At 42.2% G+C, this 144,179-nt stretch overlaps 3 protein-coding genes and 2 long non-coding RNA genes across 6 annotated transcripts in view; 2 read left to right on the forward strand and 3 right to left on the reverse strand.

The window, feature by feature from the left end:
• Positions 1 to 23,801: 23,801 nt before the first annotated feature.
• Positions 23,802 to 36,051, reverse strand: LOC124252978 (interleukin-17 receptor D-like). 2 transcript variants are annotated; one of them, XM_046686691.1, is made up of 4 exons: positions 35,905 to 36,051; positions 32,037 to 32,159; positions 29,876 to 29,929; positions 23,802 to 28,882 (listed from the first exon to the last, which is right to left on the reverse strand). In XM_046686691.1, exons 2-4 carry the CDS (start codon positions 32,095 to 32,097, stop codon positions 27,966 to 27,968), a joined length of 1,032 nt encoding a protein of 343 aa, XP_046542647.1. In that variant the 5' UTR covers positions 32,098 to 32,159; positions 35,905 to 36,051; the 3' UTR covers positions 23,802 to 27,965. The 2 variants fall into 2 exon arrangements, with proteins under 2 accessions (XP_046542647.1, XP_046542646.1); XM_046686690.1 differs by having other exon boundaries at positions 29,861 to 29,929.
• A 5,999-nt stretch (positions 36,052 to 42,050) lies between these two features.
• LOC124252958 lies at positions 42,051 to 68,280 on the reverse strand. The gene is made up of 7 exons (XM_046686659.1): positions 67,991 to 68,280; positions 53,371 to 53,407; positions 48,399 to 48,545; positions 47,476 to 47,606; positions 45,747 to 45,879; positions 44,868 to 45,085; positions 42,051 to 42,221 (listed from the first exon to the last, which is right to left on the reverse strand). The coding sequence occupies exons 1-7, from the start codon at positions 68,138 to 68,140 to the stop codon at positions 42,066 to 42,068; spliced, it is 972 nt and encodes a 323-aa protein (XP_046542615.1). The 5' UTR covers positions 68,141 to 68,280; the 3' UTR covers positions 42,051 to 42,065.
• A 3,883-nt stretch (positions 68,281 to 72,163) lies between these two features.
• Positions 72,164 to 78,650, forward strand: LOC124252959. Its single transcript, XR_006892071.1, has 3 exons — positions 72,164 to 72,193; positions 72,752 to 72,859; positions 78,604 to 78,650. It is a non-coding gene; the product is annotated as an uncharacterized LOC124252959 (long non-coding RNA).
• Positions 78,651 to 116,199: 37,549 nt separating this feature from the next.
• The window catches only part of LOC124253003, a 47,140-nt gene continuing 19,160 nt past the window's right edge, over positions 116,200 to 144,179 (reverse strand). The window contains exons 2-12 of the mRNA XM_046686716.1: positions 143,939 to 143,984; positions 137,330 to 137,485; positions 136,344 to 136,465; positions 135,933 to 136,065; positions 133,051 to 133,262; positions 132,391 to 132,471; positions 130,620 to 130,749; positions 129,327 to 129,362; positions 128,605 to 128,715; positions 127,430 to 127,489; positions 116,200 to 118,041 (exon numbers count right to left, since the gene is read on the reverse strand). Of these exons, the coding sequence (XP_046542672.1) occupies positions 116,999 to 118,041; positions 127,430 to 127,489; positions 128,605 to 128,715; positions 129,327 to 129,362; positions 130,620 to 130,749; positions 132,391 to 132,471; positions 133,051 to 133,262; positions 135,933 to 136,065; positions 136,344 to 136,465; positions 137,330 to 137,485; positions 143,939 to 143,984 (2,130 nt within the window). The 3' untranslated portion in view covers positions 116,200 to 116,998. The remainder of the gene's footprint in view (positions 118,042 to 127,429; positions 127,490 to 128,604; positions 128,716 to 129,326; positions 129,363 to 130,619; positions 130,750 to 132,390; positions 132,472 to 133,050; positions 133,263 to 135,932; positions 136,066 to 136,343; positions 136,466 to 137,329; positions 137,486 to 143,938; positions 143,985 to 144,179) is intronic.
• The window catches only part of LOC124253004, a 25,802-nt gene continuing 8,482 nt past the window's right edge, over positions 126,860 to 144,179 (forward strand). Inside the window, exons 1-2 of the long non-coding RNA XR_006892076.1 lie at positions 126,860 to 126,871; positions 137,697 to 137,699. This is a non-coding gene — a long non-coding RNA (uncharacterized LOC124253004). The remainder of the gene's footprint in view (positions 126,872 to 137,696; positions 137,700 to 144,179) is intronic.

Genomic DNA, 144,179 nt, shown 5'->3' on the forward strand with positions numbered 1-144,179 from the left:
CGTCGTGTCACCCATACGCTGAGCAAGGGACTGCATCAAAACTATGTAGTGGTGTTACCCATACAGCTGTGCCAGGAACTGTATCAAAACTATGTAGAGGTGTCTCCCATACAGTTGTGCCTTGAACTGCATCAAAACTATGAAGTGGTGTCATCCATACAGTTGTGTGAGGAACTGTATCAAAACTATTTAATGGTGTCACCCATACAGCTGTGCCAGGAACTGCATCAAAACTCCATGTAGAGGTGTCACCCATACAGTTGTGCCAGGGAACTGCATCAAAACTATGTAGTGGTGTCACCCATACAGTTACGCTGCATCAAAACTATGTAGTGGTGTCACCCATACAGGCTAAACTGCATCAAAACTATATAGTGGTGTCTCCCATACAGTTGTGCCTGGAACTGCATCAAAACTATGAAGTGGTGTCATCCATACAGTTGTGTGAGGAACTGTATCAAAACTATTTAATGGTGTCACCCATACAGCTGTGCCAGGAACTGCATCAAAACTATGTAGTGGTGTCACCCATACAGTTGTGCCAGGAACTGCATCAAAACTGTGTAGTGGTGTCACCCATACAGTTACGCTAGGAACTGCATCAAAACTATGTAGTGGTGTCACCCATACAGTTGTGCCAGGAACTGCATCAAAACTATGCAGTGGTGTCATCCATACAGTTGTGCCAGGAACTGCATCAAAACTATGTAGTGGTGTCACCCATACAGTTGTGCCAGGAACTGCATCAAAACTATGTAGTGGTGTCACCCATACAGTTGTGACTGGAACTGCACCAAAACTATGTAGTGGTGTCACCAGTACAGATGTTCTTGTCTCTGCATCAAAAGTATGCCGTCGTGTCACCCATACGCTGAGCAAGGGACTGCATCAAAACTATGTAGTGGTGTTACCCATACAGCTGTGCCAGGAACTGTATCAAAACTATGTAGAGGTGTCTCCCATACAGTTGTGCCTTGAACTGCATCAAAACTATGAAGTGGTGTCATCCATACAGTTGTGTGAGGAACTGTATCAAAACTATTTAATGGTGTCACCCATACAGCTGTGCCAGGAACTGCATCAAAACTATGTAGAGGTGTCACCCATACAGTTGTGCCAGGAACTGCATCAAAACTGTGTAGTGGTGTCACCCATACAGTTACGCTAGGAACTGCATCAAAACTATGTAGTGGTGTCTCCCATACAGTTGTGCCTGGAACTGCATCAAAACTATGAAGTGGTGTCATCCATACAGTTGTGTGAGGAACTGTATCAAAACTATTTAATGGTGTCACCCATACAGCTGTGCCAGGAACTGCATCAAAACTATGTAGTGGTGTCACCCATACAGTTGTGCCAGGAACTGCATCAAAACTGTGTAGTGGTGTCACCCATACAGTTGTGCTAGGAACTGCATCAAAACTATGTAGTGGTGTCACCCATACAGTTGTGCCAGGAACTGCATCAAAACTATGTAGTGGTGTCACCCATACATTTGTGCTTGTAACTGCATCAAAACTATGTAGTGGTGTCACCTATACAGTTGTGCCAGGAACTGCATCGAACTATGCAGTGGTGTCACCCATGCAGTTGTACCAGGAACTGCATCAAAACTATGTAGAGGTGTCACCCATACAGTTGTGCCAGGAACTGCATCAAAACTGTGTAGCGCTGTCACCCATACAGTTGAGCTTGGAACTGCATCAAAACTATGTAGTGGTGTCACCCATACAGTTGTGCCAGGAACTGCATCAAAACTATGTAGTGGTGTCACCCATACAGTTGTGACTGGAACTGCACCAAAACTATGTAGTGGTGTCACCAGTACAGATGTTCTTGTCTCTGCATCAAAAGTATGCCGTCGTGTCACCAATACGCTGAGCAAGGGACTGCATCAAAACTATGTAGTGGTGTTACCCATACAGCTGTGCCAGGAACTGCATCAAAACTATGTAGTGGTGTCTCCCATACAGTTGTGCCTGGAACTGCATCAAAATTATGAAGTGGTGTCATCCATACAGTTGTGTGAGGAACTGTATCAAAACTATTTAATGGTGTCACCCATACAGCTGAGCCAGGAACTGCATCAAAACTATGCAGTGGTGTAACTCGTACAGTTGTGCTAGGAACTGCATCAAAACTATGCTGTGGTGTCACCCATACAGTTGCGCTTCTCTCTGCATCAAAACTATGTAGTGGTGTCACCCATACAGTTGTGCCAGGAACTGCATCAAAACTATGCAGTGGTGTCACCCATACAGTTGTGCCAGGAACTGCATCAAAACTATGTAGTGGTGTCACCCTTACAGTTGTTCTAGTAACTGCATCAAAACTATGCTGTGGTGTCACCCATACAGTTGCGCTTCTCTCTGCATCAAAACTATGTAGTGGTGTCACCCATACAGTTGTGCTTGTATCTGCATCAAAACTATGTTGTTGTGTCACACTTACAGATGTCCTTGTATCTGCGTCAAAACTATGTAGTGGTGTCACCCATACAGTTGTGCTAGTAACTGCATCAAAACTATGTAGTGATGTCACCAACACTGCTGTGCTTGTATCTGCATCAAAACTATGTAGTGGTGTCACCCATATAGTTGAGCCAGGAACTACATCAAAACTATACTGTAGTGTCACCCATACAGATGTGCCAGGAACTGCATCAAATCTATGTAGTTGTGTCACCCACACAGTTGTGCCAGGAACTGCGACAAAACTACGCAGACGTGTCACCAATACGGATGTGCCAGGAACTGCATCAAAACTAAGCAGTGGTGTCCCCATACAGTAGTGCTTGTATATGCATTAAAACTATGAAGCGGCTTCACCCATACTGTTGTGCTTGTATCTGCATCAAAACTATGCAGTGGTGTCACCCATACTGCTGAGCCAGGAACTACATCAAGACCATGCAGTGGTGTCACCCATACAGTTGTTCCAGGAACTGCATCAAAACTATGTAGTGGTGTCACCCATACAGTTGTGCCAGGAACTGCATCAAAACTATGTAGTGATGTCACCAACACAGCTGTGCTTGTATCTGCATCAAAGCAAAGTAGTGATGTCACCAATACAGTTGTGCTTGTAACTGCATCAAAACTATGTAGTGGTGTCACCCATACAGTTGTGACTGGAACTCCATCAAAACTATGTAGTGGTGTCACCCATACAGTTGTGCCAGTAACTGCATCAAAACTATGCAGTGGTGTCACACATACAGTTGTGCTAGGAACTGCATCAAAACTATGCAGTGGTGTCCCCCATACAGTTGTGCTTGTATCTGCATCAAAACTATGCAGTGGTGTCACCCATACAGTTGTGCCAGGAACTGCATCAAAACAATATAGTGGTGTCACCCACACAGTTGTGCCAGGAACTGCGTCAAAACTACGCAGAGGTGTCACCAATACGGTTGTGCCAGGAACTGCATCAAAACTATGTAGAGGTGTTACCCATGCAGGTGTGCCAGGAACGGCATCAAAACTATGTACAGGTGTTACCCATACAGTTGTTCCAGGAACTGCATCAAAACTATGTAGTGCTATCACCCATGCAGGTGTGCCAGGAACTGCATCCAAACTATGTAGTGGTGTCACCCATACAGTTGTGCCAGTAACTGCATCAAAACTATGCAGTGGTGCCACCCATACAGTTGTGCTTGTAACTGCATCAAAACTATGTAGTGGTGTCACCAGTACAGATGTTCTTGTCTCTGCATCAGAACTATGCCGTCGTGTCACCCATACGCTGAGCAAGGGACTGCATCAAAACTATGTAGTGGTGTTACCCATACAGCTGTGCCAGGAACGGCATCAAAACAATATAGTGGTGTCACCCTCACAGTTGTGCCAGGAACTGCATCAAAACTACGCAGAGGTGTCACCAATACGGTTGTGCGAGGAACACCGTCAAAACTATGCTGTAGTGTCACCCATACAGTTGTGCTAGTAACTGCATCAAAACTATGCAGTGGTGTCACCCATGCAGGTGTGCCAGGAACGGCATCAAAACTATGTAGAGGTGTCACCCATACAGTTGTTCCAGGAACTGCATCAAAACTATGTAGAGGTATCACCCATACAGTTATGCTAGGAACTGCATCAAAACTATGTAGTGGTGTCACTCATACAGTTGTGACTGGAACCGCATCAAAACTATGTAGTGGTGTCACCCATACAGTTGTGCAAGTAACTGCATCAAAACTATGTAGTGGTGTCACACATACAGTTGTGCCAGGAACTGCATCAAAACTAAGCAGTGGTGTCCCCCATACAGTTGTGCTTGTATCTGTATAAAAACTATGAAGTGGTGTCACCCATACAGTTGTGCTTGTATTTGCATCTAAACTATGTACTGATGTCACCCTTACAGTTGTGCTTGTAACTGTATCCAAATTATGTAATGGTGTCACCCATACAGTTGAAACAGGAACTGCATCAAAACTATGTAGTGGTGTAACCCGCACAGTTGTGCCAGGAACAGCATCAAAACTATTTAGTGGTGTCGCCAATACAGTTGTTCAAGGAACTGCATCAAAACTATGTAGTGGTGTCACCCTTACAGTTGTGCCAGGTACTGCATCAAATCTATGTAGTGGTGTCACCCATACTGCTGAGCCAGGAACTGCATCAAAACCATGCAGTGGTGTCACCAATACAGTTGTGCCAGGAACTGCATCAAAACTATGTAGTGGTGTCACCCATACAGTTGTGCCAGGAACTGCATCAAAACTATGTAGTGATGTCACCAACACAGCTGTGCTTGTATCTGCATCAAAACAAAGTAGTGATGTCACCCATACAGTTGTGCTTGTAACTGCATCAAAACTATGTAGTGGTGTCACCCATACAGTTGTGACTGGAACTCCATCAAAACTATGTAGAGGTGTTACCCATGCAGGTGTGCCAGGAACGGCATCAAAACTATGTAGAGGTGTTACCCATACAGTTGTTCCAGGAACTGCATCAAAACTATGTAGTGGTATCACCCATGCAGGTGTGCCAGGAACGGCATCAAAACTATGTAGATGTGTTACCCCATACAGTTGTGCCAGGAACTGCATCAAAACTATGTAGTGGTATCACCCATACAGTTGTGCCAGGAACTGCATCAAAACTATATAGTGGTGTCACCCATACAGTTGTGACTGGAACTGCATCAAAACTATGTAGTGGTGTCACCCATACAGTTGTGCCAGTAACTGCATCAAAACTATGTAGTGGTGTCACACATACAGTTGTGCCAGGAACTGCATCAAAACTAAGCAGTGGTGTCCCCCATACAGTTGTGCTTGTATCTGCATAAAAAATATGAAGTGGTGTCACCCATACAGTTGTGCTTGTATTTGCATCTAAACTATGTACTGATGTCACCCTTACAGTTGTGCTTGTAACTGTATCCAAATTATGTAATGGTGTCACCCATACAGTTGAAACAGGAACTGCATCAAAACTATGTAGTGGTGTAACCCGCACAGTTGTGCCAGGAACAGCATCAAAACTATTTAGTGGTGTCGCCCATACAGTTGTTCAAGGAACTGCATAAAAACTATGTAGTGGTGTCACCTTTACGGTTGTGCCAGGTACTGCATCAAATCTATGTAGTGGTGTCACCACTACTGCTGAGCCAGGAACTGCATCAAAACCATGCAGTGGTGTCACCAATACAGTTGTGCCAGGAACTGCATCAAAACTATGTAGTGGTGTCACCCATACAGTTGTGCCAGGAACTGCATCAAAACTATGCAGTGGTGTCACCCATACAGTTGTGCTTGTAACTGCATCAAAACTATGTAGTGCTGTCACCCATACAGTTGTGCTTGTATCTGCATCAAAACTATGTAGTGGTGTCACCCATACAGATGTGCTTGTATCTGCATCAAAACTACTATGGTGTCACCCATACAGTTGTGCTAGTAACTGCATCAAAACTATGTAGTGGTGTCACCCATACAGCTGTGCTTGTATCTGCATCAAAACTATGTAGTGGTGTCACCAATACAGTTGTGCTTGTAACTGCATCAAAACTATGTAGTGGTGTCACCCATACAGTTGTGCCAGGAACTGCATCAAAACTATGTAGTGGTGTCACCCATACAGTTGTGCCAGGAACTGCATCAAATCTATGTAGTGGTGTCACCCATACTGCTGAGCCAGGAACTGCATCAAAACCATGCAGTGGTGTCACCCATACAGTTGTGTCAGGAACTGCATCAAAACTATGTAGTGGTGTCACCCATACAGTTGTGCCAGGAACTGCATCAAAACTATGTAGTGGTGTCACCCATACAGTTGTGCCAGGAACTGCATCAAAACTATGTAGTGGTGTCACCAATACAGTTGTGCCAGGAACTGCATCAAAACTATGCAGTGGTGTCACCCATACAGTTGTGCTAGTAACTGCATCAAAACTATGCAGTGGTGTCACCCATACAGGTGTGCCAGGAACTGCATCAAAACTATGTAGTGGTGTCACCCATACAGTTGTGCTAGGAACTGCATCAAAACTATGCAGTGGTGTCACCCATACAGTTGTGCTTGTAACTGCATCAAAACTATGCAGTGGTGTCACCCATACAGTTGTGCTTGTATCTGCATCAAAACTATGCAGTGGTGTCACCCATACAGTTGTGCCAGGAACTGCATCAAAACCATGCAGTGGTGTCACCCATACAGTTGTGCCAGGAACTGCATCAAAACTATGTAGTGGTGTCACCCATACAGTTGTGCCAGGAACTGCATCAAAACAATATAGTGGTGTCACCCACAAAGTTGTGCCAGGAACTGCGTCAAAACTACGCAGAGGTGTCACCAATATGGTTGTGCGAGGAACTGCATCAAAACTATGTGGTGGTGTCACCCATACAGTTGTGCCAAGAACTGCATCAAAACTATGCAGTGGTGCTACCCATAAAGTTGTGCTTGTAACTGCATCAAAACTATGTAGTGGTGTCACCAGTACAGATGTTCTTGTCTCTGCATCAAAACTATGCCGTCGTGTCACCCATACCATGAGCAAGGGACTGCATCAAAACTAAGCAGTGGTGTCCCCCATACAGTTGTGCTTGTATCTGTATAAAAACTATGAAGTGGTGTCACCCATACAGTTGTGCTTGTATTTGCATCTAAACTATGTACTGATGTCACCCTTACAGTTGTGCTTGTAACTGTATCCAAATTATGTAATGGTGTCACCCATACAGTTGAAACAGGAACTGCATCAAAACTATGTAGTGGTGTAACCCGCACAGTTGTGCCAGGAACAGCATCAAAACTATTAAGTGGTGTCGCCCATACAGTTGTTCAAGGAACTGCATCAAAACTATGTAGTGGTGTCACCCTTACAGTTGTGCCAGGTACTGCATCAAATCTATGTAGTGGTGTCACCCACACTGCTGAGCCAGGAACTGCATCAAAACCATGCAGTGGTGTCACCAATACAGTTGTGCCAGGAACTGCATCCAAACTATGTAGTGGTGTCACCCATACAGTTGTGCCAAGAACTGCATCAAAACTATGCAGTGGTGCCACCCATACAGTTGTGCTTGTAACTGCATCAAAACTATGTAGTGGTGTCACCAGTACAGATGTTCTTGTCTCTGCATCAAAACTATGCCGTCGTGTCACCCATACCCTGAGCAAGGGACTGCATCAAAACGATGCAGTGGTGTCACCCATACAGCTGTGCCAGGAACTGCATCAAAACTATGTAGTGGTGTCTCCCATACAGTTGTGCCAGGAACTGCATCAAAACTATGAAGTGGTGTCAACCATACAGTTGTGCGAGGAACTGCATCAAAACTATTTAATGGTGTCACCCATACAGCTGTGCCAGGAACTGCATCAAAACTATGCAGTGGTGTCACCCGTACAGTTGTTCTAGTAACTGCATCAAAACTATGCTGTGGTGTCACCCATACAGTTGCGCTTCTCTCTGCATCAAAACTATGTAGTGCTGTCACCCATACAGTTGTGCTTGTATCTGCATCAAAACTATGTTGTTGTGTCACCCTTACAGATGTGCTTGTATCTGCGTCAAAACTATGTGTCACCCATACAGTTGTGCTAGTAACTGCATCAAAACTATGTAGTGATGTCACCAACACTGCTGTGCTTGTATCTGCATCAAAACAAAGTAGTGATGTCACCAATACAGTTGTGCTTGTAACTGCATCAAAACTATGTAGTGGTGTCACCCATACAGTTGTGCCAGGAACTGTATCAAAACTATGTAGTGGTGTCACCCATACAGTTGTGCCAGGACCTGCATCAAATCTATGTAGTGGTGTCACCCATACTGCTGAGCCAGGAACTGCATCAAAACCATGCAGTGGTGTCACCCATACAGTTGTGTCAGGAACTGCATCAAAACTATGTAGTGGTGTCACCCATACAGTTGTGCCAGGAACTGCATCAAAACAATATAGTGGTGTCACCCACAAAGTTGTGCCATGAACGGCGTCAAAACAACGGAGAGGTGTCACCAATACGGTTGTGCGAGGAACACCGTCAAAACTATGCAGTGGTGTCACACATACAGTTGTGCTAGTAACTGCATCAAAACTATGCAGTGGTGTCACCCATGCAGGTGTGCCAGGAACGGCATCAAAACTATGTAGTGGTGTCACCCATACAGTTGTGCTAGGAACTGCATCAAAACTAAGCAGTGGTGTCCCCCAAACAGTAGTGCTTGTATATGCATTAAGACTATGAAGCGGCTTCACCCATACTGTTGTGCTTGTATCTGCATCAAAACTATGCAGTGGTGTCACCCATACTGCTGAGCCAGGAACTACATCAAGACCATGCAGTGGTGTCACCCATACAGTTGTGCCAGGAACTGCATCAAAACTATGTAGTGGTGTCACCCATACAGTTGTGCCAGGAACTGCATCAAAACAATATAGTGGTGTCACCCACAAAGTTGTGCCAGGAACTGCGTCAAAACTACGCAGAGGTGTCACCAATATGGTTGTGCGAGGAACTGCATCAAAACTATGTGGTGGTGTCATCCATACAGTTGTGCGAGGAACTGCATCAAAACTATGTAGTGGTGTCACCCATACAGTTGTGCTTGTATCTGCATCAAAAGTATGCAGTGGTGTCACCCACAGTTGTGCCAGGAACTGCATCAAAACTATGAAGTGGTGTCACCAATACAGTTGTGCTTGTATCTGCATCAAAACTATGTTGTTGTGTCACCCATACAGATGTGCTTGTAACTGCGTCAAAACTATGTTGTTGTGTCACCCTTACAGATGTGCTTGTATCTGCGTGAAAACTATGCAGTGGTGTCACCCATACAGTTGTGCTTCTCTCTGCATCAAAACTATGTATTGGTGTAACCCATACAGTTGTGCTTGTAACTGCATCAAAACTATGTAGTGGTGTCACCAGTACAGATGTTCTTGTCTCTTCATCAAAACTATGCCGTCGTGTCACCCATACGCTGAGCAAGGGACTGCATCAAAACGATGTAGTGGTGTTACCCATACAGCTGTGCCAGGAACTGCATCAAAACTATGTAGTGGTGTCTCCCATATAGTTGTGCCAGGAACTGCATCAAAACTATGAAGTGGTGTCAACCATACAGTTGTGCCAGGAACTGCATCAAAACTATTTAATGGTGTCACCCATACAGCTGTGCCAGGAACTGCATCAAAACTATGCAGTGGTGTCACCCGTACAGTTGTTCTAGTAACTGCATCAAAACTATGCTGTGGTGTCACCCATACTGTTGCGCTTCTCTCTGCATCAAAACTATGTAGTGCTGTCACCCATACAGTTGTGCTTGTATCTGCATCAAAACTATGTTGTTGTGTCACCCTTACAGATGTGCTTGTATCTGCATCAAAACTATGTGTCACCCATACAGTTGTGCTAGTAACTGCATCAAAACTATGTAGTGGTGTCACCCATACAGTTGTGCTTGTAACTGCATCAAAACTATGTAGTGGTGTCACCCATACAGTTGTGCCAGGAACTGCATCAAAACTATGTAGTGGTGTCACCCATACAGCTGTGCCAGGAACTGCATCAAAACAAAGTAGTGATGTCACCAATACAGTTGTGCTTGTAACTGCATCAAAACTATGTAGTGGTGTCACCCATACAGTTGTGCCAGGAACTGCATCAAAACTATGTAGTGGTGTCACCCATACAGTTGTGCCAGGACCTGCATCAAATCTATGTAGTGGTGTCACCCATACTGCTGAGCCAGGAACTGCATCAAAACCATGCAGTGGTGTCACCCATACAGTTGTGTCAGGAACTGCATCAAAACTATGTAGTGGTGTCACCCATACAGTTGTGCCAGGAACTGCATCAAAACAATATAGTGGTGTCACCCACAAAGTTGTGCCATGAACGGCGTCAAAACTACGGAGAGGTGTCACCAATACGGTTGTGCGAGGAACACCGTCAAAACTATGCAGTGGTGTCACACATACAGTTGTGCTAGTAACTGCATCAAAACTATGCAGTGGTGTCACCCATACAGTTGTGCCAGGAACTGCATCAAAACTATGTGGTGGTGTCAGTGGTGTCACCCATACAGTTGTGACTGGAACTGCATCAATACTATGTAGTGGTGTCACCCATACAGTTGTGCCAGGAACTGCATCAAAACTATGTGGTGGTGTCACCCATACAGTTGTGACTGGAACTGCATCAATACTATGTAGTGGTGTCACCCATACAGTTGTGCCAGGAACTGCATCAAAACTAAGCAGTGGTGTCCCCCATACAGTAGTGCTTGTATATGCATTAAAACTATGAAGCGGCTTCACCCATACTGTTGTGCTTGTATCTGCATCAAAACTATGCAGTGGTGTCACCCATACTGCTGAGCCAGGAACTACATCAAGACCATGCAGTGGTGTCACCCATACAGTTGTGCCAGGAACTGCATCAAAACAATATAGTCGTGTCACCCACACAGTTGTGCCAGGAACTGCGTCAAAACTACGCAGAGGTGTCACCAATATGGTTGTGCGAGGAACTGCATCAAAACTATGTAGTGGTGTCACCCATACAGTTGTGACTGGAACAGCATCAAAACTATGTAGTGGTGTCACCCGTACAGATGTTCTTGTCTCTGCATCAAAACTATGCCGTCGTGTCACCCATACGCTGAGCAAGGGACTGCATCAAAACGATGTAGTGGTGTTACCCATACAGCTGTGCCAGGAACTGCATCAAACCTATGTAGTGGTGTCTCCCATACAGTTGTGCCAGGAACTGCATCAAAACTATGCTGTGGTGTCACCCATACAGTTGTGCCAGGAACTGCATCAAAACTATGTAGTGGTGTCACCCATACAGTAGTGCCAGGAACTGCATCAAATCTATGTAGTGGTGCCACCCATACTGCTGAGCCAAAAACTGCATCAAAACCATGCAGTGGTGTCACCCATACAGTTGTGTCAGGAACTGCATCAAAACTATATAGTGGTGTCACTCATACAGTTGTGCTAGTAACTGCATTAAAACTATGCAGTGGTGTCACCCATGCAGGTGTGCCAGGAACGGCATCAAAACTATGTAGAGGTGTCACCCCATACAGTTGTTCCAGGAACTGCATCAAAACTATGTAGAGGTGTCACCCCATACAGTTGTGCCAGGAACTACATCAAAACTATGCAGTGGTCTCACCGATACTGTTGTGCTTGTAACTGCATCAAAACTGTGCAGTGGTGTCACCCATACAGTTGTTCCAGGAACTACATCAAGACCATGCAGTGGTGTCACCCATACAGTTGTGCCAGGAACTGCATCAAAACTATGTAGTGGTGTCACCCATACAGTTGTGCCAGTAACTGCATCAAAACTATGTGGTGGTGTCACCCATACAGTTGTGCCAGGAACTGCATGAAAACTAAGCAGTGGTGTCCCCCATACAGTTGTGCTTGTATCTGCATTAAAACTATGAAGTGGTGTCACCCATACAGTTGTGCTTGTATTTGCATCAAAACTATGCAGTGGTGTCACCCATACAGTTGTGCTTGTAACTGCATCAAAATTATGTAGTGGTGTCACCCATACAGTTGTGCTTGTATCTGCATCAAAACTATGTAGTGGTGTCACCCATACAGTTGTGCTTGGAACTGCATCAAAACTATGTAGTGGTGTCACCCAGCAGGAACTACATCAAGTGCTTGTATCTACAGTTGTGCATCAAAACTATGAAGTGGTGTCACCCATACAGTTGTGCTTGTGAACTGCATCAAAACTATGCCGTGGTGTCACCCATACAGCTGAGCAAGGGACTGCATCAAAACTATGTAGTGGTGTCACCCATACAGTTGTGCATCAAAACTGGAACTGCATCAAACTATGTAGTGGTGTCACCCATACAGTTGTGCCAGGAACTGCATCAAAACTATGCTGTGGTGTCACCCATACAGTTGTGCCAGGAACTGCATCAAAACTATGTAGTGGTGTCACCCACAGTACAGTTCAAATCCTATGCAGTGGTGCCACCCATACTGCTGAAAACTGCATCAAAACTATGCAGTGGTGTCACCCATACAGTTGTGCCAGGAACTGCATCAAAACTATAGTGGTGTCACCCATACAGTTGTGCTAGTAACTGCATCAAAACTATGCAGTGGTGTCACCCATACAGCTGTTGCCAGGAACTGCATCAAAACTATGCAGTGGTGTCACCCATACAGTTGTGCCAGGAACTGCATCAAAACTATGTAGTGGTGTCACCCCATACAGTTGTGCTTGTAATCAAAACTATGCGAGTGGTCTCACCGATACAGTTGTCAAACTGCATCAAAACTGTGCAGTGGTGTCACCCATACAGTTGTTCCAGGAACTGCATCAAAACCATGCAGTGGTGTCACCCATACAGTTGTGCCAGGAACTGCATCAAAACTATGTAGTGGTGTCTACAGTTGTGCCAGTGACTGCATCAAAACTATGCAGTGGTGTCACCAATACAGTTGTGCCAGGAACTGCATGAAAACTAAGCAGTGGTGTCCCCCATACAGTTGTGCTTGTATCTGCATAAAAACTATGAAGTGGTGTCACCAATACAGTTGTGCTTGTATTTGCATCAAAACTATGTACTTATGTCACCCTTACAGTTGTGCTTGTAACTGTATCCAAATTATGTAATGGTGTCACCCATACAGTTGTGCTTGTATCTGCATCAAAACTATGTAGTGGTGTCACCCATACAGTTGTGCTTGTAACTGCATCAAAACTATGAAGTGGTGTCACCCGTACATATGTGCTTGTATCTGCATCAAAACTATGAAGTGGTGTCCCCCATACAGTTGTGCTTGTATCTGCATAAAAACTATGAAGTGGTGTCACCCATTCAGTTGTGCTTGTATTTGCATCAAAACTATGTAGTGATGTCACCCTGACAGTTGTGCTTGTAACTGCATCCAAATTATGTAATGGTGTCGCCCATACAGTTGAGCCAGGAACTGCATCAAAACTATGTAGTGGTGTAACCCGCACAGTTGTGCCAGGAACAGCATCAACATTATTTAGTGGTGTCACCCATACAGTTGTTCAAGGAACTGCATCAAAACTATGCAGTGGTGTTTCCCTTACAGTTGTGCTTGTATCTGCATCAAAACTATGTAGTGGTGTCACCCATACAGTTGTGTTTTTAGCTGCATCAAAACTATGTAGTGGTGTCACCCGTACACATGTTCTTGTATCTGCATCAAAACTATGCAGTTGTCTAACCCATACAGCTGTACCAGGAACTGCATCAAAACTATGCAGTGGTGTCACCCATACAGTTGTGACTGGAACTGCATCAAAACTATGTAGTGGTGTCACCCGTACACATGTGCTTGTATCTGCATCAAAAGTATGCAGTGGTGTCACCCATACAGCTGGGCAAGGAACTGCATCAAAACTATGTAGTGGTGTCACCCATACAGCTGTGCCAGGAACTGCATCAAAATTATGAAGTGGTGTCACCCATACAGTTGTGACTGGAACTGCATCAAAACTAAGCAGTGGTGTCACCCATACAGTTGTGCTAGTAACTGCATCAAAACTATGCAGTGGTGTCACCAATACAGTTGTGCCAGGAACTGCATTAGAACTATGTAGTGGTGTCACCCACACAGTTGTGCTTGTAACTGCATCAAGACTATGCAGTGGTGTCACCCATACAGTTGTGCCAGGAACTGCATCAAAACAATATAGTGGTGTCACCCACAAAGTTGTGCCATGAACGGCGTCAATACAACGGAGAGGTGTCACCAATACGGGTGTGCGAGGAACACCGTCAAAACTATGCAGTGGTGTCACACATACAGTTGTGCTAGTAACTGCATCAAAACTATGCAGTGGTGTCACCCATGCAGTTGTGCCAGGAACTGCATCAAAACTATGTAGTGGTGTCACCCATACAGTTGTGCTAGGAACTGCATCAAAACTATGCAGTGGTGTCCCCCATACAGTAGTGCTTGTATATGCATTAAAACTATGAAGCGGCTTCACCCATACTGTTGTGCTTGGATCTGCATCAAAACTATGCAGTGGTGTCACCCATACAGTTGTGACTGGAACTGCATCAATACTATGTAGTGGTGTCACCCATACAGTTGTGCCAGGAACTGCATCAAAACTATGCTGGTGTCACCCACATACAGTTGTGCCAGGAACTGCATCAAAACTACGCAGAGGTGTCACCAATATGGTTGTGCTGGAACTGCATCAAAACTATGTAGTGGTGTCACCCATACAGTTGTGCTTGGAACTGCATCAAAACTATGCAGTGGTGTCACCCATACAGTTGTGCTAGTAACTGCATCAAAACTATGTAGTGGTGTCACCCATACAGTTGTGCTTGTATCTGCATCAAAACTATGCAGTGGTGTCACCCATACAGTTGTGCCAGGAACTGCATCAAAACTATGTAGTGGTGTCACCCATACAGTTGTGCTTGTATCTGCATCAAAACTATGTAGTGGTGTCACCCATACAGTTGTGCTTGTAACTGCATCAAAACTATGTAGTGGTGTCACCCATACAGTTGTGCTTGTATCTGCATCAAAACTATGCAGTGGTGTCACCCATACAGTTGTGCTTCTCTCTGCATCAAAACTATGTAGTGGTGTCACCCATACAGTTGTGCTTGTAACTGCATCAAAACTATGTAGTGGTGTCACCCGTACAGATGTTCTTGTCTCTGCATCAAAACTATGCCGTCGTGTCACCCATACGCTGAGCAAGGGACTGCATCAAAACGATGTAGTGGTGTTACCCATACAGCTGTGCCAGGAACTGCATCAAAACTATGTAGTGGTGTCACCCATACAGTTGTGCCAGGAACTGCATCAAAACTATGCAGTGGTGTCACCCATACAGTTGTGCCAGGAACTGCATCAAAACTATGTAGTGGTGTCACCCATACAGTTGTGCCAGGAACTGCATCAAAACTATGCAGTGGTGTCACCCATACAGTTGTGCTAGTAACTGCATCAAAACTATGCAGTGGTGTCACCCATACAGTTGCGCTTGTCTCTGCATCAAAACTATGTGTGGTGTCACCCATACAGTTGTGCTTGTATCTGCATCAAAACTATGTAGTGGTGTCACCCATACAGTTGTGTCTTGTAAACTGCATCAAAACTATGTAGTGGTGTCACCCATACAGTTGTGCTTGTAACTGCATCAAAACTATGTAGTGGTGTCACCCATACAGTTGTGCTTGGAACTGCATCAAAACTATGCAGTGGTGTCACCCATACAGTTGTGCCAGGAACTGCATCAAAACTATGTAGTGGTGTCACCCATACAGTTGTGCCAGGAACTGCATCAAAACTATGTAGTGGTGTCACCCATACAGTTGTGACAGGAACTGCATCAAAACTATGCAGTGGTGTCACCCATACAGTTGTGCTAGTAACTGCATCAAAACTATGCAGTGGTGTCACCCATACAGTTGTGCCAGGAACTGCATCAAAACTATGTAGTGGTGTCACCCATACAGTTGTGCTTGGAACTGCATCAAGACTATGCAGTGGTGTCACCCATACAGTTGTGCCAGGAACTGCATCAAAACTATGTAGTGGTGTCACCCACAAAGTTGTGCCATGAACGGCGTCAAAACAACGGAGAGGTGTCACCAATACGGTTGAGCGAGGAACACCGTCAAAACTATGCAGTGGTGTCACCCATACAGTTGTGCTAGTAACTGCATCAAAACTATGCAGTGGTGTCACCCATACAGTTGTGCCAGGAACTGCATCAAAACTATGTAGTGGTGTCACCCATACAGTTGTGCTAGGAACTGCATCAAAACTAAGCAGTGGTGTCACCCATACAGTAGTGCTTGTATATGCATCAAAACTATGAAGTGGTGTCACCCATACAGTTGTGCTTGTATCTGCATCAAAACTATGCAGTGGTGTCACCCATACTGCTGAGCCAGGAACTACATCAAGACCATGCAGTGGTGTCACCCATACAGTTGTGCCAGGAACTGCATCAAAACTATGTAGTGGTGTCACCCATACAGTTGTGCCAGGAACTGCATCAAAACTATGTAGTGGTGTCACCCACAAAGTTGTGCCAGGAACTGCATCAAAACTACGCAGAGGTGTCACCAATACAGTTGTGCGAGGAACTGCATCAAAACTATGTGGTGGTGTCATCCATACAGTTGTGCGAGGAACTGCATCAAAACTATGTAGTGGTGTCACCCGTACAGTTGTTCTAGTAACTGCATCAAAACTATGATGTGGTGTCACCCATACAGTTGTGCTTGTATCTGCATCAAAAGTATGCAGTGGTGTCACCCATACAGTTGTGCCAGGAACTGCATCAAAACTATGAAGTGGTGTCACCAATACAGTTGTGCTTGTATCTGCATCAAAACTATGTTGTTGTGTCACCCATACAGATGTGCTTGTAACTGCGTCAAAACTATGTTGTTGTGTCACCCTTACAGATGTGCTTGTATCTGCGTGAAAACTATGCAGTGGTGTCACCCATACAGTTGTGCTTCTCTCTGCATCAAAACTATGTATTGGTGTAACCCATACAGTTGTGCTTGTAACTGCGTCAAAACTATGTCGTGGTGTCACCTGTACAGATGTTCTTGTCTCTTCATCAAAACTATGCCGTCGTGTCACCCATACGCTGAGCAAGGGACTGCATCAAAACGATGTAGTGGTGTTACCCATACAGCTGTGCCAGGAACTGCATCAAAACTATGTAGTGGTGTGTCCCATATAGTTGTGCCAGGAACTGCATCAAAACTATGAAGTGGTGTCAACCATACAGTTGTGCCAGGAACTGCATCAAAACTATTTAATGGTGTCACCCATACAGCTGTGCCAGGAACTGCATCAAAACTATGCAGTGGTGTCACCCGTACAGTTGTTCTAGTAACTGCATCAAAACTATGCTGTGGTGTCACCCATACTGTTGCGCTTCTCTCTGCATCAAAACTATGTAGTGCTGTCACCCATACAGTTGTGCTTGTATCTGCATCAAAACTATGTTGTTGTGTCACCCTTACAGATGTGCTTGTATCTGCGTCAAAACTATGTGTCACCCATACAGTTGTGCTAGTAACTGCATCAAAACTATGGTCACCAACACTGCTGTGCTTGTATCTGCATCAAAACTATGTAGTGATGTCACCCATACAGTTGTGCTTGTAACTGCATCAAAACTATGTAGTGGTGTCACCCATACAGTTGTGCCAGGAACTGCATCAAAACTATGTAGTGGTGTCACCCATACAGTTGTGCCAGGAACTGCATCAAAACTATGTAGTGGTGTCACCCATACAGTTGTGCCAGGAACTGCATCAAAACTATGTAGTGGTGTCACCCATACAGTTGTGCCAGGAACTGCATCAAAACTATGTAGTGGTGTCACCCATACAGTTGTGCCTGGAACTGCATCAAAACTATGCAGTGGTGTCACCCATACAGTTGTGCTAGTAACTGCATCAAAACTATGCAGTGGTGTCACCAATACAGTTGTGCCAGGAACTGCATTAGAACTATGTAGTGGTGTCACCCACACAGTTGTGCTTGTAACTGCATCAAGACTATGCAGTGGTGTCACCCATGAAGTTGTGCCAGGAACTGCATCAAATCTATGTAGTGGTGTCACCCATACAGCTGAGCCAGGAACTGCATCAAAACTATGTAGTGGTGTCACCCGTACAGTTGTGCCAGGAACTGCATCAAAACTATGTAGTGGTGTCACCCATACAGTTGTGCTAGGAACTGCATCAAAACTATGTAGTGGTGTCACACATACAGTTTTGCTAGTAACTGCATGAAAACTATGCAGTGGTTTCACCCATACAGGTGTGCAAGGAACTGCATCAAAACTATGTAGTTGTGTAACCAATACAGCTGTGCAAAGAACTGCATCAAAACTATGTAGTGATGTCACCCATACAGTTGTGCTTGTATCTGCATCAAAACTATGCTGTGGTGTCACCAATACACTTGTGCTGGGAACTGCATCAAAACTATGCAGTGGTGTCACCCATACAGTTGTGATAGTATCTGTGTCAAAACTATGTAGTGGTGTCACCCATACAGTTGTGCCTGGAATTGCATCAAAACTATGCAGTGGTTTCACCCATACAGTTGTGCTTGTAACTGCATCAAAACTATGTAGTGGTTTCACCCATACGGTTGTGCTTGTATCTGCATCAAAACTATGTAGTGGTGTCACCCATACAGTTGTGCTTGTATCTGCATTAAAACTATGTAGTGGTGTCACCCATACAGTTGTGCTTGTATCTGCATCAAAACTATGCAGTGGTGTCACCCATACAGTTGTGCTAGGAACTGCATCAAAACTATGTAGTGGTGTCACCGACAAAGTTGTGCTTGTATCTGCATTAAAACTATGTAGTGGTGTCACCCTTACAGTAGTGCTTGTAACTGCATCAAAACTATGCAGTGGTGTCACCATTACAGTTGTGCCAGGAACTGCATCAAAACTATGCAGTGGTGTAACCCATACAGTTGTGCCAGAAACTGCATCATATCTATGTAGTGGTGTCATCCATACATCTGTGCCAGGAACTGCATCAAAACTATGTAGTGGTGTCACCCTTACAGCTGTGCAAGTAACTGCATCAAAACTATGTAGTGATGTCACCCATACAGTTGTGCTTGTATCTGCATCGAAACTGTGTAGTGGTGTCACCCATACAGTTGTACTTGTATCTGCATCAAAACTATGCAGTGGTGTCACCCATACAGTTGTGCCAGGAACTGCATCAAAACTATGCAGTGGTGTCACCCATACAGTTGTGCTTGTAACTGCATCAAAACTATGTAGTGGTGTCACCCATACAGTTGTGCCAGGAACTGCATCAAAACTATGCAGTGGTGTCACCCATACAGTTGTGCCAGGAACTGCATCAAATCTATGTAGTGGTGTCACCCATACAGTTGTGCCAGGAACTGCATCAAAACTATGTAGTGGTGTCACCCATACAGTTGTGCTTGGAACTGCATCAAAACTATGTAGTGGTGTCACCCATACAGTTGTGCCAGTAACTGCATCAAAACTATGCAGTGGTGTCACCCATACAGTTGTGCTTGTATCTGCATCAAAACTATGTAGTGGTGTCACCCATACAGTTGTGCTTGTATCTGCATCAAAACTATGCAGTGGTGTCACCCATACAGTTGTGCTTGGAACTGCATCAAAACTATGTAGTGGTGTCACCCATACAGTTGTGCCAGGAACTGCATCAAAACTATGTAGTGGTGTCACTCATACAGTTGTGCCAGGAACTGCATCAAAACTATGTAGTGGTGTCACCCATACAGTTGTGCTAGGAACTGCATCAAAACTATGTAGTGGTGTCACCCATACAGTTGTGCTTGTATCTGCATCAAAACTATGTAGTGGTGTCACCCATACAGTTGTGCCAGGAACTGCATCAAAACTATGCAGTGGTGTCACCCATACAGTTGTGCCAGGAACTGCATCAAAACTATGCAGTGGTGTCACCCATACAGTTGTGCCAGGAACTGCATCAAAACTATGTAGTGGTGTCACCCATACAGTTGTGCCAGGAACTGCATCAAAACTATGCAGTGGTGTCACCCATACAGTTGTGCCAGGAACTGCATCAAAACTATGCAGTGGTGTCACCCATACAGTTGTGCTTGTATCTGCATCAAAACTATGTAGTGGTGTCACCCATACAGTTGTGCCAGGAACTGCATCAAAACTATGTAGTGCTGTCACCCATACAGTTGTGCTTGTATCTGCATCAAAACTATGTAGTGGTGTCACCCATACAGTTGTGCCAGGAACTGCATCAAAACTATGCAGTGGTGTCACCCATACAGTTGTGCCAGGAACTGCATCAAAACTATGCAGTGGTGTCACCCATACAGTTGTGCCAGGAACTGCATCAAAACTATGCAGTGGTGTCACCCATACAGTTGTGCTTGTATTTGCACCAAAACTATGCAGTTGTGCTTGTATCTGCATCAAAACTATGTAGTGGTGTCACCCATACAGTTGTGCTTGTATTTGCACCAAAACTATGCACTGGTGTCACCCATACAGTTGTGCTTGTATCTGCATCAAAACTATGTAGTGGTGTCACCCATACAGTTGTGCCAGGAACTGCATCAAAACTATGTAGTGGTGTCACCCATACAGTTGTGCCAGGAACTGCATCAAATCTTTGTAGTGGTGTCACCCATACAGTTGTGCCAGGAACTGCATCAAAACTATGTAGTGGTTTCACCAATACAGTTGTGCCAGGAACTGCATCAAACTATGCAGTGGTGTAACCCATACAGGTGTGCTAGGAGCTGCATCAAAACTATGTAGTGGTGTCACCCATACAGTTGTGCTTGGACCTGCATCAAAACTATGTAGTGGTGTCACCCATACAGTTGTGCCAGGAACTGCATCAAAACTATGTAGTGGTGTCACCCATACAGTTGTGCCAGGAACTGCATCAAACTATGCAGTGGTGTCACCCATACAGGTGTGCTAGGAGCTGCATCAAAACTATGTAGTGGTGTCACCCATACAGTTGTGCTTGTACCTGCATCAAAACTATGTAGTGGTGTCACCCATACAGTTGTGCCAGGAACTGCATCAAAACTATGCAGTGGTGTCACCCATACAGTTGTGCTTGTATCTGCATCAAAACTATGCAGTGGTGTCACCCATACAGTTGTGCCAGGAACTGCATCAAAACTATGTAGTGGTGTCACCCATACAGTTGTGCTTGTATCTGCATCAAAACTATGTAGTGGTGTCACCCATACAGTTGTGCCAGGAACTGCATCAAAACTATGCAGTGGTGTCACCCATACAGTGCTTGTATCTGCATCAAAAACTATGTAGTGGTGTCACCCATACAGTTGTGCCAGGAACTGCATCAAAACTATGAAGTGGTGTCACCCATACAGTTGTGCTTGTATCTGCATCAAAACTATGTAGTGGTGTCACCCATACAGTGGTGCTTGTAACTGCATCAAAACTATGCAGAGGTGTCACCCATACAGTTGTGCCAGGAACTGCATCAAAACTATGAAGTGGTGTCACCCATACAGGTGTGCTTGTATCTGCATCAAAACTATGTAGTGGTGTCACCCATACAGTTGTGCCAGGAACTGCATCAAAACTATGCAGTGGTGTCACCCATACAGTTGTGCTTGTATCTGCATCAAAACTATGCAGTGGTGTCACCCATACAGTTGTGCCAGGAACTGCATCAAAACTATGAAGTGGTGTCACCCATACAGTTGTGCCAGGAACTGCATCAAAACTATGAAGTGGTGTCACCCATACAGTTGTGCTTGTATCTGCATCAAAACTATGTAGTGGTGTCACCCATACAGTTGTGCTTGTAAGTGCATCAAAACTATGTAGTGGTGTCACCCATACAGTTGTGCAAGGAACTGCATCAAAACTATGCAGTGGTGTCACCCATACAGTTGTGCCAGGAACTGCATCAAAACTATGCAGTGGTGTCACCCATACAGTTGTGCCAGGAACTGCCCCAAAACTATGAAGTGGTGTCACCCATACAGTTGTGCTTGTATCTGTATCAAAACTATGTAGTGGTGTCACCCATACAGTTGTTCTTGTAACTACATCAAAACTATGTAGTGGTGTCACCCATACAGTTGTGCCAGGAACTGCATCAAAACTATGTAGTGGTGTCACTCATACAGTTGTGCCAGGAACTGCATCAAAACTATGTAGTGGTGTCACCCATACAGGTGTGCTAAGAGCTGCATCAAAACTAAGTAGTGGTGTCACCGATACAGTTGTGCTTGTATCTGCATCAAAACTATGTAGTGGTGTCACCCATACAGTTGTGCCAGGAACTGCATCAAAACTAAGTAGTGCTGTCACCCATACAGTTGTGCTTGTATCTGCATCAAAACTATGTAGTGGTGTCACCCATACAGTTGTGCCAGGAACTGTATCAAAACTATGCAGTGGTGTAACCCAAACAGTTGTGCCAGGAACTGCATCAAAACTATGCAGTACTGTCACCCATACAGTTGTGCCAGGAACTCCATCAAAACTATGCAGTGGTGTCACCCATACAGTTGTGCTTGTATTTGCACCAAAACTATGCAGTTGTGCTTGTATCTGCATCAAAACTATGTAGTGGTGTCACCCATACAGTTGTGCTTGTATTTGCACCAAAACTATGAAGTGGTGTCACCCATACAGTTGTGCTTGTATTTGAACCAAAACTATGCACTTGTGCTTGTATCTGCATCAAAACTATGTAGTGGTGTCACCCATACAGTTGTGCCAGGAACTGCATCAAAACTATGTAGTGGTGTCACCCATACAGTTGTGCCAGGAGCTGCATCAAATCTTTGTAGTGGTGTCACCCATACAGTTGTGCCAGGAACTATATCAAAACTATGTAGTGGTTTCACCAATACAGTTGTGCCAGGAACTATATCAAAACTATGCAGTGGTGTCACCCATACAGTTGTGCCAGGAACTGCATCAAAAGTATGCAGTGGTGTCACCCATACAGTTGTGCCAGGAACTGCATCAAAACTATGTATTGGTGTCACACATACAGTTGTGCTTGTACCTGCATCAAAACTTTGTAGTGGTGTCACCCATACAGTTGTGCCAGGAACTGCATCAAAACTATGCAGTGGTGTCACCCATACAGTTGTGCTTGTATCTGCATCAAAAGTATGCAGTGGTGTCACCCATACAGTTGTGCCAGGAACTGCATCAAAACTATGAAGTGGTGTCACCCATACAGTTGTGCTTGTATCTGCATCAAAACTATGTAGTGGTGTCACCCATACAGTTGTGCTTGTAACTGCATCAAAACTATGCAGTGGTGTCACCCATAAAGTGGTGCCACCCATACAGTTGTGCCAGGAACTGCATCAAAACTATGTAGTGGTGTCACCCACACACTTGTGATTCTTTTAGTAGCATGAACCACAGTAAGAGTCCTAGACCACTACATGTCTACTGTATGACTCACAGTCCTCTCACATAGTAAAACGATCATGGAAAATGAAACATGAGGACAATTAGTATGGATATACAACTTCTTTATTCTGTATAGGCAACGTTTTGACATAGATTCTAACCACTAGTTTGATAGCAACATCAGAATCTATGCCGAACCGTTGCCTATACAGAATAAAGAAGTTGTATATCCATAAAAATTGTCCACAATCTTCATCTCCTCAAGTTCTAGACTGCCAATCAAAGACGATCATGGAAAGTAGGCCTAAAGTACCGGTATGGCAATAACAGTGTAACAGGTCACATTCACCATTGTCAATGATCATGAACACCCTGTCATAGTCATAGAAGTTTTATTTGAGTATACTTTTTAGTATGAAGGAAGCAAATAATGTTCTTTTTACAATTAAGGCATCTTGATGAGTCTGTGCAGGTATTTGATGTAAAATTGGACAAATTAAATGAAAAAGCATATGCAATTCATAAGTGCATCATAATTAGATATTTAGTTATCACATTTGCATATTTGACAATGGATCTTGGACCACACCAGGTCATACTGAAAAACATATGGCCAGTGAGTTTCAGGTGTTTCAATGTCCAAATGTAAACACTGATTCAGTAAAACTGTATCAACACAAAAAATAATAATATATATTCATCAAAAAGTGTGACACTGCAACAAGAAGTGATGCAACAGATTGCTCCCTAACTCAGACACAAGGTATTGCACTCCAATGAATATATATTAAAGGTCTTATGGAGAGTCAATGAAACTTCTAGAGCAACATGCCCAATTGTGGCAAGACAAAGTGTTTTGCTTGGGTTTTAGTTTCCAAATGAAAATCCCCAATAAGACAAGTATGATGGCCGACATGTAAATTCAGTCATGACCTTTTCTATACATTTCTCATGAATGAAAGGGCAATTGGTGACAAGACAATCAACACAAACATAAAATGTTCAACTGATTTTCTTAAACTATTGCTGTGACATCATTACAAAAATATATTTAGACGAGTCAGTATATAAAACAATTGCCACTATCACCCACTTACGAAAGTGAAGTACTAAATATTATCAAAATCAGATGAAATCGAGGTAAAGAGTGATTGTCACTGGTGGAAACCAACCCATTGCCTGGTCCTGCTCAGTACACTGCTGCAACAATGCTACAAAAAAAAATGATGAGTGGTCAATTTGGTACTGCTGTGGTCACATTGTGTCAGCTCGATATGGGAGCACAGGTCCGATATGTTGGTGAAGCCCAAGACCAAGTGTATGATGTTGAGAACAAGGAACAGGCTTTGGGTTTAATACCACTTTAAACATTATTCCAGGTAAGATTATGGTGAGTTCAATGTAACACACATGAGTGTGGGTATGGTGCTGACCAACCATATAATATAATTAGGTCACACTGCGATGTGGATCTAAATCCATAGGATTCTGGCACCACAAGGGGCATAACTCTGCACAGCAAATTGTGGTAGCTTGGAAGACTGGGCCACACCATCATTTGGAGAGTTTTCACCATCAACAGGGGTTAAAAAATAACCTTACCTTCCATGTCCCACATCACATCTGATCTTATTTTAACCTATCAGTTATCACAAACGGTAGCAGATTGTCATCAGAATCAATGTCCCTCAAACTCAGACAGAGAAAGGAATTCCAAATCCAGGGCCTAGATTTTCGAATTTCTCTTAACGCTAAGATAGTTGTAAGTTTGTGTTAATGTATGGCACTTACGACAATCTTATCGCTAAGAGAGCGTAAAAAAATTAGGCCAAGTATTTTATATAACGTGCCCTTTATCATTGGAAATCCTGTGTGTCTTATTACTACCAACTTGAAAATGTTACCAAACCAAGACACTCATGTCCCCATATCTCATGGGATTATACACAAAAGAAATTTTCGTGTAACCTACTGAACATAGTTCACATGTGTTTTTCTCAAGTAACCTCTGACTTGTTCAAGATGTGTATCTTCAAATGACTCATCTAATAACGCAGTGTCATAGAGTCTAACCATCTTTGGACAGATACATGTTGTGTTGTACATATGAATCTCCAGAGTTTTATGAAACACAGCAACTTCATGCATCCAGTATACACACACTGACAGAGAGGATGAGGAAAACAAATAATATTGCATTCCGAGGGGTGTACAATATTCAATCATTCAAATTCTTGACGAGAAACATTAAGTTCCTCTAACTGAAGTATGTCATCTTGCAATTCAGTATATTACCATTTCAACACTTTACAAGAACCTCATACTTCCTGTGAGGACCCTTTAAATGCACTTATTGGGGTCCTATGGACCCTTAGGTATGTAGGTCAAACTGAATAACGGTGTAAGAATCTACTTCGAAAAGTCTCTCAATATACACAAGAGGGTGTCATCATCCCAAAAGTTGTATGCCTCATTTTTGACTCACCAACTTTTAGAATGCCGATCAAACAATAAGTGAAACTGCATTTGTCACAATAGAAACGGTAGTATTAGTTTAATGCCAGTATAAATTTGCTTACATGGTTAAGGTATGGTGCTGTAAGTCACAGAATCATATTTGAAAATGTATTATTGATATGTACTCAGATCATCCTCACATTCCCTTGAAGAAAAATGAAAGCCATTCATCTGACGACACAAAATGTCATCAAAGAGCATGTGTCGAAACAAATACGGTATGTTACAAAATTTTGTTTCTGAGACAAGATAGTCCATCTGTCCACTTTATACAGCTGCTGGTGCTTGTGTACCTAAACAACTGTCAACATCAAATGATGTCTGTCAACGCTGCAGTAGAGGATGCTTGACATGCTCGTATTGAGTCAAGGTGTGCAAAAATTACCAAGGTAACTGTACAAAAACATCAAGCAAAGGTAATATGCAGGTTAATATCAAATAATGCTTAGTATTATGTCAACAACTGTAGCCCTCCTAGGCCATAACATGACTGTACAACACAGTGAAAACAGGACAACTTCATGATTTATATACATGTCATTCTAAACAACTCTCAATCATTGTGATTTCAGTCTAGGTAACAAATATATATCAAACATACATCGAATATACGATCAGAGTAAAGCTTATAAAATTCTGCCACAATTTCATGGAATTCTTTTGTGTAAATACAATGGCAAGATATTTGCCTTTAACTGTGGTTTCAAAACATTTACCTGGATGAAAGTACATAGGACAAGTCTATAATATAAGAACTCAGTGCCAATATACAGTTTGTTGTGACTTCTTGAATTTGTATAAATATACTTTGAATATCGATTTTATTTGTCAAGACTTTCCAAGCTGTGCCCCATCTGTGGAATATCTAGGTATTCCAAACTTGACTTCAAACAAAAGAACATCACCGGTATGTTTAGAGACATCTCTAAGTACTAGAGTGGTTTGAGGTATATTTTGATTTGATTAAATATTTGAAAAATTTAAACTACTGGACACTATTAAACTCTTCATGAGGCAGTGGACGAGTATTACCACATCCTGAATATAATGCTACAGTTTAATATGGAAGCTCTTTGGCCACTACTGAATGGGTGATTCTTCCTCTGACTTAATGATGAATCTCTACTCAAACAATATCAAATCCTTTAAAAAAACAGGTACGTAATTTAGTGTCTGATGAAACTGTAGCACCAAAGCGAAAAGCATTTACTGATATGATTAACAAGTATCAACAATAGCTGCTGAAAACATAGTGATGACTTACGACTACTGGTTAGCTGTGAAGAAGTGTCCATGACAAGATATAGAGGTTCAGGAATATAACCCCCAAATATAGACCAGCAAAACGACATTCTTCATTCTTGTCCACAAACAATAAAACCAAAATCAACAAACACTGCTCAGTGTTATTACTCTAAAATCAATGTCAATGTCAATGTCAATGTCAATGTCAATGTCAATCAGTTGTATTTCACTAGCTCCAGCACAAGATAACTTAAGCTTAGCTCCATTTAGCCCTCATTTACAAAACTCCTATCAAACAGACTGTCGCCTATACAGGCCCCATGCATGTGTTTCACTAACAGTCAGGAACCCAATCAGTTGATTGATGTCAGTTGATTAATGGTTGATGATTGAAGAGTTCAAGGCATGGTCATGGAACTATCAAACATGATTGAGTATGAGATTCAACACTTGTCTAACTGAATGAGTTTCTACATATGTGCAACTAGTACAACTTAAAACATGACTGAACATGTGAGTTTAACATACTTGAAATATGAACACAGAAACAGTTGAGACTTCAATTGTCAAGACAACAGAAAGCCTGACAATGGCATCCTTCAGACATCAATACCACTGACAAGATCATCATTGTCAATAGGGATGTTAGGCTGCAGGTTAAAGTTATCCTGGTCTTCATCCCCTGCGTGTCCACCCATGTTGATGGCAAGAAAGCATTCATCTATGTCCACGTCTGTCTGTATGGCACTTGGAGCAAACATGTCCTGGGGATAGAACTCATAACCAGTGGCATCTGCTGCAGCGGGTTGATGTTGTGATGTTGTTGATGTGTTCCAACTGTTTGTTAACAATTTCTGTTGGTGTGTCAGTGGGGACTTCACTTGGAGGAATCAGCTGCCCATGTTCCCGGATGTAGTCTGTGTTGTAGGTAACAACGCTGTCTGTGTGAGCACCAACACTCAGGTGCTGAGTGTCAATAAAAGGATCTCTCCCAGTGATACCAGGACTTGCTGTCAGTGAGACTGAATCAAAGTGACCATCAGGATCTGATTCATATGCTGAATCTTGTCGGCGGAACCTCCTATCAAACCACAGTGGATCAGATTTCTGGAAATGTCTTGCTTTTGTGATGGCTTCCTGGAAAGTCTGGCCACTTCTATTGGATTGTAGGTTCTCCATGGCATCTATCTCTGGATGTCCGCGAGTATGGTCGAAGACATCAACTTCATGGATGTGACACAATAAGTCCTTGAAATGTTTGGGCAGCTTATAATGGACACCAGGACTCACTTCCTTCAAGACAAAATCCTCACTGGTGTAGTCAAAGTGTACAAGGATGGTTTTCCTGTAGAAATCAGGCTCGAGGGACTTCGTCCTAACATGGGTTATGGCAGGGGAGAAGATGTCACCCTCTGGACCTTCATCTTCTGTCTTCAAAGACGTGTTTGTGTTCCGCGCATCCAGGAGTTTGAACGCTGCCTCTGAGCTGATGACAATCACGTAGTCTGCCTCATCAATGTGTGATATGATCCACTGGTAGGTGCCTATGGCTTGGAATGCACCCTTGAACCAGGGTAAATAGAAAACATCACAGTAACACTGGTCCTTCAGATACACAGCCAAACTGGTGATGACATTCAGATGATCCTTGTGGTCCTCAGCATACAGCAAATACACCTTCTTCCTTGGAAGAACTGAAACACATACACAGTTGCCATAAATGTTTGATAAAGGCCCAGGTACAATATTATACAGGCCATTTCACACATGCCTGGGCTGACAACATCATAGTATCAATGCATAAGCATGGCCCAAGAGTAACACAATGATGATGACTGGTTGACACTCTTGGCAAAGGAAGATGATATGAACCTAGTAACTGAATTTCCCTAAATCTGTCAAATCAGCAAGAATAAATGTAATAGTCTAGAACACTTACAATGCAAATCAGTTACATTTATTACTCACAAAGTCTTAACTGTGAGCACTGTATACATTCCAAGTAATTTTTTCACACAATCACTGTAAAATCTGGGAGTTTTGAACAAAATATGACGTCATCACGACAAAGAAAAATATTCAGATGTTCGATGGAACAAGCAAGTGAACTTTCATCTTAAATGGTCAAGAGGTTTCATTCAGGAACTATATTCTGAACATATATTTTGAGAGACCTTGGAAGCATGGTCCAACATTACAAAACAACACAATCCCCATCTCCAACCACTAGGCACATTAGAAATATACTTGTTTATATAGTGATGGATAATAGATTATTTGTTTATCAAATTTGTCTTGATGTCAACAACAACTCTTTAAAATAACTCTGTGTGTGTGTGTGTGTGTGTGTGTGTGTGTGTGTGTGTGTGTGTGTGTGTGTGTGTGTGTGTGTGTGTGTGTGTGTGCTGCGTGTGCGTGTGTATGTGTGTGTGTGTGGCCAAGTAGTTGAGGCAGGATGAGCTCAGTTGACATTTAGCCTAGACTGGGTAGTGGGCTAAAGACTGAACTCACAAAGTCACATTAAAGGCTTGTCTATCACAGACTCATCATAGGAGGAACCTGAGCTACAGTTCGGACACAGACTCTGAATATCAAATGAAAATTGATAGCTTTAAGTATATAATATATGTATGTATTTGACACAAAGGAAACTGATAATGTTCAACTTGTACCTGAGGGCCCGTTACCTCTGCCAAGATTGTTAATATTTGTTGGCTTGTGTTCACTGATGAGTCCATTTCCTGAAACAAAATAAGAAACCCCTGAAATATCTCATTCTTGATCCACTAAATTATTAGTGATAATATTTCAATTTGCCAAAACAACGACAGTCTCAAAATAAAGAGGTCATAGTTGCCTCATAAACCATGTCCCATTAAAACTCTCAATTGTGAATTTTTCATCAATGGCATAAGTTCAATATACAGAACTATTCAGAAAAAGACAATGCAGGGCTTGATTTAGTGCTTTGTTACTTGCACTGGTGCAACCCAATATTACAAAGTGTAACCTAGTTATTAGTCTAACTTGCACCAGGTGCAAGTAAATTTTTGAGAAATAAATCAACAATGAATTTAACATTATAAGCATAATTATGATTATGTTGGCTCATTTAAACTTCTAAACTTTGAATAGCTATGGCACTGAAACAGTGCTATTCATAGACAGGTCTTAGCTATGCCAGCTCTTGTAAACAGGGATCAGTTGTGTCTCTCTGTTTTGCTATGGTTTCAGGGGTACTACCATTCTCTTCCCACAGAGGTTACTCCTGTCATATCTTCCTACGTAACCTCTGTTCTAATACGGCCCTTTCATGGTGTGAGCGTTCAAGACTCGTGATTGGAGGCAATTAGATTTAGTTGTGCAATCAGCGACGTTGTTTCAAAAGAGAACTAATATGGCCGTATTAGAACAGAGGTTCGTAGGAAGATATGACAAGTAACCTCTGTGGGAAGAGAATGGGGTACTACATCACGGAAATATGTTAATGTGCACCGAAACCTCTCATATTTTAACACACTACATTGCAACTGGAATTTGGCTGGTGCAACAAGGTTTTTATCTTAGCAGCCAGATTGAACTATCACTACCACAGCTGTCTACCTTTCCAGGGAATCCGCAGCCAGATTGAACTATCACTACCACAGCGGTCTACCTTTCCAGGGAATCCGCAGCCAGATTGAACTATCACTACCACAGCTGTCTACCTTTCCTGGCAATCCGCAGCCAGATTGAACTATCACTACCACAGCTGTCTACCTTTCCTGGCAATCCGCAGCCAGATTGAACTATCACTACCACAGCTGTCTACCTTTCAAGGGAATCTGCAGCCAGATTGAACTATCACTACCACAGCTGTCTACCTTTCCTGGCAATCCGCAGCCAGATTGAACTATCACTACAACAGCTGTCTACCTTTCAAGGGAATCCGCAGCCAGATTGAACTATCACTACCACAGCTGTCTACCTTTCCTGGGAATCCGCAGCCAGATTGAACTATCACTACCACAGCTGTCTACCTTTCAAGGGAATCCGCAGCCAGATTGAACTATCACTACCACAGCTGTCTACCTTTCAAGGGAATCTGCAGCCAGATTGAACTATCACTACCACAGCTGTCTACCTTTCCTGGCAATCCGCAGCCAGATTGAACTATCACTACCACAGCTGTCTACCTTTCAAGGGAATCCGCAGCCAGATTGAACTATCACTACCACAGCTGTCTACCTTTTCTGGCAATCCGCAGCCAGATTGAACTATCTCTACCACAGCTGTCTACCTTTCCTGGCAATCCGCAGCCAGATTGAACTATCTCTACCACAGCTGTCTACCTTTCCAGGCAATCCACAGCCAGATTGAACTATCACTACCATGGCTGTCTACCTTTCCTGGCAATCCACAGCCAGGTTGAACTCACATGACATCACTGACGCTTACATTCAAAACAAGTATTAAAAGTTGTGACATCCATTTCCCAACTCTCAGTTGAATCAGGTTAGCTGATCAAACGATTTTCTATTTCACTTTAACTAGCAGTACCATAATAGTGTGAGAATGTAAGGAGAAAGTTGGGAACGTTTCTCAACAGTCTCATACAGATCTGTTTAAATAAATAACGAAACTGGGAAATAATACCTCTGTCGAATAACTTTTCCAATTACATACATAAAACCATACATGTTGCTACATTTGGGATTTCGGGAAAATATATTCCACATTTTTGTACTGGCGGTGCCAGGACTGGTAACAGAGAAGACACCTGGATGGCAACATGGGTAGCACAAGCCGGGATGAGTGTGAAATGAACAAGCGTAATGCTGTTCCACTGATGTGTTTTGTTCCACTGACCTGTTTGACGCTGTCTCCTGTATACAAGCACAACGATAATGATGAGGACCATGCCAAACATGGATCCAAACACGGCAGCCAGCACTATCCCGACTTTGTTGGATGACTGTGACGGATCTGTAACTAGAGAACGCACCTTCATGAACAACAACGTGCTGTGGGTAGTCAATTAGGCATCTATGTGTCTACATACAAATTCCCTTGAATATCTTGGAAAATCTTCCCAAGAGTCAGTCTCAGTAAACTTGGCTCAGTAATTTTCGTTACACTGCTATACTGAGTCTAACAAAACTTAGTAGAACGTCGCGTCAGCTAACCTTTTGGACTGACCAATCGGAACACAGCTTACCAAATCGCGAAAGTTAACATTCGCAGGTACCGTTTGAACCTTTACCTAAGAAACTCGAACGATTCTGGATGCTATTTTCCGCATGATCGCTTCCGAGTGATACACGCAATGAGTAAACAGCCGCTGAAAATAGTGTTTTTGTCAATATTCAAGGATGTCGTCTTGCGAAAATATAAGTATTTGTGTGTGTTTTTCAACGCAAAAAAAATCTTCAATGCGGTCTTTAGTCATTTTCAAGGGGGGTGGGGTGGGGGGGTTGTCGAACCCCCTGAACACACACACACACACACACACACCCCTGGGTCCGCCAACCGACAATGCGTGAGAAAGATGCTTCATGACTGGCTAATCTAAATTTTCTGGTTGTCAAAAGTTGTGAAAGGTTGTTCTGACATGACTTTTGTCTTTGGATCTGAAGTCTTTCAGTAGAAAGCAAAAAAATCTGTGTTCGTTGATTGTCTTGCATGAACATGACTGAAATGTCAGTTTCACATTTTCTATTTTTAGCAAAGCTGAGAACTGGTTCAGATTTATGGCATTTCAGTGTTACTAGTCAAAAAGAATATTGAATATACCCAATTTATTAGTTTGTGCTAGTTGACTAAAGTACTGTCGGAAATGCTAGAAAATGCTTTTTGACTTATATTTAAATTCAGAGGTATTACAGTTACTTAAATAACAAATATCACTTTAAGAAACATCTACCTAATGTAGACCGAGGGAATAAATTTTGAGACATGCCCTAAAATGCGTTTTTACTGATGAAAATACCAAAAACTTAGAAAAATAAGGGGTAGTTGGACGTTATGTGAGACAAACATTAACTTCTTGTGCTACGTCATCAGCATGCACAGTATCGACAGGTGAAATTGACACCTGAGCACACGCTCAGGCGAGGGGTCATCTCAACAGATGTTTTCTTCAAAATGTTGAATATGTGTACGTGTAGTATACGTATTGGTTATGTAAGGGATCATTTGTGTATGTGTGTTTATTGTGAAATAAACATACGAATTACTGTACATTGGAAAGAATCCTATCACTTGTGTTATCTTATCGATTGATTGTAGAAATGTGCAACGTTTTAATAAATGTTTTGCATGTCAACAGTATATTTCATTGCAAAAATATGGATGTAATTCGGTCAGTTTAATCTAGTTGTGAACATTGGCCAAAGATTTAACGAAGTCACTGGTGTAGCTTCTTTAGAATATATATATTCTTCTTCTCATAAAGTTTGTAGACCGCCCGTCTAAGTACTCCCTTGTCAGAGTTGTCAAGGATGGTTTTATGTCCCGGTTTTGCTTTTGAGACGGTCCCTGTCTTGTCTGATTTGTTTACAATATTGTAAACTTGTTGGTAAGACATACCAACAGCTCTACAAGGTCTGTAATAAACCATTTCTATACTAATGAAAGGTTTACCTCTGTCTTTTTCAAGCACAAAAACTTATAAACCTTTGCAACAATCGTCTGCAAATAGTTGGCCATAGTGGACGCTGTGATAAAGATGTGCATGCATGACGGAAACTTATTTATCAAGACTTAACATTTATATTAATATTTCTTCAATAAAGAAACGATAATTAAGTTAAGTAAAAAACGTTAATTTATATTTTTACACCACCTGTATTATTAGCATAAATGTAAAGACTATTTCAGATTTCTGTTGCACTCACTCTGAAAAAATCTTAAGTTGTTGTTTTGGTACCAAATTCTCTCCTGTAAACTGCCCTTTAAATGCATGGGAATGTTAAATCAATTGAAATAAAAATTAGGTACACTATAGGTGAGTTGATATATTGACAACATAATACATTTATCACCTTTCTAAAGATATTAAGGCTAAAAAGCATTTTTCTAGCATTTCCGACAGTACTTTAGTGGGAATCATGATGATATATTTTTGCCATAAAAGAGACTGAAAATTTTTCTGATTAATAAAGTACAGAAAGAAAGTTCAGAAAGTATTTCTGATACTTCTTGCTCCATCGGATGTAATCATTACAAAGTGTCATGTACTCAAGGCCGTCACACTCCTAAATGTCTATCAAAAACTTCAAAGAGAATGTAGGCAATAAATACATCAGCACAGTGACAAACTGTTATCAAATAAATATTTCACTAATCAAACTTCCACTATATAAAACCAGCACAGTATAAAACAATACTAGCAATATTGGCTTCACATCTTAGTACATGCATTTGAGTGTTATGCGATTACCTCCCTTTCATAATAGTGTTGGGAATTGGTTGAAATCTCACAACTGATGTTGGTTCATTACCAACGAGCAATTATCGAAAAATAATTGGTTAGCATCATTTTCCAGATTTTATTGTTCAGGTTGTTATAGCAGATAAGTATAATGAGGTTCTCTGTTGTTGTTTTTTGTAGTTTTATCTAGAAACTGCGCAAATCGCATTTGCAAAATTCACATCCAATGTAAAATGATATAACTTGCTACTACATGACATTTCAGTAAGTGAAGTGAGTTTTCTAAGACTTAAACATGCTTTCAGGCCCTGACAACTTCTAAGATATGTTCCAAACTTAAGTGTTTCGTACTAAATATATATATATTTATTTGGATTTAACTCGGCAATCTCCGGCGATGCCAGAATGCTCAAGGGATGCATGCGCTGCACAGGTTCTTTTCATCAGGTGTCAGTCCCTCACTTGCAAGCTGAGCGTACGGACGTGCAAGCTGAGCATATGGACATGCAAGCTGAGCGTACGGACATGCAGGCTGAGCATACGGACGTGCAAGCTGAACGTATGGAAAGTATGGCGGCGAAGTATGAAATTGAGAGTTTCAACGACTGTCTCAAAGATAAAGGCTTTACTGATAGCTCAATTTCTAAATTAATAAAAGAAGACTTCCATAAACCGTCCGAGTTAGCAGAGTTTGATAAAACAGACATTGACAGTTTGAGTTTGAGTCTACGGCTCGCACAACGAAAGTTACTTGAGCGTGTCATCATAACACTGAGAGACGAGAAGGGGAAGACGGAGTCCGGCAACACCGTAACAACGAAACCTATGCCAACGAGGGACCTAGCGTCTAACGTGGAACTCAACCAACTACTCGACTCGATAGGCTCGTCAAGTCTGAAGGACGTTCTTCATCCAAATCAAGACAAACTTGCACCAACGACATGCGTACAAGGTGAGAAAGCAAACCCTAAAACCAAAATCGTTTGTGTTCAATTATGAGAAAATGTGATCAATTGCTTGGTCGTTTGCTCACTGCAACCAATCTTTGATTATTTCAATAACGATTTTGTTTTACAATGTCTCCCCTCAGTAAATCGGCACACAGCATGAACATCAATCTACACAAGGTAGGGTGATAAGTTGCTCCAAAGTGATGATCCTTACAGAATCAAGGTACACAAAATACACTGTGCAATCAAGAGTAACCGAAAGCAAAGGAAAGAAACCATGACATGGTGACAGACAAGCGAAGATGATTTATTGCTGTTAGCAGTAGTTACACAGATGCATTGCAGCAGTCCTTACTTGACTTCCCAATGTGAGGAGGCTCCTGGGTGGTGGTGTCGGAGCCGTCTGCTGGTGAGGTGGTGGCTGGGCCATCTGCTGGTGAGGTGGCATCTGCAGGTGCTGGTACTGTAGGTGGGGGTGATCCTGTTAACAATCACAAGTTGAATTGACTAAGACAATCATGAAACAAGAAACTTGGGGAGTGTGTTTATTTTAGGCCATTGTGGTTTGGATCATTGCTCTGCTGACACTAATTTCTTCACGATTGGGGAAAACAACATAAACGTTTTACATTACTTTCAGCTGACATGAGGGACGGTGGGGTAGTCAAGTGGTTAAAGTGCTCGCTCGTCACGCCTAAGACCTGGGTTCGATTCCCCACATGGGTACATTTAGGAGATAAACATCATGTGTTGGCCAATTTCCGGGTGTTATTGAGTATTTAAAGCATGGGAATTCATTTGCAACTGATGGCATCAGCCGCAGGTTTCACATGAAATATTCCTGTGCTTCAAATACTCAATAACACCCGGAAATTGGCCAACACATGATGTTTATCGACAGTGTAAACACAAAAGTAAACCAAAAGGTCCACACACATTTTTGTGCCTGCACTCATTGACATCAAGTACGGGTACAGCAGTGAAATGTCATCAGCCGTCCGTTTCGGCTGTCTCCCATGGTACCATCTGGAACTGCTCATTTGTAACGTCATTCAGACAATATGATTTGAATGACGTCATCACAGCTGACGACGTAACAATACAATAGTGTGAGCGATGTTTATACGTATTAATGTGCAGCAAATTTCCAGGAATCGAATACCATTCGATCATGTTTTTCAAGCAATTAGATTAAAGAACACAGTGACTTTTGGTTTACAATGTGTGAGGCCCAATTCTAGTGTCCTACGCTGTGACATTGCTGGAATATTGCTAAAAGTGGCGTAAAACCAAACTCACTCACTCACTCACTCAGCTGACATGTCATACATGCAAGTTGGATTTGAGATTATTCTGTGCTTTAAACCAAACCACCACACAACTACTTATAATGCTCAAACTGAGATTTATAAACGTAACATATGTTATATTTGGGATTACACTTTCTTAGTAAAGTACAAATTCTAGTACTTTTTAAGTTGAGCCCCATCCGGGATTCGAACTCACACCCTCAGAGTCAGGCACCTAATCGCCAGCACACAAAGTCAGCCGCCTAACCCACTCAGCTACCGCGATTCCACAAAAATGGAAGTCGGACTACCAGTGGTAGTCTAGACTGCGGGCTTTGTTGTCCCTCTGATAAGTGTTAATTATGTACGGCTCCCACAGCTATGATTACACAATGCCATTTAGAAAGTGGTGAAATGTAACATATGTTATATTTGGCATTGTGTAATCATAGCTTTCGGCTGTGGGAGCCGTGCCAATTAACACTTATCAGAGGGGTAAACAAAGCCCGCAGTCTAGACTACCAGTTGTCCGACTTCCATTTTTTGTGGAAGTCTCGGTAGCTGAGCGGGTTAGGCGGCTGACTTTGTGTGCTGGCGATTAGGTACCTGACTCTGAGGGTGTGAGTTCGAATCCCGGATGGGGCTCAACTTAAAAAGTACTAGAATTTGTACTTTACTAAGAAAGTGTAATCCCAAATATAACATATGTTACACTACCACTTTCTAAATGGCATTGTGTAATCTGAGATAAACGTTTCACCAGATCATTCAAAGGAGAAATCACCAAAATTCTTTGCATAAAATATTTAGAGGTATTTTTGTAGTCTTGGATACACAAACTTTACCGAAACTAACTTCCTTTGTATTCCGAGACCTAACAACAGGGGTGCTAATATGGTGAGTGAATTTATTTATTTGTTTTCTTATTTGATATTGTTTATATTTCTTACTCTCTTTCTGTTGGAATACTTGCAGTGATAGAGTTTGAAAAAAATTAATTATTTATATATTTTTTACTTATCACTGCCTCTTGACAAATGTGACTTTGACAAAAAATAATCTGTGATCACACAAATATGAACAACTATGGCTTGGGCATGTTCAAGGGAATATGGGCAGTGAATACATTAAACTAAACAGGGTGCTAGGGTTGCATAATTAATTTTTGTATGAATTTTGAATTTGGACATTTGCCAAGAGTGGTAGGGGAGAAGAAGTATGGGGTGGGGATTAGGTTGGTATTTGTCTGGGTTTATTTTTTTGCTTTCGGTTGTTTTTTTCCAGGTTGTGTTTTACTACTCTTAGGGTTGTTTGGAATTATATGCGACCTAGAAGGCCAGCTTTGATTAGAAATAGAACTATTACATCAGTGTATGAAATAAGCCAAAAATCCAGCCAGACATCAGGGCTGGTAACTTCAAAATGTTACCAGCCCAAAATGGATTTAACCAAACCAAATATGGTGAATTTACTCATATGTATGGAACATCTAAAATTTGTACCAGACCACTGGGCTGGCTAGCTGTAAATTATGACTGTCTGTCAGAAATCTAGACTGTCTCGGGCTGTCAGACAGGAATTATTTCATACAATGATTATATGCACTGACCATCTACTGATGACAGGAGACAGACCATCTACTGATGACAGGAGACAGACCATCTACTGATGACAAGGGACAGACCATGTACTGATGACAGGGGGCAGACCATCTACTGATGACAGGGGGCAGACATCTACTGATGACAAGGGGCAGACCATCTACTGATGACAAGGGGCAGACCATCTACTGATGATGGGACAGACCATCTACTGATGACAAGGGGCAGACCATCTACTGATGACAAGGGGCAGACCATCTACTGATGACAGGGGACAGACCATGTACTGATGACAAGGGGCACACCATCAACTGATGACAGGGGACAGACCATCTACTGATGGCAGAAGACAGACCATTTACTGATGACAAGGGGAGGACCATCTACTGATGACAGGGGACAGACCATCTACTGATGACAGGGGACAGACCATGTACTGATGACAGGGGACAGACCATCTACTGATGACAGGGGACAGACCATGTACTGATGACAAGGGGCAGACCATCTACTGATGACAAGGGAGGACCATCTACTGATGACAAGGGGCAGACCATCTACTGATGACAGGGGACAGACCATCTACTGATGACAAGGGGCAGACCATCTACTGATGACAGGGGACAGACCATCTACTGATGACAGGGGACAGACCATCTACTAATGACCAGGGCAGACCATCTACTGATGACAGGGGACAGACCATCTACTGATGACAGGGGACAGACCATGTACTGATGACAAGGGCAGACCATCTACTGATGACAGGGGACAGACCATCTACTGATGACAAGGGACAGACCATCTACTGATGACAAGGGGCAGACCATCTACTGATGACAGGGGACAGACCATGTACTGATGACAAGGGGGACAGACCATCTACTGATGACAGGGGACAGACCATCTACTGATGACAGGGGACAGACCATCTACTGATGACAAGGGGCAGACCATCTACTGATGATGGGACAGACCATCTACTGATGACAAGGGACCATCTACTATGATCTACTGATGACAAGGGGGGACAGACCATCTACTGATGACAGGGGACAGACCATCTGACTGATGACAAGGGACAGACCATCTACTGATGACAGGGGACAGACCATCTACTGATGACAGGGACAGACCATCTACTGATGACAGGGGACAGACCATCTACTGATGACAGGGACAGACCATCTACTGATGACAAGGGACAGACCATCTACTGATGACAGGGGACAGACCATCTACTGATGACAAGGGGACAGACCATCTACTGATGACATGGGGCAGACCATCTACTGATGACAGGGGACAGACCATCTACTGATGACAGGGGACAGACCATCTACTGATGACAGGGGACAGACCATCTACTGATGACAGGGGACAGACCATCTACTGATGACAGGAGACAGACCATCTACTGATGACAAGGGACAGACCATCTACTGATGACAAGGGACAGACCATCTACTGATGACAAGGGACAGACCATCTACTGATGACAGGGGACAGACCATCTACTGATGACAGGGGACAGACCATGTACTGATGACAGGGACAGACCATCTACTGATGACAGGGGCAGACCATCTACTGATGACAGACAGACCATCTACTGATGACAGGGGACAGACCATTTACTGATGACAGGGAGGACCATCTACTGATGACAAGGGACAGACCATCTACTGATGATGGGACAGACCATCTACTGATGACAAGGGGCAGACCATCTACTGATGACAGGGGCAGACCATCTACTGATGACAGGGGACAGACCATCTACTGATGACAAGGGGCAGACCATCTACTGATGACAGGGGACAGACCATCTACTGATGACAGGGGACAGACCATCTACTGATGACAAGGGCAGACCATCTACTGATGACAGGGGACAGACCATCTACTGATGACAAGGGACAGACCATCTACTGATGACAAGGGGAGGACCATCTACTGATGACAAGGGACAGACCATCTACTGATGACAGGGGACAGACCATGTACTGATGACAAGGGGCAGACCATCTACTGATGACAGGGGACAGACCATCTACTGATGACAGGAGACAGACCATCTACTGATGACAAGGGGCAGACCATCTACTGATGACAGGGGGCAGACCATCTACTGATGACAAGGGCAGACCATCTACTGATGACAGGGGCAGACCATCTACTGATGACAGGGGACAGACCATCTACTGACTGATGACAGGGGCAGACCATCTACTGATGACAGGAGATGGACCATCTACTGATGACAAGGGGGACAGACCATGTACTGATGACAGGGGACAGACCATGTACTGATGACAAGGGCAGACCATCTACTGATGACAGGGGACAGACCATGTACTGATGACAAGGGACAGACCATCTACTGATGACAGGGGACAGACCATGTACTGATGACAAGGGGCAGACCATCTACTGATGACAGGGACAGACCATGTACTGATGACAGGGGACAGACCATCTACTGATGACAGGGGACAGACCATCTACTGATGACAGGAGACATACCATCTACTGATGACAGGGGACAGACCATGTACTGATGACAGGAGACATACCATCTACTGATGACAGGAGACATGACCATGTACTGATGACAGGGGGAGACCATCTACTGATGACAGGGACAGACCATTTACTGATGACAAGGGAGGACCATCTACAGATGACAGGGGAGGACCATCTACTGATGACAAGGGGCAGACCATCTACTGCTATCACTAACTTGTCTAAAAACATATCAAAGGATGTTTGAAGCGTTGCTAGCTGTGGTTCCTGATGTTATGGATGAGGACGCTGGGTGGGTTTTGCCTGACCAGGGTTTGACAAAGAGTTCCAACTACTATGTTGAAGAAGTGACTATTAACCTTCTACCGCCTCACAGGCATCTTGGGTTATCCGGGGTAAAAATCCCTTCTAGACTTTGTGATGCGCTGCTGAACAGCTTCAAGTTGGACACCAGGAGGCATAAAAATCCATTATTACATTACACTACATTATAACCACCACTTTCGATTGAACTAATGGGACGGGTTACTGAGAAGCATCTAGGATGCGCCTTGAAATCTCTTTAAATTGACAAGGCATACCTTCCTACACACTGGTCATAATTTAGTGGACTGAAGGTTTTGACATTTGATGAGTGAGTATCATCAAAAGAAACGTCCATTGCCATTTGTAGCAGATCCTATCATCCCATGACGACTAATAAGGTGAATAAAGGTATGTCATAACCTCCTCAACCCTTCTATATAGATATGTAAGATGATGGATCGTAGGCAACAAGAAAGAGAATGACTTAAGTAGGTGTGACATGGTCGGCCAGGACAAGACACATGTTTTGCATGAGCTTCCTGTGGTTGTGTACAACACTAGATGGAGCAGAGGTGTGTTCGGGCAAGGTGTTACAAGAAGATGGAAACTTTTGTTTCAGATCATTTCGCTTCACAGTCAAAAGAACAAGAGCAAGTAGACAACATGAGATAGGATAACTTTAAAATATATCTGCATCAAAATTATATCTGTTAACAAGCAAAACATTAATTCTGACATAAAATATGAAAATCTGGGTGACAAACATTAGGTATACACGATAACATCAAGACTCACTACAGCTCCACTTGGCTCATAAATACCAAATTTATGTGTTCAATCAGGGGAACAGCTGGAAAACATACACTCACCCATACTTTGTATATAGCTGGTGGAAGATCATAGAAGGTGTGTTCTATGGTCTCAGCATCCTCTGTTGGTTTCGGGAACGGCTGGACAAAACACAAATGGTAACACCTGTACGCCCATTGACAAACATGTACACCCAATGACACACCTGTACACCCAATGACACACCTGTACACCCATTGACACACCTGTACACCCAATGACACACCTGTACTCCCAATGACACACCTGTATACCCATTGACAAACATGTACACCCAATGACACACCTGTACACCCAATGACACACCTGTACACCCAATGACACACCTGTACACCCAATGACACACCTGTACACCCAATGACACACCTGTACACCCATTGACACACCTGTACACCATTTAACACCTGTACACCCAATGACAACATGTACACCCAATGACACACCTGTACACCCAATGACACACCTGTACACCCATTGACACACCTGTACACCCAATGACACACCTGTACACCCATTGACAAACGTGTACACCCAATGACACACCTGTACACCCAATGACACACCTGTACACCCAATGACACACCTGTACACCCAATGACACACCTGTACACCCATTGACAACCTGTACACCCATGACACACCTGTACACCCAATGACACACCTGTACACCCATTGACACACCTGTACACCCAATGACACACCTGTACACCCAATGACACACCTGTACACCCAATGACACACCTGTACACCCAATGACACACCTGTACACCCAATGACAAACCTGTACACCCATTGACACACCTGTACACCCATTGACACACACCTGTACACCCAATGACAAACGTGTACACCCAATGACACACCTGTACACCCAATGACACACCTGTACACCCATATGACACACCTGTACACCCAATGACACACCTGTACACCCAATGACACACCTGTACACCAACACACCCAATGACACACCTGTACACCCAATGACACACCTGTACACCCAATGACACACCTGTACACCCAATGACACACCTGTACACCCATTGACACACCTGTACACCCATGACACACCTGTACACCCATTGACACACCTGTACACCCAATGACACACCTGTACACCCAATGACACACCTGTACACCCAATGACACACCTGTACACCCAATGACACACCTGTACACCCAATGACACACCTGTACACCCAATGACACACCTGTACACCCAATGACACACCTGTACACCCATTGACAAACATGTACACCCAATGACACACCTGTACACCCAATGACACACCTGTACACCCAATGACACACCTGTACACCCAATGACACACCTGTACACCCAATGACACACCTGTACACCCAATGACACACCTGTACACCCAATGACACACCTGTACACACACTGTACACCCAATGACACACCTGTACACCCAATGACACACCTGTACACCATTTAACACCTGTACACCCAATGACACACATGTACACCCAATGACACACCTGTACACCCAATGACACACCTGTACACCCATTGACACACCTGTACACCCAATGACACACCTGTACACCCAATGACACACCTGTACACCCAATGACACACCTGTACACACACCTGTACACCCAATGACACACCTGTACACCCAATGACACACCTGTACACCCAATGACACACCTGTACACCCAATGACACACCTGTACACCCAATGACACACCTGTACACCCAATGACACACCTGTACACCCAATGACACACCTGTACACCCAATGACACACCTGTACACCCAATGACACACCTGTACACCCAATGACACACCTGTACACCCAATGACACACCTGTACACCCATTGACACACCTGTACACCCAATGACACACCTGTACACCCATTGACACACCTGTACACCCAATGACACACCTGTACACCCAATGACACACCTGTACACCCAATGACACACCTGTACACCCAATGACACACCTGTACACCCAATGACACACTTGTACACCCAATGACACACCTGTACACCCAATGACACACTTGTACACCCAATGACACACCTGTACACCCAATGACACACCTGTACACCCAATGACACACCTGTACACCCAATGACACACCTGTACACCCAATGACACACCTGTACACCCAATGACACACCTGTACACCCAATGACACACCTGTACACCCATTGACACACCTGTACACCCAATGACACACCTGTACACCCATTGACACACCTGTACACCCAATGGCACACCTGTATACCCATTGACAAACATGTACACCCAATGACACATGTACACCCAATGGCACACCTGTACACCCAATGGCATAATGCAGACACATCTCTAATGATGAAGTATATATATAGCTTCATAAATTGTGATTTTAGTACCATCATCACATTGGCGGTGGGGTAGCCTAGGGGATAAAGCATTGACTCATGCCAAAGACCCAGGTTCGATTCCCCACATGGGTACAATGTGTGAAGCCCATTTCTGGTGTCAACCGCTGTTATGTTGCTGGAATATTGCTAAAAGCGGCGTAAAACTAAACAGTCTCTCTTACTATCATCACATTACAGACTTCAGTGGATATGATTGGTCATTCTCTAGCATTGATGCCCAACAGTTGATTAAAACAACTTTTGCTTATGGTGTATATTCCCTGTAGAGGGCTCTTTCTTGACACATGGTTCCATGACCTATGGCAATAAATCAGACTGGGAATACTTAAGAACATATGCACTTACTTTTCCCTGACATGTGTAATCGTCCAGTGTGTTGATGATGCAGTGGAACATTACATTTTTAGCATCAAGACTGCTAACCAGCTCAATGTTATACTTCTTGATATTATACTCTTTCGGTGCCAGGCTGAACAGCACTGTAATCCTTGCTGGTGCTGTGAGGTTATCAGTCTCGTAGGACATTGAGGTCGACCAGTTTGCTGCCGTAGTTTTTCCCTTTGCTGCAATATTAGTCAAGAATTTCAACTGGGGAGACAAAGCATTCACAAACGAAAGCACAATTCTGCCATACTGTTGAAATAGTTGAACTGCTAATGTATGTTCATAGTTTGATGACAACCATTAACTTGCACAGTGTGTATTTCCGACTGAAGTTCCACATTGTACAGTTCCACTTTAACTTCCACTATGAATATTTCACGTTCAAATTCCAAAATGCAGAATAAGTTGAACAATTGCAGAAAGTAAACGTTTAAAACAGTCTGGTATTGATATATTTATAGCAAAAGACACTTAGGTGAGATTGTCTATGAGTATCTTTTGAGATGTGTAACCATAAACTTGTGTATCTCCTGGCCTAATCTGTGACCTAATTACAACATGTACCAAAAGAATTTCCTGAAGCCTTTGAATCGAGTCATGGGAAAACTGACAGATGACATCAGTAACCTTTGTAGGAAACCACTAGCAGAAACAATGGTCAAATTGAAACAAAACCTAAACACTGTTCCTTTTCAAACAGATGCTAAAAAGTAAAATGGGGCTCCATGTCAGTTAAACTCAACCCCCCAACATGTAAACAACATAATTTCAATTTACTCTATGACTTCATGACTTATTAATTACATTTCATCTCATCTGAGAAAAATGTTGAAATATTACCAAGAAAAGGCTGAAGTTTAAAGAAGGTGGACTTCGGAGTTGATTCTGCTGCCATTGGCAAGGTATATATCTTCATTTGATACAAGAAATCGCTCCCAGAAGGATATCCCATCATTTTCTTTTTGAATTCCAGCTGAAATTGAGAGATATAATACAATAATACATGACTTGGTGTAGTAGATATCCCAACAGGGGATACAGGTATGGCATACTGAACAATAGTAACCATGGACTCAATCAGTGAGCATTCCAGTCACATGACAGCGAGGGAGGACTGCAAAGGGAGGAACAGCCAGTTGTACACGGAGTGCCGACAAAGTCATTAATTCATTAACCTGTGCTGTGCCGTCTCCATCCTTTTCTGCACACCTGGCTGTTCCTCCCTTTGCAAGCCTCCCTTGTAACAAATAGTGAACTGTGTCAAGATCTTAATGATAGTTTGTTAAACACTTTTTTATTTTTAGGACATAAGTTCTGAAAAGAAATCACAGAGTTGGTCTGATGTTATGATTATGATTAGTGTTTCATTGAGTACTATATGTTTAGTAGTTTTCGAGTTAGATTGCAATTCATCGGTCCGATTTTGAGCCAAACGGACTATAGTGCATTAGTGGTGTAACAATTCATCGATAGTATCGATGTTTACATCGTCAACTACGCGATACGAGTGCATCGATACAAAACACATTTAGGCAATATATCAGGATATTTATATCGCAAGGGTCCATGATGCATCGATGTATCACCACAAGAGACGATATATCATGATACAACTTGAATACTACTTAAAGTTGTAAGGAATATTGCATTAGTAATAGGAAAGGAGTCTCTTTGAAATCCCGAATTAAAACAAATTGAACTTTAAAGGAATTTGTTTGTGTCTGTTATCTTTGTTACATGAACAAAGGAGTTGGTGTATAAGTTGAACATTTTACAAACTGTGTGAACTGTAGAAAACTTGTCTTCAAGTAATTGAAATATGTTTTAGTTGTTTGACAAATAACAGTATCAACAACTATGAACGATGTCTTACCTTTGTTATGAAAGAGAACAAATAGAAGATACAGAAGCAGACTTAACAGTTTTTTTACAGTGATTCTGAATTCTGATATAAATTACATTGAATTGTTTGTGAAAGCACTGGTGTAGAAACACAACTTCCTAAAGGAAACTTCACTTTCAAATATATATATATATTAGATAAAGGTATGCTGAATATGTTTGACTGTACTTTCTTAAGCATTAAATGCTGAAACTTTATTTGATCAACAACTGTTTAGGTGTGTGTGAATGTAACACAAGTTCTGCTGTATAACAAATAAAGTTTCAGTCATTTTATCTATCATATCTGTTCTGTTATAAGAAATTGTAAAGTATCAGGATATGTATCGTATCGCCACCATTGTATCATGATGATAAATCATCTCGCAGGTTCCTTGCCAATACTTTTAGGATATATATCGTCTCGCCTCATTAAACTGGTATCGGGATATATCGTCTCGCCACTTAGGCCACGATACACAGCTCCATAGTGCATGGCAATAAACTTGACTTATAATTTATCTGAGTAAAATCTCTATATAGACACTTATCACAGTTTACAAAACTGTAGTTTAGCTGATGCTTTCAATTCATCTGTGATGGTCCTGATTAGTTTGACTAGTTACAAGAAACAGTGAAACTACTTTTCTCACTGCAGTGTTGGAATACATTATCCATATGTACATACCTTGTAGTCCTGAGTTGTAAAGTTGTTCTGACTCAAGTCAAACACACGGCAATAAAAATCAGGTCTGGTGGTGATCCCCGTTAATCTACGTATTTCCACATAGAACCCCTTCAGATGACTGAAGCCAGCAGCTGCAAAACACAACCAAACATGGATATAGTGAGTGAGTGAGTGAGTGAGTGAGTTTAGTTTTACGCCGCTTTTAGCAATATTCCAGCAATATCACGGCCGGGGACACCAGAAATGGGCTTCACACATTGTGCTCATGTGGGGAATCGAACCTGGATCTTCAGCATGACAAGCGAACGTCGTAACCACAAGGCTACCTCACCGCTCCCAAACATGGATATAAATGTCCTTCCTTGTCCATTTAGCCACAGCGTATCCTTGACAGTGCTTCAATTCAAGTGGTATAGGCATATGTACAGCCCAAAACTATGCAGATAAGATAAACTTTAAAATTAGTAGAGCATCACGTTCAGGAATATACAGGCAAGTATGCCACCATGTTAGATTGGGGAAGAAATACACCTCATGCTTGTTCTTCTCGTACATACTCCTGATGGTGAAACCTATCTGGAGCAGTGCCTCGGCCACTAGACTACCACCCTGGCCAACCAGATCTTGTCCCACAAGGGGGACGGGGTAGCCTAGTGGTTAAAGCATTCGCTCATCATGCTGAAGACTTGATTCCCCACATGGGTACGATGTGTGAAGGACATTTCTGGTGACCGCGATATTGATGGAATATTACTAAAAGTGGCATAAAACTATACTCACTCACTCACTTATCCCCTACACAGGGTGTCTGTTATTTGGGGAGTTCATGACATGCTAACACTTAGTAACTTGGTCCGAACATTTTCTGTCATATATAAAAGTCTGTCTTCCTAAACGACATATCGACCCAGCAGAGCTTGTACCTGTTGCAGGGGGCTTCCAGGTGATAACCAGCTGTGGGTTGCGGTTTCCTACTGGATTTGTGACGTATGCTCCTTCCACCTTCAGAGAGTGAGGGGACCCCATGAATGGACCTCCCAGGTGAGCCGGAAGGATGCCATTCCTGCAACCTGCAAACAAGAAATGTCTTGTGAACAGCAAATCATTGTTTATCACATGATGAGCTTGCATCTGATTTCTTTTAAGCTATTCATCACACCTCTGGTTGTGAAGAGGTCCTCAGTAATTTGTTACATAGGTGCCGCAGTGAATAGGTTCGCGCAGCTTTGGAAGCGGGATGTCCGGATTATAAGGTCGTGAGCAGGAGTAGTCTAATCAAAACAAATAGTAAATAATCTACTCGTTACATAAAAATACCTTGTTAGGATCTAGATCTACTCAGCTATGTGTCAACCAGTGAGGTGTTCGACATTTCAAGACGGAAAACCTTCGCTGGCAGTGAGTACTCGGTGAAGGCTTTGATATGAGCTATTTTTCTAATGTTTTGTTGATATTTCACAGGCGCAAGCTTTTTATATGTTATGACAGTAGATTACCCATTTAACTGTTTATACAATTTCATTTGTCTATTTCACCACACGTTCTTCTTACCGAGTCACTTTTTCAGTTCGATACTTAAAGCAATGTCATTATTTAGCATTGACAGAATTTCTAACTGTGATATAGATATGTCTTTGTCATAGACAAAACTAAATGTCTGTTTTATTGACACCTATGTGTCTGCCTGCCTGTCTGCTAAGGACAATATGCAGGACACAACTTCAATCACTGACCACATGCAATTTGAACTTAACACCTATCAGGCTATACACCATAAACAAAACGCATTGATTTATGGCTCGTGCACCAGAGTTGGGTCTCTGTCACATTATGTAATAACACAGACAGGCACAGACACACACACAATGAGCCCTAAGGGGATCGGCAAACGAACCAGCCAATGAAAGTCTTCGTTACACTTGAGTGCACACCCACCCGCTCTGACTGGGTTCGGTATCCCGGGTCCTTCGTTTTGAGGGAAGTAAACCCAAGTACAAAATATTACACTTTTGATTTGCGATTGTACGATTATAATTTTGTTTATATGTTTTTTCATAATCAGCAATGTATTTTATATATCATGAATAAGTGATAATTGTGTTTTAATTATGTTTGACTTTTTGGTTGCATGTGACCTTTAAATAAACCATATGACAAAGACAATCATGGCCCTTCACCATTAGATTTATCCTGATCACTATCACATGGTTAAAATGTAGGACACAATTTGCTACAGGACAAAATTAAACAATTTGAACAAAGTAGGTTCCCAGATAATATCAGTCCTTGTGAGCAAATATGATAAAGTATTCATAAGATCACCAAGATTGATCATTTTTTCAATCAAAGCACTCATAAAATATGACTTCATTACCAGAACAAGGCATTGTTTATTGGTAGGGACACTGATGACGTTAGGTTTGTTTGTTTGATGCTTAATGCCGCACCAAGCAATATTCCAGCTATATGGCGGCGGTCTGTAAATGAGTGAGTGAGTGAGTTTAGTTTTACGCCACACTCAGCAATATTCCAGCTATATGCCGGCGGTCTGTAAATGAGTGAATGAGTGAGTTTAGTTTTACGCCACACTCAGCAATATTCCAGCTATATGCCGGCGGTCTGTAAATGAGTGAATGAGTGAGTTTAGTTTTACGCCACACTCAGCAATATTCCAGCTCTATGGCGGTCTGTAAATGAGTGAATGAGTGAGTTTAGTTTTACGCCACACTCAGCAATATTCCAGCTATATGGCGGCGGTCTGTAAATGAGTGAATGAGTGAGTTTAGTTTTACGCCACACTCAGCAATATTCCAGCTCTATGGCAGCGGTCTGTAAATGAGTGAATGAGTGAGTTTAGTTTTACCACACTCAGCAATATTCCAGCTCTATGGCGGCGGTCTGTAAATGAGTGAATGAGTGAGTTTAGTTTTACGCCCCACCAAGCAATATTCCAGCTATGTGTCAAAGGTCTGTAAATGAGTGAATGAGTGAGTTTAGTTTTACGCCACACTCAGCAATATTCCAGCTATATGCCGGCGGTCTGTAAATGAGTGAATGAGTGAGTTTAGTTTTACGCCACACTCAGCAATATTCCAGCTCTATGGCAGCGGTCTGTAAATGAGTGAATGAGTGAGTTTAGTTTTACGCCACACTCAGCAATATTCCAGCTCTATGGCAGCGGTCTGTAAATGAGTGAATGAGTGAGTTTAGTTTTACGCCACACTCAGCAATATTCCAGCTATATGGCAGCGGTCTGTAAATGAGTGAATGAGTGAGTTTAGTTTTACGCCACACTCAGCAATATTCCAGCTATATGGCGGCGGTCTGTAAATGAGTGAATGAGTGAGTTTAGTTTTACACCACACTCCAGCAATATTCCAGCTCTATGGCGGCGGTCTGTAAATGAGTGAATGAGTGAGTTTAGTTTTACGCCACACTCAGCAATATTCCAGCTCTATGGCAGCGGTCTGTAAATGAGTGAATGAGTGAGTTTAGTTTTACGCCACACTCAGCAATATTCCAGCTCTATGCCGGCGGTCTGTAAATGAGTGAATGAGTGAGTTTAGTTTTACGCCACTCTCAGCAATATTCCAGCTATATGCCGGGCGGTCTGTAAATGAGTGAATGAGTGAGTTTAGTTTTCACGCCACACACTCAGCAATATTCCAGCTATATGGCGGGGCGGTCTGTAAATGAGTGAATGAGTGAGTTTAGTTTTGCACCACACTCAGCAATATTCCAGCTATATGCCGGCGGTCTGTAAATGAGTGAATGAGTGAGTTTAGTTTTACGCCACACTCAGCAATATTCCAGCTATATGGCGGCGGTCTGTAAATGAGTGAATGAGTGAGTTTAGTTTTACGCCACACTCAGCAATATTCCAGCTATATGGCAGCGGTCTGTAAATGAGTGAATGAGTGAGTTTAGTTTTACGCCACACTCAGCAATATTCCAGCTCTATGGCAGCGGTCTGTAAATGAGTGAATGAGTGAGTTTAGTTTTACGCCACACTCAGCAATATTCCAGCTATATGCCGGCGGTCTGTAAATGAGTGAATGAGTGAGTTTAGTTTTACGCCACACTCAGCAATATTCCAGCTATATGGCAGTCTGTCTGTAAATGAGTGAATGAGTGAGTTTAGTTTAATGCCACACTCAGCAATATTCCAGCTCTATGGCGGTCTGTAAATGAGTGAATGAGTGAGTTTAGTTTTACGCCACACCAAGCAATATTCCAGCTATATGGCGGCGGTCTGTAAATGAGTGAATGAGTGAGTTTAGTTTTACGCCGCACTCAGCAATATTCCAGCTATATGTCAGCGGTCTGTAAATGAGTGAATGAGTGAGTTTAGTTTTACGCCGCACCAAGCAATATTCCAGCTATATGGCAGCAATATTCCAGCTATATGTCAAAGGTCTGTAAATGAGTGAATGAGTGAGTTTAGTTTTACGCCGCACTCAGCAATATTCCAGCTATATGCCGGCGGTTTATAAATAATCGAGTTTGAACCAGACAATCCAGTGATCAACAGCATGAGCATCAATCTGCGGAATTGGGAACCAATGACATGTGCCAACCAAGTCAGCGAGCCTGACCACCCGATCCCGTTAGTTGCCTCATACAACAAGCATAGTTGCCTTTTGTGGCAAGCATGGGTTGCTGAAGACCTATTCTACCCCGGATCTTCATGGGTCAGGTCTGTAAATAATGGAGTCAGGACCAGACAATCAACAGCAGTAATCAACACCCGTGATCAACTGCACTGATCTATGCAATTGGGATATGACGACATGTGTCAACCAAGTCAGTGTGCCTGACCATCTGATCCCCTTAGTTGACGACTTCAGGTAAAGCATGCATGGTCAATGGACTGGCCAAAAACACAGCATTGATGCAGTTAAAAGGAAATTGCACATGGCAGAAGTTGAAGGGGTAGACTGTACTTTACGGGTTCCCGGAAGTTTACGCCATTTTGTTTACTCTAGCGAGGGCTAGGGTTAAAGTTAGGGTTAGGGTCCCGAAGGCAGGGACCCGTAAAGTGCAGGTGCCCCGGGATATGTACTTGGCGAAAGTTAAAGGGGAAATGGCACTTGGCAATAGTCTTTCTGCATCATGGTGGTCTGTTAACAATGAAGTCAGGACCTGAAAATCTAGAGATTGACTTCATGAGCATCGATCTCTGCAGTTATTTATTATTATAGGATATTTATATAGCGCACATATCCACGCACTAGTGCATGCTCAAGGCGCTGGTATTTTTTCCCTCGATCATTGGATGTCAATCTCAACGGCACATCGCATTATCAATCTCAACTCCCTGAGGACTATACAACTCTTGCAGCCACTAGGCGAACCGAGTTATTGTAACTTTCTGATCCTAACGAGGTACCCATTCACAGCTGGGTGGACTGGGACACATAGTCACAGTGCTTTGTCCATGTTTACTGCACGTTGCTATACCCGCAACTAGGCGTTTGCACGTATTCATGTGGCCACCATCTGGTCATATACCAACGGATTCGTGGGTTCTTTTAAGTGCAGAGGGTTGTGTACTGTACACTAGGGGTTGTGACAACACTGAGAGAGTCTGCACACAAAGTTGACTCCAAGGTTTTTACACCCGGTCACAGGTGGACTCGATCCCGACACCTCAACCTCGCTGGATCACTAGCCTGGCGCCTTAGCCAGCTCGCCCACCGCGCAGTTGGAATATGATGACACAGGACACCAAGTCAGTGTACAGACAACAACATCCTGTTAGTAATCTCTGACCTGGAGATCCTGAACTTCATTTCTAATCCTCACACGACAGCTGGATATTGTCACTATTATTGCTAAACAACATCACATAAGTTATTGTAAACTATTGTAAACGATGAACACATTACTACTCACTGTTTGTCCCGAACAAAGTGCAGCTCAAGGGATCCCTCTGAAACACAGATATAGTCATGACACCAGGAGCAGAACATATGTACAGGTCTTATAGTGGGGACACCATTTGGCAGAACACATATCAGTGCTTAGTCATGACACAAGGAGCAGAACATATGTACAGGTCTTATAGTGGGGACACCATTTGGCTGAACACATATCAGTGCTTAGTCATGACACCAGGAGCAGAACATATGTACAGGTTTTATAGTGGGGACACCATTTGGCTGAACACATATCAGTGCTTAGTCATGACACCAGGAGCAGAACATATGTACAGGTTTTATAGTGGGGACACCATTTGGCAGAACACATATCAGTGCTTAGTCATGACACCATTTGGCAGAACATATGAACAGGTTTTATAGTGGGGACACCATTTGGCAGAACATATGTACAGGTCTTATAGTGGGGACACCATTTGGCAGAACATATGTACAGGTCTTATAGTGGGGACACCATTTGGCAGAACACATATCAGTGCTTAGTCATGACACCATTTGGCAGAACATATGAACAGGTCTTATAGTGGGGACACCATTTGGCAGAACACATATCAGTGCTTAGTCATGACACCATTTGGCAGAACATACACCAATGTTTAAAATGATGACACCATTTGGCTGAACATATACCACTGCCTTATTATGACACTGGGTGGCAAATTATATATAATATTGCTTCGTTATGACACTAGGTAGAAGAATATACACCAGTGCCTAGTTATGACAATGGGGAGAGGGTGTGTTGACACTAGGTAGAAGAATATACACCAGTGCCTAGTTATGACAATGGGGAGAGGATGTGTTGACACTAGGTAGAAGAATATACACCAGTGCCTAGTTATGACAATGGGGAGAGGGTGTGTTGACACTAGGTAGAAGAATATACACCAGTGCCTAGTTATGACAATGGGGAGAGGGTGTGTTGACACTAGGTAGAAGAATATACACCAGTGTCGAGTTATGACAATAGGGAGAGGGTGTGTTGACACTAGGTAGAAGAATATACACCAGTGCCTAGTTATGACAATGGGGAGAGGATGTGTTGACACTAGGTAGAAGAATATACACCAGTGCCTAGTTATGACAATGGGGAGAGGGTGTGTTGACACTAGGTAGAAGAATATACACCAGTGCCTAGTTATGACAATGGGGAGAGGGTGTGTTGACACTAGGTAGAAGAATATACACCAGTGCCTAGTTATGACAATGGGGAGAGGTTGACACTGTAGAAGAATATACACCAGGCCTAGAAGAATATACACCAGTGCACTAGTTATATACAAGTGCCTAGTTATGACAATGGGGAGAGGTGTGTTGACACTAGGTAGAAGAATATACACCAGTGCCTAGTTATGACAATGGGGAGAGGGTGTGTTGACACTAGGTAGAAGAATATACACCAGTGCCTAGTTATGACAATAGGGAGAGGGTGTGTTGACACTAGGTAGAAGAATATAAACCAGTGCCTAGTTATGACAATGGGGAGAGGGTGTGTGTTGACACTAGGTAGAAGAATATACACCAGTGCCTAGTTATGACAATAGGGAGAGGGTGTGTTGACACTAGGTAGAAGAATATACACCAGTGCCTAGTTATGACAATAGGGAGAGGGTGTGTTGACACTAGGTAGAAGAATATACACCAGTGCCTAGTTATGACAATGGGGAGAGGGTGTGTTGACACTAGGTAGAAGAATATACACCAGTGCCTAGTTATGACAATGGGGAGAGGGTGTGTTGACACTGAGTATGCTGACACAGAAAAAAGTCTTCTGAATAGCTACTGTTAATAAAATTGAATAATATACTCTTGTCTCTTAAACTTTGAAATATAAAGAGATGCTGTATACAAACAGACTGTCTGTCTCTGTTGGACACAAGTCTCTTCAACTTGGATATACAAACAGACTGTCTGTCTCTGTTGGACACAAGTCTCTTCAACTTGGATATACAAACAGACTGTCAGTCTCTGTGTGACACAAGTCTCTTCAACTTGGATATACAAACAGACTGTCTGTCTCTGTTGGACACAAGTCTCTTCAACTTGGATATACAAACAGACTGTCAGTCTCTGTGTGACACAAGTCTCTTCAACTTGGATATACAAACAGACTGTCTGTCTCTGTTGGACACAAGTCTCTTCAACTTGGATATACAAACAGACTGGTATGAAGAGATGTTGTATACAAACAGACTGTCCATCTCTGTGTGACACAAGTCTCTTCAACTTGGATATACAAACAGACTGTCTGTCTCTGTTGGACACAAGTCTCTTCAACTTGGATATACAAATAGACTGTCTGTCTGTCTGTATACAAATAGACTGTCTGTCTCTGTTGGACACAAGTCTCTTCAACTTGGATATACAAACAGACTGTCTGTCTCTGTTGGACACAAGTCTCTTCAACTTGGATATACAAACAGACTGGTATGAAGAGATGTTGTATACAAACAGACTGTCTGTCTCTGTTGGACACAAGTCTCTTCAACTTGGATATACAAACAGACTGTCTGTCTCTGTGTGACAGACTGTCTGTCTCTGTGTGACACAAGTCTCTTCAACTTGGATATACAAACAGACTGTCTGTCTCTGTTGGACACAAGTCTCTTCAACTTGGATATACAAACAGACTGGTATGAAGAGATGTTGTATACAAACAGACTGTCAGTCTCTGTGTGACACAAGTCTCTTCAACTTGGATATACAAACAGACTGGTATGAAGAGATGCTGTATACAAACAGACTGTCTGTCTCTGTTGGACACAAGTCTCTTCAACTTGGATATACAAACAGACTGTCTGTCTCTGTTGTGTGACACAAGTCTCTTCAACTTGGATATACAAACAGACTGTCTGTCTCTGTTGGACACAAGTCTCTTCAACTTGGATATACAAACAGACTGTCTGTCTCTGTTGGACACAAGTCTCTTCAACTTGGATATACAAACAGACTGTCTGTCTCTGTTGGACACAAGTCTCTTCAACTTGGATATACAAACAGACTCTCTGTCTCTGATATACAAACAGACTGTCTGTCTCTGTTGGACACAAGTCTCTTCAACTTGGATATACAAACAGACTGTCTGTCTCTGTTGGACACAAGTCTCTTCAACTTGGATATACAAACAGACTGTCAGTCTCTGTGTGACACAAGTCTCTTCAACTTGGATATACAAACAGACTGGTATGAAGAGATGCTGTATACAAACAGACTGTCTGTCTCTGTTTGACACAAGTCTCTTCAACTTGGATATACAAACAGACTGTCAGTCTCTGTTGGACACAAGTCTCTTCAACTTGGATATACAAACAGACTGGTATGAAGAGATGTTGTATACAAACAGACTGTCAGTCTCTGTGTGACACAAGTCTCTTCAACTTGGATATAAAAACAGGCTGTCTGTCTCTGTGCACAAACAGACTCTGTGCGACACAAGTCTCTTCAACTTGGATATACAAAAAGACTGTCTGTCTCTGTTGGACACAAGTCTCTTCAACTTGGATATACAAACAGACTGTGAGTCTCTGTAGTTATCTGTGCCTGTTATTTCACCCACCAGTCAAGACCATTGTCCACACGACCACAGATTCATTCCAGGCAGTGAAGTCATAATCTGTTTGTACAATACACGACACCATCACGGCACTTTACAGAACCCTCACATTACTTGAAAGGACCGTAATATTTTGTGGTGGGGGTCTTAGTGAGTCAAGGTAAACCCCTGAGTATATACATCTCCACAGAGAGTACAGGTTAAACTTGGTGCATATATCAGTCTGTATGAGGCACATGCAAACATGATATTGTTTGATAATTGTCCACATTGATCGTCGACCAACATATTGATGATTATTTCGCCAATGCCACAACACGAAACATTCATTACGTGAATTCTCTTAATCAATACACCCAGACCTGACCTAAAGCTGTTGTGCTTCTATCAGATGTCATCATATTAACATTAATGCTACCAGATAATTCTCTTTCGCAACCTGACAACCGAGTACAGGATTAATGCATAAAGACATTCTGACTCATATCGGTTAAAATACATCAACTCCTCAATAATCATCATGATTATTAACCATAAAAAAATACAGCAATACAAATATTTATTTGAAAATTCATTGTTGATGTACATGTCACTACTCTTTCAAATCAAACAAACTGATAAATAAGCCCATCCCACAGACCAGTTGTTCCGTTGTAGTTCCACTCCTCAGCTCACTGGCCAACAACTGCCATGATGCTTGGTGTTGGGCCCATATCTGCCAAGTAACTATTACTGAAACAATTTCACTTCAAGTGACATCTAGACAAAGTTTGTTCACTTCCACTCTATTTCCGAAAATAAATTTAACCTGTGAGGTATGGTTGGAACAATCTTTGTACATCTTCCATGGTACCCATGGTACTAATTACAGCTGTTTGTTTGTTGTTTAACGCCTGCACTCCGCAATATTCCAGCTGTACAATGGCAGTCTGTAAATCATCAAGTCTGGACGAGACTATCCACTGATAAACAACATGAGTATTGGGACAGAATGTCACGTGTCAACCAAGTCAGCCAGCATGATCACCCTATCCTACTTGTCACCGTCGCCCCTTAATACAAGCATGGGTTGCTAAAGAACAATACTGTGATAATATAATATACTATAGCTACATCAATGTACATCGAGTAGGAACTATATCCTATCATCGCCAAGCACGACGTGTGGCGTAGGAATATGTATCACTTCACTTCATCATGGCGGATTAACTAGTAGTATCGTCTGCTTTGGTTGTCCCTGCCTTACCACGAGTACGACCGTCGAAACCGCACACAGAAAAATAACATGGTGGCAGCGGAAGAAACGAACCTCGACTCGAACTTTTGGACTATGGTTTGTGTCATGACGACGGTTTCTTTGTCAGTGAAACGAAGATTTGAGCGGTGTAAGCCGACTGGCGCTAGTGCTTGCAGAAAGAGCGGTCAGTAACGGACTTCGAATTTGACTGATTTGAACTGATTTCGTCACCCTGTACCTCGGTTTAGGTCTAAAGTGTCGGTATCAAGTACATTCAAACATAAGGAAACATCCGAAAATATAAATTGTGAACTTTATCAAGAGATTGGAACTTTTACTATTCTTAGAACTGCCGTCGCTGCAAGAAGCTCACTAATAGCAGCCATGTGATAAGATGGCCACGCCCATGGATAAACATCCTGTTATCGCTACTCGATAAACGGTGAAATAGCAAGTACGGGAACTGAACATTCCATACGCAAACAAGCATGGATAACATAACTACGCCAAAGTTAGACTGGTCAAGCCTGGATTTAGCTGAGGCATTCCGATTTTTTCGCCAAAGATGTGAACTTTATTTTTCTGTGAAAAATATCAAAGACGACAAATGTGTTGACCATATCTTACTATTCGCTGGTGACGAGGGAATAAAAGCATTCAACTCTTGGACGTTGACAGAAACACAAAGGAAAGACTCCAAATATATGTTTGAAAAATTTGAATCACATATTGAACCAAGCATGAATTACAGATTGCAACGCCTATACCTTCAAAAATTCAAGCAATATGAGGATGAAACGGTAGACAATTATATGACAAGATTAAGGCTTCAAGCGCTTAGGTGTAAATTCAAACAAGATGAGATGAATGAGAGATTGACAGAACAATTGATATTCGGAACAAAGATGCCAGAACTTCAAAAAGAGTTACTGGGCAAATATGACAAATTAACTCTAGAACAAGCAATGGACTCAGCACGAGTTCAGCAAGCTTCAATTAAACACATGGCCCAGCTACAAGGTGCTCAGGAGTCCAGTGTAAATGCCATAAGACGGGAACAACCCCTGCGTGTACCTGCGTGTGAACAGTGTGGCAGGTCACACACACAGCGCCAGCCCTGCCCTGCTCATGGGACATTTTGTGAGAGGTGTGGAGGGCTGAAACACTGGAAGAGTATGTGTAGAAGTAACATATCAAACCATCGAGGACGAGCAAGTCAGCGTGGCCATGGAAGAGGCCGAAGTCACTTGAGGGTAAGAGGACATTCCAGGCCTCATCGAGAAAGGAATATCCACTCTTCAACAGGAAAACCCTGAGGATATCAAACAACACTTGGAGACCCTTACTTTCCAGACCATTGATGTCATCAAATCAGATTGCACTGACCACGACAGAGAAGAAGTATTCGCATCTATCTATATCTCTTTGGATAATAACAGCCCTGCTCATCTCAAGGCAAAGGTCGACACAGGGGCTCAAGGTAATCTACTCCCTCTCAGAGTTTTCAAGAAGATGTACTCTCACAAGATATCACCCCAAGGGACTCCAGTTTGTGGTGGACGACACCATCCACAACAATCCTGAGAGCATATAATGGTACCAGGATACCGCAGTATGGCAAGATAACCATACCCTGTCATTACAAGGGTAAGGATAGTACAGCAGCATTTATGTTGCTGACTCAGAAGGCCCTATTATCTGTGGACTTCCTACCTTGCGTAAACTAAGCCTAGTTACCCTCCACTGCGAAGTTAAACAAACTCCTGTGGACTCAATACCAGATAAAGATGGACTGTTACTAATGTACCCAGACCGTTTCCAAGGTATAGGAGACTTTAAAGGCAAGTTCCATATCACCATTGACCCTACAGTCACCCCTGTAGTCCATGCTCCAAGACAATGCTCTATACATCTCAAGGAGGAAATTCAAGCTGAATTGGATGAGATGGTGAAGATGGGAGTTATCACAAAGGCTAACGAACCGACAGATTGGGTTTCGAGCCTGGCCTACAGCCGCAAGGCCAGTGGACAACTACGAGTTTGTTTAGATCCCAAAGATCTTAACCAGGCCATAAAGCGACCACATTACAAGGCCCCTACATTGGAGGAATTCACACACCGTTTCTCTGGAGCCAGAGTCTTCTCCAAGCTGGACACCCGACATGGCTATTGGTCTATCTCTCTAGATGAAGAGTCAAGCAAGCTCACTACCTTTAACAGCCCATTTAGTCGTTACCGATTTCTCAGACTGCCATTTGGTCTCAGTCTGAGTCAAGATGTGTTCCAAGAAAGAATGGACCACATACTCACCAACTGCCCAGGTACAATATGCATCTCTGATGACGTTGCAGTATTCGGCATGACCGAACAGGAGCATGACAAAAACATGAACATACTGATGAAATCAGCAAGAGAACATGGTCTCGTGTTCAACCCAGACAAATGTGAAATCAAGTGAGACAAGATTAAGTTCTTCAGACTTGTACTTGACGCTGAAGGTGTCCATCCCGATCCTGAAAAGGTAAACGCCATCAGAGACATTCCACCACCATGTGATGCAAAGAAGGTACAAGAGTTTCTCGGCATCGCAACCTACATGGGACCATTCATCCCAAATCTCTCTGAACACTCAGTTCCTCTGAGAGAACTCATCAAGAAAGACTCAGAATTCACATGGAATCAGTCCCATCAAGCTGCATTTGACAAGATAAAGGAGAGTGTGTGCAGCGAAGTAACTCTAACCTATTTCAACCCACAAGTCGATTCAGTTGTGAGTCGATGCATCTACAAAAGGTCTCGAAGCTGTTCTCCTTCAGAAAGACAAACCCGTAGCATTTGCCTCCAAATCACGCAGTGGAACTGAGCAGAGCAAGAGAACATCTAGAAACTCGCAGAATGAAGCAGAAGTACTACCATGACCAACAAGCTGGCAGTGAGTTACTTCCCCTGGTACAAGATCAACACATCCGAATTCAGGACCAGCTGTCTGGTAACTGGAAACCAGGCATCGTGGTGCAAAAAGCTAAGGAGCCGCGATCATATGGTGTCCACCCCAGAAGGTAGACTGTTACGGAGGAATTGGCTGCACCTCCGAGAGGCACATACCCCAGCTAATGTTGGACCAGCCGAATCTGCCAGTCCTCCAACAACAGACAGGCAGCCACTCCACCAACATGATGTCCCAGCACCAGAAGTGACCCGCACCAGGTCAGGCCAGATTGTGAGGCCGCCGAAACACTATGACGACTGAAATGTCTTACACATCTGATACCAGATTCAAGTTAATCCTCAAATTATGATTCAAGTTAATTCTCAAATGACAATTACTCAACTTAACAAATATCACCCTAAACGCCTATCTCTGCCGAGACTATAACATTCTCGCTCACAAATCACATGGACTCTAATCGTTAATTGAATGAGAGGGATGTGATAATATAATATACTATAGTTAATCAATGTACATCGAGTAGGAACTATATCCTATCATCGTCAAGCACGCCGATCTGGCGTAGGAATATGTATCACTTCACTTCATCATGGCGGATTAACTAGTAGTATCGTCTGCTTTGGTTGTCCCTGCCATACCACGAGTACGACCGTCGAAACCACACACAGAAACATAACAAATACCAACCCAGATCTTTTGGCAGTCTAAAGAATGTAAAAAAATCTTAAATGACCACTTTATATAAATTCTGATCTCTGTCTCAGTAAACACCATTCTGAGGAGTACAGAGCACAATAGTCATGGTTTAGAGATCATATTGTTCAGTGATGCGATGCAGCCTCTTGATAACCAGGATGTGTTTTTGCCATGTATCTATCACACAACCCTCCTCTTGAATACACACCACTTTACAGAAAGTAGTCATTGTAACAAATCATGTTGGAATATAACATTAACGTTATATGTGGGATTTACAGTTGGGACTCGGTTTCGCCCCCCAAAAATTACTACAATCTAGAATTACCGAAGAAGTGTAATCACAAAAATAGTATATATATGTTACATTTGACAATTTGTAAATGACAATGTGTATTCATATGTACTGGGCTGTCCAGGTTTCCTTCTCTTGGCTGCATTATGTTCTCTGCATGGTGTAAACAAACCCATGAACAGTCCATTCAGTGAATGCTACTTTCTTTATATGTTTATAAGGCCTCTTTACCAAATTACATGGAAAACGGAGAAAAAATGAATCAAAATAACTGTTATTTTTATTCATTAAAATAGCAACACTACTGACCAATAACACCTTTGTATGACACAATAAAAATACATTTCTGGATTCTTGCAACACAGTTTCTATACAACTCAAAGCAACTAAACTAATGACTGACATGACAATGCATTGCTGACAGTAAAGGGTAGTTACTTCAGCCACCACATTCAGATACCTTGCTCTGTCACGTTAGAATCTTTCTATTTGTATTTCTTGTCTGTTAGGGAAATCAGTGAACCAATAAACATAAAAGACCTAAACTGCCATTGAACCTACCAAATCAATGTAATCCTAAACAAGTGAGAAAAAATATTTCAGCAGTAGTTAATGCAACCATATTAACATCCTTCAGCTTAGAGGCTTTGGGCTGAACCTGATTCTGTATATTTCAAACCTTGCATACATCATTGCTTGTATTTATGACCATATGACTGATGTAAAATACTGAATGTGTAAGTACTGGACTGATTGCTCAGTAACAATCAGCTTAGTCTGTCTCACAGTCCCCGAATCACATTATTTTCCCTGCTGTCTCGCCCTCTCTGCAATGTTAAAGCCCTAAATGAAGCAAGTCTAGATTTCATCAGGTCTGAAGCTCTGGTCTCCCTGGGGCTCCTTTTCAATTTAAATGGGTTGCTGCTAACAAAATTATATATATTCAGAGACTACGTGTTTGTCTACAATCACCTCAAAAGCTCATAACATGGTAATAAAACTGTGATTCACACTTCAATGCTTCTGTACATTACAGTTGTGTAAAAAACAGTCCTAAATGTCCTGGCGATGTGTATGATCCAAGTCTTAGTTCCACTGTCTCAACTGACACAGTTGTAGCCGTTCTGTCGTCATCGTCACTGCACACAGCCAAGCAGCATATCAGGTTACGCGATCATACAGTCGCAATAGCAACCAACACTTGTTGATGTAATGACCAGGTTTGAATTTAATTGGAATATGAGCGCCGCAAATGGACACTCTACTAGAGTACAACAGCTTTTGCGCCTAACATGATTCCTGAAGAGATATTGAAAATGTTCACACTGACCAAGAACAGACAATTTACTGGCAGCACACTTTTCAGTTACATGCTCCCAGGTTTTAACATGGACAGTGATATTGGAAGTTGTATGTGGCTCTCGAGGGTAATATGGTCTTATGTACGCCTCTTTGTAGCAGTGTCACAAGAGCTGGTAGGCGAGGAATGACACTGCTACAAAAAGGCGAACATCAGACCGTATTACCCGAGGGAGAAGCATAGAACGTATATTTTACCGCAATGTTAAATGTACAAAATATTTTTTATATTTCTTCTTTAAAGATAGCTACCGACTATATGACATATAAACAAAATGGCCTCTGTATGTCGACTGGGTTTTAAAATCACTGAAACATATTCTGACAAGCTTACAATTGCTATAAAAATGGTTAATTATGTTTAAGTTGAGTGTGCAAACGACTCAATGTATGAAATAGTTTAAAATAAGCAGGGAAAGTCAGTAAATGTGTACATAGTGAACTCAAAAACAGCTAATCGAACGATTTTCGAACTCCAGGCACTGCATGTGTCATATTATGCCGTCATACGATTGTTAGTGATACAGCTTCTCGGCGGAGAGTTTGGCAGTTACCAGGGCAGCGGGTAATATTTTTTCCACAGAAACTTGTTAAAGTGCCATTGACCAATGAAATTAAAGTATTTTTCATGAAGGTAAGATAAGTATTCCAGTACTAACTGAAATTTCAGGGATGTGTTGTCTAGGGCTGGCTAAAATTACTGATAATTGGAAATATCGTCAATAGGAAAAATTATTTATGATTACGAAATTTGTGTTAACGATAATATCATACATTAACTTGTGTGACAGAAAAAAGTTTAAAACGTACTCGCACATTATACAAAGTTAGGTCTTCATTCAAGGGCTACTTCCTCAACTATGTTCAGGACGCTGTTGTGTTATCGAAAATATTGCACATGACTTTTGTAATAGGAAAAAAGTTTTAATTTTCTCACACAATATACAAATCTAGGACTTTATTAATGGTCTGCTTCAAAATTATGTTCAGGATGCTGACTTTTAATAATTCAACATGTCACCACTCACCAGTCATGTGAAATATGTTGATTTCTTTCAGAGTGTTGATGCATTTTTGTTACTTTTTTGATATTTATCGATATCTATCAATACTTATTCATGACCTAAATCGATAGCCAGACCTAGTGTTGTTCATGAAACTGTAAATTCAGAGGTATCAAATCCTTAATATGATACCTAAAAATTCAATAAACAGTATCCATTTACTTACTTCTTGCATGCATGTGTTGTGTGTAATATTTTAGAACTATCATATCACTGATAACTATCCTTGAGCAGAACAAATACGGCACTGATTGTACTCCCAATAAGAAAACAATAGAAATCTCATAACGCATGAATGGTCACAAAATGTCCATCCAGTCTTTAAAGGCTAAGCATCTGTCAACAGCTGTTTATGATTTAGACGGAATATAATTGACTGAGTTATGGTTAAGGATAAGGAATAGTGTTAAGGTTACTTAAAGATGATATTTATGTCATTTGGTGCTAGTTTATGAGACAAAATTCAAACTTATAAACATAACAAATCAACAAGAATATAGAACTCATAATAAACTTCACACATAAATACCACAGTCAACCATTTGACTGACTTTTTTAAATCAGCATAACAAGGAACAAAACTGCAAAGAACAAATTCTGCTGACCAACCCAAGGAGTGAGTGAGTGAGTTTGGTTTTACGCCGCTTTCAGCAATATTCCAGCAATATCACGGCGGGGGACACCAGAAATGAACTTCACACAATGTACCCATGTGGGGATTCTAAACACACACACCACACCACACCCGCCAAGGAAAGCATTAGGATGAGGATGTAATATATGTGCATTTCCTCGTCAATATTTTCAACATCAGGATTTTTATTTCAGAGGTTTGGTCGATGACCTGTCTCGTTATGAAAAACACTCTACAAACATTAAATCCAAAGGGGGGAAAAGGGATGTAAATATCAAGTTTTCCTTGTAAATATTTAATTAGCTACACATCAAGATCACATTTCCAACAACACAAGGTATATACTATTCCTAACAAGCTAAACAGTACCCACTGTCATGACAGATACCAAATAATGGTAAATATTCTTTCATACTTGATAATGAATGCTATCAACCATTAACTCTTCCCGAAGCCTTCCCTCCATTAAGCCATTCTAGAATTTTAACATCAGTATCATCAGCAGTATATGAATAGTAACATGGGTTTTCTTTAATTTCTTTTGACTAGAACGTAAAGTATCCACGCCTCTTCTACCTTGTCAAGACACTGGAACTATCACTGAGAGCTCAGTCCACAAAATTTGCTTAACTAAAGTGTAAAAACAAGTTGTTCTCTACCACTATATCTCTGACAATGAATCTGACATATGTATCCGTTTAATAAGCATCTTCTTTGTCATTTGTCTAAAATCCATACCATGCAAGAGAAACCAAGCAGTTCCATTCTGAATGCGTGACAGTACTGTTCACTTACATCAGATAAGCTGGTATCTATTCTTCATTACTCTACCACAGGAACACAATCTGCTCTACATATATCATACTTATTATCATGTTAAGTATTCATCTTTTCTAACATCATGCTTTAACAAAAGAGATTATATTACATTACGGTAAGTTATAATGGTATTGTGTAATCATAAGTTATAACCATTACCGAAAAAATCAATTGTGCTTTCACATGAAGCTGTACACAAATACGCATTTGTGAAGATCCGGGTTAGAATCGGTCTTCAGCAACCCATGCGTTGTAAGAGGCTACTAACGGGATCGGGTGGTCAGGCTCACTGACTTGGTAGACACATGTCAGGGCTCAAGATAATTTTTCAACATCAGGAGTACGAACTCCGTATATTTTCAACAGAGGAGTACTGGAAAACCTTCAGAGTACATTCAGAGTACTAGTTGGAATTACAGGAGTATCAGTAATCTTGTGTTTTGTTTCATATATGCACCACAACATTGCTACTCTTTTGTAAACAGGAAAATAAACAAGAAAACAATACTTTTTAAAAAAAAACATGTCTGTAAATGATTCTAAGACCCTACACCATTGCTGTAGTGCGTATCTGCTACGTTTTCTAAATTATTTCCTACCGTATCGTGCATATTTCATATCCGTACATACGCCGATTCGGCCCTTATCTGGAGTCCTGCATGTCATCATATCCAAGATCGATGCGCCTGCTGTTGATCACTGGATTGTGTGATCCAGATTCGATTATTAACAGACTGCCACAATATAGCTGGGATATTGCTGATATTGCTGCGTGCGGCATAAAAGTCAACAAACAAAACATAATAGCCTACAGACACCTGCACATCTGAACAGATATGTCCCAGATATATACCTTCCCAGACATAACACTTTGCATTAAAGTGTAATAGTCATTACAAATCACTAATTACAAGAGATCAGCAGTAATCAGTATGTTTTACATTTCAATTTTGTAACAGTTCATACATGTATGCATCTACTTTTTTTTCAACTTTGAAGACAGCCACAATTCACAAGATATCAATAAAAGGTATCTTGTCTGTGTACCATATGTTATATTTGGGATTACACTTTCTTAGTAAAGTACAGATTCTAGTACTTTGTGGAAGCCGCGGTGGCTGAATGGTCTAGGTTTCTGACTTGTGTGCTGGCGAATAGGTGCCTGACTCTGAGGTTGTGGGTTCGAATCCTGGATGGGACTCAACCCCAAAAGTACTAGAATCTGTACTTTACTAAGAAAAAGTAATCTCAAATATAACATATGTTACACTGTACATTTGACCACTTTCTAAAATAGCATTGTGTATTTCATTGTCTGTATACAGTTACGAATTCATGTGGCTTAATATCCAAAATACACCTTTCGTATCTTTGACAACACATAAAATTATACCCACTTTCCGAAAAACTCAACAACTATACTTTAATTAAATTTGCTTCATAAAACAAAAAAACTCAAAAACCTAACAGTGGAGTGACCAGGAATTTCACACAGGTTGAAAACATTTCGCTATACAGTTTGCACCAACACGCGTACGGTATCTTATCAAATGCTTGACACGAAACATGCCTGACATATTAAACTGCGTTACTCACCTCTCAAAAATGAATCACAACCACCCCTCAGTCAAACCCAACCAACACACACACACACACACACATCGATACGCCCCCTCCGTTCGTCCCAATTCTCTCTGCCATGCTAGATGTTGCGCAATGTCTAAGAGAATGGGCGAGTGGTGTTAAATGCTACTGACAGTTATTAAATCTGTTCGAGTTTTCAGCCCGTTCCTATAGCAAAAGTCTCAAAGTCAAATCAGACGGGGCTGTTCACTGTAAATGTCAAACCTACCCGTGGTCTGACACACCCTGTTTGTTTACTGTTAACACTGACACAGGCAGTTCACACACGGAGCACCGTGGGGTAACGGGCCATATAACTTACCCCATATACTATTGGTTGACTTACCTCTACTCCCGATGTAGATACATCGAAAGGTTCAGGTCTATCTGTTCTTGTACAGTTGGAACCAGCAGCCAAGTCTACCTTTAACTTTTGTGTTACTACTACGGGTAGCAAAAAAACACAAACAGACCACAAACTACCCGTGACATCCATACCACCGCCCTTCGCCTAACTCCGAAGCTCCATGTCAAACACTGTGAGTTTGCAGTTCCACGAATTCGAAATTCAACCCAACACCACTTATCGCCCTTGTATTACTGCGTAGTACACTATCTGGGCCGCATGTTTGTCGCACTGAAATCGCTTCCTGGTCTGTGTAAGTAATTTCAGGCAGCCAACTGCGGTGGGTCATTTGCAGATAATACAAGTTTTGTAAGGACTAGATGTAGAGATAGCACGCAGTATGTTTGTTCACACGAACTTAGCTGAGCTTATTATAAACATGGTATACAAGTTTAGTGTACGGTTGATGAATTAGGTCAGTGAAATGTACGAAGATGAAAACTCAAAGAATGAGCGGGAAACGACGAAGTGTAGATCCATGATATTAGATATAAGTAGAGGATGAATGGGAGAGGGAGAGTTATCTATTCAAACAAGTTGCCAAATGTGATTGAGGAATATATTTTTTCAATAATGGATGAAGGGCTGTGTAGCCGAGTGACTTTGTGTAAGTTACACGACGAGTAAGATCCATGCTCGATCATTCCAACACGTAATGTTGGCGTAAAACAAATACTTACTCACTCACTCTTTAAAGGTGCAAGTTTACCGACTGGTCAGTCAGCGATGGCGACTGATGGTCAGTTTAATCCTCAAATCCACGTTGTTGTTTGTTTGTTTTTGTCTCGGTTTTGTGTTTTTGTTTTAGTTTGTTTATACATTATTGAAAACAATACGATATGGCACCATCCATGGATCAATAGGTCTTCTAAACATTCGGCTTCCTCCAGTGAGTCTTTTTCTGTACGGCTGGCGTGTCATAAGCTTTTCTTCATTTATATTTACATTTCCAGAGATAATGTCAACTAATATAACCCAAATGGCTTTTGATATCAAATACATCAACACGAGACAAGGCTGTCTAAAATGATCGATAATCAGAAATATCGTCGATAGGAAAAATATTAAAATCGTTATGAAAATTGTATTATCGATAATATCGTATATTTGCTATTGTGAAAATCGTTTTTAATTTAATTACATATTATACAAAGTACTGTCTTTATTCATCGGTTGCTTCTAAATTATGTTCAGGATACTGTTGTGTAAGTAGTCCATGCATAAACATGTCACCACTTACCAGGGATGTGAAATAAATTCTTTCTTTCAGAATTTTTTGGCATTTTGTAATCGATCGATATTTTGTTAGTGATTATCGATCTCTAGGATCTCTATCGATAGCCAGCCCTACAAGACCATAACAGCTTTAAACCCTGATTCTTGCCGAACTTCTAAACTTCTAAAGAGATTTCCACTTCGGCAATTATGTGCTCGTGTGATATTCTATTTATCATCCAAACTCATCTTTCCAAACTCTTTAGCGGCCTTCACACGGCAAACTAAAGTTTGACAACACATGTTGTTGAAATTTTAAAAGTTGTCAAACTCGCGTTTTCACACATGTTGTCAAACTTTCATGTCATCTGAGCGTCATGTCTCTCTCGGTGCGGTCAGGTGACAATTTTAATTGGTTGACTGCGATTGGTTGTTTCTGAACAACACGAGTTTGCCAACACTTCACACGTCAAACTCGAATTTGACAACACCGAAAGTTTGATGGAAAAGTTGGTGAGAATAGAGACCGATCCTATTTCTCGACAACAGTTTGACAACTCTGAAATTGGTGTTGGTGGCGAGTTGTTGGAATGTTCACACTCTCAAACTCGAGTTTGACAACATGTGTTGTCAAACTTTAGTTTGCCGTGTGAAGGCCGCTTTTAAGTTCAAAATCGAGTTACCTCGCTTCATTTGATTGTGACGTCAATGTAACGATGATGTCACAATGTTCTGCAAAGCATTGTGTTGCAATTCACTGATATGAGGAGTTATCACTTGATCTCAAGCGGTATATCCCACCGAGGAAGCCAGTTCGAGATGGCAGAGATTACGACAGGAGCTTGTCTCAGATACGTTTCTAGTTTTGAAACAACGACGTGAAAGATAAATGGTGAACAATTGTGTAGTCTCTGGATATATATTTTGATAGACTTTAATATATTCCTTTTAAAATGAGCCAATGAGATTCTAGCTTGCTTTATTAATCGTCTTCTGTTTGATACTCGCCATAAATCGCACCTTTTTAGGATCGAAAATATTTATATTTCATATTTTCTCACAATGTTCATGAATGAATGAGCCGCCATATTGCTGGAATATTGCTAAGTGCGGCGTAAAACTAAACTCACTCACTCATGGATGAATGAATGAATGACGCCACTCGACTCACTGATCACTACTCACACCACGAGAAACGTGTAAATAAACTGAATCATCTACATCTGGCCATTATCAAGGCTATAACGACAATGTTGACCATTCTACTTCTAGCAAGCGTACAGAAATTGATAGTGTTACGTCACTGTAATCGTTTTGATCCTTTGTCCGCTCTTACAGTTTGAATACAGTCGTCGATATCGGGTTGTTTGGGTATCTTACCACATGGTGGTACTTGTGTAAAAGTTCAATGTCCCCTGATAGACCGAAACGAAAAATATTCTGGAGTTTATCATTAGTGTAACCCGAGGATTTGAAAGTGACATTGATGAGGTTATCAAGGGGGACTACTCTTCGTAGTCACAGCCTGCTTGTTTTCCCGCAGCCCGATACTGCCAGTTGGGATCTTACTGATGTTACGATGTTGCGAGGATAAAGTGTGTGACTGTGCCTGTTACGAAGATACCCATATTATTACACGGTAACGCACGAATCTGAGGACTTGGCGAAGAATATATTGGTCAAATGAAAGCCGATTCCTTCTTCATGCAACTGATAAGCGCTTGGAAGTTTGGAGGCAGCGTGATGTAGCATTTGCATCAAAAGACATTCAATTGTTGCCTTTGCTGGAGGTTTTGTCCTGGTGGGGATGAGTCTCTCATGACTGTAAACTTGACTTGGTGACAATACGTGGGGATTTGACGGGTGATCAGTAATCCAGGACGTTCTGGATCCAGTTGTTGTCCCCAATTTCAATAATCATCCTTTTGCTACAGTATCTGTATTTATGGATGACAAGGCCACATCGTTGTCGTGCAGTGACAGCTTTCATTCAGAGTAGTGTAGTGACCCACCTTCCGTGGCCCACCATGAGTCAAGACCTGCACCCCCTGGAGCACATTTGGGACGTTTTCGGCCAACGGATGCAATTTAAGCATGAACCACCTGTACAATATCTGAAGCAGCTTTGTACAAAGAATGGCGAAGTAGGGTATAGGCAACGCCACGTTGAAGGTACACAAGATATTGATTATACAACGTTCCCAGGTTACAAGTAGAGTTATGCTCGTTTTTCTATGTTTCCATAGGCATGCATTAAAACATTTCAGTTTTCAAGCTGAGTAAATTTTAACAAATGTTTAAGTAACAAATTAGTATTTCTAATGCTACCCTTTCTAGAAAACTTTTTTTTACGAATCTGTCAACCCCTCTCTCTGGCTCCATACTTGTGACAGGCATCATTTTGAGCCAAACAGATGGTTTGTGTACAGTGTTATATATTGTTACTAAAACGTGAATGAAACTGCATGTTTTGTGAGTGAGTGAGTTTAGTTTTAAGCATCTTTTAGCACTATTCCAGCAATATCACGGCGGCGGACACCAGAAATGGGCTTCAAACATTGAGCCCATATGGGGAATCGAACCCCGGTCTTCGGCGCGACGAGCGAACGCCTTAACCACTGTGCTACCCCACCGCCCCCGTACGTTTTGTGTTTTCTTGTAGACAATACATGATCTTACAGAAAACCATGCAGCGGTACTACGTACTGTTCGGGCACAGACACACACCGATGTTAGCATACAACTTTGTAAACATTACCGGAGGTGCTTAATCTTTTTCCAGATCTAAACATCATTGCTATCATTTCTAACCTCGTTTATTTTTACATCCGTGTCAATCTAAGATAGAATAAATGCCACTTAGTGTGAGGCTGTGAGAACTACTCATGCAGCCTTAAGATTAGACTGACGCTTTGTCTCTGCATACAGGTAATTTTGATAGAAACAAACAGTTCCTTTTAAATTGAAAAGGTGCTCCAGTGAGAAGGGAGCTTGAACCTGAGAAAATCTAAACTTGCTTTATATAGGACTTTAGATTGCAGAAAAGGCGTGGCCGAAGGGAACATAATGCGGTCCAGGGACTGTTAGGCAGACTACCATTGTATCAGTAGGTCAAATCAACTTTATTCGCCAACGTGTCAGCTCCACAGTGATAGGATTTTCATGTCAGTCAATGGCGTTACAATGTTAATGTGTACACAAAATCCAGTTTCAAAAGCAGCACTACTTAAACAAGTCTCCCACTGGATCATGTTCTCGAGATTAGAAATCGGGATATATTGTCCTGTACAATCCTTGAGAGAGTTTCACAGAAGCATACGCATAAATACCCAAAGCCTCGATATATCGGGACTATTTTTATCTCGAATTCGAGATGAAGGTTCTTATATACGTTATTTCAAAAGAGAACACAACATTAGTGTTGTTCGGGACAAGCGAGTTACCCTTACTCGAGGTTGTACTAACAAATTGTCTCGAAATGTTTAGAAATCCTGGGGTTGCAGTCACGTGTGGTCCACCATCGAGAGGTTGGGTCCAGTAAGCACAGGAAGTGACCCCCGCGACAGGCTTTCTCTATCAGGAAACACATGTGAAGTATGTGTCATGTTTGAGGTTTTAAGTTAAAGTTAAAGTTGTTAGTTAAATGGGGAGCAGAGGGTCGTAAACTTACTCAATCTGTCGCTTTGTAGCTTTAGCTACGGTCCCTATTGTGCTGATGTATTTATATCTACATTTATCTGAATGACTGTCGCAAGCCAATACTTGTCAGTCAGGTGCACTTGTCGCCACACTGTGGGGGACATTGTAACCTTTGTGTGATCAGCCGCTTTTCTTGATAGACCCGAAAGGAGACACATTCATAAGGGGCCAGCTGTGTGTGTTTTCACTGTGCTGTAAGAGGATAACTCAGTACAAACGTTTGATTAGATCGTGAAAATAGGAATATATCTTTCAGCATGGATTCTTTCTTTCTGACATGTAAACGTATTCATGAATACCCCCCGGCTTTGATGTTGCATTACCATTAAATGGTCCCTCCAGGTGGTTGCATCTTTTCAAAAAGAAACATATAATTATAACTGACATAAATCAAACCTCGTCTCCCCTGCAGCGATCCGTAGGTCAGTCCTCGCCATGAGCTGCCTTAAAACACCGACATTCACTCGTTTATCTGGCGACCTAGTGGTTAAAGCGTTTGCTTGTCACGCCGAAGACCCGAGTTTGATTCCCCACATGTGTATAATGAGTGAAATTCATTTCTGGTCACGGGCCCTCATGTCTTTGCGAGGATAAAAGATTTGAAAAAAATACATAAAATGTTTTGATGCCCCCATGTCGCAGTATATCTGAAACCATACGATAACAATGACTAGTTACACATCCTGAAACAAATATACCCCCATGAAAGTCTGTGATAGCAGTCTCGTTGCCACAGTTTCTGAAAATGAAAACGTCTCTTTTTACCGCTTCTTTCTGTAAAAGTATCTTTATTTCTGATATGAGATGTTTGTCTACAATACACACACCAACTAACTAATATCTGATATGGCTGAACGTGTTTGAATTTTCTTTGAACAGTATTGCGTGACAAAATGTATGCGAAGAGAAAGCGTTTTCAGGACTTCTGTATCATTAGAACAGGAACAGACATAGACACAGGATTCTATAAGTAGTTTTTCAACAATAGTTGAGACAAATGATAGTACTTGTGTTCTGTGATTTAGTTCATAATGTGAAGTGCCTTCGCGCATGGCAACAACAACCATCATAAGCATATAAAAAAATTATTAAAAAAGAAAATTCCAAAGTGTATTTTTTAAACATCTTTAATCGGTGTTAATCTGGAAATATATAGTACATCTTCAAGTTTAGCTTCGAGACCGAGCACCCGAAATACTTGTTTACCAGATTTCGAATACCAATTGTCTTGAACTGTTTTCGGTTTGTTTTTCGCTTTGTTGCAATCCATTCTAAAAGGCTGTTGCCCATGAACACACTACATTATTCATGTGTTTCCATAATGCTAGATGTGTCGCTGACACAATGGGATGCTGTTTCAGCGACCTGAGTACATCCATCATTTACATGTACCCACGTTTCTGTATGACGCTGTTCAACATGGGGGCAACGTTTGTTGGGGGAGCCACACTGAGATGGGTGTCGCAATAGTTCATGTTTATGTCACGTGGAGTGGGGCATTGTATATTTTTTTCATGCAATGTTATGTTGAGGATATTTTTTCAAGCGTGTAACACGCTGTTTCATTTCAAGAGAACAGTAGCCCGGACTCTGCATCCTCTGCATTATTAATTAAGTGTATTCAACACATTAATAGTTCTGCAGAATATATCCCGCCATGCATAACAGGATGAAAAGTCAGACCCGGATCTTAAAAACACATAACTAAAGCCGGCGACAAATACGTCACGTACCTAACACGCTTCGTGAAGCGTACACTGCTGGCTGTGAAACAGCTGTCGCCACTGCCCTGCGTGCTCTTGTTCATACATCCAATAGTAGCACGCCTTTCAAGACGAACATAACACCATCACTTATAGTCATCATGGACGATCAGGCGTTGAGTTGGGGAACAGGGTTTGTTGTTTGAACTGGATCCGGGAAATACAACGTTCACCCGGCGCCAGATGTTGGTCCATCATCTTCATAAACGTCGCGATTAGTGATGTTGTTATTCTCATCGGAGGTCGCAGATGTTGCCTCCCTAATGCACAAATCTAGCCTAAATGTGTGTCCAACACGATAATGATCGGCTTGACGATATTGATGTTTGATGGGGTAGTGCATGTAAACAATCTTGATTAATTATTGTTGGCAGATTTTCAACTACATGTGAGTCAGATTTGTAACGTACGGTGTCTGTGAGTGAGTTCAGTTTTACGCCGCTTTTAGCACTATTCCAGCAATATCACGGCGGTGGACACCACAAATGGGCTTCACACAGTGTACCCATATGGGGAATTGAACCCGGGTCTTCGACGTGACGAGAGAACGCCTTAACCACTAGGGCTGCCCCACCGCCCCTACAACTTGTCTGTAATGACTAGATAACATGTATAATTATTTAGCGTATCTTTTAACCTGTTCAGCGTACTTTCTATCACCGACATTTGTTTATGAGAATAACTCAGAGGACGAAGTTTAATGGCATGAACATATGATAATATATTATACTCGTATCTGAAAAATCATTGTTATTACAAATTAGTTGTATTGATTCACAGTGATGTTTTTAATTACACTTACAACCATTGATTGGCATTTAGAAGTGATATACATAAAGGTGGCAATAAAATTAGAAGGGTCGGGCGATGCGATGAGAAACACAAAAAATATAAATGCAGCCCTAATCCGAGGAGCACGGAGGAGTATATTCTCCCTCATCAGGAGAATGGAAGATAGGAAGCAGATATATGTCAATGTGAAACAGCAAAAGTGATAAAATAACAAAGGTGATTCAAGATTCAGGATTCTTTATTTCGGTATTATGGGCCAATTGGCCTATTGTACAATTACTATATCATTTTAATCACTTAGCCAAGTGATTTACAGGAATTATGTATGAGAAAAACATGTTTCAAGTACAAGGCAAACATATTCAATGGTGTTTATTTTTGTTAAGTTCAAAATTGACACCAAAATTTGCTTACTGTAGGCTGTACATTATATAGCCATGGTAGAAATTCTCCCGAATATGAGTATATTTTGGGCAAACAAAGGATACATGGTACTCATCTTCAATTTCATCACAATTTTTGCATACTATATCCACAATATTGCCGTCACATGATTTTCATCAACGATATCCATTACTCTTTAAAACATGTAATGCAATTCTGAATTTACAAAAACTTCTTAAAGATTTATCACTTATGTTTAACAGGTAGTACTCAGGTTGTAACACAGATTTAACACTTGCATAAAATGACAGACATTTGGATGAAGAAATATTATTATGCCAATCCCGTACACATATATCAAATAAACGTTGTTCTAGATTATGTATAATATAAGTTTTCATTCCCAACATCTTGGAAAAAATATACGAATGAGAAACTACAATAAAACAATAAAGAGCGAAATTTGCGAAACCCAGATATGCTTACCACTTTCATCCATTGACTTAAGCATTATATAGCACTGATATGGATACCTAGGTGGACATATGGAAAAGTTTTATCCAGTATTTAACAGCTCGTATTTTACTACTTACAAACATATTACAACGATCGGTTTCTCCAAGCACTGCCTTAGTTGAAGCATATTTACCAACAGAAAGAAAGTTTAAAGTAAGTAGTTTGAACTTTTTCAATGTCACTATGGTATTCTAATCCCCGTACCTCAGCTCCGTATTGTAATATTGGGGCTATTTTTGTGTCAAATATATTACATGTAGTTTTGAAAGACATATATGGAGTTTTTCTAAACAGGCTGAAAATAGAATGTAATGCTTTACTTGCTTGAGATGCTAATACTTTACAAGCCATAGACCAGTTCAATCTAGATGAAAACATGATACCTAAGAAATTATAATGAGTAACTGACTTCAATAGAGAACCCCCATAGTACCATTTTTCATTACGTTTCAATGCACCATCATTTCGAAATAGAATAATATTTGTCTTTTTCAAATTGACACGAAGTCCCCATTTGTTACAAAAGTTATACAATACAACAAAGGTGGACACTTAAGAAGGGAAGACTGACTGGTAAAGACAACGGGCAAATAGAAATTTAAGTGATTCTCTGAAAGAGGGCTGGTCTCAAGGGATGGCGACACTACATACATGACAACTGATGGGTGTACAGTTTTAGCGACAGCTTCTATAGGTCACGTACGCGTGGTACGCAGCGATTCGAGGCCTTTATAATGGAGACCACGGACGGATGGGATACATTTCTGAAAACACCGGATTCAGAAAATGCGATCGTATCAGTACGGTTGTAGCGACAGAACTTTAACTGTTGGCACGATTGTCGTAACTCCTACTATGACTGTCGTATCTCCTTCTATGACTGTCGTATCTCCTTCTATGACTGTCGTGTGTCCTACTATGACTGTCGTATCTCCTACTATGACTGTCGTATCTCCTACTATGACTGTCGTATCTCCTACTATGACTGTCGTATCTCCTACTATGACTGTCGTATCTCCTTCTATGACTGTCGTAACTCCTACTATGACTGTCGTATCTCCTTCTGTGACTGTCGTATCTCCTTCTATGACTGTCGTATCTCCTACTATGACTGTCGTATCTCCTACTATGACTGTCGTATCTCCTACTATGACTGTCGTATCTCCTACTATGACTGTCGTAACTCCTACTATGACTGTCGTATCTCCTACTATGACTGTCGTATCTCCTACTATGACTGTCGTAACTCCTACTATGACTGTCGTATCTCCTTCTATGACTGTCGTATCTCCTTCTATGACTGTCGTATCTCCTACTATGACTGTCGTAACTCCTGCTATGACTGTCGTATCTCCTACTATGACTGTCGTAACTCCTACTATGACTGTCGTAACTCCTACTATGACTGTCGTATCTCCTTCTATGACTGTCGTAACTCCTACTATGACTGTCGTATCTCCTTCTATGACTGTCGTATCTCCTTCTATGACTGTCGTATCTCCTACTATGACTGCCGTAGCGCTACGGTTGTCGTAACTCCTACTATGACTGCCGTAGCGCTACGGTTGTCGTATCTCCTACTATGACTGTCGTATCTCCTACTATGACTGTCGTATCTCCTACTATGACTGCCGTAGCGCTACGGTTGTCGTATCTCCTACTATGACTGTCGTATCTCCTACTATGACTGTCGTATCTCTTACTATGACTGCCGTAGCGCTACGGTTGTCGTAACTCCCACTACGACTGTGTGAGATGTGGTGATCTTTCCGCTGTGAACAGTGGTATCATGTAGTGGGAGTTCAATGAGCGAGGACAGCCCAAAGTGATGTCGGTCTTAACACTATAGACACTTGAAACATGAACTGTATGTTGCTGACGGACCTGTCCCATCATGTGTACAAACACCTGGGTTATCAACTGTCAGTGATTAATTCATATACTATGTTATGGGATGTTTGACTTGAAGGATTTACTTCAAATTTTGCAATCTCATAAAGACACTCAGTAATTCAATCGCCACGCAACCACGTACGAAAGATCCCGGAAACCATTTCTTGGGACGATTGCAAGTTGGCCAGACTGCACGGAGGGTAGCCAATCATTTTAATGTTCATGTAAGGACAATCTACCGACTGCAGAAGAGGTATCAAGCCTCTAACAGATTCCAATACCTACTTTCAGTAGCATCCCGACGTCAAGACCGACAGATTGTGCGCAACCACCTGCAGGATCGCTTCACCAGAGCGAAGGAAACATCACGCCAGACCATTGGGAGAGATCCATTAGTGCCGATACAGTGCGTCGACGTTTGGGCAGAAGAAACCTCTGCTGTCACAGACCATGCATATCGTGGTCCTGTCCTCAACGCTCGTCAAAGCCAAAACCTCCATTGTACAATTTTCGTCTACTCTTCGCGACTTGATCTCTGTCACATCGTGTCACAATGTAAAATCGTAACCTGGCTGATCAATATATGAAGTAAAGTCTGTCACTGGCCTGTCCATTCTCGTTCGAAACAAGAAACATATACTGTATATATTGCTATGCCGGTGATAAACAACATACATTCAAATTGTCCTCCCAGATGACGTCTCCCTGGACGGTACGTTTACCTGCACAACTGATGTGTTCGATAAGTTAAACCCATGCTTACCAGACAATTTGCATGAAACAGTAACCCCATTGGAAAACTGAATTAGCAAATCCTTTTATGTACAATGTACACTCTGCGCCCTTCCCACGGGAGCCATCTCGTTGGTGCCTCCATTAACTGTGGAGATTAATCAACATTGTACTTTAATAGTAGTATTGTTGTATAACTGGGTCATTCGAATCATAGTGGTAGAGACGATACATTTGGTAATTGCTTCACGTGAAACGTCAGTCACGTGTAACAGCTGCCTCGTCACGTGTTCCGTGACACGTATTCCCTGAACCATCGTAGCTTCTGGTCACATGACACCGGGTGTTCACGAAATGGACGAGCAGACACCATCAACATTCATCATTTGTCAGGGTCCTCTTATCGTCAATGTAAAGCAATACGTTTGAGATATTCATGGATAGCCAACATATTCAATGTGTTATTACCAACAGTGTGAACAGTGACTGAAACTATTCAAAACTGAAGTATATACATATTGATATACTAAAAAGTCTTACCTACCTGACAACCTACCTTCAAACATACATACATAGATTCATATTTCAGCACTATCACTCTTCATGGAAACTTGCCATAGGCGATGAAGGATGGGTTCGTGGATATGAGAGCCATGCAGGCAGTTATCCAACTGGGATGGTGAAGTATTTCAGAAACGGCATGCAGCTGAGTCAATGGTTCAGTGTTTATCACTTATCGTTCCCACACAATACCACCGCACACTCGCGTGCTTCCTTCAGCCTGTGCACAACTGAACCTTTTCTTCAGGTAAACTTCACAGTTTACGTGAGGATAATTTTTGGCACCAGACGAGATTAGCATTCCAACTTATAAAAGACACATTTTATTTTGTGATTTCGTAAAAGGTTGTATGATCTTATAGTCAAAAGCGTCTCACTCACCTCAAGGTAGTTCCGGAAAGTGTGATTCCAATTTATCTATTTCAAATATCTCAAGTACACTATCATTGAATGCGTGATATCATGGAAGACAGGAATATGAACTTCATTGTTTCGTTGTTTTAAACCCTTAAACCAATGGGGGCGATGGGGTAGCCTAGTGGATAAAGCCTTTGCTCGTCACGCCAAAGAACCAGGTTCGATTCCCCACATGGGTACAATGTGCAAATCTCATTTCTGGTGTCCCCCGCCGTGATATTGCTGGAATATTAATTAAATCGGCGTCAAACATCTCAACTCATTCACTCAACCACCCATTGCAAACAGCCGATCGAGCAACATCCATTGTCACGCATGACGTCCTTAGTTCAGTGATAAATATGTTTGTACACTGATGACTTCACTGATTTAAGTGATCCTTTTATCTTCAGCACTGTTTTTAATCTGAGCTCATTAGGGATTAATTCAGTGGATAAACGAGTAATTATTTGACATCTGTTGCGTGGAGAATAATACGTTAGATATAAATCCATATAATATTGTCACAGGTCCGCAGGTGATATTCATCTATAACAGTGGCAGTGAAATATTCGTATCGTTGTATGTATCGTTCACCCATAACATCGATCATAGAGACATGCATGACATGTGACAGATGTCACATGGTATAACTACGTAGTATGATTGTATAGATAATCGTTCATCTACAGTCAGTACCGTCACGGATGCTTTGTTTCGAGCATGGAATGTTTTTTTTTAGCGACACAGTCCAATCTTAGCATCCCACCTCGTCACATGTATACGCACATACACATGCACATACACGCACGCGCACACGCACATGAAATAGTAGTCAAGGTGTTGTGACGATTAGTGGCTGTAAGTGTCTGGTAAGTTGAAATTTATTAAGATGTTGAGGTATACACCTTGATGACATACTGTTGATTAACTCGAGCATGATTGCCTCGAGACTTGCCCACCGCACAGGCTAAAGACTAGTCATATTGGCGGGTGTTAGAGCAACGACTGGACGCAAAATGTAGTCAACGTATAGTGAGTGATATAGCAATATTCCAGCAATTTCACGGAGGAGGACAACAGAGGCTTCACACATTGTACCCTTATTGGGAAGTGAACCCGGATCTCCGGCGTGACGAACAAACGCTTTACCCACCGCCTCAGTCAACATGCAGCAGGAAGGTAAAATTTCCAAATCAGTTCGCGTTTCGTGTGTAATACGGCCCTAGACACTCCTCCTCTTTACCCATCATGGCCAAGAAGTGTTGCCCTGCCAGACATGCGCTCGTTCAAACATTACCGACACACATTCTGTGAATATGAGTGAAAACTATCAAGGTGGTGTACAACGACTGGCGCATAGCCCGACCCTGGTGACGCCGAGACCACACCAGTCTCAGTATGATGATCTTATATATACCCCACAGGGAGTTGTTTTAAGTTTAATCCATTATATCACCCTGCAATCAAATAGTATATTTTCGTTCACTCAAGACAAGATTACAATTGTCCGATTTGAACTCTCGCTCAATGCAGGAATTTCTGAATTTCGCTCACCTAAGATTAGGAGATGTCCCCCATAATGCCCCATTGTCTAAGGAATAGCACGCTTCATTGCTTTGCCTACCTTAGACAATACCTGTCGGCATTCAGGGAAGTACCCTCTTTACCGCCTATGGTATACCTTAGGATCACACCCTCCACAGGACGCCACAGTTGGGAAATTACACTAAAATTTGTCAATCATTCTGGCAACTTGAGGTATTAACGCCCCCTTCTGTTGTATCCACAGGCCGTCATTTTGCCCTTTCAATGAGATAGTAAGCATGTTCTTAGACAGACAGACAGATAGACAGACAGATTTATTTCTGTAAAGGGCTATTGGCCCAAAATACAGTCTTTACAGAATGTTAAACTTATGTCCCAGGCAATAAAGTAGTATTCATCATTTACCTTAATCTTTGGACTTTCTCCAGATAATGACATATATAAATAGATAACATTATTATTTGTTGAGGACATCAAATTTACAAAGTGTTGTATAGCCTTCGGTTATTTAAAAATGTAACAGAAGGTCTGAAGGCAAGTATGACATACCTCCCTGTACTGTAACACAAGGTCTGAAGGCCAGTGTGATATACCTCCCTGTACTGTAACACAAGGTCTGAAGGCCAGTATGACATATATCCCTGTACTGTAACAAAAGGTCTGAAGGCCAGTATGATATACCTCCCTGTACTGTAACACAAGGTCTGAAGGCCAGTATGATATACCTCCATGTACTGTAACAAGGTCTGAAGGCCAGTATGATATACCTCCCTGTACTGTGAACACAAGGTCTGAAGGCCAGTGTGATATACCTCCTGTCTGAAGGCTGTAACAAACACAAGGTCTGAAGGCCAGTATGATATACCTCCCTGTACTGTGACACAAGGTCTGAAGGCCAGTGTGATATACCTCCCTGTACTGTAACAAGGTCTAAAGGCCAGTATGATATACCTCCCTGTACTGTAACAGGTCTGAAGGCCAGTATGACATATATCCCTGTACTGTAACACAAGGTCTGAAGGCCAGTATGACATATATCCCTGTACTGTAACACAAGGTCTGAAGGCCAGTATGACATATATCCCTGTACTGTAACACAAGGTCTGAAGGCCAGTATGACATATATCCCTGTACTGTAACACAAGGTCTGAAGGCCATTATGATATACCTCCCTGTACTGTAACACAAAGTCTAAAAGTCAGTATGACATATATCCCTGCACTTTAACACACGATGCTTCCTGTATTATCACGAGGGATGAGTGGTATCAATGTTTGATGATATATTTCCACACAGAAGTATTACATTACCAAGCATCGACTATGTTATAACCACAGATATTGATTCTTCAGGCTGAAGACAAAGTAGCCATTGACTGCTCACAGCTCAGATCACAGGTTTATTGACTAATGTGCCAGCGTTCACGGATATTATAACCGGATCCTGCTGGTCGGGCCTTGTAATACAGAGCTGCTCAGTTTGTAATGTGACCCGTCACAACATCAAAACTTCCTGGATAACCATGGTTACGTTTCTGTGGGTTATATAGCAATACCACAGTGCCTCATGGAGTCTTTATAAGCAGAGGTTTCAGGTCAGGATGACCCAGCAGTGTGTGCGTTTGTTCATGACTTCAGTCACTCGATTATTTACTGACCGCTGTTCAGTGTAGGTAGAAGCAAGGCTGTCAGTTAGCGACCGAAGCTCTAGTACTTTAACCGACCATGTCAACGATTACACTTCCAGTGCTGTAAGTGTAACATCTCTGTGATCTTCCCGATATTGAAATTGACTTGTCGCGCTGAGCTTCGGGTTGATCCTAATAGCAACATATTGCCCTGCTTGAGCAAAGTGCATGCGCAGTCATCTGCAACATGAATCACTTACTACGACACTTGGAACCACACCAGGGAAGGGTTTTTTTACACAATTGCATCCGTCGAAAGTGTCTCCGATCTTCTTCACTGTAAATTATAACAGCCCTTAGAAAGGCCAATCAGTTATATACAGTACAACCAGAAATTATTGAGAATTTAAAGATTGTAATTTTTTATATATTTTTCACTCATTACTCACGTATTAATGTGAATATTAGCGGAACATAACTCCAGATTCAAAGACAGGTGAACAGTTAGTATTTTGTCAAGTCACGATGGGAAGCAATGCAGGCTTCAATGCGGCGGGGCATACCACTGATCAAAGAAGTTAGAAAGTCGTGGTCCATGCTGTCCCAATATCGGACCATTTCTTCTTTCATTTCAGCAATATTTGTCAGATTTTTCTTATGAACACTTTCCTTCATAAATCCCCAAACATTTTCTTTTGGATTTAGGTCAGGGCTATATAGCTTAGCCAATCTAATAATGGGTCCGAAACCAGGCCTGTGAATGCTTTGAACGATGTTTTGGGTTGTTGTCCTGCTGGAAAATCAAACAAATTCCATAGAACACGTGAGCAGATGGAAGTATATGTCCCTCGAGAATATCTGTGTACCGCTCACTGTTCATATTCCCTTCAAATACACAGAGGGGCGTTGCCCCTAACACAGATATGCCACCCCACACGTTAAATTTCGGACTGTACTTTGGGCGCTGACACAAAGGTTTTTCAGTTTGTTTGGTCCAGAATTTCAGTGTATTAGGAAACAGCCACACAGAACTTTCATCTGAGAAAATCACATTGTCCCAGTTAAACTGTCTATGCTGTAAGCAACAATAATATGGTTGCTTGCATCTATATCTATGCTACCGATACTCTGAAACGTACTCTTTCTCACCAACAGAGCAACACCGCCTGCACGTCGTTCAACCTTCGCTCCTTTTGTTCAGGTTTCATGATCGGTAATGGAATTCCTCGACTTTTCTGCCAACCCATTGCATGCAGCTCAGTTCTAATTGTCTCCTAACAGACAGCCACATTTCCTCTATCAATCATATCCAGCCTTAAGTTTTCTAAACTCCTTCGTTTGTTTTTAGAAACATGAATACCAAGCCGCCTCCTGTCACCGACAGTCAGTTTTCTGGGCCTATCTGCGCCTCCCTGGTGCTCAATGCCATATCCATTTGCAATATGTTTCAAAACACGATAAACAGTGGACAAAGGGATGCCTGTTCTACTTGAAATCACTTTAGCTGATCTGATGTCCTTGTTATAATACTCTAAAATCAACTTCCTCTTCTCTAAATCATCCATACTGAGGATCACTGAAAATGTCGTCTGGTAGCAAGTAAACAAAGGGTGAGAACTCTTCACAAACTAATGAAAAAGGATTAACGGAGTTGTCTCTCTTGAGTGAAACCAAGCACTTGATAGCTGGTCAAGGTTGTTTATACTAGAAATCCCATTAAACATATTCCTAAAATTCTCAATAATTTCTGATCATACAATAATACACAAAAAATATAAGCATGAAGTCAGTGTGCGCACGACTATGTAAGTGTGCTTGTGTGAGACTGAGCGTGTATGTGCAATAGTGTCTGTGTTGGATTGTGTTACAGAGTGTTTTGTGTGTGTAAAGTGTGTGAATGCGTGTGTAAGTGAGTGTCTGTCTGTGTGTGTTAGTGTGTGAATGCGTGTCTGTGTGTGTTAGTCCGTGAATGCTTGTGTAAGTGAGTGTCTGTGGATGTTAGTGTGTGAATGCGTGTGTAAGTGTTTGTATGCTAGTGTGTGAATGCGTGTGTAATGGCGTCTGTGTGTGTTAGTGTGTGAATGCGTGTGTAAGTGAGTGTCTGTTGGTGAATGCGTGTGTAAGTGAGTGTCTGTGTGTGGATGTTAGTGTGTGAATGCGTGTGTAAGTGTTTGTATGTTAGTGTGTGAATGCGTGTGTAATAGCGTCTGTGTGTGTTAGTGTGTGAATGCGTGTGTAAGTGAGTGTCTGTTGGTGAATGCTTGTGTAAGTGAGTGTCTGTGTGTGTGTGTAAATGCGTGTGTAAGTGTATGTCTGTGTGAATGCGTGTGTAAGTGAGTGTCTGTGCGTGAATGCGTGTGGAAATGACTGTCTGTGTATGTTAGTGTGTGAATGCGTGTTAGAGCGTCTGTATGTTAGTGTGTGAATGCGTGTGTAAGAGTGTCTGTGTGTGTAAGTGTGTGAATGCGTGTGTAAGTGAGTGTCTGTGTGTGAATGCGTGTGTAAGTGAGTGTCTGTATGTTAGTGTGTGAATGCGTGTGTAAGAGTGTCTGTGTGTGTTAGTGCGTGAATGCGTGTGTCTGCGCTGGAGTCCTTATGTATGTAACTGCGTGAGGATGTGTGTGAGTGTGTGTCTGCTAGTCTGTCTCTCTCTCTCCCTCTCTCTCGCTACCTCTCTCTCCCTCTCACCCTATCTCTCTCTCTCTCTATCTCTTTCTCTCCATCTCTCTATCTCTCTCTCGCTGTCTCTCCTCTCTCTTTCTCTCTCTCTCTCCTCTCTCTCTCTCTCTCTCTCATATAACTAACGTTTCACACACAAATCACCAATATCTCTTCAGTTAAGCTGACAAAACACAAATCTTGATTTTAACATACATATAGCTAGTTGGTTTGCAGTTTAAAGCCTCACTCAGCAATTTCAGCTGTATGGCGGTGGTCTGTAATAATCGTGTCTCGACCAGACACTCAAGTTGTCAGCAGCATGAGCATCGCTCTATGCCATTTTATACGATAACATGTTATTATAGAAGCTTTTTTAAATATTATAGAATATTTATATAGCGCACATATCCACGCAACTAGTACATGCTCAAGGCGCTGGAGTGTTCTTTTTTCTGGCATCGTTTAAACCAACTCATCTCCCTGGGGAGTATCCAACTCATGCAGCCTGTTAGGAGCAGCGAGTTATTACATAGCCTCATCCTCGCAAGGTACCCATTTGCAGTTGGGTGGACTGGCACACATAGTCACAGTATTTTGTCCAATGATACTGCACGTTACTATACCCGTAACGAGGTGTCTGCACATGTTCGTGTGTCCACCTACCATCGGATGCTCACCTACCATCGGATGAGTGGGTTGTTTTAAGTGCACTGAGCTGTGTACATGTGTCAACCAAGTCAGCGAGCCTGACCACCCGATCCCATTAGTCGCCTCTTGCGACAAGCATGGGTTGCTGGATTCTAACCCGGATCTTTACGGGTCGAATATATATTGCATTAATAATTCATAAGTTCTTCCCTGTCGCCACCCACAAGATACCATTCTTTGGCTACTTTTATAAAAATGGGCTTTTTGTGTGTTCAAAGTACAGTTAACGGAGAAACTGACGTTCTATCGTTGTCCAGTCGTGTTCAGCTAACAAACAGGTTGAGTAAATGTAATACAACATCCGGCTACAAGTGGGACAGCAATGAGGTCAGTCAATAACACAAATCCTAAGTATCCATTTCCCAGAAACCGCGCCAAGTTCTCCATTAAACAAATGTCGGAAAATATTGTGATAACTGTTCCATAGCACGACGTTTTATGACTAAAGCCATCTCCATACATGTGTCTGTTTACCTTATCTGCTTTACCGTTGATACACTCTGCTGACTGAAACATTATGTGTGTTTACTGATTATCATTGCACGTACTCATTGCGCGTTACATCGGAGATCATAGTCTGCTGATTCTGTCTTATCATGAACACGTGTCTAAAAATAACCAGCGACGATCCGAATTATGTGCGTATATGTGAGCGTATCATGACCCCGTCACAAACACAAGCGAAGGCAAGTCAAGTGTTAACCTGAACACGAGTTCATCCAGTACATTTCAACAGTGAAAAGCATGGGTTTCATTTCAGTCACCGTTCAGCCAAAGTTGAAACTGTCCATCATAAAACGTTTAGAAGCTGTTGCCAAGGCATTTAATGTTGTGACCCTGATCCGATTACGTTTTTTATCGAGAGTCGAACTCTTCCTTGACTGAAACTCAAAAAGTAGAAAATATAGTCACCAACGGCAAACACTGTTGAAATATGATGGGATGGTTGACTATTTTTTTTGTTACAGATGAATCCGCGCGACGGACAAGTATCAATCACAATGTTATGAACAACAATTTCCTCTAACGAGTAACTGAACAAGTTCGTTGGGGTAGGAAAGATAATTTTATGTAATATGAGACAACATACTCGTATTCAACTGATAACATCCTCAAAGTTTAACCCTAACTCCATGTCCTGTTCATTGCTACTTGTTTTCTCCACAAAAACAATTCCATACTTTCCCAGTGTAATAATTTGTAAAACGTCATATAATTGCCTGTCATATGGAAAGATATGAAGTAAAGTAATAACGTGTATCAAAGCAGATGCATATTTTTGTATCAATCTCTGCATCACTGCCATGGCGGTAGTAGTTTACCGCATAGCCTGCAATCAGCTGTGTTCGTATAGGGTCGTTTCCGGTGTCGGAACTAACAATAGATGCTACCTTCCCTCGACCTTGCTCGTCATCCACAGAACAAAGAAGAGGGGTTTGGTATGAATCCAAGGTACTTCAGACAGAAACACAATGGAGTCCTGCTACTCTTATGAATACAGCAGTAAATGAAGGCGTTAGAACATATAAAACAATGACTGTTAATGTAGTTGCGAGAGTGGGTGTATTTTTATGGCGCTGTTTACAAGATTCATGTAGCGGTCACCAAGGAGGTACATCTCACAGTGTAATGTTTTGTGAGGCTTCGAACAGGCAGGTTTGTCATAAAAGGGATGGTTTTCAGAATGTGGCACAACGGCGGTATCCAGGACTGTTGTTGTTGACCACTGTGTGTCCTAGGTACTCTAATGAGATCAATCTTGCAATCACAGCCCCATATCATCACTGATCCACCACCAGAGGGTTCAGCTCCATGGATCAGCTGCTGTTGTCGACTAAATACGTTTACCCAACAATGGTTTCCAGTAATGTATAGGAGACATTCATTTGAAAATGAACTCGGTCATCGAGGACACTGGTCGTCTTCCAAGTCTCAGACGATCATGTATGTTGCGGTGGTCACGTTCTTCACAAGTACACTAATAGCCTTGTGGTTAATGTCATATTAAGTGGTGACTTCGCTGCACGTGAACAAGCGACACACAGCTTTTCAAATATTGTGTAAACCGCACGATTTGTCTGTTGGGTCCTATATTTTTATTGCCCTTGGATTAAGGTGGTGCTTAATCAATACCTCATCATATGTGTTGACGTTAATTGTGTTTGTTTGCTGTTTAACACCGCACTCAGCAATATTCCAGGTGTGTGGCAGCGTCTCTAGACTGGACCAGACACTTCAGTGATCAACAGGTTCAGCATCGATCTATGCAATTGGGATACGATGACACGTGTCAACCACGTCAGCCTGACCATCCGATCCCGTTAGTCGCATACCACGACAAGCATGGGTTGCTGAACACCACTTCTAACCCGGATCTTCACGGTTAGTACATGATATGGGTGCATGGATGAGACACAACCAACACAGAGAGGGCTTGACAGCGTCACAGATGCATTATTGTTAGTGAGTAGACATGTTGTAACTGACATGGTATTGAAGAATGTAGCTGTCTACAGCAACTCAATGTGGTCCGGCTTGATATCATTCCATTTCCGTCGAGCTCGTATCTATTAGATGCAGTTTATTTTGATGTACATCTGCTAGGAAACAACAATCCGTCCGGCTTGGATATTTCTGTGCGTTTAAAGTCAGTGGACAGTGCACTTAAATGTCTGAATAAAAATACCTCCATTACATCTCATTGAACATATCCTTGGAACATAAACAACCAAAAACATATACAATTTAATGGATATAGACACGACAAGAACGTTAACAGTAGGTAATGCTGAGTTATATGTCTGAATAATGAACGAAGTAAGTGAGTGAGTTAGGTTTAGTGTCGTTTCATTAGTATCATCGCAGCGTCCCGGCTTGGAGTGGGACGAGAGCCCAACATGATGCACTACTTCGCAAACCAGGAAACATAATCGTGGAGAAACTGGTGCTGGAGCCCAGGGGTCTCATATTGGGTCTCAATAACAATAACAAGAAGATAAGAACCCGACACATCTTCAACAGATCCAGACACAGCAATAAACCCGGCAGCATGTTATCATTTGTTGCAGTCTCCGTGTTGCGGTCCATTAAAGTTATGTCAGGTTATGTCTCTCAACTTTACTGAAAGGTGTCTTTGTAATGCGTGTGTCTATTTCTGTTCAAAAGGTGGACATATTCTATAGTTTTAAATTTACGAGACTTCTGCTTGACTTACTTTGCAAGCCTATTTTGTGCATATTTCCTGAATCCAGTAAAAAGATATCGGTTGACGAGGGAGCACAGACCTGAATCCATTTGAGGTGCATGTTCTGCCGGATATTCCACTCCCAGGGTACGACCATGGAATTCCATTCAGAATGTCCGTATCCAAACACTACAAAACATTTAAAGAAGGGCCTTTCGACATCTAATGAGGGGCGGGCGGGTAGTCTAGTGGTTGAAGCGTTCGCTCCTGATGCCGAAGACCCGGATTCGAATCCCTACATGTGTACACTATGTGATGCCCATTTCTGGTATCCCAGTATTTGTATGTTGTCATAATTAAGGGGCTTACTATAGCAGGTAGATGCAGGCGGTGTGAAGTGACAGTTATATCATAGTTCTGCAGGCAAGGTTTGATTTCTGTGTGCACACATGAAGGCATGCATATTGTTATGTGAGTGAGTGAGTTTAGTTTTACGCCGCCTTTCGCAATATTCCAACAATATCACGGCCGGGGACACCATAAATGAGCTTTGCATGTTGTAACCATGTGGGGAATCGAACCCTTCGGCGTGACGTGCGAACACATTAACCACTAGGCTACTCAAGCGCTCCATATTGTTATGTGGCAGTAGAGATTGTGGAAGTGTTGTGACTGTCACCGGCAGTAAATGACGCTCGTAAGATATTGATTCCTGTGAGATTTCCTGTTGACAAACGGAATAGTCATGATCTGTCGAGATGTTTCCCCAGGGCTGGTGAGACTACGTGCATGATAGGGGATGGTGTACGGTCTCCTCAGGGCTGGTGACACTATATAGATGATAAGGGATGGTGTACGGTCTTAACAGGGCTAGTGATACTACGTGCATGATAAGGGATGTTGTTTTACTGACAGTTTCTATAGGGCTGAGACAAAGGGCGATTGTCATCGCTATGTACAACTTTGTTTGCTTGCTTGTTGTGTGGTTGGTTGTTTAATGCCTTTCTCAGGTCCGTTACTAAACGCGTCTGACGTGCATCATTCATGTGAGTGAATCTTACCCCCCGATCCCGTTAGTGTCCTCGTAAGACAAGCATGGGACAAAACAAAGTCTAACCGAGACCTTCAGCATACTCAGCGAATGGGCCTGAAGTATGAACGTATGCTGGGAATACATGGACGCATGTTGGGAATAGAGCCGGATCTTCCAAGCTTAATTCACTGGCTGAATATGTTACACAACCTCACCGAATTATTCAAGTGGTTTGTGGTGCTCCTGTAAAAGTTTATTCTGAAAGCAAGGACTGCTTGGGTCGATGCCTCGGTTCAAGATTCCAACGACATTGACCTTTAATGTACATACGATATCAGTTGGCCAGGAATTGGTCATCCGTTTCGAAGCCGCCAGTTGGTGTCAGCAATGGTAGTATTACGATAGTTGTCGTTTCCTTTCATTGCGTTACAGAGATAACAGTGGCAGTTCCTGAATGAGAGACTAGGAATTTTTAAGGAATTTTAAGGACTTTCAGCAAATGTTATTCATGTTCATAAATTCTTCATTTTGACTCTACTTTTCAGTCGTCTCAATGTACACTGCGATTAGACCTTCGCGTTCATTAACCTTTGTCTTATGCGTCTTTGGACGCGCAATGAGCTCTGAACAGTTCCACCTAACACACCGCGTGATGTTCTGTAAGGTAACTGTTACTGATCCTTTTCTTTTACAAAGCAACCGGATAACATCCATTGGCGGATCGGGGCGGGGTCGGGGTCGACCAACACCCCCAACCCCCCACCCCTTTGAAAATCCCTGGATCCGGATCCGGATCCTGCATCCGGTACCGTGATAGGGGCATGCTTTCATGACATACAGGAAAAAATGATAGAGGTCACACCACACAAAATGACTGTATTACCCAAATTTACTAACGTTAGGAAATATTCGTTTCACCCGGCGGCCATATGAACAACATTTGAAATCTACGTATCATCTGGCTGTCAGATTTACACAGGGGTGTTAAAATAAACGAACTCAACTCTGCATTTACATGTATTTCACACGTGTGTAAATCTGGCCATTGTTTTCATGTGTTTCCTAGCATGTGTAACATATGTAAATGCTGTGATTGTAGGACATGCATTTCAATACCTTTGAAATCTCGTATGACCAGGGTTAGGTTTGTCATATAATTAGTACACGAGTAAATGTTTTGTAATGGGTAAATAGAGTGTTACAAGATTAACACGACTTTAACATGCATTTCAATTGTTCTGTAATATAACTGTCACACCGGGTTCGTTAGCGCGTCCGATCACACAATGATGGACTGAGATCATTAGAAACAAATGGCGAAATGATACCCATGACTGAGCACAGCTATTAACGAGCGTGCCTTTCTTGACATACACATGATGTCTGTTTAAAAGGTTCAAATATCGGGTCTATGGGCCTGAGCGATATGTGTGTGTGTGTGTGTGTGCGTGCGCGCGCGCATGTGTGTGAGAGTGTGTGGGATGGGGTAGGCCTAGGAAAGGGTGGCGGCGGTGGGGTACTGATAAGCCTTTCTGATCAGTAGGAGTAGTATATAGAATGGGGGTACGATATAAAGTCTGACAAAAGACTGTAAAGCTTTATTTATCAAATAAAGCTTTTGCCAGACCCTTATCTCTTTCCGCTATTGTGCATACCACTTTTTGCTCGCCCCAAAACTTCCTGGTCACTATGACCGCGAACCGACACTTTCCTGGTCACTCGGCTATGTTGTTTTTGTGTTAGTTATATAATGTTGATATGAAAGTTGTTTTTATGTTAGTTATATAATGTTGATATGGTTTATATTAAATGTCGACTTTTGAAATCCTCATCGTGTGTAACTTAACTTTCATCTCGCTATGTTTCGTGTGTATTAGATATTATTTTATTAGAATTAAAAATCGTTTGTTACATAATAAAATGGACTACAACGAACTGCTCGAACAAATGTTGGTGTCGCCGGATGATAAGAGCGACGACAAGCGAGATAGACTGGTGGCGCTGGCAGTCGGCGGCAAAGCCAAACAATACTTGGGTGGCGACCGGACTCCCGATAAAATTCAGAAAATGCCTCCCGATGAGAACGATAAGCTGTACGCGAGATACGAAACCCGGCTCGGGGCCGAGATGACAAAAACTATAGGGTCGACCATGACGCAGATCTACACCGGTTTAGCGTCGTACTTCCTTCCCATTCCCCCGGAACGCCAACTTCACCTGTGGGAAGATCTCGAGAAAGATCCGTTCATCGAACACGCTTTGAGCCCTGTCAGCTGTGTGTTGTACCACATGTTTTTAGTCCCGTAACCGCAGCGATCATCACGGCAAAGCATTGTCAATTTAAAAAGGAAAATAATAATAATAATAGTATACAAGATGGAACAGGAAGAAATGACTAAGAAATTATACTCTGTGGGTCACTGCAGGCGCAGCTACTGCTGCTGCTCTCTCATCATTCATGTTATATAATAAACCTCCAAAACCAACCCCACCCCCACAAAAACAAACAGAGGCCAACCCCCATATTATGTTATAATTATATATATATTTCTATATTATATACATAATGTCTGAAGGAAAAACGTTCGTTAACGATGCATACCACGCAATCGTGGTCGCCAGTCTAGCCGTAGGATACGCTCGTTTAACAAAAATGGTGCTTAAACAACCGACTATAAGCTCGATTTCGACCTGCAGGATATGGGTATGCTCATCATGAATTTAGGGATGGCGATGGCCACCAAGGACGTCCTCGTAAAACAAGGAATCATACCGGAAAATATTTTAAAGTAAAATAAATATATATAGAATGGCTACGATCGCTATGATGGTCAGCGGGGCTTTAGTAAACGCCCTGGCATTTTCCGGGAGTAATTACCTGTTCTCGAAATTACGGGAGTCGAACGCGGCCGAGGTAGAAGCGGAACGAAAACGGCATGATATAGCCGTGGAGAAATTACAAGCCGCGCAAACCGAGTACGCGAAAAAACGCATGCAGAGACTCGATTTCATTAACGATCAACTCGAGCGTGAAAACCATGCTGTTCGAACGTTCAAGAATGTCGATGACGCAGCGAAAGAATATTACCTGCTAACTGGTAAACAGCTTGAACCACTGGATGAACCCACACTCTCCCAGTATTACGCGCCTTCCCCTGAAAAAAAATCGAGAACTGATCTTCGTCGCACTGGGCCTAGCAGCGACTGTGTTAATTGTGAAACAATTAGACTAGGTACTCATATGAGTATATCAAAGATGAGACCCGCTCCGTATCGTTGTCAATACGTGCTTATGGGGAAAGCCGAGATTTGTGGTAGGAAATGCAGGACCGAGGGGTACTGTTGTTTTCATATGAGGAGTATAAGAAATGGTTTTGTGAACTACACGGTCTCCGTGTGGTATTGGAGTGAAATGCCATTACTGTTTATGTAGAGCCCACTGGGCGAACGTGGTCCGAAACCAACTTATTTACGACAAGAAAAAAGATTATTTGAACGAACGTAAGCACCTCCTCAGAATGAAAATTTAAAAAGGCTTCATTTTCTTTTTGCCTGGCAGATAAGGCTGACGGGTCTAAGTATAATAATGACCTACCTACAGTTCGTGCGATGTCCTAGAACCTCGAAAGGTTATCTGAGCAGCTGGCGGATGAAAGTAGACAAAATTATAACTGTCACCGATATCAAACCTACAATCACTAGCAAACTAGAAGAGGAACTGAACGACCTGGGACGCTTCAAATTTCGATTCGTATTGAAAATAACGGGGATTGATGGGGCCTATGAGTCTGCTTTCCCCATCACAGGTGGACGAAAAATCGCAACTCAACCCGAGATAGATGCGTATTTCAACACCTCATTACAAAACATACAAGAATACCTGGATGTTGAGTACAGAATCGAAACGGTCTATCTAAGTATAGCTGACTACAACGCTGAAGTGGACCTATTATCAACACCCCTCCACATGTTGAAAATAAAATAGTAAAAAATACAACAACAAAACAACAACAAAAAACACCATTTTATGCGCGCTTCATTTTTTTACTCAGTAAATAAAGCAACCGAACACCCAATTAGAGATTGGGTTTGCAACTAAGTATAACAATGACTACTGTCCGAGAGCTTAAACGAATTGCACGGGAAAAAAGTGTAGTCGGTTACTCCCGATTAAGGAAACCTCAGCTGTTAAGATTACTCAACATACAACCCCCTCCCACTGTGAAACAACTCAAACTCCAAGCTAAGCAGCTGGGGCTGACGGGTTATTCCCGCCTGAAGAAAGCCGGGCCAGTCGAACTATTGCACGACCCGTACAACCTCCTCCCACGGTGAAACAACTCAAACTCAAAGCGAAAGAGCTGGGGCTGGTAGGTTATTCCCGTATGAGGAAACCCGAGCTCGGTGAACTGTTGCATCAGCACAGAGTTGTCGATCTACAGTTCGTGCGCACTGAACTATCTGTAGGTAACTATCTGAGAGGCTGGCGGATGAATGTAGACAAAAACATAGACATCGGACGACGTCAAACCTCTGATCACTGACAAAGTCAATGAGGAATTGAACGACCTGGGAAGCCTCAAATTTCAAATTACGGTGAAAGTGTTGCTTGATAAACAGCAGACGGACGGTGCCGTTGAAAACGTTCAGCCTTACTTCAGGGGCAATCAAGAAGTCGCCACTCAACCCGAGACAGTAGACGCGACCATCTACACTTCGTTGCAAACGATACGAGAATACCTGGAAAGCTACACGCACAGGGGTTCCAGGTGGGTCGTGGACAGAATCGATAATGTCTATCTAGACATAGCTAACTACATGCCGTTCAAAGGCGGATCGTACCTAGACTTGCCCCCGTACTACAAGAAAAAAACAATCCATGGTCAACGTCAAAAACAGAGGTAATAAATGTTTGAGGTTGGCGATCAGATCCGCATTGTTTTCGGCTAATTCGAACATACCTTCAAGTTATCCCGAAGACAACGGACTCAACTGGGACGGTATAGACGAACCCACCCCCCATATCTCAGATCACCAAAACAGAACCACATAGCCATCAATGTCTTCGGACACTAAGGGAAGAAAACGATTGTGCACAGGATCAGCCCATTGACCGAGGGTCGCATGATCAATGTATTCATGATCCAGCGAGGTGATAAAACTCTTCAGCAGGCTGTTGTACGATCAATCAACACATAGAGAAAAGAAACACTTCTGAGAACGGTGCCTGCACGGCTTCGCCCGGGCCATCCTGCTGGAATCCCACCGGGAGGATTGCCTAGGCGTGGGGCAGACGGCCATACAAATCGACATGCCCAACGAAAACGGCAACATCTTAAAATTCACCAACCACAAGAATCAAATGCCCGTGCCCTACATCATCTACGCCGACTTCGAAGCCCTCATCAAACACATTGACTCCCCAGTCCAAAACACGTATAAAACACAGGAACACGAAGCATGTGGGTTCGGGTACGTGGTCGTCCGATGTGACGGGAAAACGAACGCTCCCGTGGTGTACAGAGTTCCCGACGCGGCTGAAAAGTTTTTCATGTGTTTGCAACGGGAAGAAAACATCATCAGGAAGAGGCTGCGTACCACCGCTCCCATGCGCATGACTCAAGCCAACCGGCGAGCTCACGACAGCACTCACGTATGCCACTTGTGCGATGAACCGCTGAACGGCGATTCGGTGAGAGATCACTGTCACATCACCGGCGAGTACAGAGGCGCCGCTCATAGCGCGTGCAACCTCAAACTCAAACTCAATCCCAAAACCATCCAAATCCCCGTGGTCTTCCACAACTTGAAAGGGTACGACTCTCACTTGATCATGCAGGCCATCGCGAAGGTCGACGGAAACCTGACGTGCATCCCCAACAACATGGAGAGATACATCTCCTTCTACCTGAACGGTACATCGACTCGAGGTACATCGACTCAGTTCAGTTCCTGCTGTCGTCTCTCAACAGTTTGGTCAAGGCCAACAATACCTTCCACATCACCAACCGATAAACCGACGCCGAGACTCGACCCCTGCTGATGAGGAAGGGCGTGTACCCCTACGAGTACATGGATGATTGGTCTAAGTTTGACGAGACCCGACTGCCCCCATCGACCGATTTTACAGCAACTTGACAGAGTCGACCATCTCCCAGGACGATTACAACCACGCGATTAACGTATGGAATAAACAGGGCTGCAAGAACATGGGTGATAACCATGACCTGTACTTGAGAACGGACGTACTCCTGCTAGCCGATGTGTTCGAGACGTTCAGGAGGATGTGTTTGAAACAGTATCAACTTGACCCTACATGGTACTACACCAGCCCCGGTCTATCATGGGATGCGCTCTTGAAGAAAACCGGAGTTAAGCTGGAATTGCTCACCAGTTATGACATGCACCTGTTCATCAAGAAAGGCTTACGAGGAGAGATTTCCATGGCCTCCAAACGCTACGCAAAAGCCAACAACGAGTACGACTCTAGCAAGCCCACCACCCACATCCTCTACCTCGATGCCATCAACCTGTATGGCTGGGCCATGAGTCAGTATCTACCTACTGGCGGGTTTGAGTGGGTGCCCCGAGATAGACGTCATGAGCATACCGCCAGATTCGGGGAAGGGTTACATACTCGAAGTGGACTTGGAGTATCCAGCAGCATTACACAAGTCACACAATGGCAACCCCCTGGCTCCAGAACGTTTGATGGTGGACCCGCACTAGATGTCTGACTACCAATGGAACTTGCTGGGGGGTAATAAGCCGGCCAACGTTGAAAAACTCGTACCCAACTTGATGACCAAAACCAAGTACATCGTTCACTATCGCAACCTGCAGCAGTACCTGTCGCTGGGTATGAAACTCACGAAAATTCATAGGGTGCTCAAGTTCGACCAAAGCCCCGGGATGGAGCCCTACATTAGAATGAACACGGACTTCCGAAAGCGGGCCAACAGTGATTTCGAGCAAAACCTGTACAAGCTCATGAACAACTAGTTGTTGGTAAGACGATGGAGAACTTGAGAAAACCGTGACCGTGAAGCTAGTCCGGTCGAAAGAGGAAGATAAGCTCAGGAAACTGATAGCCAGCCCGGCATACAACCGGGATGTGTTGTGCATGATGCTTTTGTACTACAACAAATGTACTTTGGGAAATAAAAATATTTTAAAAAATAAATAAAAAATATTCAGCGACGATCTGGTGGCCCTGCAAATGAGGAAAAGCCACATCAAATTCAACTGGCCCGTTTACGTGGGGATGAGCATCCTCGACTTATCCAAACACCTGATGTACGACTTTTACAACAACGAACTGAAAAAACAGTACGGCGATAGGTGTGAAGTGCTGTACACGGACACAGATTCCCTGCTGATGGGTACGAGGACATGAAGAAACACATCAATTTGTACCACACCAGCAATTACCCCAAGGACAACCAGATGCATGACACTATCAACAAAAAAGTGCTCCGTAAGATGAAGGATGAATACGTTGAGAAGCGACGGACACAGGATATACGGACTGACGATAAACAAAACGTCCCTGTCGCCGATGGACGCGAAACGTTGGATCGCCATCGACGGAATCAACACGTACTCATACGGGCACGAAATATTGAACTAAAAAATAACCATATATATACTATGTCACGACATCAAAAAAAAATTGAAAACATTTATTACAGCCCGTGTGGGTACTGGAAAGGCGCGAGCGCCATACACAAGCTTGCCGAGATAGCAAGAGTATCACAAAATGAAGCCAAAGCTTGGTTGGAAAAACAAGCCCTGTGGCAAATCTACCTACGCCAACGCACGACCCAAACAACTTCCACCCAAAGTAGCTCGTGATCTGCAAAACATCAGGAAGCTCAGCAATGCTGGAGACGCCAAAGAAACGTCGTACAGCATCGAAAAATTGTTGGACACGTACTGGAACGATCCTTTGCCGGGTTTCGAATTTCCTGTTCGAGAACTGCAAGGGCTAGACAAGGCAGTGCGAAATGTTTGTGGAGAACTCGTGAACAGGGAAACTGAACGAAATTGATGAGCACATTGCTCACGAGAAAATAAAACTCAGTCAGGTCCAAGATGACGAGTCTCTGAAAACCATCATCAAAAAACGGTTGTGCGACGGGTGACTTGCAAGACGAGAGACGGACCTGATTGGAATCCGCTGGCGTCAGTGGCATACCAACACCAACACCATCACCAAGCGGTGGTGTCAGAGATTGGATAAAAAACTCGGGGAAGCCCTGGCTAAACTCGCCGGTAAAGCTGCCGAAGCGCTTCCGCGAATCTTGGGTAGCATTGTCTCGTGGTTGCTGAGTACGCTGTCGAAAACGGTCAAGTGGCTCGGACAAAACCTGTGGGCGTTCATCATCGCCGGTGGCGGGCTGGTGTATGTGGCCGCTAAGGAATTTTTAACCAAATGAGGCAAAAACCAACCGCGATCCCACCAACCACTAGCGCTGTTTTACGATCGAGGTGTTCTTTATTTTCAGCCACCTTGTGTGGTGGAAGGGGCTGCAGAGGTGCTGGTCGAACCCTGGGCTCCGGGATGATGCCACTATGCCAGTTTCACCGGTATTCACTGTGGGTGTGACGTTTAAGACGTTGATACCCGGGTTGAAACCCAACTTTTGATCGGCGGTGGCGATGACTATTTCATTGTTGTAGCCCACCACTTTATGGATTCTCATTCACTTGTCGCTCGGGGCCATGTACAGTCCCACTCCAAACACGTAGTCGACTTTCGACTGGGCGTATTCCAACACGTTTTGGTAGTGTTGGATAGCACTCGGTAGATCAACTGGAGCATTGATAGCATCCTCAATGTTTGACACAAACTGTTTCTGAGTGTCGTAAGCCATCCCTTTACCCACGATGTCAGACCACGTTTACGTCTGCGCTTACAGCAGCGCCCACACGTACATTCGAATCGAGTCGTTCAAGCGTTCGGTGCTGGCACGAGTGAACCCTTTCGAATCCAGCATGAACATTTTCCAATCGTCAACGGAGTCTTTGGGCTGCTCCACTTTCTGGATGGTGAAAGCAACACCACCTTTAAAGTTCATACGATCATCTCGCCATTCATTACTCGACAAAGCAAAGTCCTGACGCAGTAAATCTCGTTTCAGTAAATCATCACTGACTTCTTTCATGGATCACACGCCATCATATGGAATACCCAAACCATGGTTCGAACCCGGCAAACGCCAATCCGTGTTCGGATCGATTTCGAATTCGTTGCAAATTCTTTCGTATGCCCGTCGATCGTACGGATTGTTTACCGCATCCCATGCTTTGTCCTGTGGAAGCGGAGCACTGATTTCTTTGAGGATACGCCTGATCTGGTAGTACACGTGAAACATAAACACAGACTGACTCAGCGGACCACGCCGAGTGTTGCTCAACGTCAAACCGCACCCCGTTGTAGCGCACCACACGGCACAATTGAATTGATTCTGCCAGAACTGCATCGGGTTGATAAACCAAGCTTGCACCGTCCACGAAAACCTGTAATTTTTAAACACATTGATAAATGGTGCTTTGAAATGCAACCCATCTGCATCGACCACGATCTTCATGTGTGTGAATTAGAAGTATCATTTTTAGAGTAAAACACTCCCGGTTTGTACATATTGAATTGTTATATAATATATAATATATACTTCCAATATGTATGTGACGCTTCCGGGAATAACGAGCGTTGAGGCCGTTCAACTGCTGCATCGCGATCGATAACACGTCCGGCCAACTCGAAGTCGCACTCTGCGATGTCACCTACTACCTGCGATGGACCAACATCAACAGCAAAACAACAGGCTGTTCGTCAATGACAAACGCAACCAAATAACGGATGGCTACTACAGTGTCTGCTCTCTCAATGAAGAAATCTTCAAACCCGCGGGAGCCGAACTCAAAATGAACGACTCGAACGGCATGGTCGTGTTAGACAACAACAGAAAAAACGACTTGAGACGGCCGTTGGCTAAAACACTCGAGTCTACTTCGAACGACATTCCACCAAAAACCATCGCAGCCGGCACGAAATTACCCGATCTTGTTCCATACCGTGAACTGTGCATTCATCTCAATCAGCTGAGCACTACGGATAACATTCGAGGTGAATGCCCTTCCACACTGTTGAGAGCCGTACCGGTGAAAACGGAAAAGTACAACGATGGCAGAACCGTCACGGCAGTATAAGAAATTAACACGAGTCACCATCTCAGAATTAAAAGTATCAGTTTTAGATATAAAACATAATCCTTTGAATATAGGATACCTCAGCGTGACGCTGCACATACGATAATGACCAGCGCCCAAGGTCCTGGAATGCGATTGACAAAATGCGTTAATATAGCGGTCTCCGACCTCGGGGACACGCGCGGATTCGAAAAACCAGGAATAGACGGTAAACTGTATGCCTTGCAACTGAAAAACAATATTTACAAACGTGTCGAAGTCCCCGCCGTCGGTGGATCTGGCAGTAACTTAGACGATATCGTTGATACATCAAGAGCTGTCAGCAACACTCGGTACGAACTAGTCCGCAATGACGAGGATGAATGGATGATATACCCAGCTGTTCGACTTAAACGATGTCGAGACCACGGTCGTCGTTCGAAACAAGCAGTATGCCCTCGTCTTCACCGACGACAACAAATGGGTTTTGACACAATCTCGAGTGGACTGGTTTCTCTACATCACGCTCGGCTCTCCCTACATGTTTACAGAAAACAAACACCACTACCTAAACAAAGTCGTGAACAACGGAACCCTGCTCGTGGCTTACATTCCGACGCATAGGCGCAGTGTAATCATCAGCGCAGTCTCGAGTATGGCAGCCCACATGCTATCGAGTAAACCCGGGGAGCAAAACGTAGGGTTGCAATTAGTGTCTGAATTCGACGGCGTTGTCAACATCCTGGAAAATCTACCAGATAATTCCACGTTGGTCATCCAAGTCTACCTCGGTGAACCATCGCAGCGCGAAGTCGAAATCGTGAGAGGAATCAAACTCCGGTGGACCAAACAACATCAATATCACGTTTGTTCTGTTTACGTGAACGTCGATTCCCACACCAGTCTGCAGGGAGTCACCGTTACCGTGGAAGACACGATATCTCTTACCAAGATGTTCCTACTGACAACATACATCTCATGGGGTTGAAGTGCACACCTGAGAAATTATCAGAAAAACAATTGGAAACTATTTTATAACATTTTATATAGACAATGAACAGTCGTCTTCTCAACGTCACGCTTGGTGATCTAGGAGACACGGAGGGATTCGATCTGCCTGGTGAGGAAAACACCTTGTACATCCTACACTTGAAAGACAACGTGTTCGAGCGGGTGTCGTTAGCAGACTTTAAAGAGCCCGAATAGTTGATCAACATTACCCTCACTGCACCTTATATCACTTTTAACAAAAATAGGTATGTCACCGAAATTAGGAACAACGGTATCTTGCTCTCGTCTTTCATTCCGAATTCTGATGATGTAGAAGTTCTACGAATGCTGGGTATAGGCAACATGTTAGTTTCAAACGGGGATTCATATTTAAGGTCCGACTTACCCGATTACCAATCGCATTTTATTACTATGGAACCAAACTCCACACTCATCATAGAAGTCCTTCTCGGAAACGCTAGTAGGGTTTCAGAATGACAACTTTTATCTGGGTTGACAATACACTGGGAAATGAAACACTTTTACCAACGTTGCCGTATCGTCATAGAATGGGGACCGGAACCCTCACTGATATCCCCACCCATAGTAAACTTCTATGGGGTTCGTGTAGACCAAGATTTACCTATTATAGTCTCACCTATTTACGTATACGATAATCTAAACCTTATAAGCCTCAAATACATTGGTCAAAAATTTAATGAAACCCAATTAAAAAATATCTTATAAAGTATATTATAAACACAGGATGGGGCTGTACCCAGTCGTAGAAGAAGAAGTAGCAAAAATAATGAAAACCGTAGACAGGTTTCATTTGAGACAGTTATGCGACATAAAACGTCAACTAGAACAAGATCGAGACATACGGACAGCATTATGTAAGAAATACCATAGGGCTTTCAATCTCGTGGATGAGGTTGACACCACCCTTATGGCAACCAGCATGGGATTAGGAGCGGTAGGTGTCGGGTTGTTAACCACCATCGTAGCCGCACCCGTGGTGTTAGGTATCGAAATAACAGCCGGAGTGGCAGAGTTGGTGGGATTGGCCCTTAAGTTGGTATCTCGCAGACTGCAATGTAAATCATTGAAACACGACAAAATTAGAATTCTAGCCGAAGCGAAGTTGAACACGATAGATGATCATATTTCCACGGCACTCACTGACAGTAAAATCTCAGAGGATGTTTTTCGTTTGGTGATGTCGGAAATAGTCAAATACCACCGCATGAAACAGGAGATCCGGTCCAAGTCTCGCAAAAGCACCACCAATCAGCGAAGACGAGAAAAAAAGCTCATAGAACAGGGGGTACAGCAAGCCCAACAAGCTTTCATTACGAAAACCAGAGAACTCATAGGTGATTCACGTTAAAGTGTTTCGTCGAGGCCAACTTTATATAGGTTATACATAGCCGAGAAAAGTGCCGATTCGCGGTCATAGTGACCAGGAAGTTGGCTGGGGATTCAAAAGTGGTATGCACACTGGGGGAAGAGATGCCTGATAAAGGCTTTATCTATGAAATAAAGCTTTACAGAGGCCTTTGTCAGACTTTATATCGTACCCCCATTCTATATACTGCTGTAGGTAATGTCGTTTAGCTTTGTTATGGAAATTACATTACAGTTTAGATAACTCACCTTAGGTACACTTTTTATATATGACATACAAGGAGAGACTGCTTATTGCAATAAAACACAGACAGATGTGTTCACACAGACATGAGCCGGTAGGTCCCTAATTTTAGTGCACACTTGTATGAGTTATCCGACTGATCAAAGTGGTACAAATTTCATTGTCTATACTTTCAAAAAAGATGATTACAATGTACTAATGATCCCCGATGTAAATTACTGTTGTAAATGTGTGTAAACATGCACACACTTGGTATGACGTCTTTTTTTTATTCGGAATACAGACATTATCTTACACGGACGTTTTCTCAAATTTCAGTTACCCGACGGAACATACTGTACACCTATTTTGATTCCATCTCTTGGGTAGATGAAAGAAAATTCTAGTGATTGCAATTAGTTCATAAACTAAGAAAACTAAGCAGTTTCGATAATTATTGAAAACTTACTACCTGACAGCCTAAATGTTGCTCACGCGTTTTCATTTTGCTTTTGCTTTTTTTGCTGTCTGATTTGTTATACATTATATAATTCTGTTAAATTAAATCATTTTGGCATCTCAATATTATGGAATATAATGTGTACTTATTAACCTGTCAAAGTACACAAACGTATTATCTGTATGCGTTACAGTTATTGGGAGAAACTATTAAATGTACCTTCATACAGAATTTCCAGGAAATAGAACCTGAAAATTGCTAAATAAATGGAAACCTAAACTGGGTAAAGATTGCAAACAATTATTATTTATAAACCTGTTTTAAATTATCAGTGTGCAGATCATGTCACGAACATAAATATTGAATTATGGGTGTGGAAACAATGGGGGAAAACACGTGCAAAGTATCTGAGTCAGCTGAGATTATCCTTCAAAAACATCATATGCACATTTAACAATCACTTATCATTAAGTGCAACTAAAGCATTACAAAAAAGGCCATATTTCAAGACAGAATAGCATCACTTTTGGCTCGAGTTACAAATATTTGACACCGAAAGCCTGTCAGTTAACACAAAGGAAATAACTTTTGTGTTTTACAATGAAGTATAGGTTGCCACGAGTCTTCCAATATCATTGAGTCAGTGAAATACTAATATTTACCAAATAAAATTCTAAAGGAGCCTTTCTTCAAGCAGTGACTTCAACACATACATAGCTAGACTTGCTTAGATTAAACACTTCATATTAGGCATAATAGATATTTCACAAACATGGCACAGGACCCTTAGCCTCATTAGCGTATTGCCTCACCACTTGCGAATTAAGCGTTGGCAGATGTAAATGTTACTGGAGATGTTGGTCACGCAAGCCATGGGTGTTTGGTATGTTTACTCTGTAACCCGAACCCTGCAGTGAGTTTTCCTGCAGATTATAACAGACGCTGAACCTGGGAATATCTAGACATGCTTTATTTAGAGCGTAAGCATGACTGTAAGGGCTTGGCGGAAGGGGAAATAATATCGTTCTGTGACTGTGACACAGACTGGGACAAGACATGGAAAACAAAAAATTTGGACAACAGACCATAGTTTGGGTCTTTTAATTGTAAATATGATTCAAATAGCTTAACCTAGATTTCGATATCCTTCGAATGTACATTTGGTTGAAGCTTGCAAATATACATTTATCCCGAGACAAGAACGAAAGTTTACTTATAATTCAAAGGTATAAAAGCACCAGTATCCATTTTGTCTTTTGTCTTCTACCCGTCCCTAAATACGCTCAATCACAGGTGTCTCCAGGTCACGGAGAATCAGTGGTTTAGGGACCCGTATTGCAATTCTCGTGCGTTAGCATGTGTTGTTGACGCGGCATGGACGCCTTGTAAAATCACTATTTGATTATGATTCACAAACACGTGCTCATGATATGGTCGGAATCGTACCAGGGATTAGAAGATATTTATCATGAAAACCGGTTTTTATATAGGTGGCTTGAAACTCGCTTTTACAAAGGCCTATAGGACCATATAGGTTCAATTACAATCCTTTTCGTTTTACAGCTTCTCTTTTCTCTTAATGCTCACGTCAAATCTGATTTACATTCTAATCGCAGATTAAAGATTCAGACAATAAATAGTCGTTATCATTATCGTTACCATGACAACCATGTCATATTTCACGTTAAGTAAGAGTGTAATAAATACAATTCTAGGTATGGCAGTACTACTGCAGAAGATAGTGTATGTCGTAAATTTTAATAAGTTGCTGCAACGCTATCACTAATCGCTGGGTATCTATACAATTTATATGTGTGATGTGTGATTTCCTCAATAATCAGAAAGCATGTATGTAGCGTGAAACCGGCAGATGCCTACAGAAGAAAGTGTTTTCCCTACCTGTAACAACGATGTCCCGAGTCTATAAAAGGCATGTAATGTGGGGATGAATGACATGTACTTTTATCTTTGCTTGTTTATGATGATACATATTGTGATCTTTCACAGTAATCTCTCTGGCTATCAGATAGGGGGGTGCTTTTTTAAATATAACCGGTATTTCTATTCTTGTATTTATACAGTATCATTCTTCGAACTTTCTCCATAGATAGATAAGATAGATAATCTTTATTTCCTCCGAAGTCGAAGATACAGCAGGTTGTAACATAGGTTATATATGTGTATTTACAGGATACAGAGTGTGACAATCAAAATTAGAATAGGTATTTTAGTTGATGGAGCCATGGTTTTACAGAGTATGCGACTAGTTTTATACATTTATAAACCACGTTTCTTGTTTAAGCTCTTAAACATATACATTTGGTAGACCACCGAGCATAAATGAGACAAATAGGTTTTCATCATTCCATAAACTGACAAAAGTGTCAACATCTAGCGTGTCAACTAGTGATTCAATCAAAGCGTTTCTACTACTTTGTATGAGAGTACAGTGTAGAAATACATGTTTTACAATATCATAGGCAACTATGCCACATTCACACTCAAGAGACTGAATGCTCAGTGTGCTGATACGTAAAAGAGCAGCAATATTAATGAAACATTCTGGCATTTTATAACATGCAGATCATAGTCTGTGAACATTTTTATGATATCTTATAGTCTGATATTTTTCAAGGTTAAGTCTCAACCTCGTTACAGAAGCAACATGTGAATCCCCAGCTTTAAGTATTCTTTCTTTAACCAGTACAGACCACTCAGCCTTCGTTAAGAAGGAAGATTGGTTTACATAGTTGTACAAATGCATATCTAGGTCATACATTGTGACAAGATTGAGCATGTGGAAGATTGGCGATGACTTGCTGTATCGCTCTTTCTCCAGTGATGAGGTACCGACAGAGTCTATGCACAAGCACTTTCTTAAAGACAAATTCAGTATCGCTGTTACATAGTTTACCGAGAAATAGCAAGGACTTCTGGTGCATATATCTTCGTAGTGTGACCAAGGCGAGACTGTCTCTGGCTATTGTGGATGATCGACGTTTTGAAAGGCCTTGGATACTCTTACAAAACTGGTTTTGTACAGTTTCCAGCATATCATATTCCTGTTCAGGTAAACGGACCCATACATTCCAAGAGTGCACACCGCATGGCAGAATAACTCTTTCCCAAATACGGACACAACAAAGTGGGTTAAGGCCACCAAAACACAGCCCACGGTTCTTTAAAGAGCATTAAAGAGTATCCTAAGCCTTTCGCATACAAACTGCGTACGTTCTAGTTCTACCGGATGAATAGATTTGGAGACCAGCAAATGTTACATGTGTATTGGAAGGTAATTCCTTCTCGCCAATGTATATTTTAGGACTGACATTTCTTTTTGTATCTCCAAATACAAGACATAAACTCTTTGGTGCATGAAAACGCAAGTGCCATGTGTGCGCATACTTATGTACAACATCAAGCAAGCTTTGAAGTCCGCCTGGGTATGCACTTAACAAAGACAAGTCGTCGGCTAACAGCACCCCTGGTGTTTTACCCCATGGTAAACATATGCCATGCCCAGAGTCAACGATACTGTAAAGTAAGTCGTTTATATATAGAGTGAAGAGCCAAGCTGATAAGACACGACCCTGACCTACCCCCTGTTTTACATCAAATACATTAGAAATACTGCCACCAGTGCTAACACATGACTTCATTGATGTGTACATAGTGTATATAAATCGCCACAGTTTACCTCGAATTCCGAAATTGTAAAGCTTATAGAAAAGTCCATTCAACCAAACTCTGTCAATCGCTTTCTCATTATCAAGGAAGGCACAATAAACAGGTGAATTTCTTTCGACATAGTAGGCAATACTTTCAGTTAGCGTAAGCGCTGCCGTTTCCGCCCCGGCCCCCTTCCTAAATCCAAACTGGAGAGGGTGGGGGAAATCTTTTTCAGCTTTTGTCCATGTTTCAATTCTTTTGAGCAGTAATCTTTCAAAAAGTTTTGAGAGAACAGGTGTAAGAGTGATACCTCTAGAATTACATGGATCATGCTTGCTTTTACCATTTCTTTCGTGAATTGGTAAAATATTACCAAGACTCAATGCATTTGGTACATATTCAAACGATACAATGGCATTAAATGGTGATACAATATGGTCAATAACAGACCGACCAGCTCGCTTGAAATACCATCTGGAGATTTGTTGTTTTTAAGTAATCTAACAATAATTACAAAAGCATATGCATTGGAATTAAAACTGGCATTTATTTTTCCAGGCTGAGAGAACATGCAACAGGAAACCCACACAACAGGAAACCCCCTCCACACACACACACACACACACACACACACACACACTAGTAAAGTCTAACACGTGAAATATCACATAATGCTATATAGATATAGATATGAACACGTAAGTATGCCTATTGTATACTGACCCTTAAGTATCTTGTACACGCCACGCCAATAATACTACTGGGAGGGTGGGAGGGATTTTTGTCAAGTGCAAAGCAGTGCAAGCGTGCACGTCTTGTCCCCTTAGCGTAGGCGATAGCAGCGCCGTTTCAAGGGAGCTAACTCTATTCTACTGTAGATGGTATGTACAAGGTGAAAAATGTGGTCAAAGGGAGGTAACTCTTATCCTAACTCAAAATACATTTTATGACATAAAATAACACTTTAAGTAATCTAACAATAATTACAAAAGCATATGCATTGGAATTAAAACTGGCATTTATTCTTCCAGGCTGAGAGAACATGCAACAGGAAATCGGTAGGCCAACATGCGGTGGCTCACAAAAAGGAGATAGTCAAATTCCCCCAGCCCAGAGAGAGTAAGAATGGATATTATGTATAAAAGATAAAGATTAAAAGAATAATTTTTTGACTCAATATGGCAATATGGCTGCACAACCTACAACAGTCCAAGCCAACAAACGTGGAAGAGTTAACTTATAGTACATGTACTCCAGACTATCTGGAAAGACTACAAGGTCCATAACTACAGCAATCAGTGTTACACAATCAATACTCAATTTTCAACTACCATAAACCTCCTTCATCGATGTGCAGGCAGGGATCTTCCAAACTGATTCATCGCATCAAGTTTTTGTTTTGCGCTAATGTCTAGGTAACGCAGGTAGGCGATACTCTTCCAAAACCCTAAATCTTGCACAATCTCTCCCGCTAGACCCGACTGGAAACCCCAAGTAGCCCCTCCTCATCTAAACGAGTGGCCAGTAATATTCTCCTTCACACCATGGGATTTCATAATATATTGTACTGTATCAATGAATGTCCTGTAAGATAGAGCGTTCCCCTGATTGTCACACAGCAGCGGCTGTGAACTGTCACCCCGGCCGGGATGTATGCGAAGTAGTCCGTCAATTGCCGTAACCGGATCTAAAGGGTGATCTGGAAGTTTTGGTAGATATACATGCAAAGTTTTTTCTCTAAACTGAAGAGTTTTTGACCAATTCAGCACAATCCGATAAGCGTCGGGACACGCCTGCAACTGTTTAATCAGCAACAACCTCAAATTATCACGAGTTCCAGTTCCAGTAACTAAAAAAATTACTTGGTCTGAGCATCCCAAAACAACCTATGAGACAAGCGACGAAAAGAGTCACACCAAACACATTTATCATTTACACTGTCCTTGATGATTAGAAGATGATTTGGCGTAATGGCTGTGGCTGGGTTCTGAGAGTCTCCTAACTCTCGTCTAGCACCATGCAGAACGTGTGCTATGCGCCAGTTATCCCCACTTTCTTTCTGTAGATTGGAGATAATACTCAGATATTGTCTCACTGTCGCATACTTAAATTGTTTAACATCCACCAAAAAGGCAATGTACAACATTACACTTTCCTCTGACAGAGGCACAGGATCTATCTGCAGCTGGTCGCAAAATAACATAAAACATTTAAATTGAGACCTGTACGTAGTTTTGGTTGAATCTGCCCATCCCTGGGCTTGTAGACGCTGCACTCCGCTTTGAAGACGACAGCAATTAATAAACGTTCGTGACATATGATTCTCTAGATTGCGACTTGAGAATTCCATCAAAGACAGACTGGGGATCAAATCATACCGCCGTGACAAGCTGCCAGCCTCATTTTGGAGGGTGCATCTGCTACTTTGTTCTTCAAACCCGGGATATACTCAGCTGTAATTGAGAAGTTATTAATTGCTTGTAACCAAAACAAACAGCGTATGTAATGCATGACAAACGGTATCTTGCAGGTCCCCTTGTTAATCATGGCTTTTGCGCACATATTGTCAGTTTTTACAACTTGTTTGTTTTGCCATGCACATGACCACCTGATAGCTGATAAAACTATGGCCAGACACTCCTTAACGTTAATGTGAATATCGCTCACATCTGGCGTGTCACATTGCCAGTTTACATAGAAAAAGTCACCCATGTAATAAGCACCAGCCGCTTGGGAAGAAGCATCTGTCTGGACAGTACGTACTGGACACTTATCAAGGAATTTCTTAGAACCATTGAACACTTCAAGACAGGATCTCCACCACGAAATATCGTTCATAAAGTCCTCAGTTAAGCGCACTTTGTCTTGACCTGAACGCAGTAATTTGTGTCAAGTGCAAGGCAGTGCAAGCGTGCACGTCTTGTCGCCTTAGCGTAGGCGATAGCAGCGCCGTTTCAAGGGAGCTAACTCTATTCTACTGTAGATGTTATGTCCAAGGTGAAAAATGTGGTCAAAGGGAGGTAACTCTTGTCCCAACTCAAAATACATTTTATGACATAAAATAACACTTTAAGACGTTTTACGGTATCAAGTACCTCATGTTTAGTAAACGGGGAGAGAATGACTGAATCACTGTCGTCATTTACAGGGTTATATACAACATCTTCTACAAACTTATCAACGTGCTCTGTAAATCCAGTATCAAAGCATTCTGGACCCTGAGGTACAAACAAGTCTCTGAAGTACCTGGCAAAGAGATTACATACACCTTCCTGCGTGTTACAGGAGTCACTGTTATAAGTTAGAGACTGTGTTTGCTCTCTTTTACGTTTTAACTTTTTTATAACTCTGAAGTGCTCTTGGATGTCTACCTCAGCTGCTTGGTAAATTTCATCAAATGTTTCATTTCTGTAACGTTGCTAAGCTGAACGGTTGTTTCTTCGAAATGCACGTTAAGCTTGTTTATATTCAATAATAAATACTGAGTCAAAAAAGAAACTTCACATTCTTTCTTCAGGGCACTATAAAAGAACAAGAGATCTTTGTGATGTACTCGATACACTGACAGTGCCATAATCAGTTCCATTAGGCTACATCGCCGTTCCAAAACATGGGTATACAGAATGTCAAGTCACAAGAATAAAAATGCGAAATTTCTCAGTTCAATATCGTGTATGGCCGCCCCGCGCATTCACCACTGCCAAACACCGTCTCCTCATCGACTGCCTGATGCTTGTGAACACGTGGTTGGGGATTCTGCGCCATTGCTCTTGCAAGGCAGCGCCAAGTTCCTGCAAATTCTGAGGTTGGTTCCTAAGACCACGAAGCCTTCTCCCAAGTGCATCCCAAACGTGCTGTATTGGATTAAGGTCAAGGGACCTCGATGGCCAGTCCATGACGTTGAATCCAGCGTTTTAAAGGAAATTTCGTGTCAACATCGCGGTATGCGGCCGAGCATTATCATGCTGGAACTGTAGACCTGGGCCATGAGCCGCCATGAAAGGAGCGAGTTCAGGGGTGAGCACCTGGTCGCGGTAAGCAGCAGCTGTGAGGTTTCCACGGATGACCAGAAGTCGGGAACGGTTGTTCCCACAGAAAGCACCCCACACCATGCAACTTCCGCCCCCGAATCTGTCGAATTCCTGTACACAACATTGGGCATACCGTTCACGACGTCGTCTCCAGACTCTATGCCTGCCGTCCGCGAATCTGAGGGTAAACCTGGATTCATCGCTAAAGACGACTCGATTCCAGTCTCTCTGGGTCCATCGGAGGTGACGTTGGGCCCACAGCAGACGTTGACGTTGATGAAACGGCGTCAATATTGGCCCACGATATGGACGTCGAGAATGGAGATTGGCAGCCCGCAACCGATTTCGAATGGTCTGTGAGGACAGTCGACCTCTTAACATCTCAGCCCTGGTTCGTGTAGCCGGCAGAAATCTGTCACGTAGGTGACGTAGGGCGATTTGACGGTCTTCTGCTCGTGACGTCACATGTGGACGACCCGACCGTGGGCTATCAGAAGTGGTGCCAGTTTGTTGTAGACGACCTCGCAAGTCATACACACTACGACGGCTGCATCCCATTGCTCTTGCGACGTCAATAACTGATCTTCCCGCTTGCAACATGCCAACGGCACGTTCACGTTGCACATTTGACAATTGTGGCATTTCAAGTACCTTTAGAACTGTGGTTTAAAAGTGTTTTTTCAATTCTTGAGGCCAATGCAAACACGTGCATATGAAGACAACTTCGATGTGAAGATCACGTGATCGACTGCACGTGCAAAACCTGATTTGGCACTAACGTCATTTGCACGACGAATGGATGGGTTTGAGTGGGTTTTCTAGAGTCGAAAGATAGGGATCCCATTTCGGATACATAGATGTATCATCAGAGAAAAATTATTCATTATTTTTCAAATTACATTTTGTAAAATTTCTTTTTTGACTCAGTATATATATATAATAATGCAATGAAAAATGCCAGAATTATGTTACCTAAGAATGTGTACATGTACAAAGTGGCAGTAAAAGCATCAGCTAGCTTTTCTGTGAAGTTGCACGATTTCTCTGTAAATGTCCCTTTAGATGTTTCAATTTACATTTTGTTCATGTTCTGTGTCATCACGGGAACAGCTATACTTATTTCTGTTTCATGACATCGTTTCATGCGGTAACAGGTATGACTGGGACCTGTCTCACTTACACATGGCGCCTTCTGCTGTCACTTCACGATAGTGCGTACAGCACGCTATGACAGTAAACCGTACTACAGACATTATATCCGGTAGCAATAACAACCCTGATCTCAGTCAAGTTTCATATGTCTTCCTGGAAACTCAAGAAACAAGTGTGTCAAGGCCTCTCACAAAAATGCAGGGTACGTACGATTCCTTTACATTCATAGAATAAACCTCTTGAACAATATTTACAATATGCGCAAAACGATAATGCGGTAGATCGTTTCCTAAGGATTCTCCCAAGGATGCGTACTTTCTTGGAGAAAAACCTATATATGTTCAGTTTACGTGTCTGTTTTGCATTTCAGACACCAGCAGAAAACAGATAACGCAAACTGAACATCTGTTATGGGGCACCACCATCCTCACGACATTGTCCTCCATCTTATCCCACACACTAGCTCCCAGAAACCAATGACACAGGAGACAGACCGTTGGCAGATATGACACTGTTCTCCACCTTGTTCCACACACTGGCATCCCAGAAACCAGTGACACAGGAGACAGACCGTTGGCAGACATGACACTGTCCTCCACCTTGTTCCACACACTGGCTCCCAGAAACCGACAGACGAGTCAGACCCTTGACAGACATGACACTGTCCACCACCTCGTTCCACACACTGGCTCCCACAAACCAGTGACACAGGAGACAGACCGTTGACAGACATGACACTGTCCTCCACCTTGTTTCACACACTGGCTCCCAAAAAACCAAAGCCGACAGACGAGTCAGACCCTTGACAGACATGACACTGTCCACCACCTCGTTCCACACACTGGCTTCCAGAAACCAGTGACACAGGAGACAGACCCTTGACAGACATGACACTGTCCTCCACCTTGTTCCACACACTGGTTCCCAGAAACCAGTGACACAGGAGACAGACCTTGACAGACATGACACTGTTCTCCACCTTGTTCCACACACTGGCTCCCAAAAACCGACAGACGAGTCAGACCCTTGACAGACATGACACTGTCCACCACCTCGTTCCACACACTGGCTCCCACAAACCAGTGACACAGGAGACAGACCCTTGACAGACATGACACTGTGACACCGACAGTCCTCATGACCTGTCCACCACCTGGCTTCCAGAAACCAGTGACACAGGAGACAGACCCTTGACAGATATGACACTGTCCTCCACCTTGTTCCACACTGGCTCCGAGAAACCAGTGACACAGGAGACAGACCGTTGGCAGACATGACACTGTCCACCACCTCGTTCCACACACTGGCTCCCAGAAACCGACAGACGAGTCAGACCCTTGACAGACATGACACTGTCCTCCACCTTGTTCCACCACCTCGTTCCACACACTGGCTCCCACCTCGTTCCACACACTGGCTCCCAGAAACCGACAGACGAGTCAGACAGAAACCAGTGACACAGGAGACAGACCGTTGGCAGACATGACACTGTCCACCACCTCGTTCCACACACTGGCTCCCAGAAACCGACAGACGAGTCAGACCCTTGACAGACTTGACACTGTCCACCACCTCGTTCCACACACTGGCTGCCAGAAACCGACCAAGGAGGTAGATCCTTGATAATTTTTATGGCACTTCTAGGAAACCGTTTACAGACCTCCCACTATCTCTTTTTCCAAAGCCACCTGGCTCACGCATACCCGACAGGAACATCTGTAGCTCTGCTTCAGCGTTGTGAGTTCATGTGTCTAGATGAACGGGATGTCATGTGTAAGGGTAGACAACTCTTGTAGACTTCATTGCATTAACATGCCGTTTGTTTTCATCTTTTCCGATATTACGTACGAGATTTTCATCTATTTGTGTTTGCTAAGTAATTGCCTTCCACCGAAGTTGGAATAGGGCAATGCTATTTACTGTCCTGTTAAGTTTTAAGGAAAATGATCTGGATGAGATTTTACGTTCCGACACTACATTGGATGGTGTACATCCGGGTCATAATGGCAGCTGATATGCGGTAAAAACAAACGTGAGTTTTGTGCCAATGTGGTCATGAAATAGATATGAAACTGTTCGCTTATGTGATTGTATATGTATGTTATGCCATCTATGATTGTTAATAAATGAAAACAAGTATGTATTGTTAGTATTTTTTATTTCTGTGAATATTTTTACATACGATGAAGATAACTAGATCTACCATTTCTGATATGCATGCAACAGTATGACGATCATGACATTTAGTAAACATTGATATTTTCACACAAATACATTAATCCGACATTTTCATTAATCCGACATTTTCGTTAATCCGAAATATTTCTCTGCAACCACAAGTGTCGGATTAACGAGAGTTGACTGTATATGGATCTACAGGGTGCAGGATGGTAAGTAACAAAATGTTTGATTAACGTAGTGCTGTCTCAGCAAGGGATTGATGGGAACAGTAACCTTAATGTGTTTTGAGAGCACCAGAGTAGACATCTTGTGTTACCTGGTCATGTGCGTCAACAGGCGTTCTCAATGTATATATGCCATGCTTGCAGATAGAGGAAAAAAGAGTAGAAATAGCGCTTCTTGGCAATATAGAGACTTGACTTGTCCAGTATGTATACATGTCCAGCTTGCTTAGATGTGTGTTCACGCCTTGTACTCTCTGAGTGAGTGAGTTCAGTTTTACGCCGCGCTCAGCCATATTCCAGCTATATGGCGGCGGTCTGTAAATAATCGTGTCTGGACCAGACAATCCAGTGATCAATAGCATGAGCATCGATCTGCGCAATTGGGATACGATGCATGTGTCAACCAAGTCAGCGGGCCTGACCACCCGATCCCGTTAGTTGCCTCTTACGACAAGCATGGATTACTGAGGATCAATTCTAACCCGGATCTTCACGAGTCCATGATGCACGAAACAGGACATAGTCGACTGAACATGATGGCACATACATGTATGTAGCCTACTCTTGTATGATGAATGGATGAATATAAGCAAATCTTAGACAGCTTTGACCACCTGATCCCGTTAGTCGACTCTTACGACAAACATGGGTTACTGAAGATCAATATTCTAACCCGGTTTGTACTCTCTGACCGTACAAGGACTAACGAGTTCGAATTCTCACTTAGCGAAGTGTTCAAGAGAAATTTGCTTTTCAAATAACAAGAACTACAGAAAAGTTTATGTAACATTTAATGAAAACATATCATAATACGATTATAATATGAATGTTGAAATTCGAAACGAATGCCTGTGAGGTTGGATACACATTTGGCATAGGACAACTAACACATTCCACGTTTATATTATTTACATGCATTACCGATTCCTCCAATACCAGATGAATAGTACAGTCGAAATGAGGCTGTAGTTTCAATGTACAAGAGCAGGGTGTCAAAGCGAGCTTAATGAGATGACAAACATACTCTAAAACTACTTATATAGGTAGGTATAGATTATGTGGAAGCGGGGAGATGGGCATGTACGAGAGGAGGGCATGTCTAGGGGTGAGTGGGGAAATCTCGCGAGGTTAGTGGGAGAGTGATCTCTTTGACATGGCACTTGTGAAAAGAATGTGGCATTTTCCGACGAGCCTCTACACAAACTTTCAATGCATAACGTCATGTTATTCGTCAATGAGGTCCACATGATGAGTGTGTAAGTGAGTTTGGTTTAACGCCGTTTTGAACAGTATTCCGCTTTGTCCGGGTGATATGGAATGAAGCCCGCAATGCTGTAGGCCAGAGATGTTCAACCGCCACCTACAATATCATGGTGACAATATTGTGGTGACAAACCTGAAAACACCATCGGGTAGAATCGGGATTCAAACCTGCAACCAGTTCCTCTAATCATAGAGGTTTGCAGAAGCATTTTCGTATATTGGAACATGATATAGGTACCAACAAGTCTTTAATGCAGTAACACTTTCCTTTGAGATATAGATACAAACAACGTACACATGGTGTTATAAAACATCTTGCGTAATCCATACTTCAACTGAGGTTGAAAATATTGACTCTTGTCACTCTGTAACACTCTGTTTTATTTGGGATTACACTTTCTTAGTAACATGTAGTAACTCTGTAGGTCTAGGTATCTTTTGGTCATGTCAGAAGGGGGAAAACCCCGTCGCCCTTATTGATGGCAAGGAGTCGTGCATCGATATCCGTATCTGTTAGTATCTCACTAGGAGGGATGAAGTCTTCTTTGGAATAATTCCGCTGAGTAACATTTGCATTGTCTTGGCAGTTGAATGTAAGCGGGTCCTCCTGTGCGTTGATATTCTGTAACATGGTCACAATGACATCGGTAGGGGTGTCAGTTGCGACCACACTCGGGGCAATCATGTCCTGTGGATGTATTACAACAGAGTTGCAAGTTATGACACTTTGCAGTTCGTTATTATAACCTGTATTATGACCAGCAGTTGTCCTTGGATCTGTATCAACCACATTTGCTTTCAGAGAGACTGACTCCCACGTCTGCTCTGGATCATGTTCTGATTCGTGTACTGAGTGTTGTCGACAGAACCTCTTCTCAAACCAGTGTGGGTCAGATTTCTCGAAACGTCTTGCTTTTTCAATCGCTTTCCGTAAATGTCGGCCAATCCTAGTGGCTTGCAGGTCCACAATAGCGTCTATATCTGGATGTCTGCGAGTCTGGTCAAACACATCAACTTCATGGATGTGACACAATAGGTCCTTGAAATGTTTGGGCAGCTTATAATGGACACCAGGACTCACTTCCTTCAAGACAAAATCCTCACTGGTGTAGTCAAAGTATACAAGGATGGTTTTCCTGTAGAAATCAGGCTCGAGGGACTTCGTCCTAACATGGGTTATGGCTGGGGAGAAGATGTCACCCTCTGGACCTTCATCTTCTGTCTTCAAAGACGTGTTTGTGTTCCGTGCATCGAGGAGTTTGAACGCTGCCTCTGAGCTGATGACAATCACGTAGTCTGCCTCGTCAATGTGTGATATGATCCACTGGTATGTACCTATAGCGTGGAAGTCTCTCTTCAACCAAGGAAAATAGAACAGCTCGCAGCAACACTGGTTTTTCAGATATATGGCCAACCTGGAGATGACATTTAAGTGATCTTTATGATCCTCAGCATACAGCAAGTACACCTTCTTCCTTGAAAGAACTGAAACACAGTTTTCATGAATAGAAATACATTCAGACATTCAGACATTCATATATTCATATGGCATATCTCACCATTGTTCGGGAACATCTAGGATTGACATCTTTCAGCCGGTTGAAATCCAATATCAGGATTGCATCTTAACGAAAATGTCTCCACGGACGATTTGACTCTAGGTCCTGAATCCATTGAAAATTGACTGCGCATGCTGTTGCAAACTAACACCACTGATCAAAATAATATAAAAAGTGACGTCATAACATGATCCGTTTAACTGTAATCACTTCTCCCTTAAGATAAAAGTGAAACATGTTGGAGAAGATCTGTGTCGTTGTTAAGGTCGAGATTTGGGTGGTAAAATATTGAAGTTGATTCGTTTAGGAAGAAACATCCGATTGGCACAAGAACCTACATTACATCATGCCTTTGGGAAAACCGGATGTTCGCACAAGGCTCAACTGACACATACCGTATGTCACATATCGTAGTACACAACCTCATTCTTATTAACAGGTGTATGGCGAAGGAAACATACAACTTCTGGATTATTTGTGTTGAGCGACGTTTCGATGTAGATTCTTACATTGTTATCAAGTGATTACAACCAAATGGTGAAGAGCATATATACATGGTATGTTGTGACAAGCAGCAGATTAACATTAACAACAACATGTAATAGAATAACAAGTGGTATATAATTGGAAGAGGCCAGTAGGGAACTATAAACAACAAATAGCACTAGTGATGAAGCCAATAAACAGGGGAAATAAGTAGTAACAACAAATAGACAGGGTGCTATTGATGATCTATAGTTTGATTAGTTCTTCATAGGCTGGTGGGATGTGGTATCCTAGGTCACGGTTGATCAAAGGTTTGTGGCGGCGGATTTCGATTCAGGATTCAGTATTTTATTCTCATAAATCATACAAAATGATATCGAGAACATATCTAACTGTGCTGTTCAGGGTGAACTTGGTTGGAGGACTTGTCTCAATAAACAGCGGATAGAGAGTTTCCGTTGTTATGTCAAGTTGTATCATGTCAGAGGACAGGCTTACCGATAAGGTGTTTAGGTGGTCCATGAATCGGAAAGGTTCTTTTGCTTTTAACCTTGTTAAATTGGGTAGACAGTTGCTGTTGTATGATACTTTGTTATCGCCTACGTCTGGTATCAATTCCAACAATGTCATTAAACAATGTTTGTGTAGATTAGATGAGAAAAAGTGGTTTTCAGAGCTTTGGGGCGACGTAGGCAAGGCTAACGGTAATAATTTACGCACTTACATGTTGTTTAAAAAAAATTGTAGACCAGAACTGTATGTAAGATATATTATGTCTGGACATAGGCGAAGTAATCTAAGTAAATTACGCTGTGGTATCTTACCTCTTAATATTGAAATTGGACGTTATAGCAAACCTCCACACCCATAAATCAAAGATTATGCCCCTATTGTGATTCTGTAGAGTCTGAAGCCCATTTTCTTTGAAATTGTGCTTTTTACCATGATCTTAAAGGCAACTTTATAGATGAATTTAGTTTTAGCCTAGCTGATTATTTGAAATTTATTATGGTAATGAATACTACTGAAATCAAGGTTCTTAAACTTGTAGCTGATACTGTTAATGTTCCGTACAAGGCAGTTACATTCTTAATATATTTTACCTATGTACTATTTTATATACGTCATGAACACAATCGTCCAGATTGTATATTGTACATTTTTTTAGTTAATTTATGTTAGTACTGTCTCATAAGCCAGTGTTATGGCTGGGTGATATGTGTTATCTAGACATATGAAATATAGTTTTACCTGTAACATATCATGTGACACTTTAATAAAGTATTTCTGTCAGTCTGTTTGTCTGTAATCTCTCCGATAGTAAGGAAGTGAAAACTTTGCCCAAGCAGCTTACAATTGTTATACCTCTGCAACTATTGGGATTTGATGGACACCCTTTATTCTTACAGATTGGTCTGATGTAACCGAGTAGCCAAGATTCAGGTAGAACTCCATAATCAAACACATAATTAAACAATCTAACATATACAGGTATGAGAGTATCAAGCGTTGCTTTGATATATTCATTGTGTACACCGTCAGTACCACAAGTAGTATACACAATGGGGGTACGGGACCAGGTACCCCCAAAGGCTCAATTTAAACAATTGAGCCCTTGGGAAGTCCCTAATCCCGTAGCCCCATTGTGTATACTACTACTGAGGTGCATGCAAAATTTGATGAAATCGGTCAAATAGTTTCTGAAATATTGACGGGCGGGATCGGGAGGGAAAAGGCAAAATGTCCAACTTTTTGTCGTAATTAAGTCTTAATTATTCTAATGAAGTCATCGAGAGTGTTCCCAATGTCGTTTTGCTAAAGCGTAACCATCTGCCGAGATGCATGCAAATTTTCACGAAAATCTGTCAAATTGTTTAGGAAAAAATCACTTTTTAGTGAGCATGGGGTCGGTCTGGCGAAAAGATAACAATCCAACGTATTGTCGTACATGTTATATATTATCGAGGCGAGAGGTGTTTTAAGCTGAATGAAACGCAGGTCTCCACAGTCATCACCTCGCTACCGTCTCGGGGGTTGGTTTGAGTGAGCTCTGTGGACGAGTATAAGTGTGTGTCGCGTGTGCCTCTCGGCTCGGCTATGATGATGCACGGCCGGCTGAATAGTAAATCTACAGAAAGCGAATGAAACGCATCTCTCGGCAGTTTTTCTCCCCCCGGTCGTCGTCTCAGTATCAGTGAGATCAGTATGGGCGAGTCGCAGTGTTTGGCTCTGCTTGGCTTGTGCAGCCAAATGGCTGGCAACGTTGTAAACTCTGTCAAAAAAGAAACGCAACCCCTGTATTTTAGAGATTTTGATCTGAAGTTTTAGGACGACACGGCATTTTTATTATTTAAGACAGAAGTCTGAAATTTGGCAGAATAATAACCCAGATGGGCATGTTTAAAATTGTCATTTCAAAAGTCATCTCACAGACACCAGTTGGTCACCAGGGGGGCGTCTTTCTCAGTATCTCGTATGAGCACCACGCGCTGCAATCACTGCAAGGCATCTCCTTGGACAAGAACGGATAAGACGCCGGATTCTTTCCTGGGGAATGGCTCTCCACTCCTCCTGCAGTGCAACGGCGAGCTGTTGCAGCGTCTGTGGCGGCGGCTGACGTTGACGTACGCGTCGATCCAGAGTATCCCACAGGTGTTCAATAGGGTTGAGGTCTGGTGATTTAGAGGGTCATGGCAAGACATTGACGTTGGAATTCTGCAGAAAGTTCATTGTTGCACGTGCAGTATGAGGCCGGGCGTTGTCCCGTTGAAAAATCTGTGTCTGTTGGTCAATAATCGGGAGAAGGTGAAGCTCTAACACGTGGTTGATGTACCAAAGTCGGGATATCGTTGTTTTGTGAACATTTAGGTGCCGTGCAACAGTTCCAAAACTTTCTCCGGCTTGAACACGACCAATGGCGATATTTCGGTCGGCAGCACTCAATCGTGGCATTTTTAACACAGCTTTTCGGCGACAAATGAATGAATATAATCCGGAAGCACATGGGCTTTTATACACCCCTACATTCACTGCCATTTTCATGATTTGCATGTGTTTTTTTTGTGCGAAGTCACCATGAGGGTCATTTCATGCGTTGTGACGGAATAAGCAATAAAATACACTTATGCGTACAAATGCAGTTGTTTGGATGGTAATCTTCATTAATTACGTGTATCATTTCAATACATTCGAATAAAATTTAGTTTGGAAGCAATAACTTCATTCAAACGAATTTTTCATATCTGAGGACAGGGGTTGCGTTTCTTTTTTGACAGAGTTTATTTATTTCCACTAAATCATACCGCATCTCTCAACAGTTCCCCCAGATTGACTCGCTGCCGTCTCGTTAGCACTGAGTGAGCGCTGTGGGCGAGTCGCAGTGTGTGTGTCTCGGCTGGGCTAATTACCTACAGCTCACTGAGATGGCTGGCTACGTTATGTTGATGTTCACGAAACAGTTTATTGTGAATCTCCTATGATTTGTTTGTTTGTCAAATGTAGGCTTGTCAGGCCTGTTGCTTCTCCTGTTCTATGAAAAACAAATTCTCGTCTTCGCAAATGACGGCGTTTTTACGAGACTTGGTCCGAATCTCTTGTTGTATTCTGTGATATTTTGTGATTTCTGATAGCACCAAACGAAACTCTTCTTCGGAGATTTTAGAGTTGGTGAGCGCGGTGGAAATATGATCCACTATTGTGGTTAACTTCGCTTCGGCTAGAATTCTAATTTCGTTGTGTTTCAATGCTTTACGTTGCAGTCAAATGTACTTAAGGGTCAATCCCATCAACCCTGCCACTCCAGCTGTTATTTCGATGCCTAGCACCATGGGTGCGGCCACGATGGTGGATAATAACCTGATACCTGCGATGCCTAATCCCATGCTGACTGAAACCAGAGCGCTGTCCACACTGTCCATGGAATTGGCGGCCCTGTGATATTTTTTCTGTAATGCCGACAACGTATCGCATTCACGTTCTAGTTTTTGTTTGATCACGCATATCTGTCTCAAATGAAACCCGTCCACGGTTTCCAGTGTTTTCGCCACTTCATCCACGACTGGGTACAGTCCTGTTCTGTATATACCCTGTTATGAAATGATATCTAATTGGTCCTCCGTCAATCGTCCTCGAATATACCTTAAGCTAATAAAATGAAAATGTTCGGATAAAAAAATGGCCTCGAATGTAATGGTGTATCCATCCTGAATAACCTGGACTCTATCGAGGTTTGTGGTGGGGACTGTTCCTGGTTTTACGTAAATACACAGCGTTGATTTTCATGGTGTTTATACCAACGTATGTATAACACATCCAGAAGTTGCACCTTTTGTGCGGGGGCATCTCTAAGAAAAACTTTGATAATAAGGGTAGAACCCTGTATCGTATGTCTCCATAAGTCTGGGGCTTTGAGAAGTTTTTTAAATACATCCATTGTTTTCCGTATTCCGGACGGGCGACTAGCATGTTAGCCGTTGGATCTGGTAATGGGGTTGCGTAAATTCCATTTTTCTCGATCAGAATAAAACTGTCCAGTAGAACCCCCTTTGTATTTTAGTTCGAGGACATTACGATCCTCATCCGTGATGAGATATCCTGTCTTCCACGGTCACAGTGACTCCCTGCAGACTGGTGTAACCCAAAGCCGTGAGAACGCTGGCGATGGTTATTCCTTGATCCTGGAACAGAATTCGGATCCTGTCGGCTAGCGTGGTGTCCTCGTTCAAGACTCGGTCGATGGTTTCGCACACGCGGCTGATTTGCAATCGGAGGGCTTCCCATTTGGAGGAAGCGGCTTCCAATAGGGTCCGTCTCTCGTCTTCCAGGTCACGCAATCTTTTTGCGATGATGTTTTTCGTGGCTTCGTCGTCGTCCACGATCCTGAGTTTTCTTTCCTCGCGAGCGATGTGCTCGTCGATTTCGTTCAGTTTACCCATGTTGTTCACGAGTTTTCCGTGCACGTTTTCCAAGGCTTCATCTAGACCCCGAAGTTCCCTTAGAGGAAATTTGAAAGCGGGCAAGTGTTTGTTGGAGTATGTGACCAATATTTTTGCAATTTCTTCAGACGCTTCTTTGGCGTGCTGGGTCATTTCTCTCGGATCGGCGCCATCATCACTGAGTTCATGTTGCAGATCTTGGACGACCTTCGGTGGAAGTTGTTTGGGTCGTGCGCCATTGTAATCTCGTAGGTTTAGTTCATCGAGGATCAGTTGACTACCGTCACGGCGACTGGCTAGCATCGACAGGGCGAGTGGTTTTCTCGTGTGTTTGTTCATGAGATCAACCTCCGGATGAGCTTTCAGTCGCAGCGTCCCTTAATGGTCAATTTTGAATTTAGGATAGTCACGACCCAATGGTTCGACGTAATTCTTATCTCGCTTTAAAGCATCGTAATACTCGTCCACAGCCTGCTTTGAAAGTCCGTTGCCCACGGTGTCCCCCATGAACGAGGTGTCCATGGCTGCTGCATCATTGTCGTTCATCTGGTGTACGTCGAAATCGTCCATGGGATTATCATCAGACATTTTTTTTATTAAACTAATAATATACATAGTTTCAATTTAAACAATGTCGCATTACGGACGAAAGATAGATCCTTTCCGAAGATCGAGAGAACTGCTCGGTGGCAAAGCTGTGCGTCAGTCGGTGACCATCATCAACAATCCGAGCACGATCGATCAAAACCAAACGCTGCTGGTTCGATTCCCCAATCTGGGCGAGAACGACGTCATCGTCCCCGGCACGGCTCGACTGGCTTTTCACATCACGTTGGAGTCCACGACCGACAAACGCAGTATCGTGAAAAACCTGGGTCGCGCCATCGTCAAGAAAACCACCATCAAAATAAGCGGGAACGAGGTGCTGAGCATCGACGACAGTGACGTGTTTACTGTTACATGGACCTATGGAGAACCCCGAATGAACGCGATGACATGTTGTATCAAGGAATTTGTGGTGATAACGACCAATCAAACAACCTACATGTGGGGTACGGTTTCACGCAAGACCAGCTCGGCAATATAACGACAGGAGACAAAGCCGTCGCCGAGGCGTATGGGAATCGGATTTGCATACTGCTCGACTTCGAGCTGCTCGAGGGGCACATGCCGTTTTACCAGGCCGCGCTAGGCGACCGGCTGGAATACGAACTCACGTTAAACGATTACGACAAAGTTATCTTCACAGTGGACGGCACCGAGGCCAGCTACGTCGTCGACAACATCTCTCAGGAGTTCAACATGGTCACGAGCTCGGAACTGACCCAGCAGATTCGCCAACAGTACTCGGGAAATCTGTCCATCCTGTACGACCGCATATTGCGGCACCGGACGATCGTCAAGGACAAGAGCGATACGCTGTGGAACATCAACCTAAACGTGCCGGCTCGATCGATGAAAGGCATCTTGATCATTCTAGTGGCGGAATACGAGCCGTTTCAAAGAGAAAGCGAACTCACTTGGAATCTCACTGGGTCGCCCTGTTTCACTGCAAGGACAGTGATTCGTTCGAGGACTGCTTCCGAGAAAACGACGTGATCCTGAGCAAATGAGAACGAGTGAAGAAACAGCTCGCCAAACTCCTGTTGAAACCCGACCAACCTGTTGCGTATAAAGTCTGCTAGCTTAAAAGCAAAATTTTAGCAAAATTCTAGCATATCTCAGGCAAAAACGATTTTTGAAACTATCGTTGTGTGCATCTTGACTTTCATCTCGCTGTGTTTCGCGTACGTCGTATTTTATTTTATTAAACTTAAAAAAACGTTTGTTACATTATAAGATGGAGTGTGACGAACTGTTCAAACAAATGTTGGATGATGATAATAATAATAAAAACGACAAGCGAGAGAGACTGGTGGCGCTCGCGGTCAGCGGCAAAGCCAAACAATACTTGGGTGGGGGAGGCGACCACACTCCCGATAAAATTCACAAAACGCCAGCCGAAGAAATCGACAAGCTGTACGCGAGATACAAAGCCAGACTCAGCGCCGAAATGACGAAAACCATAGGGTCTGTCATAACCCAGGTCTACACCGGCGTAGCGTCGTACTTCCTTTCCATTCTGCCGGAACGTCGACATTACCTGTGGGAAGTTTTCGAGAAAGATCCATTCATCGACCACGCTTTGCGCGCCGTTAGCTGCATGCTGTATCACAGATACGGCATGTTTTGGCCCCGGTGACCGCGGCGATCATCACGGCAAAGCATTGTCAATTTAAAGAAGAAGAAAATAATAATGATAATAATATACAACATGGATGAGCAACAGGAGGAGGAAACACCGACGGAGGAAGCAACAACACAACTAGACCACCTAAAAAAGTTGCCGCCGGTAGAATAGGTGGTTTAGCCAAGCACAACAAAAATAATACCCATTACACTCCCTGGATTGTTGCCACCGTGGCAACCGGATTAAGCGTGGTCGTCGTTATGCTGCTATAATAACAAGCCACCACCACTGCAACAGCAGACGACGCAATTAGAAATAAATCCGCATGTTATGTTATAATGTTTGTTAATATATATATATATATATGTATATATATATATATATACATATACATATACTTTTTATACACACGATGTCGTCCGAAGGAAAAACATTCGTCAACGATCCATATCACGCCGCCGTGGTCGCCGGACCAACCGTAGGTTACGCTCGCTTAACGAAAATGGTTCTCAAACAGCCGACGATTAAACTCGATTTCAACGTGCAGGACATGGACTTAGGGATGGCGATGGTCACCAAACATATTCTCGTGAAACAAGGCATTATACCGGAAAATATTTTGAAGTAATATTAAAAAACACATAATATAAAAAAGAATGGCTACGATCGGTAACATGGTTCGAACCTCCATAACTTTGATTCGTTGCCATTTCTTGTATTTTGTCGATTGAGGGTGACGAAGTATTTTCATCTGACTTTTTAGGGATTTTTACAGTGTTGTTTGGACTCCCATCGCTTTTCTTCTCACTTATCGATCCTTTGGGAGGTTGCTTAGTGGAGGGTGGATTACGGCCATTGGCCTGGAGAATGGTCCTGAGGGTTGGAGAGCCAGAGAAGACGGTGTCGATACCTGCTTGGTGCTTGAGAAGTCTGCTATTTTGATGAGAGGTCTTGCCAATAAAAGGAGTGATTTACAAGATTAACTGTGAATGTGGTGATTCTTATATAGGTGAAACCTCCCGTCCCGCTGGCGCCCGCATAAAAGAACATAAAACCTCTACAGCTAAGGCAGATAGCAAATCAGCCCTCTCTGATCACCAGCAAAAGTTCCCCACCCTTCAAATCAAGTTTGACGAATTCGAGGTCCTATCAACCAATAATCAGGACTACACAAAAAGAAAACTGTTGGAAGCCATCGAAATCCGCCGTCACAAACCTTTGATCAACCGTGACCAAGGATACTACATCCCATCAGCCTTTGAAGAACTAATCAAACTATAGACCATCAAGAGCACCCTGTCTATTTGTTGTTACTACTTAATTCCCCTGTTTATTGGCTTCATCACTAGTGCTATTTGATGTTTTTAGTCCCCCACTGGCCTCTTCCAATTATGTACCACTTGTTATTTATATTACATCTTGTTGTTAATGTTAATCTGCTGCTTGTCACAACATACCATGTATATATGCTCCTCACCATTTGGTTGTACTCACATTTGGCGTGATAACGATGTAAGAATCTACATCGAAACGTCACTCAACGCAAATAAACCAGAAGTTGTCATCCATAAAGTTGTATGTTTCATTTGTTGACTCAGCAACTTCTAGAATGCCGATCAAACAATTAGGTGTATGATGATTTATTGACATGGAAAAATACGAACATTTACCACTCCCGGAAGATAAGTGTGTCCTCGGACTGCTTCTGGCAATGGCTGAGCGTGCTGAAGTTATCAAAAGAAACCAAGATATGATATTTCTGTCAATGTTATCCGATGCCATTCACGATCAGGCGACTGTTCCGCCTGTCCAAACACGTGATGTTCTTTGAAAGACAGAAAGCCGCTTTAGGAATATTTCAGCAATATCCCGACGGGGTACAGAACTGTTTTTCACACATTGTACCCATGTGGGCAATCGAACCCGGGTCTTCGGTGTGACAAGCGAACGCTTTAACCCCACCACCCCCTCTTAACAAAGAGGTGATACTGGTGATACTCTGCTGGCATATATTGTGCTAGAATTCCTGTGGAGGATTCTCTTGATCCACCATGGTGTATTGTAATGTTGAAGTCTGCTGGGGAGGTTTCTATTGATCCACTAGCTACATTGTGCTGTTGAGGATTCCTGTCAAAGATTATCTTGATCTACTAGCTATATTGTGATGTTTGGGATTCCTGTGTAGGACTTTCTCCATCTACTCACCTATGTTGTGATGTCGCCTGCAGACTAGCTACATTGTGCTGCTGGGGATTCATGTGCAGGGTTCTCTTGATTCACTAGCTATATTGTGCTGTTGGGGATTCCTAGGGTGGAAACTCCTGATCTACTAGCTATAATTGTTCTGTTGGGGATTCAAGCAGAGTATTGTATTAATCTACTTGCTGCATTGTGCTGTTGGGGCGTCCAGTGGAAAGTTCTCTTGATCTACTAGATATATTGTGCTGTTGGGGATTGCTGTGGAGGATTCTATTGATGTACTAGCTATATTGTGCTGTTGGGGATTGCTGTGGAGGATAGTTTCTCGATCTACTAGCTATATTGTGCTTTTGGGGATTTCGTTTGAGGATTCTCTTGATCTACTAGCTATATTGTGTTGTTGGGGATTTTGTTTGAGGATTCTCTTGATCTACTAGCTATATTGTGCCGTTTCGGATTTCGTTTGAGGATTCTCTTGATCTACTAGATATATTGTGCTGCTGGGGATTGCTGTGGAGGATATTTTCTCGATCTACTAGCTATATTGTGCTTTTGGGGATTTCTTTTGAGGATTTTCTTGATCTACTAGCTATATTGTGCTGCTGGGGATTCCTGTGAAAGACTTCCTCGATCTACTTACCTATGTTGTGATGTCGCCTGCAGACAAGAACGGCTATGACGACGACCACGGCAAGCACACAGGCAAAAACTGCGGTAAAAGCTGCACCTTGGTTCAGAGGAGGGGGCGCTTCTGGCAACATGATATATGGCTACAACATTGTACATTTTGTTTCAACAACGGCAGCAACATTGCATGTATCAATGTGCCCTAAAATAAGTGCTTAGTACTCGTACACATTGACCTGAAAAGACCTGACAATTGCTCGACGTCCGTTTTTGTATGGGACTGTATACTTGATCTCCATCATTTATTCTTTTATTCATAGTTAACCACCTCAGTAAATTATTATAAATTAATATCAGCTGGAATGATTCATGGACAGAAACGTTTGTATCAATACTGTTTAGTTGCGGGGAAGATATACAAGTGCCATTTTGCATTGTGCGCCTAAATTATGTGTTGTTTTCAGCATGAAAATAACACTGGTAACCGAAGATGATGATGTTAAGATGCAGCTATTAAATATGAAAGTGCAGGACCACATATGAATAGGATCTTTGATACAAGTCCATATATGCTGCTAGGTATATGGTCCAGACAGCATAATTGATTAAGAATTTTTTCTATTTCAAGTAATTTCATTAACCTGAACATCTTTCAAGTAATCTAGTTAAACACATCTTAGATTAGTAAGATGTCAGCTTGTTCTACTTTGGATGTGATTCCTTAAGATTCCTTACCTGTGCTCAGGACAGCTGGAGATGGTGCAGTTCCTTCTGTTAGATAAAATAATACATGTCGGGTAATGTTAACCATTATCTTGCAATGTTCGAACCGGCCATTAACCAGATTGCTCTCTATTTGTTTACCTCAATGATACAAGTGATAGACAAATGTATGATCTACTCTACATGGCGGGATATGGGATGTATGAGTGATTGAGTGATACAAGTGTTAGACAAATGTATGATCTACTCTACATTGCGGGATATGGGATGTATGAGTGATTGAGTGATACAAGTGATAGACAAATGTATGATCTACTCTACATGGCGGGATATGGGATGTATGAGTGATTGAGTGATACAGGTGATAGACAAATGTATGATCTACTCTACATGGCGGGAGATGGGATGTATGAGTGATTGAGTGATACAGGTGATAGACAAATGTATGATCTACTCTACATGGCGGGATATGGGATGTATGAGTGATTGAGTGATACAAGTGATAGACAAATGTATGATCTACTCTACATGGCGGGAGATGGGATGTATGAGTGATTGAGTGATACAAGTGTTAGACAAATGTATGATCTACTCTACATTGCGGGATATGGGATGTATGAGTGATTGAGTGATACAAGTGATAGACAAATGTATGATCTACTCTACATGGCGGGATATGGGATGTATGACCAGACAACCCAGTGATGAACAGAATGAGCATCGATCTGCGCATTTGGGATACGATGACATGTGTTAACCAAGTCAGCGAGTCTGACCACCCGATCCCGTTCTCTTACAACAAGCAAGGGTTACTGAAGATCAATTCTAACTCGGATCTTCACGGGACCATGACGTATGAAACAGGACATAGTCGAATGAGCATGATACCATTTATTTAGCCTGCTCTTTTATGTTGAATGGATGAATATAAGGAAATCTTACACAGCTTCCGAAATGAGAATAAGCCTCAGAAACATGAATAGTTGTGCATCTCTATGAGGTCCCAACTGCCGTTGTTTTAATATAGATTGAGGGAATGTGAGCGGGCGCTTCACAAACGTTGTGATGACGTCGACATTCCGTGGCTGGTATATTTTATGAGTAAGATCTTAAGGCCTCGTAAGGCCTCTTAATTGCTGAAAAATAAACACAAAAAACACACTGCTAAACAAAGCATAACTTGAATCAGAGCAACGCTTCCTGGGATTATACATGTACGAATACTACAGTGCAATTACTGTAGTCAATTACACTTGCTATGAATGGACAACTGTTAGTATTTTGCATTCGAGATTGCTAATTTACCATTTTCTTCAACAGTAATCGTTCCAGATTGTGTGACAGCACACGCCTTATACTTGGTTACGTTTGACGAGGTCATCACACAGCAGACACACCGATCGTCGTCCTGAAAATACGGGTCCTGTGGGGAGATCTTCAAAAGGAAATACAGGAAAAAAGATTACGATAATGATGGGTATTGATACACACTGACAAACAAACGTGCTTAAAGAACAACTAAAACTACATAACCGGAACTTAATATCGTGCCAGCTTCCATTTACAAGCCAATGTGTGTTGCTGTGTATGCCACTGCCACAATCCCACAACCTATTACACCAAGGCATTTTTAAAAGGTTATGCATAGTTAAATAATATGTTAATGTGACGTCGATGTCTTCATGACGTCATTAATATACACCTTGACGTCACCCTTCCACTGTTGCGTCAATAATGCAAACAAGATACACCAGGTCAATAATTACTATAACTTACTGGAAATACTTTTAGGCGCAAGAATGATAACATATACTGAACAGCAAAAGAAACGCAAGTTTCGAAAAAATGAAATTTTATGAAGGTAAGCGTTCATGTTTATGGAACGTTCATGGTAAAGTGACGTAATGATCCCCGATGAGATGATGTCATGCAATTTGACGTCCATACGAACCATTCGCACAAACATACCAACAGCGCAGCAAAACCATAATTTTAGCACGTGCATCGACGGTTCTGGATGAGAAGCATCATTTCACCCTGAGGTATCCTTTATAAAGGTTTGTGTCACAAAACAGTCCAGTATGAACACGTGAACACGCCACACAAACGATGCCTAGACTAACGACTGAGCAGAGGGGAATGCCCATTGGAAAGTTGCACGGAGGTAGCTCTGCAACCGCTGTAGCTAGACAATTGGGCTGTCATCTTATCACCATTACACGACTTGCTCAACGTCATCAGCAAATTGTGGTTGCTGCTGATCGTCCCCGTACCGGACGGCAACGAGTGACAACTCATGCGCAAGATCGGTTCATCCGGGTCACTCATCTAAGGAACCGAACTCAAGCAGCAACAGTAACAACAGCCTTAGTTCTTGGGTCAAGGGGAGCAGTGTCCAGCGATACGATTAGGCGTCGTCTTCGGGCTGCTGGAATCCACTGCCGAAGGCCATATGTGGGGCCAATTTTGGCACGTCAACAAAGCCAGCGAAGTTTGCAGCCCTCACACAGCAAGGGTGTCGATGGATTATCTGGCACAGAACAACATTAATGTTTTTCCATGGCGTCCCTTTCCCCGGATATAGCTCCCATTGAACATTCTTGGACGAAATTGGGCGGAGGATTGCTGCAGGTAGACAGCCACTCACACTTGCACAATTGGAATAGAAATTGGTGTTTGAGGGAAACCAATTGACTCAGGCATTCTTTCAGACTCTAGTGAACTGAATGATCCCACGTTGCACGGCCTGTGTGCAAGCTCAAGGTGGCTATACGCGCTACTAAAGAGACTGTCACTTTTCGCGTTCAGGAGTATCTCCATTTGACGGACTATGATCTATTTGAACTTACTGCAATTCAATGTCAACAGCAACCTTTAGCTGTTAAATTGACAGTGTTTTCTATAGAATAAATGCTTAGACATAATTTTGGTTGTCTTCTATTCAAAAACATAACAAAAAGCCAGACTTGCGTTTCTTTTGCTGTTCAGTATATTTATTTCATGCATGATCAAATTTATGAGCCAACGCAAGATGTTTCATGATTTTTTTGTCTGAGTCACACATGCTCTCGCTCACCCATATTGTGTAATTCCCTGGTTCAATGTCATAGAACGTGTGGGTCAGGGCAGTGGCGTTCTCAGATGGTTTCTGGTAGTCCTATAAATTCACCAAAAGCCATAATTGATACATGTAGTTGCAGCACAAACAGCTAAACCGGATTGTCTCTTCTTAACGTTAAATAAATAGAAAGTGCTGATTAGATTTAGTCAAATAACTATATTTTAACAAATATTATTATAACTTACGGAGTTTTCTGATTTTTTTGCATTGCAGCGCTAGAACGCGCTCTTTGGAACTTTTTCTTTTCACACTTAAATACTTTACATTTGGACACTGCCCCAAAATAAGAGTGGCATAAAACATGCTTGGACATGACAGGTGGCTTTCAGGGAAGCACAGGTGTGGGGTGTTAGATACAAATTCAAATCGGTGAATTGTCAAATTTGGTTGGAAATGGATGTTTATGTCCATACGCCACGCATAAACCAGCAAGGCGGAACGTTTGTTTCGTTCAGATATATAAACAATATATGTAACTATTTTCACGTGTGTGTTTCTTCTTTGACGATTAGCCCATTTCTGGTATTCCCCGCCGTAATATTGCTGGAATATTGCTAAAAGCGGCGTAAATCCAAACTCACTCACTCACTCTTTAAGGATTATAGTATGACTTACTTTTCCCTGACACGAATACTTCTCCTGAGTGTCAACAACGCACACCGAATATAAGTTACTGTGTCCATGACCTTTATCAAGTCCAATTCTGTATTTCCGGAAATTGTAGTGTTTTGATGCCAAGCTGAATCGCACCACGATGTCTGCCGGCGCTGAGAGATGTTGCCTCTCATACGAGACCGACGAGGTCCACGACCATGTCGAAGTCCCATCTACGACAAACGAAATGCAGTAATTGTCATACATTGTCACGCAAGAGCAGCATGTTCCGTTTATGGTCACTCATCATTTTGACCCATATATATTCTGCAGGTGTCTAAAGGGTTGTACCTGAGTTCTTTCATAAGCGTTTATCACTGATATTTGATTATTGACATTATCGATTACAGTGCAAATGCGTACACACCATGAAATAAACCCCGCCCCTATTATTGTTGGAATATTTCATTTCCAAATGCGGTGTAAAATCATGCTTTATCACTCACTCACTAAAATAAACGTTAAGGTTCTCGCCCAACACCAAGTGTACTCAATTGGGACGACCCCGAAACATGGCCAAACATAGAGCTATAGAGTAAAATTCATATTTATAAAGATTAGCACTAAAATGATGAACATGCATAAAGGTACAATTTAGAAAGGTTGGAACTATTTTTGACAAACTGATACCAATCAATAAGCACGTGACTATAGTCCCATAGCTCCCACTGATTGAGTGTAATAAAGGTAATGTGCTGTCACAAGCGACAGTGAAACCTTTTTTATGCATTTTCCTCTTAGGACCGTAACCGGTTTGTCAAACCAGTACCGATACCTGGTTTCGGTTTGCGCACGATGAGCACGTGCAAGTTGGTTGAAAGCGAGAGTTTCTTCTGTCCGTCATTTTAAAACAGGGATAGCCGTGAGTCAGTCGGCCAGGCAGCCAGGCAGCATCACGCTGAAGTCAGCAATGAAATGTTGCTCCTCTTCATACATAAAACCACAGTGAATCACCAAAGTGTATGTATTCTTTACTTTTTGTATTTATGGCACATTTCATGCTACAGGTATATTCTAAGCATTGTAATGCTATTACCATATATTGTTTTTCCTATTTCATATGGATAAAACCATTACTTTATGAATATACTTTCGTTGTGGAATTTCCTAATATTTATGGAGATTGTTGGTATTTCATTTCTGAATGTTCACCATAGTAATTTGGTCGATATTCATGGGAATTTGATGGTATTTACTTGAAAATTCTTCATGTGTTTTTCATATTAACGTGTGATGAATGTAGGTTTAAAGGAACACTGGCTTGTATAATTTTGTTCATTGGTACATTGCTTTACCATAACAGTTCGAAATACATGTATTCATGGATGGACATGAAAGTTAATGGAAGATGTTTGTTATACATTTTTTGGACTAAATTTCATTGTTTATATGGACTTATGATCCCTTTATCAGGTCGGGGAAAACCTGAAAACGAGCTATAATAGTTAGATCGAGCTATAATAGTTCAAAAGAGCTTTATGCCTTTAGGCCGATCGAGCTATAATAGCACATACATGGAAGAGGCCCTTTAAGAACAACTTTCCGCACCGCGGTCATGGCATTGCTCGACTCGACTGGAATCGTCTTACCCATATTTGAAGCTACTTGCACCACAAACCCGAGCGTTTGTGATATGAGCTGCTAAACTACCTAACCCTATGGACATTTACACTTGGGAGACAAAATAACACACCTGAAAACTGAAAATATACCCCAAAACTTTTGTTTTCCACTACCGTTAGACGAATAAACAAAAAAACTATGCAAGCCCAGTGTGGGACACATTTATCCGTCGCGCGAATTCTGAATCTGTTGCGTATTGATCAATAAATAAGGACTATCCTTGTTTTGTATCGCATTTGGATGTGTTGTGAAATTGTTTAAGTCGTATGGTCATTGCAACTCTTCGGAAGTACTTGTCATTGGTCACATTCACTCATTCCATGCAATATGTTACCCTGGATTGGTTATCACCATAATGTGTGATGCACTGGCATAAGGGTAAATTCTTGCATTCTCCCATTCACAATGGAAACCGAAGCCAAGGCAGTAGTGTTCAACAAATTGAGTGCAGATAGTACTTATATTGCAGAACAACACATTCACAACATGTTCATAAATGTATTGAATGTGTATTCTTTCAACAACACATCCAAATGCGATACAAAACAAGGGTCGTCCTTATTTATTGATCAATAATACATAGTTTAGCAGCTCATATATCACAAACGCTCGGGTTCGTGGTGCAAGTAGCTTCAAATATGGGTAAGACGATTCCAGTCGAGTGGAGCAATGCCATGACCGCGGTGCGGAAAGATGTTCTTAAAGGGCCTCTTCCATGTATGTGCTATTATAGCTCGATCGGCCTAAAGGCATAAAGCTCTTTTGAACTATTATAGCTCGATCTAACTATTATAGCTCGTTTTCAGGTTCTCCCCGACCTGTTTATTTGTTACAGCTTTTTAGCCTATTCCACGTCCATCACTACCAAGACAAATGGACACAAGTCCATAATGTATCATCAACCATATATGTATGTCAGCAATGTATACCACAAATAAAGGTGATGAATTTAAGTGGATTTCGGGTTCGCTATTCAGCATAGGTAATATAATTATAGTTAAAAGCCCGTGAGTAATAATATCAATGTCATCCCAGCCAGCGCTGCTCAGAACATATCTACAACGTGAAGTAAAAGCTAAAACCCTATGCATTTCAGAAAGGTAAAGGGTGAAAGCTGGAATCGCTCTTACTGTTACGATAACCGGTATTAAGTGCGCGGTGTGATATGTTAGACACTAATAAATATGGCTCTCAGTGTTCTCAAAGAGCATGTCTCTTACCTTGAACTTGTGGAAGAGTAAAAAACGCTTTACTGGACTTGGCGTCCGATGTCATCGGTAGGGTAAACATCTCTATTCGATACAAGACGTCTCTTCCACCAGGAAAACCTTGCATTTTCTTTTGGAACTTTAGCTGAAGTTAAGAAATAGTTTTCGAGTTGATAGGGCATTGGTCAACAGAGTGAACTATCACTGACGGCTTCACATAATATGAAACACTATGACGGGACACTGTAAGCTTTCAACAACTAGATATTACATCAGCGTAGCCATAATGATATACTGGCGTGCCATTTCTCTTGCTATTAGGAATTGGATATATTACTGATTGAATCAGCATCAATAATCACACTGAGATCACTACATAGGATGATTCTGATTCTATTACGACACTAATATATCCAAACACACCCGGTGATATTGTGACGTAAACCTGTTGTAGGAGAAGTCAAACACTTCGCACACAAAAACCGCCGATCCAGTTAAAGCAGCGATTTTGAGATAAAATCCTTTGAAGTGTTCAGAACCAGCAGCTGTAAAAGATATAATTATTATTATTTTTGTGAAATACCTAGCAAGGAGTGGATACGACACATACGCACGCACGCGCGCACGCGCGCACACACACGCACATACATTCACATACATCCATACACATATACATACCGCCCGTGTGTGTGAAAACAGTGCATTCACCCTCCGACGAAGGAACAGATGTTTGTTTTTTTCAAATGTGTCAATCTATCATGTTTATGTTATTAAGTGACTTTGTGCTCAAATGTTTGTCTTTTATTGTCAGTGTGTGCGGTAATTGAGAGCACCACGTGAAACAATGTACAATGTGTATGAGAGTGACAAAACGGGTTCAAATCTAGTTGTAGGTAATCGTGTCGGCTCTACAATCCGCCACCTTGTCTAAACAGGATTGTTTCTTCAGCCCCGACAAGTGCCGGTTTACATATGTATCGATGGGGGTTTCATTGTATACCTGAAGAGCCGTTCGACGGCGAAACATCTTGTACAGATAAAGGAGTTTTCACAACAAGAAATATCTGGACTGATCTTTGATATATCTATTGCTTAATCATCTGCAGAAATCACTTTTAGAAATACATGTTATATCGACTGTATGTCGTATAGGGCATGGTTAGCTACATCCACCCTGTCTTAATGTTTAAACCGATAGCTACGTTCATGCAAATCCCGTAAAATATATATCTGCACTGCCCTCTGTGGAAACAACAGTCACCCACTGCAGTAAACAATAACTTAATGTTCGCCATATCTGAGATTGCACGGTCTTTAAGATTAGGAATGGGAACAGCCATGCTCTTTACATATTGCATTATTTTGATCTATATGCTACTGGTAATGAAGCAAGTGGAGGGTATATGTACCAGAAGCAGGGGGTTGCCAGGACAAAACCAATTGCGGGATGAGTGTCCCCGGATACGGCCCTTTGACCAGCGTGCCTTCAATTTTCAGAGACCCTGGATGCAACATAAAGTCCCCTCCGAGATGAGCGTTGGTGAGCAGCTGCAGGTTCCCGCATTCTGGAAGAATTAATGTGTAATGATCTTGACTTTGCTTTGGAAGTATGTCAGTCCTGGAATACCATCCCTCGTTGCTGTAAGTGAACGATAAAGGGGTCACATACTGAACGCTTCTTATGGTGGTGAAACATATACTTATGGTGCCGATAGACCAAGGGTAATTGTCGAGTCTGTCTCAGCCTATCTTACGCACAGCCCCATCACAGCTAAGACAGTACTAGTGGGCTCTTCTATCATCAGCTCGGATTTCTCAATGACGTCATCGAAAATACTGGGGATTGTCTCAACGTCTAAAAATAACGTCTTTCAACATAGGCGCGGATTTCCCAATGACGTCATCGATTATATTGGGGGTTGTCTCAATGTCTAAAAGTAACGTCAGGTTGGGAAAATATACGAAAATTCCTTGAAGGGAGATCATGACATTGTATGCATGACTGGTCACGGGAAGGAGACGTTTATTCAAATCTACAACAAAGAACGTTCAACGTACTAAAAACGAAATTATTATTAGGCCGTATATTGGGAAATCTATCGGCGCTGCTTCACCAGATGATTAACAACTAGTATCTGAAAAGAACATATTTTACACAAAAAAAAGTCCATGGTAAAAGAAATATAATATAATAAAAAGGAGTCTTGAGGCTTTCTCCTGAAGCTGTGGAAATCTAGATTTGCAACAGTTTCTAGACTTGCGTGGGCTTTCTTGGATATGTTTGCTTCAGGCTCTGTATGATAGGCTACTTCATCGGTTATTCACGCTATCAGCAACTCGTCTAGCCTTAGTAGGACACAAACACCCGTCCATAGATCTCGGAATGTTCATTTATTTTTATTTTATTTTTATTTTTAATATATATTTTTTTGGAAATGACATACGTGCGCCCACCTTTCTTCCCTTTCCGTAATTTGCACGAAGGCTTGTGCCCCTATTTTAAGGTTTAAAGTGATATTTCACAGTTCCATGGTACCTGTCGGTGTGTATTACAGCTTAGAGATATTCCTGCATGATGGACTTTGCTCACGTTCGGCTGATGAACAACAAATACATTTGCAATCCTTAAAAAGACATATTTCACTGACGTAAAACTCAGTATTTTTGAATTCGTAACGATAAATCTGTTGATGAATGATACACTTAGGCTCGAAACCCATTCGAAACCGCGTACATCGTGCTTGCACTAATATTATAATAATAGTTGCGCGCTAATAAAGGGCGATGGGCAGTTTAGTGTTTAAAACTCTTGTTTGTCATACAGAAAATCCTGTTTGATTCCAACAATCGATTTGTGAATCCCATTTTGATGTACCCCTCTGTGATATCACTGGGGTAGTGCTACAATCAACTTACACCTCATTCAGCCTACCAAGACGAAGTATTAGAAAGTATATTTACTTTCTGTATGGTAAAAGCACGTCACGCTATATACAACACAGTGCACAGATATCTTTACCCAGTGTTTCATAATAGAATTGTGATTTTAATTGTTGTAATTGTACATAACTGTTTATAAACATCTTATTAAAGAACTTTCTTTTTATCTACAAATTCGTAATATACTTACAATAAGTATGAGGCAGTATTTTTGAGGACCGCCTCTGTAGTGTAGTGGTTAGAGCGTCCGCCCGGAGAGCGGAAGGTCGCGGGTTCGATCCCCGACCGCGTCACACCAAAAGAATGAAAATATGGTACAGGTTGGTCCCTCCCTGGCGCTCGGCATTATGGGTACAACAAGGACAGGTCGGCTCGGAGTCAGTATAATGTGTCTGAGTGGGGTATTCAGGCTTCACAGCGGCGTGGTATCTCAGTGGGCTAGCACTATAAAACCAGCTTCAGTCTGGGCTAGTACGACGTTAAACCCCTTTTGCACGTCACCTCGCCAGTAGTTTTGAGAAGACTGGTATCATTTAGACCTGGAATAACCAAGTACATAATCGGGTCAGTTATGTAAGCGCTGATTCCATACCTTACGGGGATGCTCTTAGCGCATAGAGCATAATAAATATTATTACCCCGGAAAACTGTAGCTACCTGTGAGGCGCTAGAAGGTTAATAGTCATATGAATTATCACACCGGGTTTGGGGGCAGTTTTGAACTCACATGCCAAAGGTGAGACCACATGTGTCATGTGTGCTTGGTTGTGTTCCAGAAGTAGTCACAGAAACTCCCAGGAGACAAGCTGCCAAACACGGCCACACATTCAAAGGCTCTCCGTGAGTACGTTGTTTAACTGATTTGTCACCTGGTTTCTATGCACTAGTCCACACACCACATATATGCAGAGACATCCTTTAGGCCAGGAGCATTAGACATGACATTGGAAAAAAATAGTAGAAAGCTGATTTTTACAGGAAAGCTTCAGAACATCATTGCCATGTACAAGATACAAAGTTGTGCAAATTCTACCTTGTGGCATTTTAAAAATGGCCGCCAATTTCAAGATGGCCGCCAAATTCATTAAAATGATTATGCAAACAGATATTTTGTAAATAATTATGCCATGTGATATATCAAATGAAAGCTCATCTTACAGGGATTCCAAATATATTGTAACTGTCTGTCGTTGGACGACACTTATCCCGTGATCATAGATCACAACACAGCTTGAGATCCAATAGTTTATTCACTGAAACCTTCCGTGGCCTCGGAAAAACATTGAGGATCTAAAAAACATAGCAAATCACACATGTCAACTTGAAACTACAATCAATCGCAAGGAGAATCACACACATCCCGAGGTCACAACTGGCACCGCATCGCATCGCATCGCATCCAATATGTCATGTGCTCGTTTCACTTCCGCCGAAAAGGGACGTAACTCGCACGATCGCACAACCGCATACCACCAACAATTTACCTACATTTACAAATGTATTGATATTGATATCATGCCTTGTGGCATTTTCAAAATGGCCACGAATTTCAAAATGGCCACCATTGTCCTTAAAATAATCAAAATAATCTCACGAAAATATGTCTTTTTATTTAACCATACCTTGTGATATATTAAAGGAAAGCTTCTCACAAGGAGTCTAAATATATTACTTTTAACACCGCACATACATAAGAAAATTAAATTTGGCATGATAACCACACATTTCATGCTTGTGCTTTTGGTACAGGACGTCAAAATGGCTACTCATGGTTGGTTAATCAAGACAGATGGTCACCAAATTGCTGGTAAATCACTTGTACAATTATCAATATCATCATTTTTAGTTAGTAAATTTTGAAACTCACTGTAATCTTCAATCTTTGATTATTGTATCATAAGGTCTTTTTGTCAATCACAACACCTCATTCTTCAATACTGAGTACATTTTGGCAGGTTGGCAATCCTCGACATCCAGTGCAAAGCAATGTGCACTCAATTACTGTTCTTCGACAACTGCACCGTCTCCTGCACTCAAACTTGCATCCACAAGATATTATCTTCAAGACTTTCTCAGGAGCAATTGCTATATCTGTCTCAATATTCACAAGGACCCCATCCTTGAATTGCCATCCCAACTCTGTTGGTGAAAGCTCATTCCCTTGCCATTGGTACACACGGTCGCTGTGGGATTTAGCGGCTGCTGAAGTTGGAGGAAGTGAAACCGGAAGAGGACACAGACTCCATAAATGGACATGAAGTACATGTTGTAGCGATGTTCGTCCAGTGACGTTGAGTCCGCAGCTCCATAGAGTTTAAGCATGAACATCTCTCCAACTTGTGCAATGCCATCATTTGAACTGCCAGATTGAAGGAAAACATATACGCAATCCCAATTGGACCTCTCCTGGAATAGAGCAAGAGCTTTCTTTTTCCCCTGATTGTAGATGACTGATGCTCACAGCCTGTTATTGCATGAACAAACATAAGATGCTGTCATATATTGGGCATGGTTTTCTGTAAAGATCCATGTCATTTGTGGCTTGTGCAATCAACATTACCAACATGTCCGTATCGTTCCCCACGACAACAACAGGTGACTGGTTGTCTCTGGCCTTGTTAATTGCAGTTGAAGCAATCACGCAGTCAGCATCAGCAGGGCTCTGTTGCACAGCTGAATCTTCTCTGGCAAGTCTTCCCTTCAATATGTCATAAAGCGACCCTTTGTTCTTCTTGTTGCTCAGAAAAGGTTTTGATGAAGTTGTTACTTTCATGTCTGGCGCAAAAATGATTTGAGATGATATGCTCGGCTGAGCAGATTTTGTGGAACACGCACTGCCATATCCATCACACACCACTGAAGATGCTGAACCGTAATGTTGAAGCACAAAGGACACATAACTGTCACATATCTGGCTGTATGTAGCATCCGTGGGCCAAGGATAACTTTGTAGCAGGAGGCCACCGTCGATGACATAATGCGCTCCCTTTGGATGGTCATTGTGGACTTGGACTTGTGATTTCAGTTGACTAGGCAGAACACTCTTCGTATTCTTTCGCATCATGCCTTTGTTAAACAAGGCAGGATGTTGCTTGGCAAATTCATGAAGTAGGTGCAACTTCATATCTAACTTATCCTCTATCACACAGGGGACTCACATGAATAGCAGCTCAGAGTTTACTTGGACTGGCTCTCCTCTGATTTTGATTTTTATTTCGTTTCCTCACAGATGCTTATGACCTTTTCTTTGCGCTTCAACTTTATGTCAGCAAACATCTGACCTGTCACTGCTGAAGCTGCCTGCATTCCTATAGAAACTGCTTTCCTATGCAGATGAGCGACTCATGCTCTTCATAGGAGAAAGGAGAATGATCTTTTAGCCAATGGAATAATGTTCCATAGTCCTTGTTGTCTCTCATGATGTTACATAAATGAAGGTAAACATGTTGCTCAGATGTTTGGCCGTGCACTCCTATGAACCTCCCTAAAGCATCACATATTGGTAGGCACTGAGGCATTGGATGGACCCATCTGGCGAGAGTGCTGTCAGTTATACCACGACCACGAGCCATGCCACCACGGATCTTCAGTAGTCGCATCAGATCTTGCTCGATCACTTGGTCAGTTAAGTTGCCACTCCAGAATTTGGCAGTTCTACGGATGGTGAAGTGCCCTTGTTTTGTGTAGGCCTTGAACTGATCTGGTGACATCATGTCCTTCAGGTTTTTCATTTCTTCCAGATACAGACGTGCAGATTTGGCAAGATGACCAACATGGAATAAGGGAATCATCTTGCTGACAGACAGCAGATGTAGATTCCAGTCTCCTGTGCGCTCCGCGCGAATGAACTGCTGAATCAATGACATTTGTTCCTAATAGTCTATCCAAAGTCTACCTGTCCTGCTTATTGATGAGACTTTGATGTCATTCTTCAAATCATCAACAGTTTCAGCTAGCCGTATGATTTTGTCCAGGTTTTGAGAGTCATTGGAGCCAATATCGCATTCGCCACCTAACAAACTACCATGTACGGTACGAAGCTTTTCCACATTCAAAGAATCAAGAACATCTGTTGATTGCAGTAGGATGGACATGATAGCCGCAGATGACAACAGATGACTTCGAAGTGTACGGGCATAAGCATGGCCTGTCAGCATGTGGATTACAGAATTAGGTGCGTAAACCGTCGCCCAAAGATCTTCCAAGCCGCTTCCACCCATCACTTATATAATTGAACCCATGCATGACATGAGTAAATGAAACCGTCCTAATCTAAGGACAACCCTGTTGAGCTGTGGATGTGCCGATTCCACAATTTCTGCTGCTTTAATGTAGAGGGGCTGGTCAAATCCCAAAATGTTGGTTTTTTAGCCAATAACTGTACAAACGCTAGAGCAGAGTAAATGGTGTCGGGCCTTCATGGGTCCTGGTTGACAAATGGCAAAATCTGAATTTTGCTTCTTTCGTTGTTGTCTCCAGTTACAGTTGACTGCATAAATCTGCTCCATGATGGACGTTGTGAGAGTGGAACATCAAGTGAAAAACTTGCTAGCCATAGATTGTCCAAAGGTTTTGTCAAGCAAAGAATTGGCACAGTTGGTTTGGGCATTTCAATTGGTCCAATCTTGACAGACTGTAGGCCTGATGTAGAAGGTTTGTGGTATACCTTGACAGGGATCTTTGCGCCCTCAGTGGATATATATTTGACGTCTGGTACCAAAAGCACAAGCATAAAATGTGTGGTTACCATGCAATACTTAATTGTCTTATGTATGTCCGGTGTTAGAGGTAATATGTGTAGAGTCCTTGTGAGAAGGGCTTTCTTTAAATATATCACAAGGTATGGTTAAATAAAAAGAAATATTTTCGTGAGATTATTTTGATTATTTTAAGGACAATGGTGGCCATTTTGTAATTGGCGGCCATTTTGAAAATGCCACAAGGTAGAATTTGCACAACTTTGTATCTTGTCCATAGCAATGATGTTCTGAAGCTTTCCTGAAAAATTCAGCTTCTACTATTTTTTCCCAATGTTACCTATTGTTTGTGTCTAATGCTCCTGGCTTACTTCTACTCACCAAACTCACTGCTTCCCTGGAAGGACACACATGTCAATGGATCCATCTGAAACGTATGTTAACTATTAGAACAAATATATAGCTTGCATGGGTGAACATTCTTAGTTAGTGCATGGCTTATAAATGATTTAATTTTAAGACACAATGTCAATATCCATACTCTGTGATGTACTCTGTGATAAAGGAACTAGATGCAAGAGCATATTTTGGATGTTAGGCAGCTGGTGAATGCTGTTCTGTA

The sequence above is a fragment of the Haliotis rubra genome, unplaced genomic scaffold (assembly GCF_003918875.1).
Source record: "Haliotis rubra isolate DU_JTF1 unplaced genomic scaffold, ASM391887v1 Scf53, whole genome shotgun sequence".
Classification (NCBI taxonomy): domain Eukaryota; kingdom Metazoa; phylum Mollusca; class Gastropoda; order Lepetellida; family Haliotidae; genus Haliotis; species Haliotis rubra.

Excerpts from the sequence above, each read along its gene's own strand:
- LOC124252958 (XM_046686659.1), bottom strand. The coding sequence starts at position 68,140 with ATGGATGTCACGGGTAGTTTGTGGTCTGTTTGTGTTTTTTTGCTACCC. Across the intron at positions 45,880-47,475 it reads TTACAACTCAGGACTACAAG|CTGGAATTCAAAAAGAAAAT; the intron begins GTATGTACATAT and ends TCTCAATTTCAG. Across the intron at positions 42,222-44,867 it reads ATTACACATGTCAGGGAAAA|CCGTTCCCGAAACCAACAGA; the intron begins GTAAGTGCATAT and ends TGTTTTGTCCAG.
- LOC124252978 (XM_046686690.1), bottom strand. The coding sequence starts at position 32,097 with ATGTTTGGCATGGTCCTCATCATTATCGTTGTGCTTGTATACAGGAGA. Across the intron at positions 29,930-32,036 it reads CAGGAGACAGCGTCAAACAG|GAAATGGACTCATCAGTGAA; the intron begins GTCAGTGGAACA and ends ATTTTGTTTCAG. Across the intron at positions 28,883-29,860 it reads CAGAGGTAACGGGCCCTCAG|TTCTTCCAAGGAAGAAGGTG; the intron begins GTACAAGTTGAA and ends TATGTGTTTCAG.